The 144179-nt window shown below is 38.1% G+C and overlaps 4 protein-coding genes and 1 long non-coding RNA gene across 6 annotated transcripts; 4 read left to right on the top strand and 1 right to left on the bottom strand.

The window, feature by feature from the left end:
- Positions 1 to 11217: 11217 nt before the first annotated feature.
- LOC122009569 (GTPase LSG1-1-like) lies at positions 11218 to 17013 on the top strand. The gene is made up of 7 exons (XM_042565776.1): positions 11218 to 11570; positions 11781 to 11882; positions 11973 to 12059; positions 12486 to 12579; positions 13224 to 13280; positions 15547 to 15626; positions 15712 to 17013. The coding sequence occupies exons 1-7, from the start codon at positions 11341 to 11343 to the stop codon at positions 16868 to 16870; spliced, it is 1809 nt and encodes a 602-aa protein (XP_042421710.1). The 5' UTR covers positions 11218 to 11340; the 3' UTR covers positions 16871 to 17013.
- Positions 17014 to 41979: 24966 nt separating this feature from the next.
- On the top strand, positions 41980 to 47836 carry LOC122009568 (F-box protein At5g46170-like). Its single transcript, XM_042565775.1, has 2 exons — positions 41980 to 43404; positions 47370 to 47836. Exon 1 carries the CDS (start codon positions 42160 to 42162, stop codon positions 43366 to 43368), a length of 1209 nt encoding a protein of 402 aa, XP_042421709.1. The 5' UTR covers positions 41980 to 42159; the 3' UTR covers positions 43369 to 43404; positions 47370 to 47836.
- Positions 47837 to 49878: 2042 nt separating this feature from the next.
- LOC122009567 (guanine nucleotide-binding protein subunit beta-like) lies at positions 49879 to 67324 on the top strand. The gene is made up of 7 exons (XM_042565774.1): positions 49879 to 50110; positions 50204 to 50309; positions 50399 to 50493; positions 59865 to 60289; positions 65748 to 66111; positions 66578 to 66691; positions 67043 to 67324. Exons 2-7 carry the CDS (start codon positions 50204 to 50206, stop codon positions 67076 to 67078), a joined length of 1140 nt encoding a protein of 379 aa, XP_042421708.1. The 5' UTR covers positions 49879 to 50110; the 3' UTR covers positions 67079 to 67324.
- A 302-nt stretch (positions 67325 to 67626) lies between these two features.
- On the bottom strand, positions 67627 to 124421 carry LOC122009566 (homeotic protein knotted-1-like). Of its 2 annotated transcripts, none has more exons than XM_042565772.1 (5): positions 123906 to 124421; positions 123679 to 123795; positions 123474 to 123600; positions 68144 to 68385; positions 67627 to 68065 (listed from the first exon to the last, which is right to left on the bottom strand). In XM_042565772.1, exons 1-5 carry the CDS (start codon positions 124092 to 124094, stop codon positions 67868 to 67870), a joined length of 873 nt encoding a protein of 290 aa, XP_042421706.1. In that variant the 5' UTR covers positions 124095 to 124421; the 3' UTR covers positions 67627 to 67867. The 2 variants fall into 2 exon arrangements, with proteins under 2 accessions (XP_042421706.1, XP_042421707.1); XM_042565773.1 differs by having other exon boundaries at positions 67863 to 68065; positions 68178 to 68385.
- Positions 124422 to 130188: 5767 nt separating this feature from the next.
- LOC122012142 lies at positions 130189 to 130584 on the top strand. Its single transcript, XR_006120145.1, has 3 exons — positions 130189 to 130243; positions 130377 to 130465; positions 130569 to 130584. It is a non-coding gene; the product is annotated as an uncharacterized LOC122012142 (long non-coding RNA).
- The last annotated feature ends 13595 nt before the right edge of the window (positions 130585 to 144179 follow it).

Genomic DNA, 144179 nt, shown 5'->3' with positions numbered 1-144179 from the left:
AAGTCGGGTACAAGCCTCTTACTTTAGTTTACTTGTTATCTCTTTTTAACTAGACCTTGGTCTTCTTTTTCTTTTTACTCAGTTTTCTCATAATCCTTTATTAGAGTTTATTGGAATCCTTTAGATATACCTAACTAGTGTAGGATTACAATTAACTAAGCATGCTATATAAAAACAATACAAGGGAAACAAATCTAGACTCTCTCTAAGCATGTTATAAAACAAAGCAACAGAAAAGCAAATCTGAACTTTCTAAACATGCTGTAAAGCAAAGGAAAAGAAAGCACATCTGAACTTACTAATCATGTTCTAGAATAGAGCAAGAGAAAACTAATTCAAACTTGCTAATCATGCTGTAAAATAGAGCAAAAGAAAACTAACTTGGACTTACTAACATGCTATAAAATAGAGCAAAAGAAAGCTAACTTGGACTTACTAAACATGCTATAAAATAGAGCAAAAGAATGCAACTTCAGGCTTCTTTAACGTGCTATAAAATAGGCAACAGAATGCTACTTCAAACTTTCTAAACATGCCATAAATAAAGTAAAAGAATGCAACTTTAGGCTTCTTTAATGTGCTATAAAATAGGCAACAGAATGCTACTTCAAACTTTCTAAACATGCCATAAATAAAGCAAAAGAATACAACTTCAGGCTTCTTTAATATGTTGTCCAAAACTAATCCCTAAACAACCTTAACTCTGTACAATATGATCTTAAAGCAAGGAGATTCAAGCATAAAACACAACTCAAAGAATTCAACAGCAAGCCAAAAGAATGTATCCTTAGATGCACTCACGGCAGATTCAAACACAAGGAGAAACAAGACCTCAAACAAGGGCTGTTCGGTCTGCTACAATTGGAGCATCTCCATTACAAAACTCAAAACTCTCATGCAATTAGGTATAACCGTTCGGCTTAACAAACAGAGCAAGGAAGGAAAAACCCTAGCACAAAATTCTACTCGGCACTGTGAAATCCGGAAGCAAGGAAATCAAATCGAAGCTCGGAGCAACTCCTACCGCAGGTGAGTAGTACTTACTTGCTTTCTTGGAGTTACAACCGAGAAGAAGAAAGGGGAAGACTTTTAGGGCTCAGCGGCTTGCAAAATTTTGGCTTCCTCTTGTACCCGCGAGCTCCTCTCCGTCGGGATCACCACCCACGGTGAAGGATGACTGGAATAAGGCTTCGCCGGCGCCGAAGACCCAAAACCTAGCTTCCTCTTGGTTTCCGCCGAGAGAGAAGGCGCCGTCGCGAGGGAGAAGGAGAAGAAAGATTTCGGGAGAAAATGTTGGGTTTTTGGAAAATCCAAAACCTAATTCCCTTTTATATATAAGGGTTTTATTCCAAACTATACTATATCCTTAATTCTTTCTATATAGGGTTAACAGAAATCTCCTAACTTAGTTGGTCAGGCTGGTTTTGGCTTGGGTCAGTCTGACCCGAGGTCCCGGGTTCAAACCTCGCTTCCAACGCTTTTTGCCTAAACTTCTTTGGTTTTGTAAAAATGCTAAACGACCTCAAAAAATTACGCAAAAATACTCTAAAAATTCCTAAAAATTTCTAGAATGTTTTAAAAGCATTTTCAAATATCTTTATGGACATTTGAAACTCAGAATAGGGAAAATTGGGTTGTTACATACTTGACACGGGGTCAACTGTCAGGGTGGAGGTCAAAGTCAAGGTGGTCAACGCCCAAGTGTCAAAGGGTTGAATGGAGGGCAATGACAATGGTCGGTCGGGCGGTCAAGCCCCGACCGGCAGGAGACGATCCAAGCAAACCCCCATTCCGGATCGGGATGATACGCAAGACAGCCGATGCTCAATACGGAGCAGTAGGACACCGAGGGAGACCGCATAACTAGTCTTAACGCGGGAAGATATGTTACTACACGATCACCGCATAGAAAAACCACAAAGGCCGATAGAGCGGAGGAGTTCCTGCCGAGCGGCTACCTCACTCGGCCAAGCAACGAGACCTGGCCATGGACAGAACGGAGTCTCAGTCGAGCAGCTACCCTACTCGGCCAACCAATGAGACCACTGTAGTATCTCTCGACATCCTTTTGGGAGATAATGTCAATGACACGAGGCAAGGTCGACAGGCAGATCGTACGACAGAAGCTTCTACTATCACGTTAGAGATATGCATGCCTTGTTAAGGTATGATGTCAGAGATACTTTCCTAGCAAGGCCCTTTCATGGGATACATGGGAGAGTGTGCCTATGCCTCGAGAAGTGCACATGCTACCCACCATGGCTCTATATAAAGGAGGGTCCATCACCAGCAGATGTACGCGTTATCCACTATTTACGCATAGTGCTACTGTTGCTCTGCTTCTCCATATTTTTCGGTGATTGACTTGAGCGTCGGAGGGCCAACGCAGAGGACGCCTTCCCTGGCTCGGCACTGACATTAATTATTTTGCAGAGTAGATTGAGGTCCACAACCAGTCGGCAGAGCCATCACCTTCCCAGCTTTCTAGCTTCATGCTTTCGGACAGGATCAACTTGTATGATTAGCCATATTGATATTACTTTCATGATTAACCATGCTCAAAAATATAATTATGCTTAGTTTGACATGATTAACCATGTTGAAAATTTTGTTCTCATTAAGATACAATGTATATGAATAAAATTTGGATGTATAATAGGTTAGACAATGAATTTATCAGCCAAGAATTTTTTTACTGGAGTTGAAGAGTTTGTGAACTTTGTTAAGTCTCATCTAGAATGTTTGATGGTGTCAAGTTAAAGTGTCCATGTAATCAGCGTATATGTAGAAATATAGCTTTCTATGATGAGAATATAGTGAAAACTCATATATGTAGTATGTGTTTGTTCCAAATTATTACAACTAGTATTGTCATAGAGAGTCAGATGTATTTAAACAAATTGGACCTTCTGTTGCTTCATCATCTTACCCGATTTCTCTAGAGGATTTGTAAGTACCCCATGGTAGTTTTGATGTGCATCAACTAAATTAAGTTAGGTCCTATTTTTGTTTGATCCTTGTGTCTAAGTGTGCAGGAGCTTAGGAACACAAGAAGTCAAGTGGAAGATGCAGCTAGCGAGAAGGATAACACTAGAAGGGAGCCGATGGACTCGGTGCATTCAATGAACGAAGTGTTGCGGAAGAGTAAACTGATGGACGAGAAGGGCGTGCACGACATTCGAGGGAGGATAAGTCGGGAAGGAAGCCTGCTCGAGGAGAAAGTCAGAGTTGGATTTGGGTGAGCATAACTCCTGTTAACCGGAACATCACCCACGCAAAGAAGATCAGCTAAGGAGCTAATTTGCCTCAGGGAAGGCACCTTCCATGAGCAGTGTCAAAGGCGTCTTCCAACCTATTGGAGGTGTCTTCTACAGCCATTAGTCGAAGATAAAATTTTATCTTCGGCAGATAAACCTTAGCCTATTGAAGGCACCTTAGACCCACTTAAAAGCGCCTTTAAGTTTCGGATAGAATTTTTCAAGGGTTATAAAAAGAACCCCGGACCTAGGAAATTAACAACAACTCTTGTATTTATTTCCAAGTTTATTTCTGAGCTTCCAATGAGTGTAAGAGGCTTCTTCGCCTTCAACGAAGGAGAATTTTAGTATACTTTCATCTGTCTTGGATAAACAACCACCTAAGTTGTAACCAAGTAAATCTTGGTCTTCTAACTTAATTTTTTAAAGTTGTTATTATTTTAGTTAATGTTAATTGTCTTGGGTTGCTTAATTTAATTATGCATCCTTGATAAGCAAAGCAAGAGATATTTTTTTAACTCTGATTTTGGTAATTTACCCTCTCTTACCCGCCTAACAAGGACAAACAGAATCATCAAGGCATGTGAATGCAATACAATCAATGGTTTATGATGTAATGAATGCATGTGATCAACCGAATATAAAGGAAACCAAGTAAATCCAGGTCTTCTAACTTAATTTTTTTAAGTTGTTATTATTTTAGTTAATGTTAATTGTCTTGGGTTGCTTAATTTAATTGTACATCCTTGATAAGCAAAGCAAGAGATATTTTTTTAACTATAATTTTAGGCAATTCACCCTCTCTTACCGGCCTAACAAGGACAAACAGAATCATCAAAGTATGTGAATGCAATGCAATCAATGGTTTATGATGCAATGAATGCATGTGATCAACCGAATATAAAGGAAACACATACGCCCAAAGTTTAGAAAATGTATGACATGTTGACATGCATATGACATCTTGATACAATATTTTCCTCCTTTACATTTGAATCGCATAATGTGAGACTTGGACTTTCCGTAGATGAATTTCAGTCATTTGAAAGTTATGGACAATAATATTTATCTTGATCAGTTATATTGACACTATATAACTTACCTTCATATATGTGCATAAAAGATGAATTCATGTTTCTTGCTGTGCTTATTCTAGGTTCTCAGAATCCAAAAGGGCAAATAGATGGTTTTTTACAACCTTTAATTGCTGAGCTAAACCATTTATGGAATGTAGGATCTAAGACTTATGACATTGAAAGTAAATCAAAATTTACAATTCATGTTGCTTTGTTATGAATGATTTGTGACTTTCCAGCATACTCAATGTTATCAGGATGGAGCACGGCTGGCAAGTTAGCATGTCCACATTGCATGAGTGAGTTTAATGCATTTCCATTACTGTGCAATGGAAAGATGTCCTAGTTTGATAATCATCAAAAAATTTTACTAGTTGATCACCTATTCAGAAGAAATAAAAAAAAACCAAAAGGAATGAAATGGTTAGGAAACCTCCTCTAGTATTAAAATCAGGTGAAGAAGTTATTAATGAAATTGATAGTTATGGATTTCTATCAGTATATTAGGATGATTCTAATGATATAAATAAGTACATTGTTAGAGTGAACAAGTGTGGCTAGAGGAAAAGAAGTATATTTTGGGAGTTGTCGTATTGGAAGTATTTACTTATTCGGCATAATTTAGATGTGATGCATATTGACAAAAATAATTTTGATAACATCTTCAATACTGTGATGAATGTTCATGGGAAAACTAAAGATACAACAAAATCACATGAAGAATTAAGACAATTAGTAAATAGACTTGAGTTGCATCAAAATAAAATAACTGGGAAATATCCAAAAGTATGTTATACGATAGACAAAGAAGGTAAACAAGTATTATGTACTTGATGAAAGCAATCAAATTTCCTAATGGATATGCCTCAAATATGTCTCAATGTGTTGATACGAACAAGTTAAAAATGTTTGGAATGAAGAATCACAATTGTCACGTATTTATGCAAAAACTAATTCCAATATCATTCCATGATCTACTTTCTGACAATGTTTAGCAAACACTTACAGAATTGAGACTCTTTTTTAAAAGATTTGGCTTCAAGGGTTCTTATGATACCAGATATGCTTCGACTTCAGACATACATTCCAATGATACTTTGTAAGCTTGAATGAATATTTCCACCTAGTTTTTTTATTCTATAGAACATCTACCTGTTCATTTAACTTATGAAACACAACTAGGTGGTCCTATGCAAAACAGATGGATGTACCCATTTGAAAGATTTCTAAGAAGATTAAAGAATAATGTTCGTAACAAATCAAATATGTAATGCATATTTGGTTGAAGAAGTAACTTCCTTTAGCTCTTATTATTGTACTGATAATGTGAAGACTAGACATCGTAAGTGTCCTCATAATTCTAATGATGCTCAACCAACAGACCTAGAGATGCTTTCTATTTTCAAGTTTCATGGTAAGACAATGGGTGCAACTATTTCGAAATTGTTAAATGAACAAGAATATTATGCTGCTAGGATATATATACAATTGAACTATGAAAAGGGTCAAACTATACATAAGATAACAAACCATAAATATAATATAGTATTGAAGAATATTTGACATGTTATCTAATATGTCCTCAAATTATCTTCTTTGACAGCTTGTATGAATAACTACATCTACAAAATTCATCAATAAGTACAAGGGAGGTAGAGACCAAGTTAGAGGATGAATTTTCATATTGATTTTAAATTTATGTAAGTTATCGATTAAATTATTTATTACAATACAACTATATTATATATGCATCTAATTTATATAATTATTACTGTTATAAGTGAACGATTGCAGAAATATCAAATGTGCAAGATGAAATACTAAAAAATCTTACATCAGGACTTCTCTGTAACATAACAGTCTACTCAGGTTATTATGTTAATGGATTCAGATTTCACATGGACCAACGTGATTCCCAAAGACTTATGTATAATTCTGGTGTTTACGTAAAAGGATTCATAAACAAGAATGATATTCAATTTAATTATTATGGTAGACTTAAGGAAATCATCGAGATTGAGTATCCAGCTTTACCTTTAAAAAGATACATATTGTTTAGATGCTCATGGTATGATCTAACTCCAAGAACATGTATTATAGTACATTGTTTCTACAATTTAGTTGAGGTTAACGCAAACAAAAGATTCAACAAGTTTGAACCTTTCATCTTTGTCGTACAAGCTGGTCAGATATTCTATCTTGAGTACCTAACAAAGAGAAGAAGACCTAGTGAATGGTTAGCAGAGTGTTGGATAAAGCCTCGATCAACCATAGAAATGTCGAATACCATAACTGCCCAAAACAATGATGCATATCAAAATGAAGAAATCAAAATATACTCATTTAATTCAGAAATATAATCTACATCACAATAACTTATAGATGTTAATACCACTTACGAGGAAATAGATGATGGAAAGATATCGAGCAGTGAGGAAGTTGCTGTACTAATGGAGTCTATCGATGAGAACTTACAAAATATTAATTAAGTTGATTCAAAATGATATTAGGTGAGTAAAAATTATTAAGAATGTCATGGTATATTGTGATTTTATACTATAATTTTACATATATAGTCATGCAAAATGTATATACAAATGTGTATATCTTATACTGTGATTTTGTATATATAAACATACAGTCAGCACAGACACCACGTGGTGACCAGACTGTTTTATGAGTTGTTGGTGATTGGTAAGCAATTTAGTAATTATTTTAGTACTTTAGCTTTTTTTTTTAAAATTATCAAACATATCTAATATATGATATTTTTCATGTAGTTTTGTCCCAGATGGTCATTAGGTAGCATCGTATATATCTAAAAAGTTTAAAAAATAATTGTCCCCTGTTCGTACTACACGGTAGCTCGTAGACCAAGATATGAAGAATTTTTATTACGGTGAATTTTTTATAAGTATTTTGAATAGAAATATATTTGTAGTTAACACGATATTAATTGTTAAAATATATTATTGCAGAAGAGATATGTTTGGGAGGAGGGCTAGGAGGAAATGTTCAAAAAAATTTGGAATGCCTACTACTCTAAACTGTACAGGGACATGTTGTACAAGTGGAGGCAGAGGAGCACTAGTCCCTAATGTAGTTTGACAGTCTTGGAGAGTCATTTGGGTTGCCCAGTATTGACATGATAATTTAGTGATTGCATGCATCAATAACAATTTAGAGCCTGCTGGGCCGAACACTGGATCCACAAAGCATATTACTGAATCCCGTTTGATTGTGGAGTATGCCTCTGACTTGGTATGTTTACAATTAAGTTATATAAATATTTTTTACATATGTTTTGCTATTAGTTTTAATGTATTTGTATTTTCTGTACATAGACTGCTAAATTACAGAGATTTTCCACTTGCTGGAGATATTTAACAAAATTCATAAGAAAAAAGATGAGTTATTTGTCAATTGGTGTTCCTTAGCAATTAACGTAAGAATATTAAATTTCATGAATATATTTGTAAACTTTAATAAAATCATTATTTTAACACAGGAAGCAATATCTACTGCAGTTGCTGAGGCATCTCTGCCTAGGATAGAGGGAGAGGGGTGACAACCTCTTTCCACTGATGCAGTTAATATCATTTATTATAATGTCTTGGTGAAAGGAAGAAGACATCCCTTTACGGGTTTCACTCTTAGGCCAAATTTATGTATGAGCAAATGAGGGCTCCAAGGATCAGGGGTCGTCCTACCTCCTCCTCCTCATCTAGTGAGGTACGAGAATTGCAGGAGGAAAATGAGAACTTGCAGACTTGACTATCATTATTGAAGAAGACGATGGCCGGGAGGGATGTAGAGATATAAGAGACGCGAGAGAGACAGACTCAGACTGAGACGATAGTTCGTCATATGCAAGCATTTGTAGCGACGTTTTCTTCTGATTCACAGATGTTTGGCTTGCATCGTTTCAAGTCCCAGGACACCAGGATCCCAACCATTCCCCTGTAGAGTAGATTATTTTAAGGTATACACCACTTATCTTAACTTTTAATTTCAGTCAAAAATAATTTTTTTAAAAATAATTATATGCATTTCTCATTGCATTATACATTTTCATGATTATTTTTGAGAGGATGTATTGTATTGAATTACTTTATATTAGATAAACTTTATTTTGTATTAGATTCAAACTTTTGTTTGGATTTACTTATGTATCTATTGTTCATGTTAGTTCAGCTAGATTATTGTGTTGTTTGTGAAGTGTTGTGAGTTTGTTATGTTGTAATTGGTGATGTGTAATGAGTTTGTTGTGAGTTTATTGTGAAAACCATCACTTATGATGGTTGAATTGATATAAATTTATGTGTAAACAAGAAAAATAAGAAAAATGAAAAGGATATTAGTAAATTGTAGCATAAAAGCAACAGAAAATTAAATTTCTGTTGCTATTAGTAATGATTTTTTGAAATATCCATCGCTAATAGCAACAGAAAATTAAATTTCTGTCACAATTAGTTGAACATAGATATCTCCTATGATACTACTAATCAACCATTAGTGAATGATATATTAATTATCTGCCGCTAATAGCGACAGATATATTAATTATCCACGAATATTTAATATCTTAATAGAGATTTCACTCTGTTTGGCTAGTAACGACGGAATTTAAAATATTTGTCGCTATAAATTACGACGGATATTAAAATATCTATCGCTATAGTGCCAACGATTGATATATACGCGATGATACGCTTTCTGTCATTATTCCATTGTAATATATTCTTAGCGACGGAATAACGATAAATATAGTCCGTCGCTATTTGATACATTTGTTATTGTTGCTATGTCGACTACAATAACATGATGAAGGGTCACTGATCTATTTGAGATTCGCTATAAGAAAATGGCTTATTTGTTATTGTTGTTTTGTAGACTACATTAATATGATGAAGGGTCACTGATCTATTTGAGATTCACTATAAGAAAATGGCTTATTTGTTATTGTTGTTTTGTAGACTACATTAATATGGTGAAGGGTCACTGATCTATTTGAGATTCACTATAAGAAAATTAAATGGCCGATTAGCGACCAATTAAAATTATATATATATATGTCATCTCGTGGGACATGAACTGAAAATTATATGTTCAGCTATATATGAAAATATATATGTTCGATCTTTTAAATGTGATGGTGATAGTATTTTAATTTGTTGTTATGTCTCATTCTCATGACTGATCCAAGGTTGTACTACTTGGCTTTGTGTGCCATGCATGCTTTTATCTGCGAGCTTCAGATTTGAGAAGCACGGTCAGTACTAGCCACTAAAGAAAAATTACTATTCATTAAAACTTAACAATTTACCATCAAAAAAGTATTTGTTAAATAAATTTTGTTGCTGTTGGAGCAAACAATACAAAATCGTTGACACCATAGGGCGGTTTCAGATTCTCTAAACGGCCCGTTAAAAATTGATCTTAAAATTAATTACTCATATAAATATAACTGTGCCGGGGCATAAGTTTTATTACTAATAGACGGCAAACTAGTTGGGTAAAATTTAAATGAACGACCCTAATTAATTATCAAAATCATTAAAAACGTGTTTCTTTTTATTTTTTAAAAAATATATTACTAATTTTTTTTTATGTATCTGATGAACACTGGAAATCCAGATCGCTTGGCTGTGGAAGAGAGACTATTTAATGATTAATTCTTTGAATCTCACTAATTTGTGTTTCTGTGCTTTATTCATTGTTATTCTCACTAATTCTTCATATACATAAAATATAAGTCTTATTAATATTTTAAATTGTAAGAAATAGGAAGTGTTCCATGCTTGGCATCAACAAGATCTTTTTGATTTTCTTTTTCATCGTTATGGTCTCTTTCATGTGTCCTAGCTAGAAAGTCATACTTTGTTTTCTTTATTTTAAACATACATATTTATTTTTATCATAAAAATATTAATTTCAAATAATTATATGTTTATATATATATCAAGTAATTAAATAATATTATTAAATACTAGTATAATTTATTTTATAAAAATCTTAATATGAAAATAAAGTAGAAATTATGTACCCTAAATTACGTAGCTAGAATGTTTTATATCACCCGAAGAACAAATGAGATAACTGATGGGATACAGAGATGCATAGATATATCTATAATTTTTCTCAAAGAATCAATGAGATATAGATGGATTGATATAGCTGTATCAATATATAGAAAAGTTGAAATAAATGAATTTATACGTTATGATATAAAAAAAATAAGAAGAAGAAAACATGGGAAGAGAGGAAGCATCAATTAATATTGAGACGGTGAGAAAACATGATACATATAGTTAAAATTAAGTCATGTGTTTATTATGATTTGAAAATCCTAATAAGTTAAAATTACTAATAAATTTTAATATTATTTTCTGTATAATAAGAAAAAAAAGGGTGTAACTTAATTTTGAGCTTTCATTAAATTAATTGAGAGTTGATTATTAAAAAATCAAGATTTTTAATTAAATAGTAAAAAAAATTAAGATAATTTAATTTTAAATTTCATCAAATGTTAATTATTAAGGTCCGATTAGCTAGTAGGTATACCTAACAATTCTTAAATTGTGATGAATGATCAAGAATTAATTTTTATTAATTCTTTTATAAATTATTTATATGAATTATTAATATAACATTAAAGTATTAAACTCTGTTGTAGTAGACTTTTCTCACCATAGCGTCGTTATCAAATTAATTACTAAAATATATGAAAAAAAAATTAGAAAATTGAACTGGTACAAACTCATGGAATCATATCTTTGGGTGGCAGTTCGAGAATTGCAAACTTTTAGGCGTGTTTTAAATAATCTAGTAAAGTTTTGGGTTATTTTGAAATGTTCCATAATTATAATATAGACACTGCCACGAGGCTCGACGGCGCAACCAACGGTTCCCATCGTCGGAAGAAACCCCGAAAAAAAAAACTAGGGTTGATCGCACCTTCCCAAGAATAGCGCCGGCGGCGAGCCGATCGAAGCAGTATTCGGAGAATGGGAGGGAAGAAGGGTGCAGCTGACGGGTTGGGCCGAGCTCTGATCAAGAACCACAACCAGATGGTACGGGATTCGAAGGAGAAGGGCCGCGCCCTACACCTCCAGCAGCGGCGGGTTCTCGAATCCGTCACGGACGTCGGCGACATCGATGCTGTCCTAGAGAAAGCCGCGGAGGCCGATCGCGTATATTTATTCGATAATCCCTCCGCAAATGTCCTAATTAATATGTGCGTCTTCCTTCTCTTGATGGTCTAATATTTATTATTTAATGAATTAGTTTTGCTTGTTTCTTCTGCAGGTACAAGAGCTTAATAAATGTCATTTTTTTTTATTTATCTAGGAGTTTCAGGATCGTTCTGTCTACATTTCGCCTATCCTTCTGATAGTCTAATTTCCCTGTGACTCTTTGCTGATGATTTTTATATGGTCTGGAACAGAGACTCTAGCATGAACATGGATGAAATGATGGAAGAGGAGAGAGGAAATCTGAGGAAACAGGAGGAAGCTTTGTATGCTAGCAGTCTCCGGATTCCTCGCAGGTGCAATTACATGCTTTTTTGTTTTAACTTTGCATTTTCTCTACTGTGAAGTGTGTCTAATCCACATGTTAAATGCTTCACTGGATTCAGGCCACCTTGGAATGCTCGGATGTCTGTGGAGGAGCTTGATGCTAATGAAACAAAGGCTTTTCTAGAATGGCGGAGAAATCTCGCAAGGTAATTTTTTTCATAGGCACAGCACAATATTCTCTTGGTTTTTTCTTTCCTTTTTAGCTACGATGCATCTCTTGACTATTGTTGGAATTTGATAGCACATTTTGCTCATATATGCTTTCCACCACATTGAATTTTGTGCTGTGTATCAGCAGAGCTTGGGTTGTTTTGTAAATTGCCACCAGTATCACAAACCACAGTTTCCTTTTTAGAAAGGACTGTAGTCATAAATATTTTTTCGCACTTGAAATCATACATCATAGCCTGGCTTACCAACCTAGACCACCATTCATTGTATGCCAAGATTGATAGTGGTTGGATTTGGCCAACCTTTTGCATGAAATTCTACCATCGTAGTTATTTTCTTTTGGAACCTTGTACTTTGTTTTTCTTGGTTTCAGAATCTCACATTTGCATGTTATTTTGTAGACTTGAGGAGAATGAGAAACTTTTACTCACTCCTTTTGAGAAAAATCTGGACATTTGGAGACAACTTTGGAGAGTTCTTGAAAGAAGTGACCTGGTAAGTGATTTTTCCTCTCTGAATTTAGATTTAACAACTATTTTTTTTCCCCTTAGTGGCAGTACTCGATGCAACTTCTTGTTGCAATCTCTATCTATTTGAAATCTTTTGAATTTATTGAAAAGATAAATAGCTTTCTTATGCATTGCAAATTTGCAATATAATTTACATAATATCCACTCTGTTGGAATATGTCTACATTTTATTCAGGAAGTAGATGACCTTAACTACAAGAAAGTTATTGACCTTAGATGCTGAAATTGGTTTCTTTGTAGGTGAACATTTTTACAGTATAGTTCTGGCTGACTAACCATCTTATTTGTATCTAACCTTTTTCTTTGTGATACTTGCATGTGAAAGTTTGTAGCTTGTGTGTCGGTTTGAAAAGTTTGATTCATATGTTGAGTTAATCACATGAATAATGTATTGTTGTTTGAAAATAATCAACTATGTAAGATTGGTTAGGTTTTAATGTATTTCAACTCTTCAATCATGGTAAGCGTATTAGTTGATCTGTATATTTCCTGTAAAAATTCTGTTTATTCAGTTACATTATCAGCTTTGCAGAATTATTTTCAATCAGGTGTGATTATCTTTCATGAAATATCTGATGGAAACTAATACTACTGAATCAAACTTTTTAGATTGTGATGGTGGTTGATGCTCGGGATCCACTATTTTATCGATGCCCAGACCTTGAGGTTTGTTTTATTCTTTTTAGAGCAATGTTTCTTTTTTTGTTGGTAAACTTTATACGTCTGTGGCTATGTCTTGCAAAGTTCTGCACTGCAAGTATTGTTTAGTTTCTCAGTTCAGTGATCATGACTACAGATTTTAATCTCAATATTATTGGGAAATTCATGATGTCACTTCTGAATCTCCTGTAATATTATTTAAACACAAATGAATTGTGGAATAAACATCACATAATTGGCAGTCTCTAATCTTGGGAACCAGGACATATCTGGTTATTTGCTTAAGATTTTAGCAATTCACTGGAGGCGCAGGATGTATTTTACTAAAAGAAACTAAAGCCAGGTTGCCCATCCATTGAAAAGGATACGGTTACAATCATGCTTCCATTGATTAGTAAACATGCTTTTGAGCTCCGATGGAGCTCAAAATCATGTACATGTGCGGGACACTAGTTCTGTCAGTACAACTTCACTCTCAACTCCCAAAGAATCCCAATGTTATGGTAACTGCCAGTCTAATGTGTGTATGTGTTTTTCTCCTCTCCAAGGCAATGCTATGCATTGATGCAAGAGTATACAATACGTCTAGTCATGAGTTAATTCCTCATCTATACGAAGAGCTGATTTCTGTTTTTTTTTTTTCCAATTTGTTTACGCAGATTTGACTTGTATACTTTTCAATTCCAGAAAAAATTTAATTCAATGGCTAGGAATATATCAATTTAAACAAATTCCTAAACCTGATTTCAAGTGGCAGTTGGTATTGGTTGGTATGACGGAAGGCTTCTTTTTGACCATTGACATATACAATATGCATGAGCTTGGATAAATGACATTTTAATGGGCATAATAACACAATTTAAGTGGTATTGGCTGAGATATGCTGGTCTTTCCGTTTGTTTTGACTGAAGTTGGTCAAGACGGTTGGATTTCTTCATCTTTCAATCCTGCATATAGACCATAGGGGATAAAGAAATATCAAAAGAGAGAGGAGGAAAAGATGGGAAACACCACTCAAGCACCAATAACAACAAAAAGGAGGGGAGAGTGCAAAGTTGAAGACATCGACATGTACCAATATCTTTTAGCTGTGCCTATTTCAGTTCTAGTTGTGTTAGTTCAAGTTCAAATCCTAGTGGTTAATCGAGAATTTATAGACATGGAGAACCTAGTTCTGTCACTAGATGTCTTGTGAGCATTATTAATTCTAGGCATAGAAAAATTATAAGGCTTGATCTCATTATAATGCTACAGGGATCAATGCTCTATCCTATGCATGCTACTTATTTTGCAATTAATAAGGAAAATTTGTTGAGATGCTTGTAATATATTTTTTTTTGTAATTTGTTATTTAAAATTATAATTTAATTGACTCTAATTATTAGAGGCAAAGCAACATAGAAGGGCATGATAGATGGAATCCAACAAATTATGGATTCTACTAGCATCCTTGTTATGGTGGGATATATGAAATTACATGACAGTCTACAAGTGGCTTTTATGATGACATTAAAAGGAGTAGTTGACAACCAAATGAGAGACCGCACATTGCAAACAATATGTACATATAGGAATAGAGAGATTTTATCGAGTAAATAACTTGACCTTGGATTATATTACCAAAGAGACTCATGGACCACCTTGCTGTGAATCTCATGCAACTTCTAATATGAAATAACGGTTATGGAGTGAATTGCCATCCCCACAGCCATCATTCTTTGTCGCCATATGCATGAATTTGAATGAAATTGTGCAACGAGCTTGTGTCCCTTTTGGATAATGTATGAGTTTGCTTGATCTTCTTGTTGTCCGACCATCCTTCTGCCTTAGCAGTTTGCAAAGCTTTTCTTGCGATCATTTCAATTGGATATGACCATTAGATTTTTACAAGAAATTGTTTAATCGATCCGATTCTAGCCATTATTTTTCTTATTATTTCAGTTAATTTAAGGTGATTCAGGCTTCTTGACCAATTTCTGACTGTCTCATGGAGGTAGTCTAATTCCTTGGAAAAAATTTATTTTGGACCAGACAGATATTGGAAATGGTAGTTAGACATAACCAAGATCATATAACAATGGTAGTGGTATTTGTCTGATATCCTCAAAATTAATTATATTGCATCATAGAATAGCAAGATTATTGCTTTTTCACTTGATGGGACTGATCCAATGTTGTTACAGCCTTCAAATATATGCTTTAAACTGATTGATCTATGCACTTGTCCAACCACTTTGTGGTTATAGTAATAGAATTTATTGCAAATGACCAGCAATATGCAAGAGAATTGGATGAGCTCAAAAAAACACTTCTACTTGTCAATAAAGCAGATCTTCTACCAATCAGTGTGAGGTGGGTTTTTCTTGGCCTTGTTATCCTTTGTACATTAGAGTATCAATCTGAAGTATATGCTCTTTGTTTTACTTGAATCCTGCAGACGTCAGTGGGCAGAGTACTTTCATCAGCATGATATTCTTTTCGTATTTTGGTCTGCTAAAGCTGCTTCTGCTGCTATGGAAGGCAAACCATTTCTTGATCAATTTAAAGAAGAGATAACGCCAGAACAACCTATCCAAGAAGACTTGGATACAAAAATATATGGCAGGGAAGAGATTTTGGTTCGTTTGCAGTCTGAAGCAGAAGTTATCACAGCACGGAAGTCTAGGAACAATGATAATAGAGGTGGAAAACATTTAGAAACTAGCAATGTGAATTCAATTGCCAAGCAAGTAGTTGTGGGTTTTGTTGGTTATCCTAATGTTGGCAAAAGCTCTACAATAAATGCTTTAGTTGGACAAAAGAGGACTGGTGTAACCTCTACCCCTGGTAAGACGAAGCATTTCCAAACAATTGTCATCTCTGATGAGCTTATACTTTGTGACTGCCCTGGTCTGGTGTTTCCTTCGTTTTCCAGCTCGAGGTATGAAATGATTGCATCTGGAGTTCTGCCCATTGATCGGATGACTGAGCATAGGGAGGCAGTACAAGTTGTGGCTGATAGAGTTCCCCGGAAAGTCATTGAGAAAACATACAACATCACCTTGCCAAGGCCGAAGTCTTATGAACGACAATCAAGACCACCGTTGTCTTCTGAGTTGCTTAGGGCATATTGCTCATCTCGTGGTTATGTTAGCTCAAGTGGGCTGCCAGATGAGACTAAAGCCGCACGAATAATCTTGAAAGATTATGTGGATGGGAAGCTTTCTCATTATGAAATGCCACCTCGAGATAAAGATGCAGAAGTGAATGAAGCAGATGACATTGTCAATTCAAAATTTTCATCAGATGATGAACCAAATGCTTGTGATCCAGATGGCAACTGTACAAATGTTGAAGCTGGTGCCCAAGAACATTCTCTAAGCAATCTTCTGGATGATCTCAAATCATTTGAGTTGGCTGGTGCATTAGCATCAAAAAATGCCCCGGTAGCAAAGAAGAAAGCAGCAACCTCTTCCCATAAGCGTCAAAAGAAGCCTCAGAGGAAAAAAGATCGCTCCTGGAGGGTGGGAAATGATGATGGAGATGGGATGCCGGTTGTTAGAGCGTTCCAAAAGTCTGCCGTTAACTGGGCAAGCATTGCGGCACCCAATAGATAATAAGCATGTTTGATTTTTCTCGATGTAGGAAAACTGCAGGACGATCGGCAGGTATAACCTATGCATCCGGATGCCTTACTAGTTGTAATCTGTATTTACTCTGGTTGAAATTTATGTTTATTTTATGTTTTGTGTTCTTCAAATGATTGCTCCTGGGGGTGAATGTTGCTTTGCAAAAGGTATACATGATTTATTTGACTTTAGCCTAGTTGTCTTGGATGTTTATAGTTAATAATGCGCTTCTCTTTAGCATTCCATAGGTTGAAAGTTTTTCTCATCTTAAAAATGCACTTATTTTTAACATTAGCTGTTCAATCATGGTTCTCATTAAAGCACATCTAGAAACCTAATTATGTTCTACAAACTAGACATTGATTGTGCTTGAATTGTGTTTTCATTTTGAGGGGCAAAAAAAAGACTGAGTGAGATCTTTCTTTTTTCTAGACACTCGGATGATTATGATTGGTCATTAGTAAAGAGGGAAGGAAGACCTTTCTGTGTGGGGAGTATCTAAAATGTTAATGAGTGATTATGATGGTCATTAAGTGAGTGCCAAGTTTGATGAGGCGGTGGGGAGATGGTAGTTGAGGTATATCCACCACTCTTGTGCAGAACAAATAAGTAATTGCACTATTAAAAAAAATTGATAATCTTAGTTTGTATCATTAATTATTTTTAGGATGATCAATTCAGTTCTATGAATTTTTTTTATTGATCATCAAGATAAATCAGGAAACGCATGCAACGGTCAACTCAGAAGCCCAACATCTTCTATATCCTCCTTCATTTGGAGGAAAAAATCTTACAAATACGTCGTAATTGGGATTTGAATCATGGGTATCTGAGTGACAACTTGAATATTCTACCGTGACACCGTGACCCTAGGGACATAAGTGATTGCACTAATGATAAGACAATTAGAGATTTTAATGAAATTGATTAATAAAATATTCAAGACTCTTGTGCAGAACAAATAAGTGAGCTGAATTTTGGAGTGTTTAAATTTGTTTGATAAGGTGATTGGGCTAAATTGAGCTGAGCTTAAAATTAACCAAGCCTTTGAAATGATTGCTTAAGTTTGATTTGATTTTTTTTTTATGAGTACGAGTTTGTTTGGAAAAAAATGATTAACTAGATCAGGTAATGTTGAATCTGTTAGTACCCTAAGATAGTTTTGATGTGATCAACCAAGTCAGGTTAAGTCATGTTGATTTTTAACCCTGTATTTAAGTGTGCAGGAACTTAGGAGCACAAGAAATCGAGCAAAAGAGGCAGCTAACGAGAAGGACGACACGAGAAAGAGACGACAGGCTCAGTACGTCCGAGTGACGCGGTGCTGCGGAAAAGTACACTAGCAGACGAGGAGCCACGCGGCGCTTTCGAGGGACCAGAAGCCGAAGTGGAAGTTTGCTCGAGAAGACCGGAAGTTAGGTTCGGGTGAACCCTATTTTGGATGGTCGAGATCACCTAAGCGAGTAGAAGACCCAGACCAAGAGGAGCGAAAACTGAGCGGAAGATCGGGACTGAAAAATCAACAAAAACTGATTTTTCGGTCTAGGGTGCCTCGAGCTGGTCCAAGGCACCTGGACTTGTCCGAGGAGTCCGGAACCCTTCCGGGCGCTCGAAGCAGACATTTATACTGAACGCGACGTGGTGTGTTCCGTTACGACGGGAATAAAAGTTTACCCCCTTTCAAGTGCCTGGAACCCTTCTAGGCGTTCCAACCAGAGTTATAAATACAGCCTTGGTCCCAGAAGCTTAGATAGAACACTAGAGAATATTTGTAAATGATTTATTTTGTCTAGCTTCGGATTTTGAGTACTTCAATTGCTGTAAAAGGCTTCTCTGCCCAAAGGAGACATTAGTGTGCTTTCCACTTCCTTGGATTAACAACCTCCACGGTTGTAACCAAGTAATTCATTGTACCTCTTCCTTTTTAATCAGTCTTTTATATTTTATGCAAGTGTTAATTTTGTTAAAGCTATAAAGTTCGGGAAAGGTTTTTTGTTTTTCTTTGCAAGGCTATTCACCCCCCTCTAGTCGGCTGCCAAGGGTCATAACAATTGGTATCAGAGCTAGGATACATCAGAAGGACTAACCGCCGACTAAAACAACGAGATGATGGCCGGTACAAGCATACACCAACCAAATTTCGAGGGAGACTTCGCGCAATGGAAACACCGGATGGAGGTATTTTTTAAGACGGATTTTGAAATTCTGTTAATTAAGAAATATGATTTTGTAACCATCAAGGACCAACATGGAGCTGGAAAAGAAGAGTGTTTATAGACGAAGAAAGAACAAGCTGACTTCGTGGCGAATGGTAAAGTAGAGTTTCATCTGCTAAGCGTCCTTCCGCCCCAGGAGGTAAATCGAATTGGCAGCTACAACTCCGCCAAAGAGCTCTCGGAAAAATTTCTAGAACTCCACGAAGGCACTTCAGAAGCAAAGTTAGCTAGGCAAGACATCCTTCGAACTCAGCTAACAAACCTACGGATGAACAATGGAGAAAAGGTAGCGCAACTCCAAGCACGGATCAAAGAACTCATCACTCAGCTCAATAATCTCGAAGAATCGGTAACGAACAGAGATTCAATCCGGTACGCGCTCAACGTCTTCCCGAGAACTCCAAAATGGTCATCCTTAGTAGATGCATATTGCATCTCTAAGGACTTTGAGGTAAGTACACTAAAAAAATTATTTTCTACTTTTAAACTTCACAAAACTCGATGTACAGATTCTAAAGAAATCAAAAAGTCGAACAACAATCTTGCCTTGAAAGCCAAGAAGGAAGATCCTGACTCCGAAGCGTCGATCGACGAAGATGAAGCGGCGCTACTAGTAAGAAAGTTTAATAAATTTATTAAAACTAATAAATTTAAATCGCAGAGGAGAAAGCATTATTGGAACAAAAGGAACGCCCGATACTATAACTGTAATGAAGAAGGGCACATCAAGGATGACTACCCAAAATTGAAGAACAAGGACAAGGAAAAGAACAAGAAGTCAGCTCGGCTCAAGCATAATCTAAAAGCCACCTGAGATGAATTATTGTCCTCTAAATCCGAAATCAAAGCCTACGTCGGACTAGCCCTAATGACAAACCATCAAAATAAAGACGAAATCAACTCAAAGATGAGCATCAATGAAGGGGGAGGATCATTAGAGAAAAACTACGATGAAAGAGGAACATCATAATATGAGGTAAATCAGGTACGTGCCTTATCTTCTAAAAAGTTGTTTAAATTTATTAAGATTCTTTCCAACGATTTAGTAAAATTAGAAAAAGAAAATATAGACTGGGAAAGATAATTAGCTAATGCATGTCCTTTAGATTTGTTTGATAATTTAAAATTAGAAAATGATAAATTTAAAATACAAATCGAAAGTTTGAAAAATCAACATGCATATTTGAAACTGAATAACTTTCAAAAACTAAAATTTAGAAAGCATGAAAGGCTAAACTGGTATATTAGAAAGCACCAGGGACAAATTAGAAAAGCCCCTAGAAGTTATGTACCTCCCAAATTTTTAATGAATCCAGTAGATAGGAACTTGTACTGGGTTCCAAAATCATATTTATGTTAACTATTTTTCTGGACTTAGGGTTTTTCAGAAAGAAGATTAAATGTTTAAATTATTTAAGAGACTTTGTTTAGAAGTGGTTGATGCTCCAATAACCAAGAATATCTAGTGCTTCGCCATAGTCTGGAAGTCAATTATTGAATTAAATGTTTAATTAACTTACTGTGAAGCATTTAACTAATATTTTAAATTTTTGCTAGAAAAATTTATTCTAATCATTAAAATTTATTTAAGTTTTTTTAAAAGGGTTAATCTAAACAATCTTTTGAAATTTTTATGAACTAGTAATTAAAGTGAAAATTTTCTTAACCATTGCTAAAGTTTTTATTAAAGTTTTTTTTAATCAAAATTTTTTTGAAACTTAACTTTTCATATTTTTTTATTTTTCCCTTAGACTTTTTAGACTTTCCTAGTAATATGTTTAACGTACCCCACTTTTAAATATGATAAAAAAAGGTAGTAGTAAGATTAAGTCTAGGGGAGAGTAGTACAATTTTAATTTGTATTTAATTTTTGTACTTGCGATTTTTTTACAAACATTATAATTGTTATTTGTTTATGGTTTACCCTAACTTTGTTGGTGCAATATTCCCTAGGTCAAAGTTGACCTGGTTGACTGAGCTTGAATTGGGTCAAACTCGAGTCTTGATATTTGGGTTTCAATGTTTGACAATACATGTGACAACACATGGAGATTGCAGATGAAATTTTTCATGTGGGAGATTGTGAAGGAGAGTCAAGTAGGTCAAGGTTGACCGGATACGTGACTGGAAAGTCCTGGTGAGTGAAACCAGGTAGTTGTGGAAAGTCCTAGTAAGTGAAGCTAGGCAGAAGGAAAGTCCTGGTGAGTGAAGCCAGGCAGTTGAGAAGTCCTAGTGAGTGAAGCTAGGCAGAAGGGAAATCCTGGTGAGTGAAGCCAGGTGAAAGTCCTAGTGAGTGAAGCTAGGCAGAAGGGAAATCCTGGTGAGTGAAGCCAGGTGAAAGCTCTAGTGAGTGAAGCTAGGCATGAGGGAAATCCTGGTGAGTGAAGTCAGGTGAAAGTCCTAGTGAGTGAAGTTAGGCAGGAGGGAAATCCTGGTGAGTGAAGCCAGGCAGATGAGAAGTCCTAGTGAGTGAAGCTAGGCAGGAGGAAAGTCCTGGTGAGTGAAGTCAGGCAGATAAGAAGTCCTAGTGAGTGAAGCTAGGCAAAAGGAAAGTCCTGGTGAGTGAAACTAGGCACGGGAAAATCCAGATGGGTTAAGGTTGACCAGACATTTGGTGAAAGTCCAAGTAGGTCAAAGGGATTGACCGGATACTTGGCACGAGAAGAGAAAGTCCAAGTGGGTTAAAGGGATTGACCGGACACTTGGTGAGAGAGTCTTAGCAGATCAAGGGTGACCGGATGATAGGCATGATGGACCAATAAGTCATGGATGACCGAATGTTGGTCTAGGGGGCTTTGGACTTGATTTTGGGCGAAATCATGAGCTGGATCGATCAGCTGATCGATTGGCTCATGCTCAATCGATCAGTTGATCGATTGGGCGAGTCCCTGCGACAAGCCTCCTCCCAATCGATCAGTGGATCGATTGGGAGAATCATCGATCGCACAGAAAGCCTCCCAATCGATCGGTCGATCGATTGGGAGACTCCAATCGATCGGTTGATCGATTGGGAGCTGTGATTTCGCGCGATAAGCCCTGGATCGATCGGTCGATCGATCCAGGCAACTCTCGAGAGCACAGAGGTGCTCTGGATCGATCGGTCGATCGATCCAAAGCCTCCCCGATCGATTGGGAGCAATCCAATTGATTGGGATTTGACCGTTGGCGCGGGATATAGCTGTTGGCGAGCATTTCTCACAACACTTCTTCCTCGATTCTTCTCCAACGACACAGCAGATCTACACAGCGACTTTTCCACAGTTCTCACACCAGATCTTGAAGGTTCTTGGAGTCTTGTGTTGGTGCATGTCCAAGTCAAGAGGCGAGAAAGAAGCTAGGGTTAGGGTTTCTTGTGCATATCTTGTAAGCTTTTGCTTGTATTGTATTTTCCTTCCCTTTCTTCTTGTACTGTGAGCTTGTAGGGCTTCTCCGCCTTCGGTAGTTACCGTAAAGGAGTGTTTTATTAGTGGAGGGTGCATGAGTGTGTGGATCCTTGGACTAGTCACCTCTTCTTGAGGTGGATACTAAGTAAATCCTTAGTGTTAGCGTTGAGTGTTGTTTCTTTGTATTTTTCGCTGCATATCTTTGAAGAAACAAGCAACGACGAGCACGAGATCGCGCCGATCTATTCCCCCCCCCCTCTAGCTACATTTCGGTCTCAACAAGTGGTATCAGAGCGAGGTCGCTCTTCACCGGAATCATCGCCGGAAGGGGCAACAAAGCTAGAGGGTGAAGAAGTTGGAGAAAATTTGTCAAAGTCAAAGAATTTAAGAAGCCCAACTTCAAGTTGGAATTCTGAGATGGACTCGAATTTGACACGAGGGTGCCTCCACCATATGTATCTACAAGCTTCGATTCTTGGAAATCAAGGATCGAGAATTTTCTTATGATGGAGATAGAGCAATGGTTTGCTCTTATGGAAGGCTTCAAAGCTCCAACAAGTTCAAAGGGCAAGATCCTCAAGAAAAGCAAATGAAGTCAAGAGCAAATTCAAAGGAGCGAGGCAAATGATAAAGTGACCAAGTTTTTGGTCAATTTGTTGCCAAGCAATATATTGGCTAAAATTGGAGAATTTGAGGATTCCAAAGAGCTATGGAGCAAGTTGGCCAAACTTCATGAAGAGCCCTTCACTATACCAAATCAAGATAAATCCAAAGATGGCAACTCATTGGAGCAAGACCAAGAGCAAGAGAACTCCGAAGTTGAGAAATGCTCAACTTCCGAAGAAGAAGAAGTCCAAGAAGCTTCATCTTCAAAGGAGTATAATGAACAGGGCAAAGAGGGAGCATACTCTTTGTTCCATATACAAGATGAAGAAGAAGAAGCCTCCACCTCCAGGATTGAGGGGGAGCGACTTTCAGTGACACCAGATCAAGAAGAAGGAGAAGTCTCCACATCCGGGTCAAGAGAAGAAGAGGATGAAGAAGCTTCCACCTCCACAAGTCAAGTCAAATATATTGGAGGAGTATCAATGTCGAATCAAGAGGAAGCTTCTACCTCCGGATCCAAAGGAGAAGATGCCACCCTTACATGTGAAGGTAAAAGTATTTCAATTAGAAATAAAAATCATATCATATGTTTTGAATGTAGGGAACATGGACATTACAAGAACAAGTGCCCTAAATTGACCAAGAAAAAGGGCCAAGTGACACAAAAGGACAAGGAGAAGCTCAAAGAGACCGCTCCCGGAACAAAGAAGAACAAGGAGCATATTGTATGCTTCTCTTGCAATCAAAAGGGACATTATAGAAGTCAATGTCCTAAGGGAAAGAAAGCGGTCAAGTCTAAGGGATGAAGCATGAGTAAAGGGGGAGCCTCCAAGGTAAAACGAAAGGTATCATTTATTGAGCCTATCCCTTTAAATAATGGTAAAAAACATGCTAATTCCAATTTTTATCATTTTAATGTTATTTACCATAAAAATAGGGAGTATGATAGCATTAAAGAAAAACATATGGCTCTCTATGCTAAGACTACCACACCTAGGGTTAGGAAGGTAGGTAAAAGTTTAGGCAATAACACTAAGGACCATAGTTATAAGCCTATAAATAGAAATGCTCAAGGATTTAAGGAAAAATCAAAATCTAGGGAATTATGGGAAGAAAATCAAGTCTTGAGGTCAAGGCTTGATAAAATGGAAAAGACCCTAAAAAGGATGGAAAGTATCCTAAAAGGGCAAAAAGAGCAAAATCTAGGTTTAGTACTACAAGGGTTATCCACGGGCCATAGGGGTTTGGGATACAAACCTAAAACTAAAAAGGATGTGCCCTCTTACCATATGGTTCCATATAATTATGGAACCAACCCTAGGTTAAATGGTCAAGTCAAAAATACTAGGGAGATTATTCCTAAGAGTATTTTTGCAACAAAAGTGACTAAGACTTCTAAGAAGTCCAAGAAAGTCACTAAGAAAGTCACAAAGGAAGCAATCCCTAGGGTTGACCTAGAAAATGTGACCAAGGCCTCTAAGAAGCCTAACAAGGTCACTAGGAAGATATCTAGGGAGGCTATCCCTAGTGAGTACCTAGAGCATCCAAGGAGCACCAATAGGTTTTGGGTTCCTAGAAGCATTTTCTCTACCCCATAGATGGGTTAGAGAGTGTCAACTCTAATTGAAAAGGTAGTTAACCTAATCATGATGAAGTTGACACTCTAAGAGCATTTTCAAGGTTATTGTTAACCTTTGAAAATGATATGGATAAATGGATTACTCTTGGAAAGAGTAAGATGTGTCATAATTTGAGTATGTGGTTATAATTTTAATTGGCACAAGAAATCAAGTCTAAAGAAATGCCAAGTTGGGATGTTGGTATCTTATTGGGAAGTTAAAGGCAAATCTAAGCCTTAATTTAATTTGTTACTCTTTAAAAGAGTAATATGTGTCAAAATTTGAGGAATATGCTTAATTTAAATTGGCACAAAATTAGGAAAATCAAAAGAAATGTCAATATTGAATTTTGACATTTTCTTGGGAAATAATGGGCAATCTAGGGTTTAAATTTTTAATTTATCTAAGGATTAAGGATACTTAGATAAATAATCTAGGTATTTCTTTTATGCTAATTTACCATGCGTTGTTTGCCCATCATATGTCATGACATCATATTTTGTATTCATATTTTATTATGAAAAACACAAAAATATCATGTCATGTCATACATACACCATATAGTTCTAGGAAATTTTCTTTTGAAAATTATTTATCTTTGATGTATGTCATATCGCATCATGCATAACCTTTAATTTCCTTGTAATTAAGGACAAATGACATTTATTAACAAGTAACATCTTTGGTGGATGTTCATAACCTCAAAATGCCTAGATAGATATGCATGATCCTTAGATTAGGGCAAAACCAAAGTGTACATCTCACTAAGAACTATAAGGTGACTTGTATGTGGTTTTGTACACATTAAATACAAGTGAGATGCTAGGATGATGAACAAAACTTAAGATGTTGATTTAGTGCATTCTTTTGAGTTTTAGGTTCATCAAAACACATAGTTATGTGTTTTCCAATCATTGGGAAAGCTAATGTACAAGTCATGTGCATTGAGCCCAAAGAACATGGTTGGATATTGGTTTTGAAAATCATTTTAAAATACTTTTGGAAAACCTTGATGAAGACTATCTTTTGATAGTAATCATCATTGAAAAGTTAGACACAAACTAGAAGAAAACACTAAAAATTTTACAAGTTTCAAAGTTTGTGTCAATCTTTGAAAATAGGAAGTATTTTTCATAGAAAGCTATTTTTCCTTGATAGTATATGCCCTAAGGAATGTCTACATGAATTTTCATAATTTTTCAAATTTTGTAGAATTTTAGAGGAGTTTCTGAAATTCACTGAAATAAATTTTTAGTTTTTTAGAGCTCCAATCGATCAGACGATCGATTGAGAGGAGTTCTCCTACGAGCAGAAGCTCGCTGGATCGATTAGCTGATCGATCCACGCAGTCTGAATCGATCAGTGGATCGATTCAGCCGGGTTCAATCAATTGGGACCTAACTCCAATCGATTGGGGATGCTGATTTTAGTTGGGAAAGCTTATTTTCAGCATTTTGAACCACTTTTAGTCTATAAAATCATTCCTAACCCCCTCAAAACACATTTGTATACATTTAGGGGGAGTTTTCATGGTGAAAATAAGGATGGATTGGTCAAGGAAGACTAAGTAGAGGTTTATGTTGAGGTTTGGTTTCAATATTGAATTTTTGAACCTCAAAACTTCTAAATTTAGATTTCCTATATGTTTAGGGATTCCAAGTCATTGTTGGTGCAATGATAGAGGTTACGTGCATGTCTTTAGGGGGAGTTACTCTTTAAGGACATGAAAATCTATTTTTCATACACCTTGGAAGGTGGTTAACCTTCTTTAGTAAAAATGCTCAAGGTTGGATATTTGAATGTAATGGAGAGTGGATATCGTCATTATTCAAGTGGTGTATGCTCACGGATGAGCATTTGATGACAATGAAGGGTATGAGACCTTCATTTGAATCGTGTGTGAATATACCAAATGGTATATGCTCAAGGATGAGCATTAAGAATAATGAAGGGTATGAGACCTTCGTTATTGTGTTGTGAACAACGAGTGAAGTTGTAAACAACGTTGGGTAACTCTTCAGGGGGAGAGTTTTTTATGTGTGTCAATAGGGGGAGAATGTAGGGTTAAGTTAATTAGGCCTTCATTACCTAAGAGGGAGGTTGCCCTCTAGAAAAGGAGGAGAATGGAGGGAATCCTCATTCATATATTGACATGAAGGAAGTTGAGGCTATGAGATTAGCTTAACTTAAAGGAGGTATTATCAAACATCAAAAAGGGGGAGATTGTTGGTGCAATATTCTCTAGGTTAAAGTTGACCTGGTTGACTAAGCTTGAATTGGGTAAAGCTCGAGTCTTGATGTTTGGGTTTCAATGTTTGACAATACATGTAGACAACACATGGAGATTGCAGATGTAATTGTTCATGTGGGAGATTGTGAAGGAGAGTCAAGTAGGTCAAGGTTGACCGGATACGTGACTGGAAAGTCCTGGTGAGTGAAGTCAGGTAGTTGTGAAAGTCCTAGTGAGTGAAGCTAGGCAGAAGGAAAGTCCTGGTGAGTGAAGCCAGGCAGTTGAGAAGTCCTAGTGAGTGAAGCTAGGCAGAAGGGAAATCCTGGTGAGTGAAGTCAGGTGATAGTCCTAGTGAGTGAAGCTAGGCAGGAGGAAAATCCTGGTGAGTGAAGTCAGGTGAAAGCCCTAGTGAGTGAAGCTAGGCAGGAGGAAAGTCCTGGTGAGTGAAGCCAGGCAGATGAGAAGTCCTAGTGAGTGAAGCTAGGCAGGAGGAAAGTCCTGGTGAGTGAAGCCAGACAGATAAGAAGTCCTAGTGAGTGAAGCTAGGCAGAAGGAAAGTCCTGGTGAGTGAAGCCAGGCATAGGAAAATCCAGATGGGTTAAGGTTGGCCAGACATCTGGTGAAAGTCCAAGTAGGTCAAAGGCATTGATCGGATACTTGGCACGAGAAGAGAAAGTCCAAGTGGGTTAAAGGGATTGACCGGACACTTGGTGAGGGAGTCTTAGCAGATCAAGGGTGACCGGATGCTAGGCATGATGGACCAACAAGTCATGGATGACCGAATGTTGGTCTAGGGGGCTTTGGACTTGATTTTGGGCGAAATCATGAGCTGGATTGATCAGCTGATCGATTGGCTCATGTCCAATCAATCAGCTGATCGATTGGGCAAGTCCCTGCGACAAGCCTCCTCCCAATCGATCAGTGGATCGATTGGGAGAATCGTCGATCGCATAGAAAGCCTCCCAATCGATCGACCGATCGATTGGGAGCTGCGATTTCACGCGATAAGCCCTGGATCGATCGATCGATCGATCCAGGCAATTCCTGAGAGCACAGAGGTGCTCTGGATCGATCGGTCGATCGATCCAAAGCCTCCCCGATCGATTGGGAGTAATCCAATCGATTGGGATTTGACCGTTGGCGCAGGATATAGTTGTTGGCGAGCGTTTCCCACAACACTTCTTCCTCGATTCTTCTCCAGCGACACAGCAGATCTACACAGCGACTTCTCCACAGTTCTCACGCTAGATCTTGAAGGTTCTTGGAGTCTTGTGCTGGTGCACGTCCAAGTCAAGAGGCGAGAAAGAAGCTAGGGTTAGGGTTTCTTGTGCATATCTTGTAAGCTTTTGCTTGTATTGTATTTTCCTTCCCTTTCTTCTTGTATTGTGAGCTTGTAGGACTTCTCCGCCTTCGGTAGTTACCGTAAAGGAGTGTTTTATTAGTGGAGGGTGCATGAGTGTGTGGATCCTTGGACTAGTCATCTCTTCTTGAGGTGGATACCAAGTAAATCCTTAGTGTTAGCGTTGAGTGTTGTTTCTTTGTATTTTTCGCTGCATATCTTTGAAGAAACAAGCAATGACGAGCATGAGATTGTGCCGAGCTATTCACCCCCCCTCTAGCTACTTTTCGGTCCCAACAAACTTAACTTGGGATTGATCACATCAAAAAGGGGGAGATTGTTAGTACCCCAAGGCAGTTTTGATGTGATCAACCAAGTCAGATTAGGTTATATTGGTTTTTAACCCTATGTCTAAGTATGTAAGAACTTAGGAGCACAGGAAGTCAAACAAAAGATGCAGCTAGCGAGAAAGACGACACGGGAGAGAGCCGACGGGCTTGGTGCGTCCGAGGGATGAGGTGCTGCGGAAGAGTATCCTGACAGACGAGAAGGAGGCGCGAGGCACTTCCGAGGGACGAGAAGCCAGAGCGGAAGTTTGCTCAAGAAGGCCGGAAGTTAGGTTCGGGTGAACCCTATTCCGGATGGCTGAGATCACCCAAGTGAGCGGAGCCAGAGCAAAAGACCCGAACCAAATCGAGCAAAAATGGAACGAAAGATCGGGACTGAAAAATCAACAAAAGCTAATTTTGTTAGAGTGTATACTAAAAGCCTAGTTTTTTGTAAACATTTATTTTGAAATAAAGAATCACATTGGTCAAATGTCTACATTTATATGCTAAGTGTAGTTGTTCAATTAATTTATATTGTAGATAACATGATGTGTGATGTCATACACAGAAAATCATGTTATCAGTTCCTTATAAGTTATAAAAAGTAGCTCACGATTAAGATGGAAAGGAACAAATCATTGGAATAGTCGTAGTGTAATTTGGTATTAGTTTATCTTGACTATAAACTTACACTAGTACACTATGAGTGTATTGAGTAGGAGCATTTGAGGTAAGTTCTTTTTATATACTGACTAAATAAAAGAACAAGACTTTTGTTATTATGGAAGTGTGTATATAATAACAAGCACATATACTTAATATTCATTTCTTTAATTTATCAAAGGGTGCGATTTAGTTCGATAAATCAATAGACCCGATTAGTTGGGAAATGATATTATTTATATGGTGTGTTATTGATTATAGAATGAAACTGTGTCCTAGTAATCTAGGTTGATAATGTCTCCAAGAGGAGCTCATAAGGATTGCCATGTAAACCCTGCAGGTGGACTTAGTCCGACATGATGATAAGGTTGAGTAGTACTACTCTTGGAGCTAGATATTAATTAAGTGAGTTGTCAGTAACTCATTTAATTAGTGGGCACTCAATATCTTAAACACAGGGAGACTAACACACTCATGATAAGAAGGAGCTCATATAGTAATATGAGATTAATGTGGTAGTTCAATAATAACCCTTTAGTGGTATGAGTTATTATTGATGAACTCGAGTTGGGTGTTTGGGGTGAACACGGGAAGCTCAAGTTCATCGGGAGACCAAAACCAATTCCTCCTCTCGGTCTCTGTCGTAGCCTCTTATTTATAAAGTCTTATACCCACCTAAATCCACCTTCTTACCCATCCATAGGTGGTTGGCCAAGCCAAGCTTGGAGCTCAAGCAAGGGTCGGCCAAGATAAGCCTTGGATGGATCAAGTGGTGGCCGGCCCTAGCTTGGAGCCCAAGCTTAGGTGGCCGACCACAATAAAAATAAAAAAGATTTTATTTTAAAATCTTTCCTAATATGAAAGATATGATTTTAAAAGAAAGTTTTAAAATTAAATTTTACCTTTTATAGTTTTTACAAAGGATTAAAAGAAAGGTTTGATATCTTTCCTTATTTGTATATTGAAAGGAAGATTTTAATTTTGAAAAAAACTTTCATTATTGTAATCATCCACATGTTTTAATAGAGATATTTTAATTTATAAAATTTTCCTTTTATAACTAACCATGAAGGAATTTTTAAAAGAGAAATTTTTAAATTTTTATTTTAAAAATTTCCAGAAACAAATTAGGAAGTTTTAATTTTGTGTTTCAAACTTTCCTTTTTTGGAGGACTTGTAGGGGCCGACCACAAGATAGGTTAAAAGGAAATTTTAATTAAATTTTCCTTATTAGCCATTGGCAAGGAAAATAAGGAAGTTTTAATTATGTTTAAAACTTTCCTTATTTTCCAAGACCAAGGAATATAAAAGAGAGGGTAGAGGTGTCTCACCTTACAACCTAATCTATTATTTCCTCTCCTCTCTTCCTTGGTGTGGCCAGCCCTCTTCCATTGCCCTTCCTCTTCTCTTCTTCTTTGGTGGCCGGTGGCATCTATTCTTAAGGAGATTTTTGGTGGCCGAATTTTGCTTGGAGAAGAAGGAGAGATAGGAGGCATTGTTTCTTAGCATCTCTTAGAGCTTGGTTGGTGGCCGAAGTTCTTCATCTCTAGGAGATTGTTGGTGGCCGAAACTTGCAAGGAGAAGAAAGAGGCTTGGGTGGATTCTCATCTCGGTAGATCGTCGCCCACACGACGTCCGAGATAAAAAGAGGATTACTACAGAAGATCGTGAGGTCTATAAGATATAAAGAAAGGTATAACTAGTTGTCTTGTTCTGCATCATACTAGTTTTCTTTGTATGGATTTTGAAATACCAAACACAAGAGACTAACGATTCTAGGTTTCGAATTTATGATTCGATTTTATGTTTTTTTTTGTTTTTTCGATCTTGTGATTCGATTGTTCTTAATGGTTAAACCTATGGTTACTATAAGGAGATTAAATGTTGAATTTCGTTGAAAGACTTTGTCTAAGAAGTGGTGGATGATCCCATACCCAAGAAGGCCTAGTGCCTCGCCATGTTTAACTTGGAAGCCGATCTCTAAAATAAATATTTAATCGAATTTGTAACATGGGTGGATTTAGATTAATAATGTTAAGCATCGTTTGTGATCCAAGTCTAAACCTCTAAGAATATATAAGTTGAATTTGGAATCAATAATGTTAAGTTGTGTTTGCGATTCCAAATTTAATTTCTAAAGAACACAATATGTTGTTAGGAATGGTTCGGGACTTGTACAAAATTTTTGTACAAGGGAACCAGTACGATATTCTAAGTAGCAACCAACAGATTTTTCTGTCCGGGGCTCTCGGAACCCTTCCTGGTGCTTGGAATAGAAATTTATCTAGAACGTAATGTGGCGTGTTTCGTTGCGACGGGGATAAAAGTTTATCCCCTCCCAGGAGCTTGGAACCCTTCCAGGCGCCCCCGACCAGGGCTATAAATATAGCCTTGGTCCCAGAAGCTTAGATAGAACACAAGAGAACACTTGTAAACGATTTCTTTTGTCTATCTTCATATTTTGAGTACTTCAATTGTTGTAAGAGGGTTCTCCACCCAAAGGAGACATTAATGCGCTTTCCACTTTCTTGGATTAACAACCTCTTCAATTGTAACTAAGTAATTCGTTGTACCTCTTCCTTTTTAATCAGACTTTTATATTTTATGCAAGTGTTAATTTTTTTAAAACTATAAAGTTCAAGAAAGGTTTTATGTTTTTTTACAGGGCTATTCACCCCCCTTTCACCGGGCGCCAAGGGTCCTAACAGAACTTGGGGTGATTGGTTTGGCCACACGGAAGTTTTCCACCGGCCGCTAAGATAAATTGGAAAACACTCATAGCGAGTAGTCCAGAAGTCAAGCACCCATTAGTTGCGAGTCCTATTTGGAGGATAAATTTTTACAAATACGCCATAGCTGGGAATCAAGTCGTGGGTGCTTGGGTGATAACTAGGTGCCCTTCCACTGCACTATAGTCCCAGGGGCAACATGAGCTTATTTGAAAAAGGTAGATCCGTTACCTTAGCGACCCCCCTAGTGTCGGCCTCACGGATATGAAGGGAGGTACATGTAGGTACACAGGCCATAGGCGCATGGTGGGCTAAACCCCAGGTCATAAGTTCCTGAAAATCAACCCCTTGCCCATTTCGCCAGAGATGTCATGCGCCCACCATCTGCACTATGCCCTGGGGGCAACATGAGCTTATTTGAAGCTTGGCTTGAACTTTGTTCGTTTAGATATTAGCGAGTTCTCAATTTAATTTTGGTTCGAGTTTGACTTATTTAGATGCTATCGAATTCTCAATTCAAGCTTGTTTGATTATTTGAAACTTTTACTTGTTTAATTGGTTATTGAGTTTGATAATTTAAACTTATTTGTTTATTTTATTTTATTTATTTAGCATGTTGATAAATGTTTTATTAATGAATATGGTTCATGAATATTGTTCACGAACGTTATTTACGAATATTATTTACAAACGTTATTTATGAATATTAACGAGCTGAACATATATACATACATTTAAATTTGTTTGCTTAGTTTAATAAGTTATTCAAATTTATTTATTTAATTGATCTTATATATATTAAATGAACATAAATAAGCTTTTACCAAATTGTTGTTTATAACCGTTTGGTTCATTTACCATCTTAATCTTTTCTAACATATATGTATATAATTATATGGCTCAAATGGATTAGAGAAGCATACGGTGATTATTTTCCTATGGTCAATGATTTGATCATGATTAATGTATTTATTTAGTTCTGGTGCATCCATTATAGCATTTGCAATATGAGGTTTATAGTATACTATTTATGTTATAAATCTCTCAGAATAAATTCTTCCCTCACTATATAGGTGGGGTTTCTATTTTTTTTTTTTATAAATCTGTCCTAAAATCTTGAAACTAGATTTATAAAGAAATAACATAGAGAGAATTATAAAAAAAAAGAGATTTTTAAAATGGGTCAGATTTATAATAGTAGGGAGAGGTTATTTTTTGACCTTTTGATATAATAATGACGTAGCGCAACATAAACTTCGTTAAGAGGTTTATGACTATAAATGTCCTTATATATAAAACTATAATTTTAAAGCTCGACTTAACTATATCATTAGCGTTAAGTTAAGCTTTTGTGGATTTACAAGCGTCGAAAGGAGAGTAGTGACAACGTTCTGTCTCCTAGTGGCAACGTTCACTCTCCAGGCATACAAACGACTACTAAATCCATGCCATCCACTGCAAAAAAATCATGTAAATAACCATGGAACCCCCGACCAAATACAATTCAGTCAGTAATTACTGATTGATTTTAATTCAGTCGGTATTTTTTCGACTGAATTTATTTCAGTCAGCAATTCCCGACTGAAATGGTAATTTAGTAGGCAAATCGACCCTTTGGCTTAACGGGTTTAGGAGTTTAGGGGTTGACAGATTTGGGTTAATAGATTACCAACGAAATTTCAAATTCCGTCGGTAACTACCGACAGAATTTGAATGTCGTCGGTAACTACCAACGAAATCTTAATTCCGTCGGAAAAATGCCTTTGGGTTTATAGGTTTAGGGGTTCACGAGTTTGGGCGGGGTTATAGTTTACCAACGGAACATGAATTTCGTCGGTAAGTACCGACGAAATATGAATTTCGTCGGTAAATGTGATTAGAAATTAGGGCACGCGATCTCCCTCTCCTCTCCCCATGAACTTTCTCGGCGATCTCCTCTCTGCGTCCATCAGCAACCTCGTGTCCTCTTTCGTTCCCGGCGATCGGCAACCGGCGACTCAAGTATACTCCTCTCCTCCTCCCTCGTCTCTTCTGTGTCACACGCACGCCGACCGCCGTAGGGCTTGCTCGCGGCCGGCAGACCATCGCAAGGGACTGCTCGCGGTCGGTCGGCTGCCCCAAGTGCTTGCTTGTTGCAGGCCGGTCGCCGCGGGCGCCTGCTCGTGGCCTACTCGCGGCTGGCCGCAGGAGTGTGCTCGCAGCTGGCTGGTCGCCTCAAGGGTCTGCTCGCGGCCGGTCGGCGGCCCCAGGCGCTTGCTCGCAGTCGGCTGACGGCCCTATGCGCCTGCTCGCGGCTGGCCATAGGGGGTTGCTTGCAGTTGGCCGCAGGAGGTTGCTCCCGACATGCTCGCGGCTCGCCGCAAGGGGTTGCTCGCGACTGGCTGCATGGGGTTGCTCCCGACTGGCCATAGGGGCCTGCTCACGTCCTATGCCAACTATCATAGGAGTTAGCTCGTGGCCACGACCGACCACCGCAGGGGTTGCTCGCAGCCAGTTGTAGGCGCTTGCTCAGTTGTAGAGTTCCTTAATTGTTTTATTACATATTTATGGCTAATATCTATTTGTTTGAACCTATTTAAACTCATGAAGAGGATCTCAAATATCTTAGACAAACAAAACTTAGATGTGATGTTCAGGTGGATTTGATAATTTGCATGCCCATTGTTCTATACATTATATTTGTTTTACTTGCATTATCTTTTGTTTATTAGAGTTAGTTTCATTATATGTATTATTATTTTATTTAATGATACTCTAAGTAACAACATGTGTTTATTAGAAAGTCTAAGTTTATAATGATTCCCTAAGTAATACCATTATATTCTAAGTTTATAATGATACCATGATATTCTAAGTTTATCATTCATTTGCTTTAGTATAGAGGAGATTTTCGGTAATATGATACGAAGATCGTGAGATGAAATTGAGCTCACAATGCTTTATTTAATATTATTTCAAGTGATACAAGTTTAATAATGTTTCAAATTATATTCTTATTAGGTAACAATATATATGAACAAAGCTTGGATGTATAATCTATTAGAAAATAGATTTATCAGAGATAATTTTATTGTTGAAGTTGAACAGTTTGTGAACTTTGTTAAAAGTCATCCAGAATGTATGAATGGTGCAGAGTTACGATGTCCGTGCATTCATAAAAAAATATCAAAATAGAGCTTTCTGTGATGAGGATACTATAAAAATGCATATATATGTAGAAATGATTTTGTGTCAAATTACTATAATTGGTACTGTCACGGAGAGTCTTATTTGTATGAACCAATTGAGCCTTCTGGTGGTTCATCTTCTGGGACTACTGTTACCGCTCCTGAAGCATCAAATAATATTGATATTTTAATGCAATTAATGGTTCATGATGCGATGAATGTAGTTGATTATTCCAATATAGATGAAATACCAACACCTAAATATCAACAACTATATGAAATGTTAAAGACTAGTGAAAGAGAAGTGTGGGAAGACATTCCTTCTGGTCATTCTCAACTATCAGTTACTGCAAGGTCATTGAATATAAAAGCAGAACATTATTTTTCTGAAAGATGTTACGATGACATCTGCCAATTGATGTCGAAGTTGCTCCCTGCTGATAACATAATGACTAATAGCTTCTATGAAACAAAGAAATTGATCAGAGGTTTAGGCTTGCCTGTAGAGAAGATTGATTATTATATAAACAACTACATGATATTTTGGAATGAAGACAGTGATCTGAATGAATGTAAAATCTATACCCACCTTTGTTTTAAGCATCATACTCACATACTGAGGAAGAAGAGGAAAAATATTACTTGGAAAGTGATGTATTATTTTCCGTTAACTGCTAGACTTCAACGCTTGTATGCATCTGCAGCTACATCTTGCCACATAATGTGGCATCATGAGCATGAGCATGAGCATGAGCATAAGCATGAGCACAAAGGAGGTATAATGTGTCATTCTTATGATTCTCTTTCATGGAATCTTGATACTGTGTTTCCCTCCTTTGCAATGGAACCACGTAATGTGAGATTGAGACTTTCTACAAATAGATTTCAACCATTTGGTCAGTCGAGACAATAATATTCATCTTGGCCAGTTATATTAATACCATATAACTTACCACCATGGATGTGTATGAAAGATGAATTTATGTTCCTTACCGTGCTTATTCCTGGTCCAACCAATCTCAAAGATAAGATAGATGTTTTCTTGCAACCTCTAATTGTCGAGCTGAATGAATTATGGAATGTAGGGTCGGTGACTTATGATGTTGCAAGTAAAACTAATTTTACATTGCATGCTACCTTATTAGGGATGATCAGTGATTTTTCAGTATACTCAATATTGTTGGGATAGAGCACGGCTGATAAATTAGCATGCCCACATTGTATGACAGAGTCTGATGCATTTTCATTACCTTGCAGTGGGAAGGTATCTTGGTTAGATAATTATCGTAAATTTTTATCAGTTGATCACCCTTTTAGGCGAAATAAGAAAAATTTTCTAAAGAATATTGTAGTGAGAAAACCTCCCCCAACAGTCTATGCTTCAGGTGAAGAAATTATTGAACAAATAGATAGTTATGGATTTCTCCTAGTATCTCAGCCTAATTCTGATGAGATAAATAAATATCTTGTTAAGATGTGCAAGTGTGGTTGGAAGAAAAGGAACATTTTCTGGGAGCTGTCTTATTGGAAGTATCTACTCATTCGACATAATATAGATGTGATGCATGTTGAGAAAATTTCTTGGATAATATCTTCAACACTGTGATGAATGTACTTGGAAGAACTAAGAACTATGCAAAATCATGTGAGAAATTAAAAGAAGTAGTCAATAGACTAGAGTTGCATCAGAATGAAACAACCAATAACTTTCCAAAAGCTTATTATACATTGGACAAAGATGGTAAACAAGCTTTATGTAGTTGGTTAAAAGAAATCAAATTCCCAAATGGATATGCTTTGAATATGGCTTGATATGTTGATATGAACAAGTTAAAAATGTTTGGAATGAAGAGTCATGACTGCCATGTGTTCATGCAAAGAATTATTCCAATAACTTTTCATGATTTACTTCCCAATAATGTTTGGCAAACACTTACGGAGTTGAGTCTTTTTTTCAAAGATTTGACAACGAGGTGTACTATGACGGTTGATATGCTTCGGCTAGAAACTGACATTCCTTTCATATTTTGTAAGCTGGAGTGTATATGTCCACCTAGTTTTTTTTATTTAATGGAACATTTACCAGTACATTTACCATATGAGGTATAAATAGCTGGTTCTGTGCAGTACAGATGAATGTATCCATTTGAATGATTTTTGAGAAAATTAACGAATAATGTTCGTAATAAAGAAAGAGTTGAAAGATCAATATGTAATGTTTATCTAGTTGAGGAAGCATTTTCCTTCTGCTCTTATTATTTTGCTGATAATGTTAAAATCAGACATCGCAAAATGTCCTAGAAATTTCGATGATACTCAGAATATAGACCCATCGATGCTTTCTATTTTTAAATATTTTGGTAAACCAATGGGTGTATTTGTTTCTAGATGATTAACTCAATAAGAATACCATGCTGCAAAAACATACATACTCTTAAACTATGATGAGGTCAAACCATACATAAAGTAAGTTAACTTCTCTAATCAAATTTTTATTTCGTTATATTTGTTTGCTTGATATCCTAATTGTCTTAAAATTACCTTCTTTCACAGCTGGTATGAACAACAATTATATCTACAAAATCCATCAATGAGTGCAAGTGAGGTTGCTGAAAAGTTAGAGACCAAATTTGCATTATGGTTTCAAATATATGTAAGTTAGAGAAATTTTCATAATTCTTCATTAAATTAAGTTCGATCCTAATTTATATCATAACTATTTTGATAGGTAAAAGACCGCAGAATATCAAATGTGCAAGATGATAGAATGTTGAATCTTGCATCAGGACCCCTTCGCTAAATAATGGTCTATTCTGGTTACTATGTTAATGGTCTCAAATTCCATATGACACAACGAGATTCATATAGATTAACTTATAATTCTGGTGTTTGCGTTAAAGGATTTATCGACACCAATAACACTGAATTTGATTACTATGGTAGACTTGAGAAAATTATAGAAGTTGAATATCCTGCATTACCTATAAAAAGGTGTGTGTTGTTCAAATGTTCATGGTATGATCCGACTCCAAGAACAAGTATCAGAATATATCCAAATTATAATTTAGTTGAGGTTAATGCAAACAGAAGGTTCAATAAGTTTGAACCTTTCATTTTTACAATATAAGTGGGTCAAGTTTTTTTATCTTGAATATCCTACGAAGAGAAGAAGAGCTAGTGAATGGTTGTCTGTTTGTCGAATGAAGTCTCGTTCGACCATAGAAATGTCGAACACCATTACTGCTCAAAACCATGATGCATTTCAGAATGATGAAGTAGAGAGACATTCAGTTGATTCACAACTCCAATCTACATCACAATTACTTGTAGATGTTAATGCCACTGACGATGAGATAGATGATGGAGAGATATCCAGCAGTGAGGATTTTGCTGAACTAACAGAGTCTAGCGACGACGACTTACAAACTGTTAATGTTGAGTAGAAATGCTTCCAAAGTCTAGCATTGATTAAATTTTAACATTATTGTTCATCAAGTAAGTTATAATTCAATCAGGTTTTGTTGTTTATTTATCATGTTAGTAAATTTTATTATGATGTGCTGTAATATTATTTTGTAGATATCATATATCATGGTAGAGCACCACTCCATGGATCTATAGTCCTTAGGGTTGTTGGAGAGTCGTAAATATTTTTTTATTAGTAGTAAATCAAGTTCTTTATTTATAACATATATCTTGTGTCTTAATTTTATTTATATGTAGGTTTACTCCTGATGGTCATCGAGTATCGACATATATTACTAGGAAATTTAAAGAAAGAGTCTGCATTTCTGGTACTACATGGAGACATGTAGACAATGAGGCTAAGGATTTCTTATAAAGAATTTGTGGTAAGTAAATTGAATATGTATAATATATTTATCCTTTAATATATTAAAATTTTAAATTTTAATTGCAGAAAAAATATACGTGGGAGGATGGGCACGAGGTAGAATTTGCAACGACTTGAAATATTTATTGTGCCAAGTTATACAAAGACCTATTATATTATATGAGAAAGGATGACACAAGACCAACTTATGTATCCGATGAGATCTGGGATGCATGGACGACCACTTGGTCTGCAGAAAGATGACATACAAAGACTCAAAAAACTCGAGAAAATAGGAATACAAAGTCAGGTGTCCTAAGTACCGGATCTGCTCGACATACATTAGGATCCCGATTCATTGTTGAGCACGCTATGGATCTGGTGAATTTAATTGAAAATTATATAAATCAAATTTTTATTTATGAACAAACTTGTATAATTTTGGCCAAACTTATTTATGCATGCAGGAGCGTTCTTTAGAAAGACAACCCACTTGCCTAGAGATCTTTCTCAAAACTCACCAAAGAAAGGATGACATATATGTTGATCTTCGATCCAAGAACATTGAGGTTTGAATTATTAACTTTATTATATTTAATCTTTAATAATTATTAATTAGCTTTAGTAATTGTGTATAAGATATAAATTATATATTTTTTCTACACAGGAGAAAATAACAAGTAAGGTTGCTCAGACATCTTAGCCACTAGTAGAGGGAGGGGAGTCACAGGATCTATCCACCCAACAAATAAATGAAATTTATTATAATGTTGTGGGTGGAAGGACAAAGAACTCCTCCCTTTACGACCTTGGCTTCCAGGCCAATGTGGTATTTGATTGCTTGAGGACTCCTAGGGGCCATGCCAGCTCTTCTTCTTCTTCTTCTAAGGTGGAGTCATTAAGAAAAGAAAATCAAGAATTGAAGACTCAAATGACTATGATGGATTAGAGGTGGGCTGCTTAGGAGCAGACATTGGCCCTGATGCGAGCAGTCATTGCTAGATGGGACCGATCACAGCAGCCCTAGTCACAACAACCCCAATCACAGCAGCCCCAGTCAGAGGAGACTCGAGACCTATCAAATCCTGCTGATGATTAGATTTTTCTGAGGTATGTTCAACTACAACTTGATTTTTTTATAATTTATCGTACATTAATTAAGTCAAATATATTTATTCTATTTGGATATTATTAGAGGTTTATCTTAAATTGTATTATATTTTTCAAGAGTCCATATTGATACATTCATCATCACCATTATCATTGGATATCCAAAATATAATCCAGGTATTTTTTTACATGTAAAATTATTTATATATTACAACTTTTGAGTTATATATTATATTCGCATCAATTCATTCTGATCATAATCTCTTGTATTTGACTTTTACAAGATTATATTAAAATATATGTATAGGTGATGTATCATGGTAAGTATTTTAGATATTTTGTATTTGCCTTTCACTTATCATTCACTTTTAGATACTTATGATTGTGAATACTTGATACTTAGATAGTTCTGCTTGTATTTTGTATTGAATTTTGGAGATTTAGGTAATTATGAATATGTTTTGTATTGTATTTTGGATAGTTTTATGTTGTAAGCTTATTGTATGTTGTGAGTATATTATATGGATTGTGATTTATGCATGAATTGTATTTGTGCTGCCATCGTTTATAATGGTTTTTATTTATATAAAAATTGTATATAGGATACGTGGAAAATAAAAGGGTTTTTTTTTAAAAAAAAGTTTTATTAAATTTTACCAACGGAATCACCATTCCGTCGGTAAAATATCGAACAATACAGAAGCGGCTTTGATATATTATTGACAGACTCATTTATTTCGTCAGTAAATTGCCGACGGAATGGGTTATTCCGTCGGTAATTTATCGATTGAATAAAATTCAGTTGGCAACTTTTGTTACCTTCCGTTTACTCTCTACCGACGGGACAAGTGTTCGGTCGTTAAATTTTACCGACGGAATACAATGTTCTGTCAGTAATTACTGACTGAATTTCATTTCCGTCGGTAAATTGCAGTGCCGACCAAATTACTCCCGATATCACAAATTCCGTCGGTAAATTTCAGTGTCGACCAAATTACTCCCGATATCACATATTTCATCGATATTTCGTTGGTAAACTCAAATACCAACGGAATATCGATAAAAAATTCAATCGTTATTCACAATTATTTTTTTAGTGATCGTCGGTTGATGATCAACTCGAGTTAGAGAATGACGCAGTTGGGAGCCGATTGGGGTGTTGGCGCTATGGCAACCGCCTCAATGGTGGTGCCACCGATGGAAGAAGAAGTAGAAGAAGTGAGGTTGACGCCGAGCCAATCGTGACACATGCAGTGTTGCCCCTCGACTATGTGCGAGTATACAGAAGGGACATGGCGGCCGCAGCAACCCCAAGTGGCCTTCCCACACTTGCCGTATAGTTCACCTCGTAGCACATTTTCTATCCTCTGCTTGTGATCCACCCTTCCTCCTCCCCTTAGTTATCCGAATAAGATCTGAACATATTTTACGGATTAACGAAAGAACCATTTGTATATATTAGTGGGGAGCCATGACTCCCCATCAATATATATAAATGGTCCTTCCTTGATATGTAAAAAGTGGATCAGTAAATTATCATTGAGGACATCATATTTAAGGATAGAAAATAAATAAATAATAAAGAGATCCTTATTAATATTGGATTTTCGTTAATATTTTAATATATTTTTTATTTCAAAAACATAATTATAAAACAATATTTTTTAATTTAAATAAAATCATTATACATAAAATACTATTATATTAATTTATTAATTTAATTTAAATTATTTTTATTTTTTATTTACTATAATAATTTTTAAACGAGAAATGAGGAGCAGGAAGCGTAATCAAAGAAAGGAAACAACAATGAGCGAAAATGGAATGAATTTATTAATTTCTCCTTAAAATATCCAAATCATTTTGGCCGTCCCTTTCTATCTCTCTCTCATCAGCGGACAGACCCCGCCATTTCCCCCAATGGGAATGCCCTCTCCACCGCCGGCTTTCCACCGTCGCAACCAGGGTTAGGGTTCCTCTCAGGCGGCGGCTCTCTTCTTCCTCCTCGTCTCGATCTCTAGAACTGTATCCTTTAGATCCCCTCATCCTTTTCGATGACCTCCGTCTCGGAGGATCATATTCGCTCGCGTGGGCATACCGCCGTAGCGGAGGTGGAGGAATGGGAGGGAATCGACCACTTCGATCTGCTGCCGGACTGCTTGCTCCTTGTCGTCTTCAACCTGATCGGCGACGTCAAAGACCTGGGAAGGTGCCTCGTCGTATGCCGTCGCTTTCACGCCCTTGCCCAACTCGTAGAGTCCGTAGTCGTGCGCATCGACTGCGTTATCTCCGACGACCTCTCCACTTCCAGCGCTACGAGTCCCGGCGGGGATAGGGGCCGTGGTTTGATTTCCCACCTAGCACGCATCGTCCTTGGAGGCATCGTGAAACCCTTACAAGCTCTCGGCCATATACTCGCCCCCTCTGCTTCCGTTGCCTCCGATCGAAGGGCCACGCTCTCCCCTCTTCCTTCCTCCTCCTCCCCGATATTATCGGATGTTTCCCACCATTCTCCCGCCGAGGTACTGAAGAACTTTAAGGATATTCGCTATCTCCGGATTGAGCTTCCAGCTGGGGAGCTTGGCCTCGAGGACGGTGTTCTCTTGAAGTGGAGGGCCGAGTTTGGGTCGACCCTTGACAGCTGTGTCATCCTTGGTGCTGCCTCTGTTCTCTCCTCTGCGTCTTTCTCGCCAATACCGTCGAACCCCAGCCTTGACTCTAGCTTCCAGGATGCTTGTCTGAATGATGACAGTGGCAGCATGCCGGAATCATTCTACAGCAACGGGAACTTGAAGCGTAGATTGTTTTGGACAATCAGTTCCATGATTGCTGCGTCAGCACGTCATTACCTCCTCCACTCAATCATCTGCGACCATGAGACTCTCGAGACATTGGAGCTCACAGACGCCGATGGACAAGGGTTGCTGACGATGAGCCGGCAGCAGTTGCAGGAATGCAGGGTGAAACCACTGTCTACAGCTGGAAGCTCACAACGAACACTGGTGCCAGCCCTCAGTATGCGGCTATGGTATGCGCCTCACCTGGAGCTACATGGTGGTGTAGTGCTCAAAGGGGCAACTTTGGTGGCTGTTCGGCCAAGCCAAGAGTGGGGAAGCGAGTTTGCTTGTTACAGAGATTGTGATGGTGCCATAGGCTCGTCACACATGTGCTGGATTTCCAGTGCATTCAAAGAGCCGTACAGATCAGCAGTAGCAATGCTCGTGAAGAGGAGGAGTTACAGTCTCGAGATGAATTCCTTCTGAGTTTGGAAGGATGGTGCAAGCCACAATCATAGAAAGGTAGAATTCCTTATACTGTTCGCAGATTATGCTTAATTTGAAGATATTATATTTCTCAGTAGTGAATTTATATTATGTGATCGTAAAGATAGACTGGTGAAGTTTATGGTATTTGAATGGAGCCTCTCCTAATTATTTTTTAATGTCTGTTTCTAGTTCCCATATTTTTTTTTATGCTAAAAGTTGCACATAAGTATTTTCAAAATTGTTGTTTTTGCTGGTGTTCCCATGTTTAGTTGCCATTGTTACAGTAGTGAGCATGATGTTTTTTTTTTTTTTGCGGGAATTGCCCAGAAGGTGCACGCAAAGTTGGGAATTGACCAAAAGGCACACACAAAGTTGGGAATTGATCAAAAGACGCACCATACTTTGATAATTACCAAAAGGTCCACTAATTTATTTGGTCTTCTCGTCCTACCCCTCCCACCAAACCTGACTTTCTCTCTCTTTCCTTATTTGCATGCAACTTTCCTCTCTTTTAGTTCCTCTCTCTTCTTTTTTCTCCCATAAAACTTTTCTTTTTTTCCTCCTTTACATGTCCCACGGAAGTTTAATCCTGGAGCACCTTTGGGGAGCTCGAAATAAGTAATGGAGGGTGCCTTAGAACTTTTTGCAACCTTAGAAACTCATAGGACTTGAAATGGATGATGGACCTAGGCTCTTTTGATTTCCGCAAACTTGCACCCATTTAGTAGGGTTGATTGAGAGAAAGGTAGATATGATATCAAACCGTGGTTTTGATCAAATAAAATTATAAGTTTGGTCTCAAAGACCAGGACCATGTTGGGCTTGATATGAGAGGATCAGGTCCAATGTGGGCTTGATTTGAGCAAATCAGATCGAATGTGGGCCTGATTTGCTCAAATAAGACCAAGACTAGTCTTGGTCTCTAGGAGATCATGCCTAAGCATTCTAGTTGAAAGTTAACATAATACTGGAACACCTCTGGAAAGCCTAAAATAATTAATGGAGGAGACCTTTGGACTCTTTGCGACTTTAGAAATTTACAGGACCTGAAATGAGTGCAATCTGAGCTCTCTAGGTTGATTAATGGATTTTGACCGAAATTCACTGATGGTGCTAAGCTATTTGGATTTTTACAAACTTGTACCCATTCAATAGGGTTGAGTGAGAGAAAAGTAGATATGGTGTCAAACATTGGTTATGATCAAGGAAAACTGTGGGACCATGACTAACATTGGCATGATTTGCTTAAATTAGATCTATTGGTGCAATTTCCCTATGTCAAGGTTGACCAGGTTGACTAAGCTTGAATTGACTTAAGCTTGAGTTGTAATATGTGAGTTTCGATATTTGACAATGTATGAAGATTGTTTTGACATGTATGGAGATTGCAGGAGCAATCGCCCGTTTGGGGAGATTGGTCAAGATTGACTAGTTTAATGTGAAGAAGAGTCAAGTAGGTCAAGGTTGACTGGATACTTGACTGGAAAGTCTTAATTGGAGGTTAGGCAAGAGAAGTCAAACGGGAAGGTTGGTAGAAGATGAAAAATCCAAGTGGGTCAGTATTTGACCAGATACTTAGTGGGAAAGTCCTGGTGAGTGAAGCTAGGCAGAAAGAAAGTCCTAGTGAGTGAAACTAGACAGATGGAAATCCTGGTGAGTGAAACCAGGTGAAAGCCTTAGTGAGTGAAGCTAGACAGTAAAAAAGTCTTGGTGAGTGAAGTCAGGCAATGGAAATCCAGGTAGGTCAAGGATGACTGGACATTTGGTGATTGGAAGTCCAAGTAGGTCAAAGGATTGACCGGATACTTGGCAGAAGGAGAAAAGTCCAAGTGGGTCAAGGGATTGACCGGACGCTTGGTGAAGAAGTCCCAGCAAGTCAAGGTTGATCGAATGCTAAGCAATGAGGAGTCCTAACAGGTCAAGGTTGACTGGATGTTGGGTTTGGGAACCCTAGACTTAAGTTAGGCAAGTTACTGTTGGTTAATTGATCAGGTGATCGATTGAACCAGAGTCCAATCGATCAGCCGATCGATTGAGGAGATTTTCTCGCGAGAATAGAAGGTTCCCAATCGATCAGCTGATGGGCAACGCCAATAGATCTATCAATCGATTGGGGTTGGATTTCTCGCAAAGATGCGAGGAAGCCTGAATCGATCGATCAATCAATTCAGGGTTTTTTTCCAGCGAGAGCACAAAGGCGTTCCGAATCGATCGACCGATCGATTCAGCCTCCCCAATCGATTGATCAATCGATTGGGATATGACTGTTGCGCAGATTGTGAGCTTTGGACGGCTGGGATCACTAGGATCTGACGTGACATCGATTGGGAGCATGCCCAATCGATTGGGAGTCTTAGATCGTGAAGTATAAAGGCGACAGTGAGATTCAAACTCGACAGCACTTACATGAAGATCTTCTCCACCGAGCTCACCGTTCTTCTGCCAGTTCTTGGAGCATCTTAAGGATAAGTGTTGTTGTACTTCTAAGATTCAAGAGACATCGACAAAGCTACACGAGATTGAACAAGAGAGGTTATTCATTGTATTGTTTACATTTACTTTTTGTTTCGAGTTGTATGCTTGTGTGAGTTTGTACGAGATTTCTTCACCTCCGGATTGTTTCGAGGAGTGTTTTTCTTAGTGGAGAGTCCTCGTGTGTGTGGATCCTTGGATTAGTCACCTCTTCTTGAGGTGGATACCAAGTAAATCCTGGTGTTAGCTTTGTGAGTTTGCTGTGAGGTTTTCCGCTGCACCATCATCATCTTCAAAGCAAGCAAACAAGTGCGACGAGCTATCCCTCTCCTCTAGCTCCTAAGTGACCCAACAAGATCCACATTGGGCCTGATTTGCTTAGACTAAGCCCGCGTTGGGCTTGATCCTCTTAGATCAGGTCCAATGTGGTCCTGCTCCACCGGGCTGATAGTTTTCCTTGATCAAAATTAAGGTTTGACACTATATCTATCTTCCTCTCACTCAATAGCCTAGATCCATTAGTGGATTTCAGTCAAAACCACTGATCGACTTAGAAAATTCGGATTGCACCCGTTTCAGGTCCTATGGATTTCTGAGGTTGCAAGAAGTCCAAAGGTGTCATCCATAACTTATTTCGGGCTCTCCATAGGTGCTCCAGGATTAGACTACCATGGGGCATGTAAAGGAGGAAAAAAAACAAATAGTTTAATTGGAGAAGAGAGAGAGGAAAGTTGCATTCTAATGAGAGAGTAAAAAGTCAGGTTTGATAGGAGGGATAAAAAGGGTAGACCAGATAAATTAGTGCACCCTTTGGTAATTATCAAAGTATCATGTGTCTTTGGTCAATTCCTAACTCTACGTGCACCCTTTGGGCAATTTCCGTTTCTTTTTTTTTTGTCTCTTGATATTGTTGCAACTTCATTAAAATACTACTGCTAGTTATTCCTTGTCAAATTAAATATAATAATTTTCTCATATCATAGGCTACTAGTGAAGTGAAGGTGCGGGGATTTTCTCATAGCAAACTAATTATAATAATATTTCAAAAGGGAATGCTGGCCTTTTCCCTATACATTTGAGGTACTTGGTCCCTAGGTTGAAAGTGATGATGATGCTTTATGTACACATTCTGTTGAGGACCAATTAATTTAAGCTCAAAGTGGTTCTCAAACTTGCTTACCGCATCAGAATACTACTTCCAGTGATATTTTTCATATTATGGTGTACAACTCGTTGCTTTATTAGGTAATACTAATTTTACTAACCCATCATTTACTTAGAGTGTGGTACTATGGCAAATAATATCTGCCTTTCTACGCCATGGAATGCTGCTTGTAGTTATCGATATCAAGTGATGTTGTATGAAGAAAAATTGCTAATGGCTAATTATCCATCTTATGCTTTTTTTGACATTTTAAATAAAGTATTTAAATGTTAATGATTCACCGATTTGCACTTTAATTTGAATTTCTTTATAATAAATTTTGTTTAGCATAAATTATTTACCATTCTTATTAACCATTCAGATTTTGAAGATCTAGAGGAGGCTAAAGCATGTTTAAAGGAAGACACTCATTAGCTAAAAATTAATCAATATGATGTGAAGTTTTACTTACGCGGTCCATCAATGGTGACCAGCCCATGCAGTTATATGATAATCTGCGAATTCTGAGCTGTGCTGCTATCTGTTGGAAACTGAAGAAAGCATTCTCGTGCTTGCAAATTCGGTAAGGGTGATGTTTCTCCCACCCTTTTTAGCCATTCTAAAGTGGAATATGGACTGTTGATAGATTATGGTTCTCATCCTGTACTGTATATTGTCGCCATGATCCACTTTAGTTTCATTGCTACCAAAATTGTATCAAATCTTGTGAATTTGCCTTTTGTTGTTCATGCCAAAATCGCTTAGGCCATGATTTTCTTTAATCTTGCTGTATTTCTTATGTTATTTCTTTGTTGACGAACGTGTTTTTACTTGATTTTTCTTCTCAAAGATTGGTTAGCGATAGCAATTTGTCGGACAAGAATTGACTTTCTTTTCATGGAATCTTATCTAAGTTTCGTTTTTGATACTATCTTGAAATGTCATCAAATGGCCACTGTACGTGTTTGTGGAATCTATTTGTTGTTTTAGATGCATTGCATTGAAATTTCCTCACGTTAGTCGCATTCTTGGCTTGACTTTTACCTTGTTGCAGTTTCTAGTTTACTAGTGTTTGTTCTCAATATGCCCAGATAACTAAATCTATTAGTAGTTGATATGCCCATAGATTCTGATGCATCTCATCAATATTTCCATGTACATTATTAAATTGCTACTTGGGGTTGATATACCATTCATGCATCAATATGAATTGCTTATGATGCATAGAACAACACCAATATTAATGGTCAGCAAGTGCCCACCATGCCATCCTTTTTCATCCTCTTATTCTTTCTCCCTCCCTTTCTTTTTGCAATCCTTCTACTTCCTAATCTTCCTCTTCATCTGATTTTATGTTTATTTGTTCATAAAATCCGTCACATGAGAGGGTAATTCCTTGGTCTTTGTCGGGATTCGATTATGCAAATCTATTATGTGATAACCAACTTGATATGCCTTGGACCCAATTTATTTATTCATATATGAGAGGGTAATTCCTTAGTCTTTGTCGGGATTCGATTATGCAAACTTGTTATGTGATAACCAACTTGATATGCCTTGGATCTAATTTATTTATTCATATGATAAAAGATGATTCGTTCATCCAGCATTCCTGCCAACCTGATGTATCTGTTCATGTGCTATACAACACATGCAATTTAGAAAAACTTCCTCATCTGTCATTGAGGAGTTCCTCCATGTTCCACACAAGAAACTATTACGAGGATAGGTTAAAACCTAGTCACTTGATACTCCCTTAGATATATTAAGCCTTCTAAGCTTGCTCCACATGAAATCTACCTCTTATCAAGCTGTCTTAGAGTTCATCTCGTTAGGAATTTTTGCTTGGATGCTCCAAGCCAACCTTCTCTGATCACCTCTGAGTCCACCTTGGCTTGGTAAGACCATTAATCCATCGAATCAGCAATCACTCCATGTTCCTACTCCCATAACCAACTTTGTTAGGAATTTCTAATGCCTTTATGTTCCAAGTCATTATTCATCAATCACTTCCTAGTCCATGTGATATGAACCTCTCAACCATCGAGCATAACCTATCTAGTCCTCTTGGGACAGTTTAGTGACTAGCACATGAGATATTATCATCAAGAGATCTGGGGTTCGAATCTGGATAAAGTCGAGGTAATGTTTCCTTTATGTGCTAGTCATTATTTTAAAGGTTAGTAGTCGTCCGTAATTTATCTCTTCCGTGTTGGTTCTGAGACGGATTGACGGAGGCGCTGGAGGTGAGCATATTCACTTTTTTTTTGGTTGCCACCATAACCTATCTAACTTGATTGTCTTAAGTCATCCATTACAACAATTTGATCATGTTAATGCACTCAATGAAACATTAGTACGAAAGGTAAACTTAAATCTTTTATTAAACACATCAAAACAACTTACTCAAACTCAATCAATTGAGAGCATCATTGCATCAACAACATAAAGAGGTAGGGGACGAGTTGTTAAGCTTGTCAAGGTCATGGTAGTGCCACCGATAAGGAATAATGTTGGGGCATGATTAAGGTTTAATGTAATCAGCATTCTTATGTGAACATTAATTAGGATCTTAACTCACAATATTGATTTCCAGATAACTAAGTCGTCAAATCTAAACTAATCACTAGAGTAGAGGTTAATTAAGATCTAATCCTAATTATTCTTAACTAACTAATTAACTAATTTTAGAAAAATAAGAATTTCTCAACCTTTTAGAAATTGATATTTAATTAATAACAAATATCTGTTATTATTATTTTTTAACACCTCTAAATTATTTATGCCTACTGTACAAAAATTAACGATACATATTTATTTATAGAAAAATGGAAATAAAGAACGACACGGATTTAGAAAGTTTGTCGGGCTCCAGCTCAGAACCCACGTTAAGTTATGACCGCGCCAGAGATGAGTCTGTACCCGTCCCGAGTGGACCCGAGCGGCTGGCTTCCCATGCTTCCTCTCCAGCCTCCCTAGCTCTCAGTCTCACTGCCGATCCCTAGCTTTCGTATTGGCATTTGCCGCCTTCTCAGAGTCGATCTCACTTCTCGAGGGGGAGCTTCCAGAGCTGGAGCCGTGGAGCTGAAGGTTTGGAGCTCGGATCCTGCTCCATCGAGCACGGTATCGTTGGAAGACCGACCACTTGTTTTTTTTTTTTTTTCCTCTTATTCGGTTTTATGAGGATTTTGTTTGAATGCGGAGTTCGTCTGGTAGATGTCGTTTCCGGAGCTGAAGGAGCGGCACGCGGCCGCGACGGCGACGGTTAACTCTTTGCGGGAGCGGCTCAAGCAGAGGCGGCAGCAGCTGCTTGACACGGACGGTGCTGAGCTTACTTTTTCTTTCTGGATTTGACCTTTTTCGTGCGCGTCTTTTGACTTGGATCTTTTCGTGCGGTTTTGGTTCGAGTAGTGGCAAATTATACCAGGACCCAGGGGAGGACGGCGGTCAACTTTAGCTCAACGGATCTGGTTTGCTGCAGGACACTTCAGGGACATACTGGCAAGGTAGTCCAACTTTCCCTCGGATTTTATCACCCATATAGATTTCCTGTTGACTATTGTTAACTTTCGTGAGTTGAGAAGGACTTCATAAAGGACACTTGTATGCTGTCAAATTTGTTTTGCGTCGTTCCCAATTTTAAAGAAATTGGATACACATTCCTTGGGCATAAAAAATGGCAAATCGGTTTTTATCTCCCTATTATTATTATTATTATTATTTAATTATAACCATCTTACTGATCTGAGAACAATTTGGACTTACCTTCAGGCGAGAAAGCGTTAGCATACACACTTTTTCTTGAAGTTGAAAGGGCATTGCTTCATTGTACAAAGATAAGAGGTGTATTTGCACGAAAAAAATCAGAAGACTCTTTAAAACTGGTAGAATTTTATTATTTAGTATCAAACAGGTGCATGATCAATGGTCTAAGCTTCCTAAGTCTGGAGCATAGGCCTTCACATGTATGGTAGTTGCTCAAAAAATACATGCAGCTATGACTCCTCAAGGCTTTGCTAGCCAACTTGTTAGCATGCTTATCATTATTACTAGAATAGTACCCAACTGAGACACCCCAGTTCCTTCTCATAAGCTTCCTCATGGCAGCTAGGCTCTCACTGCAGATCGATTCATTAGTTTCAACCTTTAACTTCTTGCAACCAAGGTTCCTTTTCTTCTCTGATTCCCATCTTCCTGCCAATTCATCATCCAAGGTAATGCGGTTAAAATTACTCACTGATCAATGTTATCAAGACGGGTGACATGTGTACTTAAATTAGAATTTGATACATGTCCTTATAAGGGCTCAATTGATACTTTGAGACATTACTGAGTCAAATCCACGTCACTAGTAGCTTATCCGCCTTACAATTTCCTATTGAACATGCACTCACTCCAGGGCCTATAAAATAGGAGCCAAAGCCATTAAAGGGGTGGGCCTCAAACTAATGCAGGAAGAATGACTATAGTAACTAATTAAATACGGTGTCAAAATATTAACCACTTCAAACATCTTTGACCCCATTTCGATCTGCTCATTGGCATTGGCTTCACTAGTGCTTCACTACCTCCTTTGAACTCACTGGAATTAAACACAACAACAATCATTTAATCCACCTCAAAGGAGTCACTAGTGCTCACTTGAACCTATATGACCCAGCAACACCAACCTTGGTTGATCTTGAATCTGTTTAGGTGAATCAAACACAACTCTGATCCCAGTTCAATTGAACCCTCTAACACCTTAGCTGCTTTAATTGAATTTGTATGGTTTCACTTATCCAAAAAAGGTATATGTCCAAGGGATTGCTCCCACTGCTTCAGATTAGTGGTTGGCACTACAGCTGGGTTTGAGATGCTGAACTTCTTGGAGGAGTCCTATACATCATTTGAATATCTAATGGTGCTTATAAAGTTATACCTTTTAGTTTGAAAAATGCAGATTCTACCTTTTGTTAGCATGCTATTCAATAGGTTGATTGTGAAGATTATATGATAAGCAACATGATGGTTAAGGGTAAGTTGAGAGGGGGTCATGTGGAAAAATTGAGGGAGATCTTTGAAGTGTTTAGGGATTCTAGGATGATGTTAATAATCCTTGAAGCACACCTTTTGGTTTGGGTCAAATAAATTTCTAGGTTCTATGGCTCATAAAATGGGATTGATGTATGATGCGGTGATGATAAAGGGCCCCACCCCGCTGCCATGGTGGAGGTCAAAGTCAAGACGGTCAACGCTTAGAAGTCATTTGCTGATCGGACGAGTATGTCTCGATTGGGGAGAGAAAAGGCCTGATTCGAGATCACCTTTGACTCGGCCACGAGCCGAGCACCCGACGCTCAAATGAGAGGATGACAAAGGGAGCATTATGCAGAAACCAGGCCGAGCGGCTCTTCCGCTCGACCTAGCAATAAACTTGACATCAGCCAAGCATGCAGACAGTGGACTTCCGACCGAGCGGTTATCCCGCTCGGCTCAGCAACGGCGCATGCAGACAGTGGACTTCCGGACAAGTGGCTATCCCGCTCGGCTCAGCAACGTAGCATGCAGACAGTGGACTTCCGGCCGATCGGCTATCCCGTATGGCTCAGCAACAAAGCATGCAGACAGTGGACTTTCGGCTGAGCGGTTATCCCGCTCGGCCCGACAACAGACAACACATGGACAGCAGAATTCCGGCTGAATGACTATTCCGCTCGGCCAAGCAACATACACAACAGACTATCTTTTGATATCCTTTTCAGAGCTAGTGCCATTGACAGGCGGCATGGTCAGACAAAGGATTGTACGGCGGAAGCTTTCACTGTCACTTCAGAGAAATGCTCGGCCCGTTAAGGTACTGTGTCAGGGACACTTTACTGACATGACTTTTTAGGGAAAGCTTCGAGAGGCGTGCTCACCTGGGAAAGCGTGCATGCGCGCTACCGAAGTTCTATATAAAAGGGGGGGGGGGGGTCCAAGCTTCAACGGAGGTATGCGATATTTTACTGTTGTGCTACAGTTTTTGCTCTTTGTTTCTTCTTCTTCGCCGGAGACTAACTTGAGTGTCGGAGGGCCATAGCTGGAGACCCCTTCCCTGGCTCGGCACTAACGCTTCTTGTGTTGTAAGTCGGAGCGAGGTCCACAGGAGGTCAGCAGGAGCGCCACATCCCCAGCATCTGTAGGTGCAGCGAAGGCCGACAAGAAGGGGGTGAATTGCTGAAATCAAAAACAAACTATACCCTCCTCGGATTTCAACTCAGAAAAGCAATAGAAAAATAATAACAAATAAAGAAATAGAAATTAAGCAGAAGACAGGAATTTAACCTGGTTACAACCAAGAGGGTTGTTAATCCAGGGCAGTGACAAAAGCACAGTAGAAGATAAGCCTTTTACACTTTGAAGCTTAGAACTATTGCTAGGAAAGACTATATGATTGATTGCTTGAGTTGTTTTGAATTCCTAGCTCCAGAGGCCTTTAAAGGCCTCTGGAAATCTGATCTCGAGGATCCAAGGCGCCTCCAATAGAGGTCCAAGGTACCTCCAATGGGTGAGCAGATAAAACTTTATCCGCAGTGCAAACGGTCAGTTTTGGCCTGTTGAAGGCGCCTTCAACAAGGTTGAAGGAGCCTTCAAGCAGGAGGCGCCTCCAATCCTGATGGAGGCACCTCCAAGCTGGCAGCTCGAATTCCAGCTTGCTTCTTTGCTTCGCTTTGACTTCCGACGTTCCGATCTTTTGGGTGATTGCGGCCGACCAGAATAGGGCTCACCCGAACCTAATTCCCGGCCTTCTCCTCGAGCAGCCTTCCTCTCCGGCTTAATGTCCCTCGAACGCCGCGCACGTTCTTCTCGCCCATCGGTGTACTCTTCATTTGCTCTCTCGTCCTTCGGACGCACCGAGTCCGTCGGCTCCCTTCCTGTGCCGTCCTACTCGCTAGCTGCGTCTTCCGCTCGACTTCCTGCGCTCCTAAGCTCCTGCACACTCAGACACAGGGATCAAACAAAGCAGGACCTAACCAACTTGGTTGATCACATCAAAACACCCACGGGGATCAACAATCTCTCCCTTTTTGATGTGCATCAACCCAAGTTCAAGTTAGGGTAATAATAGACAGAAAAGTAATTTTAAAAGAAAAATTACTAAACTCACATATTAAGCATTAGTTTGCAATAGACAACTACAAAAAGAATATTTTTAATTTTAAAAAAAATCAAAATTTTTCTCCCCCTAAATATGTACTTCTCTAAGCGTGTACCTTTCTCTCCCCTTTTGATCATAGCAAAAATGGGATAACAAAAAAAAATTTTTTAGCATAAATTTTTAAGTTAGAAAAATTTCTAATTTAAGATGAAATTAGAAAAATAGAAATTTCAAAGATATTTCTAAGTAAAATGAAGTTTTTTGGAAAAAATTCTAAGTAAAATTGCTAAGTAAAATTTCTAAGTGAAAAAAAATTCTAACCGCAATAATTTGTTTGGATTTTTCAAAATAATTTCTAAGTAAAAAATTGATTTTTAGAAAAGAAATTCTAAGCAAAGCTTTCAAGAGATATTTTTCAAAAAAAAATGAATTTCTAAGAAAATGTTTAAAAACTTTTCAAAGCATTATTTAATTCCAATTTTAATGCTTTTATCAGAAAGTAATTAAACATTTTCATTTCGATATTTCGGCTTCCAGGTCGTGGCGAGACACTAGGTCTTCTTAGTTATTGGAACAACAACCACTTCCTTAGACAAAGCTTCCATACAGAAATTCAAAGTTTAATTTTCTTACTGTAAGCTTTTAAATGAATTAATTTAGCACAGATTTCGGAACCCAATAGAGGTTCCTTCTTACAGGGTTATTCAAAAATTTCGGGGTACATAGTTCTTGGGTACTCTTTTAAGTTGACCCTGATGGTTTCTAATGTACCAATTCAATTTTCCATAAATTTTTAATTTTGAGTTTGGAAATTTATTTGTATTTAAACATGCATCAGATTTCAATTTTTCAACTTCTAATTTTAATTTATCATTTTTTGATTTTATGCTATCGTACATCTCAAGTGGGCATGCTTTTGCTAATTTCATTTTCAATTCTTTATTTTCTTTTTCTAATTTGAATAAGTCTTTAGAAAGAGATTTATTAAAGCGAAAAGATTGAGTCGGGATTAGATTTCGTACTTGACTTACCTGACTCGGTGAGGCTCCCCCTTCACTGCAGCTTTCCTCTTCTGATGTTCCTCTCCCTTCATTGATACTCATCTTTGAGCTTGACTCTTCTTCCAGCTGATGGTTAGCTATTAGAGCTAACCTCGAGAATTTTTCGACGTCTGATTCGGAGGATGAGTTTGACCAAGTGGCCTTTAGGTTCTTGTATTTGGAGGAATCTGGTTTCTTGTACTTGGTCTTTGCCTTCTCCTTTTGCTTGCTTTTCAATTTCAAGCAGTCATCCTTGATGTGCCCTTCTTCGTTGCAGTTGTAGCAACGAGTCGTTCTTCTTTTTCTCTCATGCCTCTGCGATCTAAATTTGTTAGATTTAAAAAATTTATTGAAGCATCTTACCAGTAGTGCCGCTTCTGATTCGTCAACCGAGGCTTCGGAGTCAGAACTGTTCATTTTTGCCTTTAAGGTAATGTTCTGACTAGTCTTCTCTACTCCATTAGGCTCTGAAACTCGAGATTCGTGAAGTTCAAAAGTGGAAAACAGTTGTTCTAGAGTACTTACCTCGAAGCCCTTAGAGATGTAGTACGCATCTACTAAGGAGGCCCACTCTGGAGTTCTGGGGAAGGCGTTGAGCGTGTATCGGATCGAGTCCCGGTTCGTTACTTCTTCTCCAAGATTAGTTAGTTGCGTGATCAGCTCTTTGATCCTTGCTTGGAGTTGCGCTACCTTCTCGCCTTGGTTCATCTGGAGGTTCGTCAACTGGGTCCGGAGGATGTCGCGCCTGGTTAGCTTCGCTTTGGAGGTACCTTCGTGAAGCTCCAGGAATTTCTCCCAGAGATCTTTCGCGGAATCGTAGCTTCCGATCCGATTTATCTCCTGAGGTGGCAGTACACTGAGTAGATAGAACTCAGCCTTTCCGTTGGCGACGAAATCGCTTGCTCTTTTTTGCTCCATGTGTTTTCTTCTTTATCTTTCGGCGCTGCAAAACCATATTTCATTGTAATAAGAATATCAAAATCTGTAAAAAACTCTAATTTCCCAAGTGGCAAGTTAGCCACATCAACTGCATGATTCATGTCAACTTGACATTCCATCGTGTAGGTGTAGCGGAGGCCGGCAAGAGGGGGGTGAATTACTGAAATCAAAAATAAACTATACCCTCCTCGGATTTCAACTCAGAAAAGCAATAGAAAAATAATAACAAATAAAGAAATAGAAATTAAGCAGAAGACAGGAATTTAACTTGTTACAACCAAGAGGGTTGTTAATCCAGGGCAATTACAAAAGCGTAGTAAAAGATCTCCTTTTGCTGAAGGCGGAGAAGCCTTTTACACTTTAAAGCTTAGAACTATTACTAGGAAAGACTATACGATTGATTGCTTGAGTTGTTTTGAATTTCTAGCTCCAGGGGCCTTTAAAGGCCTCTGGAAATTGTTGGGTTTTTCGGGCCGCGAAAATCGCTTTTTCGCGTCGCGGAAACCCCGAAAGCCCCGCCACCGGATCCGTGCGAAGAATAAAACTTTCGAAAAACTTACGAGTACGAGTTTATAAACTCTAGATCTACATTAGAGTACGAGTTTTACCCTTGATGCGTGCCTTTCGCCAATCCCGCTTGTTCAAGGTGCCGGATCTCAAGTTGTCTAGGTAGACAACTCTCTATGCGTATCCACACGAACAACTCGATGGAGGGAGAACCTTAGAGTGTGCTAGCACTCCAAGAAGGTCTCGGCAAGATGAGGAGAGGGAGAACAAGAAGAGAGAGCAAGGAAGAAGATGGAATCAAAATTCACTTGAATGAAAATGAATACAATTCATTCCCTTAGTGGCCGGCCACACCAAGTGTAACTCCTCTCATTAATGTGGCCGGCCACATTAAAGCAAAGAGTATTTGTAACTTCCATTAGGTGACACACACATGTGTCAACTATGATGATGTGGCACATCATCATTGGCCACTTAATGCCAAGTCACAAACGATGTGGCATAAAGTCAAGTCAAACTTGACTCTTCCTCTTCCTCTCAAGTCAAGTCAAACTTGACTTAATCTCTCTCATGGTTGATCTAATCCAACCATTTAATTCAAACCAATTTAATATAATGAATCTAATTCATTTAATTAAATTGATTCAATGAGTCATAATCTAAATTAGACTCATTGAACACATGAATCAACTTGAGTCCAACTCAATTAGCCCAATTAGGATTACCCTTAATCCAATTTGATTCATCACATGAATCTAATCCATCTAATTGTCCTTAGTGTGTGACCCTATAGGTTCTTGTAACGTTGGCAATGCCCCTAAACCCATTTAGGAGCATAAGTAATGAGCAGTATCTAGCAACACATCATTACTACCCAAGTTACAAGAATGTTGAGATCCAACATCACCTTGTGACTACTAATTGTGACTCCTCACAATATATGACAAGTGTCCTTCTATCCTAGACATCTAGATTGATTAATGTGAGGCATAGAGCGTGTCATCCTCTGACCAATCTAAATCTTGAACTCCAAGTAGACTCACTAAATCAAATGAGCTCAATATCTCATATTGACTCATTTGGGCATGACCATGCACTTTGTGGTCTCACTCTATCAAGAATATCGATGTCTCTCCCGTCATATAGGAGGGATAGATCCCATCTACATCACTCACATCCCTCTGTATAATTCGTTACATACTCAGTAATCGCCTTTATAGTCCACCCAGTTACGGGTGACGTTTGACGAAACCAAAGTACATAACTCTTTATGTAGGGAACCATGGTGACTTCAGGTCTAAGGACTAGTAGTCATACTAATAGCCACATGAAAAAGTATATGACACTCATATAACGATCCATGATACTTTCTCATGGCGGGTCATTCAGTATACATTCTCCAATGCATACCCATGTGTCAACTTGATATCTCTATATCCATGACTTGTGAGATCAAGTCATCGAGTTGATCTACATGCTAGTCTTATTGCATTAACATTGTCCCTGAATGTTAATACTCGACTAGGAATGATTAAGAGTAGTGTTCCCTATATCATCTCACTATCGGTTCAACTAACCGATTGATATAGGTGAGAATCTTCTACTTAAGGACGCTATTATACTTAGTTTATTTGGCACCAATACAAGTAAGTATAATAATCAAAACAAAATGCCTTTTATTTATATAAGAATATGATACAACAAGTCCATAATACAATCATCAAATGATTGGCTCTAGGGCTCTAACTAACAGAAATCTGATGTCGAGGGTTCAAGGCGCCTCCAATAGAGGTCCAAGGTGCCTCCAATGGGTGAGCGGATAAAACTTTATCCGCAGCGCAAACGGTCAGTTTTGACCTGTTGAGGGCGCCTTCAACAAGGCTGAAGGCGCCTTCAACAAGGCTGAAGGCGCCTTCAAGCTGGAGGCGCCTCCAATCCTAATGGAGGCACCTCCAAGCTGGCAGCTCGAATTCCAGCTTGCTTCTTTGCTTCGCTTTGACTTCCGACGCTCCGATCTTTTGGGTGATTGCGGCCAATCGGAATAGGGCTCACCCGAACCCAATTCCCGGTCTTCTCCTCGAGCAACCTTCCTCCCCGGCTTAATGCCCCTCGAATGCCGTGCACATTCTTCTCGCCCACCGATGTACTCTTCCGCAGCTCTCTCGTCCTTCGGACGCACCGAGCCCGTCGGCTCCCTTCCCGTGCCGTCCTTCTCACTAGCTGTCTTTTCCGCTCGACTTCCTGCGCTCCTAAGCTCCTGCACACTCAGACACAGGGATCAAACAAAGCAGGACCTAACCAACTTGGTTGATCACATCAAAATACCCACGGGGACCAACAACATCTATCTCCCCAACTTTCAGACAGGATCATATTTGGCGTCGTATGTGGGAACGTCACCCGCATCAATGTAAATTCCATAAAGCTGAGACATGAAGTCACTTGTTAAAGGATGGAGGTGTAAATGGTAAATGAGCATGTGGCATCATTTAGTTGGTCTCTACTGAAATAGGTGCAAGATGTGCTACTTTATTTAATGTTCTAGAGGCCAAAGAGTTTTGAGTTGGAAAGGAAGGGAAAAAACAAGGGGATGGGGGATGGGTGGAGTAGCAGGTAACCTTTGGCAGATTGAAGAAGTATTTGGGAGTTTGTCTTAGCTAGCCTGACTACAATCCGGATTTGTGGAATCAATTAATTTTGTGATTGTTAGAATATAATTATGTTTCGCATAGAATTTTGCTCAAGGACAAAGAATGGAAGGTATATCTAATACAATACAATAGTCATGCTATGAGAGATGTTGAATTGAGGTGAAATTATTGATTTAAGCTTTGGTTTTAATGGCAAGAAAGCATAAGCCTTCCTTTCAAAATGTATTAAGGTAACTAAACAACAACAACCAAGTCTTATCCCATTAGGTGGGGTCGGCTATTAATGTAACTAAATTTTAAATAAAAATTATATTTTATATGATTTTTAGTTAACTTCATCTTAATTGTTGCTACATCATTACTACCACCCCCTTAAATCTTTATTCTTATAATTGAAAATGATATGGGAGGTGCTCTATATGCTAGAATATATTGAGCTTTAAGGAGATGAAGTCTCCAGTATGTTAATAGACCAGTTGTGGTTTGCGACTTCTGAGTACATATTGTCAGATGAATCCCACTTGTTATATAAACCCCTAGCTTTTCCCTCTCGCACTGCTTCCAATTTCTCAATATTTTGCAACTTCTGTTATGGTTTTTGTTTTCTGAGAAATTTTTAGGTCTATTCACTGGATTGGACCTCTGAAAGGAATCGGATAGTCAGTGCCTCTCAAGATGGGAGGCTAATTGTATGGAATGCTTTGACAAGCCAGAAAACTCATGCCATTAAGCTTCCTTGTGCATGGGTCATGACATGTGCCTTTGCTCCAAATGGACATTCTATCTCATGTGGCGGTCTTGACAGTGCATGTTCCATTTTCAATCTTAATTCTCAAGTCGACCGTGATGGGAATATACCAGTTTCACGGGTTCTCATGGGACATAAAGGCTATGTGTCTTCATGTCAATATGTTCCTGATCGAGAAAGTCATTTGGTTACCAGCTCAGGAGATCAGACATGCGTATTATGGGATGTTACCACTGGACAAAGGATTTCTATATTTGGTGGAGAATTTCCTTCAGGTCATACATCTGATGTATTGAGGTATTGCAGTGATGCCTTTTTAAGCCAAACTTGATGTCTAGTGGAAAAAATTCTGGATGTTTTGCTCTTTATGATTATAGGGATGTAGATTGAATAGGTTCCTTGTTGAGATGTATTTTGAGTAGCTAGTTTATCATTTCAGAGTACTGTAACCATAATTTTGTCTCTCTTTCATTTCTCATTCTGATTCTTATTATATCACAGAAAATTTTTACAGACCCTGATGATTTTAGTATAAGAAAATTGTCAGATACTTGTCAAAATAATGTTCTTAACACTGAGCTTCTAGATTTAAAATTTGGCAAATAGAATTTGGAATTTGTGTTACTACTCATTGCATTGCTATTGTGTGTTTCATTTTTTGTCATTAGTTCTGACAGAAATCACAATATCAAATTGCTTGGAGTAGTTACACTATTCCCATGGAAATAACTGTTTAGACTTTATGAGATTTGGCATAAGGAGTACTCTAGCTCTCTATTTTTTTCTTTTTACATTTTTTGTGCTGTTATTGTTAGAGATAGAGAAGATGGATTCAGATTTCAGATCATGTAAAGATTTAACACGAAAGATAACTTATAGAAGCTTTTGTAAATATAAATTTCCAGCAATTTGATGCACCATAATTTCTCAAAAAACATTCCGTAGAGGAAATAATGCCTATTTTGCAGAGTCACCAAGCGTGCACTGCTTGATGACTTTGAGCTTAAAAGCTTAACATGCAATAGAGAGAAGAGAAGAAGATTTTCATTTTTTTTTTTCTCCGGTTGAGACTCTTGTAGTTGTTTCATAGTAGGCCAGGCATATGCCTGCAATGTCCATGCCTATTTGGGAGTACCTATTCCAAAGGGATTTAGTCGGTTGCAGATGCCTTATTTATTTTATTTTTTTTGAGAGAGATATATATCCAATTTGAATTCATGGGATATGGGATAAGAAAGGAAGTGATAGACTTTATTTATATGAGTGAGAAAAGAATAATTTTCAAAAAGATGTAGGAATTCAAGAATAAATGAAAGCATCTTAAATTATTATGATATGAATTCCTATTGTTTCTTCTCATGGAGATAATTCATGGAGGAGTAGATGGATTCTATCAATGAATGGGAAAAGATTAGTTTAAAGAAATATGACATGTGAGATTAAAAGAATATGAAGTTTAATTAATCATTTTACAGGGAAAAATTATTGATAATCAAATATTTCCCTTTATTACAAAACATCGACAATAACAATTAAGCCTTATCCCATTAGGTGGGGTTGACTATATGAATCCGTTTACGCCATTAAACTCTATCTCTAACTATACCATCATCTATATTTAAATAAATTTTATCTTATTTTATTGTTGCTAATCAAGTCTTTTTTGGTCGTCCTCTTACTCGTTTGATATGCGTGTTTGCCATAGTTTCACATCGCCTAGCTGGAGCATTTATTGGTCGTCTAAGTACATGCCCGTACCAGTTTAAACATGTCTCTCGGAGTTTTCCCTCAATAGATGCAACTCCTACTTTCTTTCTAATGCTCTCATTTTTTATTCTGTCCATTCTCATATGCCCACATATTCACCTTAACATCCTCATCTCTGTAACTCTCATCATCTGCTCATGTGCTCTAGTCATAGCCCAACATTCAGCTCCATATAATATAACAGGTCTAACTGTGATTTTGTAGAATTTTCCTTTAAGTTTTATAAGTATTTTATGGTTATATAAAACACCCGACGCTCTCCTCTATTTCAACCATCCTGCTTGTATTCTATGTAAGACATCTCTCTCAATCCCTCCATCATTTTACAAAAATGATTCTAAATATCTAAAACTCTCGATTCTGGGCAACTCATCATCTCCTCTCTTAACAATTGTCTCATTATATCTAATATTGCTAACTTAAATTCAATATATTTTGTCTTTATTCTACTAAGCCTAAAATCTTTATCTTCTAGTGTTTCCCGCTAAGATTCTAGTTTAACATTTACTCCTTCACGTGTTTCATCTACTAAAACAATATCATCTGCAAACAACATGTACTACGGTACTGGATCTTGAATATGTGCAGCGAGTTCGTTCATAATTAGTGTAAAAAGATAGGGACTTAGAGCTAATCCTTGATATAACCCTATATTTATTGGAAATGCTTTAGTTATTCCGCTTTACTCTAGTTGTTACATCCTCGTACATATCCTTAATTAGTTCAATATATATTATGTTAACATCTTTTTTTCTATAATTATCCATATAATTTCTCTTGGGACTCTATCATAAGTTTTTTATAAGTCAATGAATACCATGTGTAGATCTTATTTTTGCTCCCAATATTTTTCAATTAATTGTCTAAGAGGATGTATAGCTTCTATTGTCGACCTTCTAAGCATGAACCCAAATTGATTTTCGGTTACCGTGGTCTCCTTCCTTAATCTTTTTTCTATTACTTTTTCCCAAAGTTTCATGGTATGACTTATTGGTTTAATGTCCCTCTAGTTTGCACAATTTTGCATGTCTCCCCTATTCTTATATAAGAGAACTAGAGTACTTATCCTCCATTGATCAAATATTTTTTTTGTTTTTAATATCATATTAAATAATTTTGTAAGCCATTAATACCTTATTTCCTTAGACACTTTCATACCTCTATCAGAATATTATCTGGTCCAATGACTTTTCCATTGTGCATCCCATTTAAAACTTGTTCTACTTTTGAAGTTTGAATTTTACGATAAAAATTTAAATTTCTATTCACATTTAACCTACTTAAATTACCTAAGTTAAGTTAATCGCCTAAACTTTCATTAAAAAGTTTAATGAAAATACCTCTTCCACTGCTCTTTTATGTTTCCATCGTTTACTAGTACCCTATTATATTTATTTTTAATATATTTTATTTGGATAAGATCTCGTCTTTCTTTCTCTCACTTTAGCTATTCTATAAATGTCTCTTTTCCCTTTGTACCTAATTTTTGATATAATCGTTCAAAAGTTTCATTCTTTGCTTCATTCACCACTCTTTTAGTTTCTTTCTTGGCTATTATTGTATATGTTTTTAGGTTTTCTTCGTTCTTACAAATATATAATTCCTTATAAGTTATTCATTTTTTCTTCACTTTCTCTTGTACTTTTTCATTCCATCACAAAGATTCCTTACTTAGTGGTGCATGTCCCTTTGACTTACCGAGTATACTCTTAGTTACTATTTTTAACTTTGATACCATCTTATCCCATATTGTATTAGAATCACTGTATATTTCACTTAATGCATGTACTCCTACTTTCTCCTTAAATATATTTTGCTTCCCATCCTTTAACTTCCACCACTTAATTCTAGGAGTCGTATATATTTTCTTTCTATTGATATTATGCTTGAGGCGTATATCCAACACTACTAACCTATGTTGAGTAGTTAAGCTTTCTCCAGGGATGACCTTACAATCTTTACAAATCTTTCTATTTTTCTTCCTAATTATAAGAAAGTCAATTTACGATTTATTATTCCCACCTTTGAACGTAACTAGGTATTCTTCTCTTTTATTAAAAAAACGTATTAGCTAATGCTATCACAAAATCTAACATAGTTTTCCTTTTTCATTTCTCGTTCTAAACTCATAATCCCTATGTACCCTCTCATATTCCTCATTTTTCACTCCGACATTCCCATTTAGATCACCTCCTATTAAAATCATTTCATTTGGCGAAATATTTTGTAATATTTCATTTGGTTCCTTCATCTAATCCTACTTGTGGTGCATATACGCTAATTATGTTCATAGTTTCTTTCGCTGGTATTATCTTAAGGGTTAAAATTCTATCATCTTTTCTAACTACTCCAACAACTTCATTTTTAACGAACTATCTACAACAATTCCGACTCCATTTCTTGCTTTACTCTTTCTCGTGTACCATAAATTAAACCTGAGTTTTTAATCAGTTTTGCCTTCTTGTCTACCCATTTTGTCTCTTGTACACACAATATATTAATTTTTCTCCTAATAATCATATTTACTACTTCCATTGAGTGAGGATTCCTATGTTCTATGTTCCAAATCTTAGATTATTAGTTTTCCTATTATATTTGTTCTTATCCCACCTATGGTGTGAGAACTCTTTCCTATTTACACTACACTCAAGTTCAAATGGAGATGTAGTGGTCTTTGCCGATACGTTATAGTCGGACCTGCAACGCGAACTCTTGCATATTTAGCACTACACCCGAGTTCTGGAGATGTAGCGGTCCTTGCCGAGACGTTATAGTTGGACCCTGCAACACGTTCCTTCCGGAGAATAACCTAGCATTAGCACAATAGTTTAATTGATTCATTCATTGAATATTTGCCATAGTTTTAACGCTGGCTGACAACCTAATGCAACCCTCTTCCTTTATCCGAGCTGGGAACCGACCATGACTATTCGTCACGGGCGGAGTTATTCCCCTTTATTACCCATTGAAATAATTATTACCTATCTAAATGTTTAGGAAATATTATTAACAACTATAAGTCAACTTACTTATCTTCCTCTGGTAACTATTAATATTATAGTCCAATTACTTGGTTTGAGGAAGAGGATTGAAAGATTCACAAAATTACTCATGGAACTCTATCATTTATGCACATCCTTTTGTCACTTTCCCTTGTGCCCTTAATATATACTATCCAAGTAATCAAACCTTTAGTTTAACTTCCATGATTTAGATTAATCACCAAAAGAATCTGTTGATGCATTTTATCCTTCTAAGTATTTAGATATGAAAAGTTGAATGCCCAATACTATTTGCCTCATTTATATCTCAGTTTAGAAACATTTAAATTAAATTTCTTTTGAGGCTACAAGCTGGCTATGACTCTCATTGTGCAAGTGATTTGCCATATGGATAATAGGCTTTGTAACTTCTGTTGTATCAGATAATTTTGTTTAATAGTCATGAAAAACTATTCCAAATTTTCATGTTTCTATAAATTGCCTACAACAGAGTAGACAATCTTTTTTATAAAAGCAAGAGAAAAAAAAGATGCCATTTGACAAGTGACATTTCAGCTTGTTTCCGTGTATTTCTTGTGCAAATGCCTAGGTGGTCAGGCTTCCATGTCCTAATGCAGCAAGTTTAGGCTTCTAAAATATTCTATTCAGCTTTTATCAAATGTGAAGCATGGTAATTGGTTCCTCAAGGTACTAAAGTATGAATGATCTAATCACACGGATTGGCATTTTCTCAGTGGTCTTGTTGGTAAAGGCAATGCTAATTATGTTATCTTTAGGTTCTATAAAAAAGAGTAGGCTAATGCCTGACTTCCTTGTTTTCAAAATGTAAAGTAGATTCAGCTATCTGCATCTTTAACTGAAGGCTCAAGGCCATTCTCTCAAAGTTGAAGACATTTCTTGCATGCAATCTTACTATTAAGAAAAAAAGATTATAACTTTCTTAGTTGTTATAATGTCTCATCCAAAAACAATTTTCCCTCCCCCAGTGTATCTGTCAGCAGCTCAAATTCAAATATGTTCGTCTCTGGTTCTTGTGATGCAACTGCTCGATTATGGGATGCTAGAATTGCTAGTCGAGCAATTCGAACTTATAATGGTCACCAAGGTGATGTTAACACTGTCAAATTCTTCCCTGATGGTCAGAGATTTGGTTCTGGATCAGATGATGGCAAGTGCAGGCTATTTGACATGAGAACTGGGCACCTGCTTCAAGTATATGCCCAACAACATAACAATAATGAACCAGATTGTCCCTTTGTCACATCCATAGCATTCTCTATATCTGGAAGACTGCTTTTCGCTGGGTACTCAAATGGTGACTGCTTTGTGTGGGATACCCTCTTAGCTGAGGTACGTGTTTCTAGTGCAATTGTACATGGATCATAAGTTTTACATTTCTTAGCTCACTCTAGAAGTAAATTTTATTTAAATTATGGAGGATCTAAAATAGTTGATGTCATGTTTGTGTGATTTGAATCATAGTATATTGATTAAGAATTTTATTATCTTGGAGACTTTAGTTAGGGGTGCATGAATTCGATTACATGTACATGAATTTAAGAACTATTGATTGATGTCCTATAACATTGTTTTGTAAAATAATTGAGGGCAACACCTGCCAACGAGACCTTCTATTGAATGTCACTGTTAACTGGGAATGATCATAAAACAGTATGCAGCAGCCTTAGGCATAGATTGGGCAGATTGCATGCCTGTTTTCTACATGCATTGGACTTATCCATGAAAATCAATAATAATGTTAATGTTGCAAAAGCATATTGTAATACCATCAAGAACCATATCAATGTCTTTTCAGGTAGTTGTTAATCTTGGTAAGCTACAGAGTTCCCATGAAGGTCGCATAAGCTGCTTGGGTTTGTCAGATGATGGGAGTGCTCTATGTACAGGAAGTTGGGACAAGAACCTAAAGGTAAATATTCCCACTTTATTTCTAGTGAATTGTCTGCAAATGCATTTCCACTTGCAACCATTTGAATGCACCTGGAAGAATTTTGATAACCTATCCATCTTCCTGACTTCTTCAACCAAATCCTCTGTGATTACATTTTTAACCGTTACTATCTAAATCTTATTGAGAATTCAGCCAAGCACTAGCAATAACCATACATACGAACCGTGTAAATTTTTGACAATTGCCTTTTGAGGATTTTCACTATCGGCAGAGTGCAAATATGACATTCTCAACTAAAGGCCGAGTAGCTAGTCGTTGATCAATTTTTTTTTGGAGGAAAAGGATTGATTGGCTTAACTTTTCTGGCAGATTTGGGCTTTTGGAGGATTGAGGAAAGTGATCTGACGCTGCTTAATTCGGACTCAAATATTGGAGATTACATTAAGGGTCAAGCCACACTCAATTTTCATGCATTTTTCTAGCTGACAAATGCTAGCTCTAGAAATTTGTACTGCTAGTTCTTTCGATAGCTTCCTATGGGGCACTAGTTTTCTATTAGTATATATTTTTTTAAATTTCCTTGTAAGGAACTTATTAATTAATCCGTTTAATTTTCTGAATTGGAATTTGGAGGTTGTTTTCCATGGCAAACGAAAGTTCCCTACTGAATCAGCTTTAAATAAATAAAATAGAGAACCCACAACTGTATCAGAATTTGTGTAAACTTCAGTGTAGTAGTTGGTTCTTTATCGGTTCTGATATGAGACGGTCGTGATAACCTCAAGTCTTTTAACATTTTTCACAAACTAATACCATAATCCTCTACGGGTGTTCATACAATCTGATTGCTCTAGGACACCCTCTCGAGTAATTCAGACATCACAGTAGCTATTACAAATCAGTTGTTGCTGTAGTTCAAATGCATGTTTCACAGTGTCAGTAGGCTCTTGTTCTTACAGTGCCATGCTCTCATTTCTTCTGCTCTTTATATACTTACCAAATACAAGAACTAATACAATAGTTTATTCAGCTTATCATTCATCATCGAGAGCAGTCTGGTACAAACATACACTTTCCTTTACACTGATACTAGTAAATCAAGCCCACATGGAGCCTTTGATTAAGGACTACAATACAAAGATACATAAAGCAGCAAATTAAATGATGCTTTAATTAGCGAAAGAGCTTAAACCATCATGGTCCAAAGCTCATGAATTGCCCATCCATACTGAAGAGACCACCACCACCAGTCTGAGGACGGTAGCCATCCATCACGTATAGTTTCGCGTCCTCAGATGGTTTCCAATGCCTTTTTCTTTGGTTTATGAACCAGTTATTGATTTGCTTCTGGTCGAGGCGGGCGGATTCCGCCAGTGCCACCTTCTCCATTTCCTGCATTTCATGCCATGAATCTGTTAGGGTGAGAGCTAGTTATCGAATTCATGGATCGAGTAGAACTGGAGGAGATACTGATGGATATGGCCATTTGTAGTGCAGCTCCCACCAGTTGAGGAGCTTCTGCCGGGCATCCTTCGGTAGCCTGCCTTTCTTCTTTTTCTTGGAAAGCTCTTGCCTGAGGCCACTCAAGTAGCTACCATACTTTTTCAACAGGTGCTGCTTCAGCTCTTTGTCTTCGGCAGGACGATCTGCATCTCGACGTTCGGCCTCTCCCCTGCTGTCACCGTCCTGGTCCTTGTCGGAGGAACCAGCCCCTGCACATTTTTCAGCTTCTTTCATTTACTGATACATACAATGCTCCAACTAACATAGCCCGAACATCGTAGCCAAACAATGTAAAAATATGATCGACTTCTCTTGTTTATTTAGAAGAGTAAACGAGATGATCAATCTAAACATTAATACAATTGCAGCAACTTTGAGCATATAGCTTGAACATCAGCCAAATTAAACAACTTAACTCTCCTACCATCCATTTGCATTCGAGAACATGGATACAAAATGATCCTACAATGTGTCATATTTACAGACACAAATATAGAATTTTGCCTCTAAATACAACTCTTAGGGAACTTAATGAAAGATATATAATTCTTACTGATACGGCGGATGATATGGAGCCTTCGAATTAGGTCAAAGTCAAGAAGATCGGTTGATGTGGCAGTTAAAGTCAAGGAGGCATTAACACTCAGAATCAATGCATACAATCATCTCTACCGAGAGTTTGTCCGATCGAACTCTTTGTTGGTCGGGCTTCGAGCCCCGAGCCCTCAGCATCGATGAAACTCTGAGTCGAACTAGTACCCTACAGAGTAGAGTCCTTTTCATCACTTGGGCTACTATGATTGACTATTTCGGCTGAGTCATCCAGCCAAATAGACCTATGAGTACTTGGTCTAATCGAATTCAGTGGCTAAATTAAAAGGCCAAATGGAGGAGGAATCCTCGACAACCTCCCCAATTCTGACCCCATGGCTTTGGCAAGCAATAGTTGGTCTGGCTTTGCGAAGGACTCGATCGACTCGTCTGGTGAGCATATTGTGGGTTCCTCAATCCAATGGTCTCATATTTCTTTTTGGTATTTTGTGCTATGGAGGACAAAAAATATTCTGTATATAAAATGTACACCAAAAGCTTCCAGCCTACCAAACACATGGATTGTACGTCCATTTTTGAAAAGGTGTTAGAGCATTTTTATGGTCTGTCCTTTTTTAGAAGCGTTTTGAGATTCATACATAAACAAACAGTAATACTATAAAATGAGTCTCCATCTACAGACGCAGGTATACGATGCTACGTAATTCTGCACACTTATGACCGTTGTTCATCTTACTGTTCACCTACTCGACTTGATTACTGATTTGAGCGTCAGAGTGCGTATACCAGGGACCCCTTCACTGGCCCAATCACTAACGCTCATTTTGATACACAGAATCATTCGGAGTCACTTTTTGTGGAGTCAAAGTCTTCGCACGATCAACATCAAAATCATTTTCCTAGCCGACCATCCTCTTTACTTTCGGATAAGATCACTTACAATATAATATGAAAGTTAAGCTTTAGTTATTTAACAAATTCATATATATATAGAGTGGATCTAGCACCATATATATCCATATCATAGGTCAATGTTGTATTCTAATACAATAAGAATATAACACAAATTGTTGAATGAATAATTTTCATCAAGTATATTCCCTTATATATATATATATAATCTTATTTCTTCTACTACTTAAATTGTTTTGTTTTGTTTTTAATTTGTTTGTTTTTTTTTTGCATAGCAAGAAAAACCAAAACATGATATGATTGAAAACATGGTTGATGCCTAAAGATCGATCCATTATATATTACTTTTCATCAAGTATATTTCTTCATATATAATAAAATAATATCAAAAAAAACTATTAGTAATAATAAAATAAGATTATATATATATATATATATATATATATATATATATATATATATATATATATATATATATATATATATATATATAAATTTTCATCAAGTATATTCCCACATATATAATCTTCTTTCTTCTACTACTTAAATTGTTTTGTTTTGTTTCTATTTGTTTGTTTGTTTTTTTTTTTTTTTGCATAGCAAGAAAAACCAAAACATGATATGATTGAAAACATGGTTGATGGCTATATACACATATATATTTATTTTTATTTCAGAGGTGAGGCAAGCATATACCAAATAAAATGTTTCTGTGGTATATTATCTTAGCCCATGATTCTGATTTAAATTATGATATCACAGTTTTCTTATGTGCAAAGCAATTTAATAAAAGATTCTAAAATAACAATTGCAAATACTTTATTTTAATTAATTAAGTTTTGAATTACTATTATGGACCATGAGAGTTTATTTGTTCTCTCTTGATTGAGAGTGAGATTTAGAGTGAGCAAGTGAAGATAAGGTGAAGTGTCGGGTCGGTGAGGTTGAACAAATTATTCTAAAGCTCCTGTTAAAAAAATTTTTTTTTATCAAAAGGAGTGGTCATTTTTATTTACCAAAATAAATACCCTAGTTTCAAAATTACCAAAAAGAGCACAAAAATAGTGTTATTCCCTTCCTATCAGTCCCGCCAACCTCCTAAATCTCCTCTCTTTAGACGTCATTTTTTTAATACATCCGAGCCACATTTGTTTTGCTTTAAATTTAAAATTAATAAAATAGTTCGGATGCATGCTAGACTCATTCCCCTCTTTCTTACCTCATGGAAATCCATGGTCATTGTCCCCCACTGAAACCTAGGCTTCGTGTGTCCCGACGTCCAGGGTTCTCGACAGAATTCACACAGTATGTCCCTTTAAGGTGATGTCAAGGTTTTCCGATGAAATCCACACATCTAAGGCAACGGACGTTAAGGGTCTCCGACGAAATCCACACAGAGGTCTCTCCATTCAAGTATTTAGAGATTTGTTTGTCGTAAATACTCTCCTTTCAGAATGAAGCAAGAAGCTGCGGCAACAAAGGTAAGTATCATGAACTTGTTCATCTTAGAAACCCATAGGATATATTCAGAAACCATAGGATATGTGATCATCACGTTGGGCCTGATATGGTAAAATATCACGCCCAATGTGGACCTGATATAATCTCATATCAGGCCTAACCGATCATATCAGGCTCACGTTGGGCCTGATATTTTACCATATCAGACTCACGTTAGGCCTGATATGAGATCATATCATGTCCTCCAGAATAATGTGCATCTCGATTTGGAAAACATTTCATCAGTTTAAATGTTGTTGTTAATAAATTGAATTTGTAATAATTGTAGGCTATAGTTGATTTTGGCCAGAAACTATATTAGAACAGTGTGTTAGGTCACTTTAATCGTTGTTTTGACCATCCACAATTAAAGGAAGGCATCATGAATCTGCTATTTTATATGATCGATACATAGCAATTATCAAACAATCCCCCTTTTGTGTTTTCTTGGACATACAAAAAAATTCAGTATATCCGTAGTATATTGGTCAATATATTTCAAAATTAAGATTTAACATCTCAAACCTTTAGATTCTCATGTACAACTCCCAGTTTTTAATCTTAAGCACCAAATAGTTTTAGAAATTTAATGTTTTATTTTTTTTCATTTTGGCGTGCAAAAAAAATATCATACAATATAACTATTAATTTGAAATTTTTAGGTGTACCTGTTGTATTTACACGAAGAGACGTATCTTTATTGCTTGGTATTACATGCCGAGGTACTTCGGTTCCTATGAATTTAAATTAAGCATCGGGTGACCTCTTTCTTACTCACTTCTCAAATAACAACCCATAATCAGATCAAGAATTGAGGAGTTGATGAAATTTTATTCCAATAGAATTGAAGCACATGCTGATGGTTTATTATTTTGCAAATTTTACATTATATATATATATATATATATTTATTTGTGTCTTATTTTCTTCTAGTATGCATAAACTTCCTTTAGTTCTTATAGTTTATGCCTTTAGTTCTTATAGATAAGTGGATAATTTTGAGAATCTTGGTAGATTCAACTAGATTGAAGCCATCCATCAATTTATGGCTCCACAATTAGCTATGATTGGGGATTTACTTTTATCAACTCAGACATATGACTCCAAGACCATCACACTCCCTTACCTAAAGGGATTTACTGGTCTTTTGCTTGTGAGTATAATTTTTATGTTAAATTTGATAATATTTTGTGTATATTTATGATTATGTAACACTTATTATGATGAATAAGGCATGGTTTTTGGAGCATGTTCCAATCCAAAAATCATACAATATTGAAAGAGCACGAATAAATAAGTGGAGGAATATTTCTTTACATGTTAGTAAGATGAGGACCTTGTTAGACCGAGTATCACCTGAAGAGGTAAATATTGAAGACTGTCACCTATTCAAAGTAAATATATAATTTATTACATTTGTTTTTATAATTATAAAGATTATGATTGAATTAATCCCTACCCAATTTGAAAAAATATTGGTTGAGAACCGTGATTTGATTGATGATATTCCACGTCTAATGGAGACAGCACAATTAGATGACACTGAAGTTGGATGGCAAGGTAATAAGGAATGTCTTAAATGTATCATCAAGCAAACCAAATCAAGGAGCTAACATTGGAGAACATGCATCTGAATGAAAGGGTAAAAAAAATAATTGAAATAATAGAAAATAAAGGCATACAAGGTCAATTAAGTGAGCGTGTAGTCGATCCACAAGACCTAGTTACTTTTGGAACAAGGAGTAGGAGAGTATGTGACCATAGTTAGTATGATTATAGGGATACTCCAATTGATAGTTCATTGTAGCAAAAACTTTTACCTAAGAGGAAGTAGAGTAAAATACAAATATACAAGCCTATCGAGAACATCATAGCAGTAGAAGAGACTGAAAAAATTATAAAAGAAGGTGAAGCTAAAGATGTTATGGACAGGGGGAAAGGAAAACTTGATGGGAATGATATGGAAGAAGAAGCAAAGATTATCTCAATGTCGGAAGACAATTCCGAAGAAGAGGCGAAAAAGGATGCACTTAGGATTGCGCAACTCAATAAAATGAGAAAACAAGCCATTGCCGTAAGTGTGTATATACATATTAATTAGTTTTAGATGTTAGATTTAAATTATTAATTAAATGTGTTTAATGTTTCTAGTCATAGTATGTGAAGAAGCAATTTAAGACTTTGAAGAAGAAAAAACAAGACAAAGATGCGGCCTACATATTAAAACAATTGGAAAACCTAAAGTATAGCAGTGTGAATTCTGAAATACATAGTCTACTTAATCCAGTGAAAATTTATGAAAATTATCTGGGTCCTTCCTTAGTAATTGATTTACTTTGCAGGTGTACAACTTATTTTATTTGGGAGGAATCACCCTTTGGTTTAACTGTGACTTTCTTTTTATCTTGTGTGAATGGAGAGATATTTACAAAAGGGGAGTTAATTGACACCTATTGTAAAATTTTGTTTAGGGGGACATCCTCGTCTGGTAGACCATATATCACAAGTCTATATATCGTTTCACCTTCTTCATTGTAAGGAATTTAAATGATTTGATAATATATAATATTATAATATATTTTATTATTTTGTTAAGTAAATATGTCTTTGCATATTTGTAATTGCAAAAAATTCCGCAATAAAGTTTGGCATGCAACAAGTGATAAAGACAGATATTGAAGATGAAGGGGTTAGATATAATTTTATACTTTTGTTCACTAATAGTGCACACTTTCACTTGTTGTTGGTGGACACTAAAGTAATGACTTTCAATCATTATAATTCTCTTGCAAGTATCTCTAAATCAAAATATGAGTTTGAATCAGCGGTGAACATCCAATATTCATGTGTATGTTAGTATTGCAGTATAAATTAAAAATTATAGTTGATGTTCATTTGATAAATTGTTTGTTCATTCTTATAGGTGTCGGAGATAAAACAATACACTCATGAGCAACTTGTTGCTATTCATCCATATTTAGAAAGTTATCATCCATTGAACAAATGAGTTTCTCTCACAATAGAATGTCTACAACAAGAAGGCAGGTAAGTAAATGAGAAACAATTGAATATAACAATTGTATATTAAATATAAAAGATTAAACTACTGATGTTATTTACAACGTTGATTGTGGCTTCTTTGTGATGCAATACATTCGATGTCTGCTATATGATTTAGAGATGAATTCAATCAAGGAGACATGAAAAAAAATTTAGAATTGATGTACTAGCATCAATCTTGAGGGATATGTTCTGCATAAAATTAAATTAATTATCCAGTGTTGCAAGAAAAATTGTTAGGTAGGGAATGTAAAGCTACAATTTTATAAAGTGGTGTTACTTTGATAATCTTTATATGTATTATATGTAGTATATCCAGTGTTGTAATGTAATGTAAATCTACATTTTTGTATAGCGTTGTTACTTGGATCATCTTTGTATGTATTACATCCATTGTTATATGAAAAAAAGTTTGGTAGGGAATGTAAAACTACAATTGTCTAGATATTTCAAAGTGGGTGCTTGTAAATTGGGTTTCATTTATAAGTTATGACTAAATTATTATAAGTTTTTGCTAGAACGTGTCAGGTCCACGTTGGACCTGATATGGGATCATATCAGGCTCAACGGTGGGCTTGATATAGAAAAATATTAGGCTCTTTTTAATCTTGATGTGAGAATTGTATAGTTAAATTATTTCCTGAATAACAAATAGGATTGTAAATTAAGTTTCAACTCTAAGTTACGAGATAAAGAAATAGGGTTTTGTTGTGCTTGTAAATTAAAACTCGAAAGTGTGAGATGTTCATTAAATTCCAGCAGCTGCACTGTTCTGTGCCAAATGGCACGACACAAGAACTTCATTGACAGTGGTTAGAACCTAGGTTTGACATCATATCTATCTTCTCCTCACTCTGCCCTTCTTATTAATTGATATTTTGGTGAAATCTAACTACACTAGGTCCATCAGTGAATTTTAATCAAAACCCACTAATGAACATAGAGAGGTCAGATTTCATCCAAATCAATTCATGTGGCTTTCTGATGCATCAAGGGCTCCAACGGTGCCGTTTATTGTTGATTTAGATCTCTCTGGAGCTAATATGATCTTACAATAAATTTCAACCAAAATGTGGGTCTGATATGAGAAAATATCAGGCCCACAGTGGACCTAATGTGAGATAATATCAGGCCCAAGATGGGCCTGATATGGAAAAATATTAGGCCCACATTAAGCCTAATATGGGATCATATCAGGCCCAATGGTGGGTCTGATATGAGAAAATATCATGCCTTTTTTAATCCTGATGTGAGAATAATATAGTTAAATTATTTCTTGAATAACAAGTAGGGTTGTAATCATGCCCTTTTTGTTGTGCTTGTAAATTAAAACTCAAAAGTATCTACTAATAATTGAATTGTAGCAATTGCACTATTCTGTGCCAAATGATACTATACAAGAACTTCATTGACAGTGGTTAGAACCTAGGTTTAACACCATATCTACCTTCTCCTCACTCAACCCTTCCCATTGATTGATATTTTGGTGAAATCTAACTATCCTATGTCCATTAGTGGATTTTGGTTAAAATCTATTGATGGACATAGAGAGGTCAGATTGTACCCAAATAATTCCTGTGGGTTTCTGATGCATCAAGGACTCCAACAGTGCGATCTATTATTGATTTAGATCTATCTGGAGTCGATCTAATCTTACGATAAATTTCAGCCAAAACATGAGCTTGATATAAAAAAATATCGGACCCATAGTGGGCCTGATGTGAGATAATATCAGGCCTACGGAGGGCATGATATGAGATCATATCAGGCTCAACGATGAGCCTGATATGGAAAAATATCAGGCCCTTCTTAATTTGATGTGAGAATTGTATAGTTGAATTATTTCCTGATAAATTTTCAGCTAGAACGTGGGCTTGATATGACATATCAGGCCCAACATGAGCCTGATATGACACCATATCAAGACCAACGTGGGCCTAATATAAAAAAATATTAGGCTCTTTTTAATCCTGATGTGAGAATTATATAGTTAAATTATTTCCTGAATACAAATAGGGTTATAAATTGAGTTTCAACTCTAAGTTACGATTTAAAAAAATAGGGTTTTGTTGTGCTTGTAAATTAAAACTCGAAAGTGTGTGCTATTCATTAAATTCCAATAGCTGCACTATTCTGTGCCAAATGGCATGATACAAGAACTTCATTGACAGTGGTTAGAACCTAGGTTTGACACCATATCTATCTTCTCCTCACTCTGCCCTTCCTATTGATTAATATTTTGGTGAAATCTGACTACACTAGGTCTATCAGTGAATTTTGATCAAAACCCACTAATGGACTTAGAGAGGTCAGATTGCATCCAAATCAATTCTTGTGACTTTATGATGCATCAAGGACTCCAACGGTGCCGTCTATTGTTGATTTAGATCTCTCTGGAGCTGATATAATCTTACAATAAATTTCAACCAAAATGTGGGCCTGATATGAGAAAATATCAGGCCCACAATGGACCTGTTGTGAGATAATATCAGACCCAAGTTGGGCCTGATATGGGAAAATATTAGGCCCACGTTGAGCCTAATATGAGATCATATCAGGCCCAATGGTGGGTATGATATGAGAAAATATCATGCCTTTTTAATCTTGATGTGAGAATTATATAGTTAAATTATTTCTTGAATAACAAATAGAGTTATAATCATGCCCTTTTTGTTATGCTTGTAAATTAAAACTCAAAAGTATGTACTGTTTATTGAATTGTAACAACTGCACTGTTCTGTGCCAAATGACACTACACAAGAACTTCATTGATAGTGGTTAGAACCTAGGTTTAACACCATATCTACCTTCTCCTCACTCAACCCTTCCCATTGATTGATATTTTGGTGAAATCTAACTACCCTATGTCCATTAGTGGATTTTGGTTAAAATCCACTGATGGACATAGAGAGGTTAGATTGTACCCAAATTAATTCCTGTGGCTTTCTAATGCATCGAAGACTCCAACGGTGCCGTCTATTATTGATTTAGATCTCTCTAGAGCTAATCTAATCTTATAATAAATTTCAACCGGAACGTGAGCTCGATATGGGAAAATAGTAGGCCCACTGGTGGACCTAATGTGAGATAATATCAAGCCCAAGATGGGCCTGATATGGAAAAATATTAGGTCCTTTTAATCCTGATGTGAGAATTGTATAGTTGAATTATTTCCTAAATAACAAATAGGGTTGTAAATTAAGTTTCAACTCTAAGTTACGACCTAAAAAAAATAGGATTTTGTTGTGCTTGTAAATTAAAACTTGAAAGTGTGTGTTGTTCATTGAATTCCAGCAACTACACTGTTCCGTGCTAAATGGCACAACACAAGAACTTCATTGACAGTGGTTAGAACCTAGGTCTGACACCATATCTACCTTCTCCTCGCTCAATCCTTCTCATTGATTGATGTTTTGGTGAAATCTAACTATTCTAGGTCCATTAGTTGATTTTAGTCAAAATTCACTGATGAACCTAGAGATGTCAGATTATACCCAAATTAATTTATGTGGATTTTTGATGCATCAAGGACTCCAACAGTACCATTTATTGTTGATTTAGATCTTTTAGAAGCCGATCTAATCTTATGATACATTTCAGCCAGAACGTGAGTCTGATATGGGAAAATATCAAGCTCACGGGTGGGCCTGATGTGAGATAATATCAATTCCACGCTGGATCTGATATAAAAAATATTAAGCCCACAGTGGGCCTGATATGAAAAATATAATATCATAATTTGATATAAACAATTTTTTTTATCATAATAAAATCATATCACAAGTTTTTGTATCATAACAGCATCATATCACAATTTTTTTTACATATGTATATTTAAGTATGCATATAGACAACAATCACACTTGCTTGAGCCAGTTTTTGTCTATCATAATTTTATGTCCAACTCTAAATTTATAAGATTTAATTTGAGTTTGCTTAAATATAGTTGATCTCTTAAACATCAAACTCTCCGCATAGTGCATTACAAAAAATACACAATCTAACCTGCAAGATAAATTTTTTAAGTAGGTAAGAATCATTTGCATTCAAAAAATTTATAGGTGGTAAACAATTACTTACGATTTGGTTTGTGTTAGGCCATTTACTTGAATCGTTTTAAACTCTCTTGACGAAATAGGTCGTAGACCTTGATGCCACATATCGAAGTATAAGTTGTTTATACCCTTAAAAAACTCCACCTACACGTAACTAACATTAGTATTCAATACATATCAAAAGCTTAATGTGTTAAATATATATAACTTAATACTTATAGTTGCTTCAAATATAGTAGTGTAATGGTCTGTATGCCTGAGATAGTTATAATGAATGAATATACCTTCTTCCATGTCGGTGACCATTAGATGTCAATGATCATCTTGTTATTGAGCAGATAGAAGATATATTTAATGGCTTCATATTCATCAGTTTGACAAGTTTGTTGCAAGACTTCTTCTTTTATCATCTCAAATATTTTCTATGTAAACAAGACCCATTTCATTTAAATACTAACTTCAAGAAATAATAAATAAGATGATTTACGATAGTCAAATACTTACAACAAAGCCAACTCCACAAAAGATAGATGACAAATATGATTTTCCATAGGTTTTGCCTTCATGTGCAATACTTGAAAAATATGCATTGATGCAATCACCATGTGTCCACTGAATCCAATCAAAGATTGTAAATAAATCTTCCATATCTAGTGAAAAAATTGAGTTGGACCAAACTGGAAGCATCGTAACCCTTCATAAACAACAAAAATATAGTAATAATTTTCCACTATTAATATTATTAAAATCCATAAATCATTAATGTTTTACATAATGATGCAACTACGCTACCAACTAACATACTTTAATTGACTAATCTTCAATAATGCATCTTCTATAAATAGGCTTTTATTCTTCTTAAAAGTTGTCTTCCCTTGTTGTCAAAATTCATAGACAAAAATGTCATTGAGGATTAAAAGATGAGTGCTTTTCTCACTCTCTTTATTCATCCTTATTCTTTCTAAATATATCTTGAAACCCTACCTTCAATATTTGATTTTTGACTTCCTAAAGATGAATCTATTTGATTTGTTGAGTTGATGAAATGGTGGAACTTACAGTTGATGTGACAGTAGCTACTCAATCTACATGTTGAATAATCACTTTGCCTTTCCCTTTACCTTCAGATATAACTTTTCTACCAGTTCTTTTTTTCTTTGGGCCCTTGTTCAAATGTTGTTGGTAGGGGCCTCACACCCTTACTGGCTAGCCTCTTTACTCTTGTATGTGTTGGTGGCCTCTTTATTCATGGCAGGGGATGCTTGTGCATCTTCAGATTCCTTCATCTGTAGCTTAGTTTGGATCTCTTTAATTTTACTTTCGGCATCAACAATTAACATATCTTTTGTTGATAAGAGATTATCCTTTTTATTTATGATCATGGCCATCTCCCTTTTAACATCCTTCAAAATTTGAACAACAGTATTTAATTGCTGCCTTAAATTTTCAATATGTTCTGCCTTTTCCTTGAACTCATTGTAATTGAAACTCTCTAGGCAATGTGGTATACCTTCTTGACCATGATGTGAAGAACCTTGGCCTAATAGATTAGATCCTTGAGTTGGATGAGACCAGTCTGATACCAAAAGTAGTTCTAACTCTACTAGAATTAAATCTACAATAATTTTCTGACCACTCACATGGTCTATCATCTTTTTGACTTTGTCAACGTGATAGTTATGTTGGGGTTGCAAGGCTGCAAATATAGTCCCACATTGAAAACACATGGGAAAGATCGTGAGTTTATAAGAGAAAAGATATCTCCATTGACATGAGGTCTTTTGGGTAGAGCCCAAGAGCAAAATCATGAGGATTTAGGCACAAAGTGGATAATATCATACCATTGTGGAGATATTTAAATTTCTTTTTGATCCTACAATTGGTATCAGAGCCCGGACTACCAGAAGGTTTAACCGTCGACTATGCATAAGAGCTATGGTCTGGTTGAGCCATGTGGATACAATATTGACCTCGAATAAAGAAAGTAGGATCTCCTATGTTCGTATCAAGAGCACCAGACACCAGGCAGGAAGTCTTAGTTACGGCTAGGCAAGGAAGTCCTAGTAGGTCGGGTGGACCGAGGGGCAGGAAGACCTGGTGGGTCGAGGATCAGACGTGGGAAGCCTGTGGTCCTTTGTTTGAGGGGGGGGGGGGGGGGGGGATTGTTGGGGTTGCAAGACTTTAAACATAGTCTCACATTGAAAACACATGGGAAAGATCGTGGGTTTATAAGAGAAAAGATATCTCCATTGGCACGAGGCCTTTTGGGTAGAGCAACACCATGAGGGCTTAGGCCCAAAGTGGACAATATCATACCATTGTGAAGATATCTAAATTCCTTTTCGATCCTGCAAGTTAGGCCAACTCCATTGAATGATTCTAGGAAATAGTTCAGGATGCTTTGGATTAATGAAATAGATGTGCTCACTCATCCATACCTATAATGTGATTATAATGATTAAAAATAATTCAGACCAAATATTGTGAGTCAAATATAATCTAACTTACTGCCAATATAGTTGGAAATCCCTTGAGTAAGGGGGCTTTGGGGGTTGAATCAGCAACTTGTGATTTTGGCCTCAATGTAACCTCTAAATCAATGCCCCCCAATTAAGGAGTCATGAAACTGTAAACCACATTACACCAGTTAAATCTGGCTAAGTTGTCAAAATCATCTAGACAATCAATCAGGGATAACACAGGTAATCTAACAAAGTTGCTAGTACCACAAAACAGAACAATTGTAAAAAAATATAGAATATAAAGCTGATAATACAGCTTGTCATTTGATCTTGACTTCGTTATGAGTTCCTCCAAATGCTTGGCAGAACAATCAGACTCTTGGAAAACCTCCATGTATAGTTAGCTGGTTGCCTCATTTAAATCAAGTGAAAATGTGTCTCCATTGTCGGGTAGGCTTAGAATCAGTGCAACATCAACCTTTGTGAATTGTAGTTTTTTTTTGCCATGGGAGATGAAGTTGTGTTCCTTTGAACCCCAATTATCAAATATATTCTGGACCAAAACACTTACATAAGGATAATTAGTGAGGTCGAGGACCCACAAGAAGGGTGTGCTTCGAATCAATTGTTCTTGTTGTGTTGTCGATTGAACAAAAGAAATAAATTATGTGAAATGAAAATGGCTACTTTTCTAGTTTATTTTTTTTTATCGTGTCCTCTATTTACATAACTAGGTCGAGCAGCACCTCCACTTGAGGACTCTGTTTTTGAAGTCATCTTGAACTGAGCTAGCACAACAAGCATAAACCAGCAATCACAATCAAAACGAATTCGGACGCCCTAAACACTAATGATAACCCTAGGCGAAATAAAAACTAAATAAGCAATGGAGCTACATACATTCAAGAAAGAAGATGATGGCAGCCCTAAGCCATAGGAGGTTCGTGAAATGTCAAGTTTTCACCTCGATTGTAATTTAGTTGACCTAATTTCGAGAAAGAAGATGCGCCGAAGAAGATGTGTTCTATAAATCCTATCGAGCCTGATATTAGCCTATATTGAGCCCAACGTGGGCTTGATATGAGAAAATATCAAGCACGACTTCACCTTGTATGATCTCATACCTTATTGTGTCTGATATAGGATAATATCAGGTCCACTCTGGGCCTGATATGGTTCAATATCAGGCCTAACATGGGCTTGATATTAGACCATATCAGGCCTAACATGGGCATGCTATTTTTCTATATTAGGCCCATGTTCTGGCTGAAATTTATCATAAGATTAGATCAGTTCCGAAGAGATCTAAATCAATAATAGATGACACCGTTGGAGTCCTTGATGCATCAAAAAGCTACAAGAATTGATTTAATCTGAACTCTCTAGATCCATTAATAGATTTTGATCAAAACCCACTTATGAACCTAGGGTAGTCAGATTTCACTAAAATATCAATCAATGGGAAGGATTGAGTAAGGAAAATGTAGATATGGTATCAAACCTAGGTTCTAACCATTGTCAATGAAGTTCTTGTGTTGTGCCATTTGACACAGAATAGTGCAGTTGCTGAATTTCAATGAACAACACACACTTTCGAGTTTTAATTTATAAGCACAACAAAATCCTATTTTTTAAGTCGTAACTTAAAGTTGAAACTCAATTTACAACCCTATTTGTTATTCAGGAAATAATTCAACTATATAATTCTCATATTAGGATTATAAAGGGCCTGATATTTTCTCATATTAGGCCCAACTTGGGCCTAATATTATCTCACATCAGGCCCATCGGTGGGTCTGCTATTTTTCAATATCAGGCCCACGTTCTGGTTGAAATTTATCGTACGATTAAATCAGCTCTGGAAAGATCTAAATTAACAATAGACAACACCGTTGGAGTCCTTGATGCATCAGAAAGCCACACGAATTGATTTGGACGCAATCTGATCTCACTAGGTCTATTAGTGGATTTTGACCAAAACTAACTAATGGACCTAGGGTAGTCATATTCCACTGAAATATCAATCAATGGGAAGGGTTGAGTGAGGAGAAGGTAGATATGGTGTCAAACTTAGGTTCTAACCACTGTCAATGAAATTCTTATGTCGTGCCATTTGACACGGAATAATGCAGTTGTTGGAATTCAATGAACAACACACACTTTCAATTTTTAATTAAAAGCATAACAAAATCCTATTTTTAAGTCATAACTTAGAGTTGAAATTCAATTTACAACCCTATTTGTTATTCAAGAAATAATTTAACTATACAATTCTCACATCAGGATTAAAAAGGGCCTCATATTTTTCCATATCAGGCGCACCATTGGGTCTAATATGATACCATATTAGACCCAACATGGTTCTGATATGTTATAGCTGAAACTTATCATAATTTAGTCATAACTTCAGATGAAATCTAATTTACAAGAACCAACTTTGAAATATCTAAACAAATGACACTTCTCATATCAGAGATATAAAATTTACAAAATTGAACACAACTGTTTATCTTTAAATTCATACAAACATATACTAGTAAAAAAAAATATAGATGTACTACATACAAAATTTTTCAGGATGTACTACATACAAAAGATATGGATTTATTTTGCCTTCATACAAAATATATAAATCAAGCATAATATTCCTGCATGCATATACCAGTAAGTCAATTAGCAGGGGTTGGTGACATTCTACAAGTCATTCAGTTATGGCAAAGTTGTTTGCAGCATTGCATTTGATTTTTACCTTCCCGTTATATTTTGACTCGATCCATGCCTTTTTTCGCCTACCAGGCTGTACAAGGCTATGGGGACATAGAACTATAAAGTTGTTTACACCATAAGGCTAAAATTCCTTGCTTCGACAAGGATAAATACGATCCATGTAAGTGGCTTTCTAATTTTGCAAATGAAAATAATGCTGACAATATGGGAGTGTATCTATGTTCCAATGAATGATTACAACAATAACATGTGAGCAAAGCAATCCAAAATTTTGAAACTCTCCGCAGTTACAATATTTTATTTCCAAATTAACAATGTATGAAGCATCTCGGGTCTCTACTTTCATTTTAGATTGAGAGTAGGGGTGGACTTTATATAGTCTAGCTTTATCTCTCCTTAAATCCATTTCTATAGTAGCATTAGGTGCCAAAGCACCCTCCCATTTCAAGTCTTCCTCCCTCCGGTTATAGAACCATTGAGCTACTTTTCTTCTGGTATTATCAATTAATATGTTTATGGAAAGTTTACATGTATACTTGAACAAATAATTTAAACTCTCTACATAATTAGTGGTTTGCATTGTGTACCTTCTCACACTAAATGTACATTAGCCCATCTTTTAGGGTCAATATTCTGAAGCCACTTATAGATATCTGGATATTTTTTAAGTATAGACTGTATTACGAGATCATACTGGAGTGTTGTGTTGCTCGTGTTGTTGCCCAAAACAAGCCTAAAGATGACCCACTACCAGTGTCTATTACCATGTTGCAAGACATGTGGTAGCAACAAAAAGCATGATGGACGGTCGGGTAGACTTTTCTTACTGCTGATATAATGTCATGATGTCTATATGATACTATGCTCATTAACTGTGCATCAACAACTAAGAATATTTGTATGATTCAAAAACAACTCTCATGCCAACCCACATTCAACTTCAGCGATTCCAAAGGTAACTGGGAGGATATTCCCATTACCATCGATCGTTGTAGTCATCAACAACACACTCGGATACTTTCCTCTTAGATGTGTGGTATCAATTCCTATCAATTTACGTAGAGACGACCTGAATACTCTTCGACATACGCCAAAAGCCCAAAAACATTGCTGGAACTGATTGTTACCATTCTTGTGTAGTGCCACATAAGTTTCAAGATTCTTGACTCTTAACTCACACAGATATAGCGAAAGATCTCTATATGCTTGATCATAATCACCAACCACATTTTTATATCATTTTCTCCCGAGCTATGTATGCTTTTATGTATGATATGGTCACGCCAAACTTAGATTTTATATCAGATAAAATCATATTTGGTTTGCACTGTTCGTTAGAAATAACTTGCTCTTCAATAAAAGATGCTACAAATGAGGAAGAGCAGGCTTAATGATCAGCACTTTCCCTTACAGTGCTACAATGATGTTCCTTTACATATTTTGTAATAGTAAACTCCAAATCACCTCGTCTAACCACTCTCCATGTACATAGTTGCTTAAAGCAAATTGCTTTCACTTTATTTATCCAGGTTTTAACTAGGTTATATCTTATATTTTTATTCATGACAAGCTTCACAAGTGCATTCTTGAACTCATGTCGAGAAGGAAAAATCTGTCCAACAAACAATTCAGCCTCAGCTCTTGCCTCTCTTATAGGCCTTTGTAGCAATTGAGAATTCAGAATATATGGATTATCAGTAATTGTGAACTCCTCCTCTAAGTCACTGTACTACTCTGGGGGAAATTCATATTGTTCAATCTGCATATCATCAGCTAAGAACTCTTGTACATCTATATTGCATTGTAATTTCTCTAAAATTTGGATATGATGCTCTTCCTCCTCACTCCAAGTAGAATCAAAGTATTCAACAAGTGTTGTACCAGGATTTTGAATCTCATCTTCTAGGTGACTTCCTTCTTCATTTAAATCAAAGGTCAAATTGCTTGTATTTCTAATTGTGTTACCCACACCAATATACTCAGAAGTAGATGGAACATTAGTTCTAAGTAGTTCTACTATATTAGCTCCCTATTCCACAATAGAATTTGCATCAAACGTATTCCATATTTCAAAGAGAATTTCTTCAGCAATATGATCATCCCTGAAAAATTAATTTCAAACTAAGTTAGCAAAGTTACAATGTAAGAATTAGTGGTGTTAAAATTCAAAAAGAAACCAACAATAGAGCATGTGTACATACTATATTTTCATAATTGATTAGTAGATTTTGACCAAAATATACTGATGGACCAAGGGTATTTAGATTTCAGCAAAATAGAAATAAATAGTAAGGGTTGAGTGAGGAGAAGATAGATATGATGTCAAACCTTAGTTCTAACCACTGTCATTTGGCACAAAGGAGTGTAGTTGTTGGATTTCAATCAACTGCTCCATGTGGACTTTAAATTTATAAGCTCAACAAAACCCAATTTTTTATGTCAAAACTTACATTTTAAACTCAATTTACAAGCCTATATGTTATTCATGTAATAATTCATTATATAGTTTTCATATCAGGATTAAAAAAGCCTTGATATGACACTATATCAGGACCAATATGCCAGATATTTCCCATATCAGGACCAACATGTACATGATATGTTCCCATATTATGACTAACGTGGGCCTGATATGCTCCCATACCAAGTCCTATGTGGGCATGATTGCTCCCATATCAGGCCCACATTGGGCCTGATATGGTGTCATATTAGGCCCATGTTGGGCATGATATGGGAGCATATTAGGCCCATGTTGGTCTTGATATGGTATCATATCAGGCTCATGTTGGGTTTGATATGTCATATCAAGCCAACGTTCTAGCTGAAAATTTATCAAGAAATAATTCAACTATACAATTCTCACATTAAAATTAAGAAGGGCTTGATATTTTTCCATATCAGGCCCATCGTTGAGCCTGATATGATCTCATATCAAGCCCACAATGGGCCTGATATTATCTCACATCAAGCCTACTCTGGGGCCGATATTTTTTCATATCAGGCTTACGTTCTGGCTGAAATTTATCATAAGATTAGATCGACTCCAGAGAGATATAAATCAATAATAGATAGCACCGTTGGAGTCCTTGATGCATCAGAAACCCACAGGAATTGATTTAGGGTGCAATCTGACCTCTCTAGGTCCATCAGTAGACTTTGACTAAAACCCACCGATGGACCTAGGGTAGTCAGATTTCATCAAAAAATCAATCAATGGAAGGGTTGAGTGAGGAGAAGGTAGATATGGTGTCAAACATAGGTTCTAACCACTTTCAATGAAGTTCTTGTGTCGTGCCATTTGGTATGGAATAATGCAGTTGTTGGAATTCAATGAACAACACACACTTTCGAGTTTTAACTTAGAGTTTAAATTCAATTTACAACCCTATTTGTTATTCAAAAAATAATTCAACTATACAATTCTCACATCAGGATTAAAAACAACCTGATATTTTTCCATATCAGGCCCACCGTTGGACCTGATATGGCAAATATCCAGCCTAGTGTGTGTATGATATGAGAAAATATTAGGCTCGAGGTGGGCCTGATGTGAGATAATATCAAGCCCAATGTGGGCCTAATATTTGCTATATTAGGCCCAGCTTGGGCCTGATATTATCTCACATCAGGCCAACTGTGAGCTTAATATTTTTCTATATCAGACCCACGTTTTGGTTGAAATTTATCGTAAGATTAGATCGGCTCTGGAGAGATCTAAATTAATAATAGATGACACCGTTGGAGTCCTTGATGCATAAGAAAGCCACAAGAATTGATTTGGGTGTAATCTGACTTCTCTAGGTTCATCAGTGAGTTTTGATCGTTTTGGATATCAACAAAATTGTAATTAATAGGAACACTTGAACGAGGTAAAGGTAGATATGATGTCAGACCTTCCTTTTGATTAAAGAATAACATCATAGTATTTCTTGATATTACAGACCAATTTATAGCAAATACTATACATGCATAATGAAATCGCATCTCTCTTCTACCAAATGTAGGCTTGCTTGACATTTATCCTTCACACCGATTTTCTTCAAAGCAACAATCCTTTGGCGTAACACTCTTTAATTCCTCTTTAATGCCTTACGACAAAACCCAAGCTCTCTACTTATTCTATTGCAATGCCGTATAAATGTAGGAAGAGATATGGCAAAGCAGGAAGAGGTTCATGTTGCAGTTGTTAATATAAGAACATGAAGAGGAAAGAGAGAGATAAGGTGAGATCTATGATCAGGTGATGTGCATCCGAACTATACAAATAACAAATACTATACATACATAATGGAATCATATCTCTTTTCTACCAAATGCAGTCTTGCTTGAAATTTATCCTTCCACACCGATTTTCTTCAAAGCAACAATCCTTTGGCGTAACACTCTTTAATGCCTTACGACAAAACCGAAGCTCTTTACTTATTCTATTGCAATGCTGTATAGATGCAAGAAGAGATATGGCAAAGCAAGAAGAGGTTCGTGTTGCAGTTGTTAATATAAGAACATGAAGAGGAAAGAGAGAGATAAGGTGAGACCTATGATCAGGTGATGTGCATCCGAACTATACAAATAACTTTTGATTTATAAATTTTAAATTGTGGCTCGTATGCATTGGAAAACGACGTCTAGAGAGAGGGGATTTAGGAGGTTGGTGGGAGGGGTAGGAAGGGAATAATACTATTTTTTGTGTTTTTTTTATAGTTTTAAAACTAGGGTGCTTGTATTGATAAATAAGAAAATGTGGCCACTTCTTTTGTAAAAAGCTGAAAAAAAAATTGGGTTATGCTGAGGCTTAGAGATTCGAGTGGTATTTAAGCAAGGAATGGAGATGACTCTTCATTCAACCTATGACTCTTCATTCAACCTTCAACCGATGAAAAAACTTACTATAATGATAGAATTTATGCAAATTAACCCTACTCAACCAAATATCAACCATTTCGACAATTTTCAAGTTGAATCTTTACTTTATACATGTTCTTTGCTTCTTTCTTGATCTTTGATAGACAATATTCTATTTCTTGAAAACAATATATATTAGTTATTGCCGATATCAATCCAATTATTTCAATGTCAAATATTTTCCACAATTTATAAATATTCCATTGTTTGGTATATATATTCTACCTAAATGTTTTACAAAAGCAACATTTACTTAATTATTTGACATTAAATTTATCAAAAAAAATTCAAAAAGCATCCTTTAATGTTCATTATTTATTTAGAAAACTATATGTGCTTGCCGTTGAATTTATTTTGTGCCAAAAGACATAGGTCAATTTGAAGCATGATGATCACATGATTTAGTTTATACTAAAAGAGAATTCTGGTACACGAAACTGGTACCAATATAGATCATGGTGAAGAGATTGGACCATCTATTGTATATAGTTTACCTTATATTACAAAAGGTTATTTATATGACCTGAACTTAAGATCAATTCATACTACAGTAACTTTATCATTATGCAAATACTATATGATAAGATGATAAAAAAAGGTCCCATAAAAGATGGATCAAAGCAGGAAAGGACGATTGATGTGAAAGTCAAAGTTAAGACAATCGAAGCACAAGTCCCTCGGTCGGGTGTAATGGGCTGAATAGGTTACATGGCGGGTCAGATATGACTGTTCGGACGACTGTCCGCGGAGAGCCTATGACTGTGGTAAGAGACAAGACATAAAAAGAGTTTTCTATCTACAGGCAGAGGTATATGTTACTTTATTGTTGAAAACGCTCACTGCTACAACTTTCTACTATTCCCCATTGAGTACTGACTTGAGCGTCGGAGGACCAATGCCGGTGATACGACGCATGTTCGTGGGGTCGGTAAGATGATGTGGTCAGAAGTCAAGCCTCCATGGCTGATCAGAAGTCAAGCTTACGTGGAGGTCAGAAGTCAGGCTTACGTGGAGGACAGAAGTCTAGCCTCCGTGGGTGGTCAGAAGTCAAACTTACGTGGCCAGGGTTAAAGTCTCTGCTGACGGGGCGGTCAAAGGATAGGATTATAAGTAGGACAAGTGTCAGCCCTGATAGCGGTCAAGGACAGGGCCCACGGGCCAGGTACAGGTCAGGGACAGAGCCCACGGGCCAGGTACAATTGAGGACTGAGCCCATAAGCCACGTAAAGGTAAAGGGAAGAAGGTCCTTGGCGCAGAACAAACTGGGTGTACAAGTCAGGACGTACTGTAAAATACCGGAAAAATGGCAGATTATGATAAGGGAATTTTTAGAAATTTTTTGGGAATTTTTTGGAGCTCGTATGGATGAATTTACGGGGATAAAAACAGGGTCCGGGAAAGCCTGTTTAGGCTACCCCATCTAAGCGAGGAAAAGTTTAATTATTTATATTCTTTTCCTTTTCTTTTCTTTCTCCCCAATCGCCGTTTTCTCTCCCTCACTGTCGAACCGGACGTCGAAGCCTCTCGTGCCCTAACTGTCGGCCGTTCCTCCTCTCCCTCGCAATTTAAGCGTGGTCGAGTGATGGCATCTCCTTCTCCTTCCCTTCTATTTCTCTTCTTCCTGCCCGAGCCCCTCTCTTCTTTTCTGGTGCTGATCAGTGTGTGTGTGCCCTAGCGTCGCGCCGGTACCGGCCGCCTCCTCCTCTTCACCGAGACCCCCTTCTCTTCCTCCTCGCCGGGCGACGACACCGATCACAGCCAACGTCGCTGCCGCCACTTGAGGTCGCACCACTGTGAGTCAATCGTTGTCGTTCCATAGATCTGCAACGCGCCGCCGTCTCTTTGCCCTAGCCGAATCCCTTCCACCGCCGGCAGCCCGAGTTCCTCCCACCAGCCGCCGAACTTGCATGCCCTAGGTTCCTCTCCTTTGTTTCGGCCGGAATCCCCTCTGCCCTAGTTCCTTACTGCCGAGCCAACAAGGTGAGTTGGTTGTGACACTTGATTTCACTCTTGATTTCCCTTCTGACCTGGTCCGCAGGTGTAGGGTTTAGTGGATCACTGATTTTGAAGGTAATCTTGTGTTGTTGTTTGTTCTTGGGTAGTGACGGAAACAAAACTGAGACAGCAGTAACTCCGGCCACAGTTTTCAGCAGTTGCCCTTATTCCGGCAGCCCTCATTCCAGCAGTAAACGATCAGCAGTAATCAGCGGCTGTGATTTGAGGTAAAGTGTAGGATCATGATACATTTTGTAGTGAATTTGGATTATATGGTTAGTAGGTTGGTTTAGGGTTTTGCTCTAAATAGTTTTTAAGAATTTATTTAGCTATTTATGTAAATTGTAGCTAAATAAAATATATTTATTTGTTTGTGACTTAGGGTTTTGACGCGAGACGAGTATCTCGATTACCGAATTGGACCATTTTATGGGAGGCGGGTACTTTGACTTTATATCATTTGATATGCATAGTAATGTTTATAACATATAGCAATGATTGTGTTTTGTTATCTGTTTCGGTTGATCACTACCTAACCTGTTACATGCTTGCTTGTTTATTGATTTTGCATATCAAGCTAGTGTTTACCTGATTATGCTTATTTATAGAGGTAGTGACACAACCATGTTATTTATCATGTTCAGGACCTAGGGGTTTTGATACTTTATCTGGTCCGTGTACTTTGATTTGATACACTTCCCGATGGTACACATTTTACATGTATATGGATTATTGCTATGCTACTCAGTATTTTGCCATGCTTAGTGTCATGCACCATTCGCATGATTGCATGTTGTGCGATTGTCGGCTCCATTATTGTTGAGCACATCGCCAGTTACATGTATCTGTACACACGACCACTCATGGGTTAGTGGTATATTCAGGCAGGGTGTGTTGCAGCAGGTGCTCTGTCAAGGGCTCCGTTGGTCCACTCATGGGTTAGTGTGACGTAGTGTTGTAGCAGGACAGGGATCCCTCCCCGTCATCGTGTACCGAGAGATGAGAGCATTGAGCTCCCTCATTTATGATTTGGGGTAAGGAGGATAGGTGTACTCCGACAACATCCCGTCCACTCGGTCACTCATCAGGAGTAGTGATGGCAGAGTACACGGTTGTCACAGCCCTACCCACTCGGTCTTACCATCGTATGTGAGACGGCTGACTGGAGAGTAAGGGTGACCAGGACATGTCATTGGCATCATGTGCATGATGCATTTATTGGTTGTGTTTGTGTTTGCTGTATTTATTTGCTGCATTTGGATGGATGCATATGTTTGACATGCATACAGGATTTATGACACTTCCGGTCTGATGACCTTGATATCCATATACCTTGGTCCTAGTTAGTATTTTCTCCTGCTTATTTCTGTTGCATTTATCCTTCTAGTATCAGGAGACTGTACGTATGATTAGTGCTAGATGTTATTTTCTTTATTATGCATATCAGTTGTTACCCGCTGAGGAGTTGACTCACCCCATGGATATTTACTATTTTCAGGTTGATGCTGTCAAGAGAGTTCCAGTCGCTAGTCCCCTGCAGTCCACGAGGACGTCGTGTTGAACTTTTAGTCTTTCTTGTTTTAGACTATGTTTGGACTTGTTTGTGTTGATACAATTGGATCTTGTATGGATTCTTATTGCCTATGAGTTTTATTGGATTTGTTTTACTACACGCTTGCCTAGATGACAGAAGAGGTAAGTTGATTTTATTGTCAGATATGAGCTTTATGAGTGTAGTGGAGTAGGACATCGGTTTTGTGCTTTATGGGTGTAGTTGATTAGGGTTGTTTTTGAGTCATATTATCACTGTTACAGTTTGTTAAATTATTAACTGCGTGGGTGATTATTTATATTATTGTTATTGTTCCGGCCGTGTTGGCCGAGGTATATGTGGCCCAGATGGCGATGTAGAAAGTTTCAGATTGTCCGCCGTACAGGGGAGATGCTGCCAAAATTTCTTCAGACAGTGACTCCTCCGGGGCGTGACAATTTATTTGGTATCAGAGCAAAGTTATACGATCCTTTGTTTTCATATTTTGGATATTTGGGATAACCTGATACCAATTTATTTGGTATCAGAGCGCCAAGTTGGCGATACTTGTTTGATTTCCGTGTGTTGGATTTTCGAGATTTATCTGATACCAATTTATTGGTATCAGAGCGGGTTATGAGACCTGCTTTTGGTGTTCTGGATATTTGGATATCTATTTCGGTTTGTACGGATTTTCATTTTGTTTATGTTTCGGACTTCCGTTTCGGATTTGTATGGATTTCCGATGATTTTCTCGTACGGAATTCCGAGGTCAGTTTGGGGACTGGACAACGACGGAACATCTCCAGATGACAAATATTTATGATGTTATTTTATGATTGTTATACTGGTAGTGATATATGTGATATAACTTAACAGATATGAGGAGGTCTACACGTATTGTTGCGAGACGTGGTGCTGGACGGCCACGTACGAGGACCTTGGGATCTTTGGATTTGCCAGAGATGCCTACTGGGGCTGAGCCTGTCAGTCAGGGACAGACTCAGCATACTGCGGACGCGTCGGGCTCTCAGACCCCGATGGCTCCTATAGAGGTACCTACCTCGGCTGTGCAGAGTGTACCTATCCCTACTGTATTTCCGATACCATCAGGGGTACTACCGCACCTGCTCCAGCCCAGCCTACGACGTACTCGACACCACCGCCACTTGGACCCACAGTGTACCCGACACCAGTGGCACCTGTGCCCCCAATACCTACAGTATACCCAGCAGCGCCTGCACCAGCGGTACCAGTTGCTCTACTTCCGCAGCACCGGCAGTACCTCCTCCGGTCTATTCAGCGGTACTACCTGTAGCACTAGCTCCAGTGGTTCCGTCAGTTCCGGCAACCGTCTCGACACACCTCACTGACATTGTCGCGGCACGAGCTAGGATTCCAGTATTAGCAGAGTCGATGAAGAGTCGATTCACACTCTTCCGAGGAGACCTTGATCCGAGTATGACCCTATCATGGATAGAGACTATGGAGCAAACGTTCTTCTATATGGCTTGCTCCGAGTGGGAGAAAGCAGAGTTGGCTGCTTTTCATTTACAGGATGAGGCTAACACTTGGTGGGTTACTTAGCGTTCCATCATCGGCGAGCGGAACATCACTTGGGCTAGGTTCAGAGAGGCTTTTGAGAGCCGCTTCTTTCCACGAGCATATCAGATGACCCGCCGGCAGGATTTCATGAGCCTGCGTCAGAACAACCAGTCGGTGACAGAGTATAATGCAGAGTTTAACCGATTGACCAGATTTTGTCCAGAGCTAGTTGCTGAGGACAGTACACGTATGCAGCAGTTTGTTCAAGGGCTGGATGGACATTTGCAAGTAAAGCTTGCCAGTTTGGGTAGTGCATCTTATTTAGAGATGTTGGACAGAGCCCTCATGGTTGAGTTAGCTCTGCAGAGAGCGTATTCGGACAGAAAAAGGAAGTAGACTGGTCAGACATCAGGACAGATCCAGCAGGCACAGACGACCGGACAGCAGCAGAGTAGTCGCAGTCGGCCTGGTCAGGGTACTTCTGGGGCATCTGGTCAGCCTCAGAGGTTTAGGCGGTTTCCATCAAGACGTTTCCAGCCTCCTCAGCAGACCCGGAAACAAACCGTCGGTGACATTCACTGCGCCCGGTGTGGATCCAGAGAGCTCACCACATCAGCCTGCACCCTAGGACAGTCGGTTTGCTATTATTGTAAACTGCCGGGGCACATGAGCCGAGATTGTTCGCTGAAGGCTCAGCATATTGCTTCCGGAGTTTCTGGTCATAGAGTTCAGCTCAGTCAGACAGGGACTCAACGAGGAGGGCACAGAGCCCAACCTTCGCATCGTCAGCAGAGGACAGCTCCACCTGCAGCAGCTGTATTTGGCATGCTCAGACAGGAGTACCCCAGTACTCCCATAGTACCTCAGAGCTCCGTTCCGGGACCTCATTATCTGTCTCAGGGGCAGTATCAGCTGCAGCCCCAGCCACAGGCTTAGTATCAGACGCAATCCCAGCCCTCGGTACAGTATCAATCGTCGCCCTCTCAGACTTCTATGGCACAGTATCCGGTACTGCCTTAGTGGCAGGCTCTTGCCCAGACACAGCAGTCGTAGGCAGCGTTACCACCTCTTCTTCCGCCAGAGACTGGGCGTATTCATGCGGTCACCCGAGAGGATGCGCAGCGAGCCGACGGATCCATTTTTCACGGTACGATTTCTATTTATGCCTTATCTGCAGATATACTGATAGACACTGGTAGCTCGCATTCTTTTATATCTCGTACTTTTATGCGGGAGATTGGTAGATTACCCACTTTCAGATCGCAGCGATTGACCGTCTCTCTACCCTCCGGTGACACCATGGACGTCACCCAAGAGGTCAGAGATTGCCAGTTAGATTTTGGCAACCTAATACTTACGGTGGATCTTTTAGTATTGGAAATGGTCGATTTTGATATTATACTTGGCATGAACTGTTTGTCAGCATATCATGCCACAGTTGATTGTCAGACGAGGGTGGTCACATTTCGGCCATTATGAGTTTTTGGTAATGTCATTTGGGCTTACCAATGCTCTAGCGGTATTTATGGATGGTTGTGGTGGAGCGTTGCTCCCACATATTGAGGATTTCTTGTGGTAGAGCGTTGCTCCCACATATGTGGTATTTCCTGTGATGGAGCGTTGCTCTCACACTGGAGGATTTATTTTTTTTTGTGATTTATATTGTTGGTGATTAGATTTCAGACTTGTTGTCGGGGATGATCTTATAGTTGAGTATGCCTGTTGTACGGGCATTATGAGTTCTAGGTTTTACCATTTAGGCTTACAAAGCCCTAGATGCTTTCATGGACTGGATGATTTCGGTATTCCTAGGTTGTTTGGATCGGTAGCTCGATATCCCCACTTTTTCACTTGAGGTATGTGATTTAATTTATCGGTCAGTATTTATACTCTATATCTATTGTTAGTACTTGCTGATGGTAGATAATGAAATTTGGGGATCAAATTTTATTAGTGGGGGAGAATGTAAAATACCGGAAAAATGGCAGATTATGATAAGGGAATTTTCCGGAATTTTTAGAAATTTTTCAGGAATTTTTCGGAGCTCGTATGGACGAGTTTACGGGGATAAAAACAGGGTCCGGGAAGGCCTGTTTAAGCTACCCCATCTAAGCAAGGAAAAGTTTAATTATTTATATTCTTTTCCTTTTCTTTTCTTTCTCCCCAATCGTCGTTTTCTCTCCCTCACTGCCGAACCCGACGCCGAAGCCTCTCGTGCTCTAACTGTCGGCCGTTCCTCCTCTCCCTCGCGATTTAAGCGTGGCCGAGTGATGGCATCTCCTTCGCCTTCCCTTCTATTTCTCTTCTTCCTGCCCGAGCCCCTCTCTTCTCTTTTGGTGCCGATCAGTGTGCGTGTGTGCCCTAGTGTTGCGCCGGTACCGGCCGCCTCCTCCTCTTCGCCGAGACCCCCTTCTCTTCCTCCTCGCTGGGCGACGACGCCGACGCCGATCACAGCCAACGTCGCTGCCGCCACTTGAGGTCGCACCACTATGAGTCAATCGTTGCCGTGCCCTAGATCTGCAACGCACCGCCGTCTCTTTGCCCTAGCCGAATCCCTTCCACCGTCGGCAACCCGAGTTCCTCCCACCAGCCACCGAACTTGCGTGCCCTAGGTTCCTCTCCTTTGTTTCGACCAGAATCCCCTCTGCCCTAGTTCCTTACTGCCGAGCCAACAAGGTGAGTTGGTTGTGACACTTGATTTCACTCTTGATTTCCCTTCTGACCTGGTCCGCAGGTGTAGGGTTTTGTGGATCACTGATTTTGAAGGTAATCTTGTGTTGTTGTTTGTTCTTGGGTAGTGACGGAAACAAAACTGAGACAGCAGTAACTCCGGCCACAGTTTTCAGCAGTTGCCCTTATTTCGGCAGCCCTCATTCCAGCAGTAAACGATCAGCAGCAATCAACGGCTGTGATTTGAGGTAAAGTGTAGGATCGTGATACATTTTGTAGTGAATTTGGATTATATGGTTAGTAGGTTGGTTTAGGGTTTTGCTCTAAATAGTTTTTAAGAATTTATTTAGCTATTTATGTAAATTGTAGCTAAATAAAATATATTTATTTGTTTGTGACTTAGGGTTTTGACGCGAGACGAGTATCTCGATTACCGAATTGGACCATTTTATTGGAGGCGGGTACTTTGACTTTATATCATTTGATATGCATAATAATGTTTATAACATATAGCAATGATTATGTTTTGTTATCTGTTTCGGTTGATCACTACCTGACCTGTTACATGCTTGCTTGTTTATTGATTTTGCATATCATGCTAGTGCTTACCTGATTATGCTTATTTATAGAGGTAGTGACACAACCATGTTATTTATCATGTTCAGGACCTAGGGTTTTTGATACTTTATCTGGTCCGTGTACTTTGATTTGATACACTTCCTGATGGTACACATTTTACATGTATATGGATTATTGCTATGCTACTTAGTATTTTTCCATGCTTAGTGTCATGCACCATTCGCATGATTGCATGTTGTGCGATTGTCGGCTCCATTATTGTTGAGCACATCTCCAGTTACATGTATCTGCACACACGACCACTCATAGGTTAGTGGTATATTCAGGCAGGGTGTGTTGTAGCAGGTGCTCTGTCAAGGGCTCCGCTGGTCCACTCATGGGTTAGTGTGACGCAGTGTTGTAGCAGGACAGGGATCCCTCCCCGTCATCGTGTACCGAGAGATGAGAGCATTGAGCTCCCTCATTTATGATTTGGGGTAAGGAGGATAGGTGTACTCTGACAACATCCCGTCCACTCGGTCACTCATCAGGAGTAGTGATGGCAGAGTACACGGTTGTCACAGCCCTACCCACTCGGTCTTACCATCGTATGTGAGACGGCTGACTGGAGAGTAAGGGTGACCAGGACATGTCATTGGCATCATGTGCATGATGCATTTATTGGTTGTGTTTGTGTTTGCTGTATTTATTTGCTGCATTTGGATGGATGCATATGTTTGACATGCATACAGGATTTATGACACTTCCGGTCTGATGACCTTGATATCCATATACCTTGGTCCTAGTTAGTATTTTCTCCTGCTTATTTCAGTTGCATTTATCCTTCTAGTATCAGGAGACTGTACGCATGATTAGTGCTTGATGTTATTTTCTTTATTATGCATATCAGTTGTTACCTGCTGAGGAGTTGACTCACCCCGTCGATATTTACTATTTTCATGTTGATGTTGTCAGGAGAGTTCCAGTCGCTAGTCCCCTGCAGTCCACGAGGACGTCGTGTTGAACTTTTAGTCTTTCTTGTTTTAGACTATGTTTGGACTTGTTTGTGTTGATACAATTGGATCTTGTATGGATTCTTATTGCCTATGAGTTTTATTGGATTTGTTTTACTACACGCCTGCCTAGACGGCAGAAGAGATAAGTTGATTTTGTCGTCGGAGTTGAGCTTTATGAGTGTAGTGGAGTAGGACATCGGTTTTGTGCTTTATGGGTGTAGTTGAGTAGGGTTATTTTTGAGTCATATTATCACTGTTACAATTTGTTAAATTATTAACTGCGTGGGTGATTGTTTATATTATTGTTATTGTTCCGGCCGTGTTGGCTGAGGTATATGTGGCCCAGAGGGCGATGTAGAAAGTTTCAGATTGTCCGTCGTACAGGGGAGATGCTTCCGAAATTTCTTCGGATAGGGACTCCTCCGGGGCGTGACACGTACAAGCCATGGATAACGGTAAACAAAAGCAGGTCGGGATACAGACCTGGCGTACAGGTCGGGATGTACAAGCCATGGATAACAGTTGGCAGAAGCAGGTCGGGACACAGACCTAGCGTACTGGTCGGGACGTACAAGCCATGGATAACAGTGAACAGAAGCAGGTTGGGACACAGCTCTAGCGTACAGGTCGGGACATACAAGCCATGGATAACAGTAAACAGAAGCAAATCAGGACACAACTCTAGCATACAGGTCGGGACGTACAGGCCATGGATAACAGTTGACAAAGGCCGGTCGGGATACAAGCCTAACGCATAGATCGAGACATACGAATCACGGATAATAGCATGTAGAAGCAAGTCGGGGTACAGATCTCGGAATACAGACTCAGCGTCCAGGCACTACAGGACAAATAAGCCACGGAATCGTAACCACTTGTCAGAGAACAATCAATGTGTCAGGGAATATGCTAATAGTCGGGGCTCGCTACGCCTTTGGTTTTACCGCCAGCCTATTAAGAAGAGCCACGTGTCAATCACCGCCAGACAAAACCTGATAGCCGACATTCCCTGACACTAGCCAGGTCCCAGAAACATTCGTTGTAGTATAAAAAGGGATGTTTTGTCCCTTATGCAGGTGCGCTCATTTGTCATTTCTCACTAGTCTTTACTTTTCATCCTTTCTCTGTGTTTTCTGGGGAAAAAGTTCCTGACTTGAGCGTCGGAGGGCCTGACCCGGGGACTTTTTCCCTGGTTTCTGGTCTCTAACGACTCGTGGGCTCGTTTGAGTGCGCGCAGAGCCACAGTGTCATCTTCCTGATCATCCTCCTTCGTCAGCCGCCCGTGCAAACCATTCTGGAGGGTGCCAGGTAGATCCGACGCCGCTGCGACTTTTCGTCAACTTCCAGTACATCAAGGCCCGCCTCTATCCGACTCAGCTTTCAGACGGGATCAAATTTGGCGTTGTCTGTGGGAAGACAACAACCTGTTCCGGAACTTAAAGATGGAGGAGTCTAGCCGCATCAATGTCACCATGACCGCCGGAGAATACGAACTCTTCAAGGAGGCCAAGAGGCGAGCAACCTCCGAGAAGCAAGCGATTGTCTCTCAACCACGCCAAGCTCTTGCTGAAGTTTCTAAGGAGCCCCTCTCTGTTTCGGATCGAGGCTCTAAGAGAAAATAGCTTGAGGCATTTCCTCAGGTTCCTTATCTTGAGCCCGGCGTGGGGTATTATTAGCCAGAGCCCTAGGGCCACAGCCTTAAGAAAGAACAGCCGCAAGGCTCCATGGCTGAAAGTTCCTTGCCACGAGACTCGAAGAAAGGGAAGGCTCTCATGATACCAGAAGTATTCCCGGAAGATCCGGACGAGAGAGTACCTTTCTCGGCCAGGATCTTAAATGAAAGATTGCCTAAGGGCTACAGGGCTCCGTCGATCGGGGAGTATGACGGGGGCAAAGACCCGGAAGAGCATTTAAGCAAGTATGCTGAACGCCCTAAAAGTTTAACTCACTTGGCAAGCGACCATCCTTCTGTTGGTGCGGTTAGCACTAACGATTTAACCCAGGTTTTGATGAATGACAAATAGGTTAAGTTAGGTTTGTCGTTATCTAATGCTTTGATCGAGTATGCAGGCTAAGTCCAAACAGATCGACGGGCTGACCGGATGTCTGGCACGAAGTCCAAGCGGGTCGACGGGCTGACCGGACGCTTGGCGAGAAGTCCAGCTAGGTCGACGAGCTGACCAGATAGCTGGCACGAAGTCCAAGCAGGTCGACGGGCTGACCGGACGCTTGGCACGAAGTCCAGATAGGTCGACAAGCTGACCGGATAGCTGGCACAAAGTCCAGACGGGTCGAAGGGCTGACCGAACGTCTGGCAGGTAAGTAAAGGTAAGTCACTGGAGGAGAGTGACTGTGAGGACGCATCCCAGTTAAGGGACAGTAGGCGTCGGTCCAGTTTAGGTCTATTTTGGATCCCTAAATTGAGACCCTGACTAGGTTCTGGTCTCGGGAAGATAGGACCTAACTCATAAATCTATATAAAATATCTATACATATATTTTTCTAACTCTATTTTGTAGATACAAATGTAAAGCTTCAAATTCTGCACGCGTAGCAACTGACAGAGCTTGATTCCGAGTTTGGAGTCAAAAGTTATAACCTTCGGAAAATGACTGTGTCAAACAAGTAGTTGGAGACGACTCGGATCAGCCAGATTCGAATTCTCCTCATCTGATCTGAATTTTTGGGATCTGATAAGCTCTAGAGACCCCTCTAAAGGGCTATAAAAGGAGGGGGTGAGCAAGCTTTAAGGACACAACTCTCAGAACGAAGAATCTGCTTCCTTGTGCTCCTGCTGCGCTGCGATCTCCGACAAGCTTTTCCTTTCTGTTCTAAGTCTTTTTATTGTCGGTAATTTTTCCTTATTAGCAATATTGTACTTAACTTGTAATCTATATTTCGAATTGCTAGTGAATTGCCCAACGAAAGTACTCACGGAGTACGGGCCTTTGAGTAGGAGTCGTCACAGGCTCCGAACGAAGTAAATCCACTGTGTTCAATTTTCTTATTCCGCTGCGTTTATACTCGTTGTTTTTCGAATCGATATTCATCCCCCCCCCCCTCTATCGATGTTTCACGATCCAACAAGTGGTATCAGAGTCGATACCGCTCTGATTTGGTGCAACCACCAATCAGACAAGGGGTGATTTTTCTTATTTTTTTTAGGCTTTCAATTTTTTTTTTTTATAATTCCAAATTGGTACTCTTACCTTTTTGGAAATATTTTTCGTTGTAATTAATCTAAATTGGTGCAACACCAATTTAGCCCGTTTACTATTATTTCTATTTCCTCCCACACTACTAATCCAAGACCAAGTCTTGACACCACTTTTTAGTTTTCTATCTTCAGCATTCAATGAGTCTTCTTGAAGGACGGAACCCCCACGAACCACCACCATATGATCAAGATTTCAACTACTGGAAGCGATTAATGGAATGCTTCTTAGGAAGCCTAGATTTCGATAATGTGCTAATATTGAGAAAACCTTCTCAAGACTCGGAACTGAACAAAAATGTAAGTAAAATTATTTGTGATGTTTTACCTAACAATGTTTTATGCAGACTAGAAAAGTACAAGAATGCATATGAGCTTTGGACCCAGTTGATCAAACTTCACGTGGAGCCGTTGGAGTTAGAGGATCAAGAAAAAATTGAATTCGGACTCGAGTCAGATCCAATCGAAAAGCCTACTGAATTAGGGGATACAGTTAAGGTGAGTAATATTTACCAAAATACCCCTGCTAATAGTAGTTTAAAGAATATACATGTTAATTTGGATATTTCTGAAAATATCTGTGAAAATAGTGTAGCTGGCAATACTTACAAAAATACCCCTAGGATATTTTTTGATAAAATAAATATAATTAATTTAGAAAATTCAGAAAATATGAAAATAATTAATAACCCTAGAAATTTAAATCTAAACAAATCTGAAAGTTCAAATAATAATGATGATAAGGTAAATATTAATCTAAACGCAATTAATAAATTGTTTAATAATCTAGACAGTATCAATCTGGAAAATCTTATCCAAACCCAAGATAATTTAATTAACAAAAAATTTAATTTTAAAGATAAGACTTATTTAATAAATTCCACTAATTATATCAACTTAAAAGATAAAGAAAATATAAGGTTAAATCAAACACTCTGATAAAATCAAAAATAAATTTAACAAACTTAAAATTAAATGTTAAAGATAACATATTAAACAATATTAAACCTTTAAAGAAATATAATTTAAACAATTTGATTAATTCAAACTCAAAAATTAATAAAAACTCAATTATTAACGATAATCTATTAAATAAAGACAATTCAATTAACTTAATAAAATTAAAATTGAAAGAAAATTCAAATATTAAATACACTCTCTCAAAGAAGGATAATTTAACTAATTTAATTAATTCAAAATTAAAAACTTAAATCTAAATTATAAATTAAATATTAAGACTAAATTGTATTAAAAAAAATCATAAAATCAATAATTAAGAGGGAGGCTCCAGAATAGTTGGCACCTCCAAAACTAACCTACCCGACAGGGTAACCCTAACCAACCTACCCGACAGGGTAATTATGACTAGTTAAAAAGGGTTCAAGTTTAACTTGAAAAATGGTACTGGTGAAATTTTGGATGATAGTACGTTAGGGAAGCTTAGTCTATGCATGTCTAGGAAGATATGGCTTCGACCTGGTGCATTTGGCTAAGTGGAACTGACCGAAACTACCCTTTATGGATCCTAACCAGTTAGACCAAAGTTTTGTACTAAGTCCAATGGATATGACTATTTGGAAAACCTCGAAGGCATGGTTACTTTAATGATATCCAAGTGACTCACCATAGCCCAAAAGTTTATCCAAATAACGCCTATTTGTTGAACCCAAAGCTAAACCTGAATCTAACACAAGTTAAAAACATGCCCTAAAATTGAAACTAATTCATCTCACAAAATTATAGGATTCTCTGATTGAAAACATAGATCGGGTGAGATGATTAAGGACCTAAATGAAATTAATTAAATTTATTAAATTAAATTAAATTAAATTAAATTAAATTAAATCAATTAAATTAAATTAACATTTTAAAATTAAAATTAAAATTCTTTTTAACTTAAAAATTTTACATTAAAATTAATTTAACTTAAAAATTTTACTTTAATTTTTTTTAACTTAAAAATTTATTTTAAAAATTAAACTTAAATCTTTTTTAACTCTTTTAAAAATTCTTTAAAAATAATTTTAAAAAAAATTATTTAAAAAAAATTCTTTTAAAAAAATTATTTTCAAAATTCTTTAAAAATTATTTTTAAAAATTCTTTTAAAAACTATTTTAAAAATTCTTTTAAAACTATTTTAAAAATTCTTTAAAAAAACTATTTTAAAAATTCTTTTAAAAAAACAATTTTAAAATACTTTAAAAAATATTTTAAAAATTCTTTAAAAAACTATTTTAAAAATTCTTTAAAAACTATTTTGAAAATTCTTTAAAAATCTATTTTGAAAATTCTTTAAAAATCTATTATGAAAATTCTTTAAAAACTATTTTAAAAATTCTTTAAAAATTATTTTAAAAATTCTTAAAAAAAAACTATTTTAAAAATTCTTTAAAAAACTATTTTAAAATTATTTAAAAAACTATTTTAAATATTCTTTAAAAACTATTTTAAAAATTTCTTTAAAAGCAATTTTGAAAATTCTTTAAAAAACTATTTTGAAAATTCTTTAAAAAACTATTTTGAAAATTCTTTAAAAACTATTTTAAAAATTCTTTCAAAATGATTTTAAAAATTCTTTAAAAATTTATTTTAAAAAGTACATTAAAAATTCTTTAATAAATTATTTTAAGAATTCTTTAAAAAACTATTTTAAAAATTCTTTAAAAATTCTATAAAAACTTTTAAAAATTCTTTTAAAAATTATTTTAAAAACTTTAAAAAAAATCATTTTACATTTTAAAAATTATTTTAAAAACATTTAAAAAATCATTTTAAAAAATCTTTTAAAAATTATTTTAAAAACTTTAAAAAATCATTTTAGAAATTATTTTATAAACTTAAAATAAAATCATTTTAAAAAATTCTTTTAAAAATTATTTTAAAAAATTTAAAAAATAATTTTAAAAATTCTTTTAAAAACTTTTAAAAAATCATTTTAAAAATTCTTTTAAAAACTTTTAAAAATCATTTTAAAAAATTATTTTAAATATTATTTTTCACTTTAATAAAATTTTGTTAACTTTTAAATAATAATAATAATAATAATAAATTTATTTTTATAGATTATTTTCACTTTAAAAATTATTATTTAGACTTTAAACTTATTTTTATTCTTAAACATTATTTTAATCTTAAAATTATTTTTAAACTTAATTGAACTTAACTGAAAATTAAAACTTAATATTGAAATTACAATTAAAAATTTTAACTTAAACTTAAAATTAATCTTAAACCTAAATTGACCACTAATATTAATTTAAATCTAAAATCAAAACTGAATCAAACGTATATTAATTGTCATGAAACATATTATAAAAATCATTTTAAATTCCTTTTAAACACTATTTTAGAAATCCCTTTAAAAAAAATTAATAATAATAATAAATAAATAAATAATAACAATAATAATAATAATAATAATATTCTAAATTCATTTAAAACTTATACACCTATCTTAAAAACTTAAATTCCATTAACTTAAACTTTAAATCTAATTATGTATAACTTAATTGTTTAAGTCTAACCTTAGTTGAGAACTAAAATTGACTTGAATTAAACCTTACTTAACTGTGTTTAATAACTTTAACTTTATGCTAACCTCAAACTAAATTAATCCTACTTAAAAGGAAGTAAATAAAAATAATAATAATTATAACTAACACTTTCAGTGACCAACTCAATCAATTAATACGGAATTTAAATTATTTCACTAAGTATTAAATTATTAAATCAAGTAAAAAACTAATCAATAAATTATTGATAATGGTTAACTGTTATTAAATTAATAAAATCTTATCTTATTTAACCTTAAACTAAAGCTTAAACGCCTAAATCTAAAATTAATTATTAATCAAACTCAAATAAACAATTATACCAAGGATACAGAGATAATTATGTGTTACTAAATCCCCTAGAACACTTAGGTAGAAAAATGTGTTAGGGTTTTAAAATTTAACACACCCAAACCTTAACATTATGTTAAGGGGATAATAAAATAAGGAAGATTAATAAATTAAAGGAGAGTAATAAATTAAAGGAGTATCAAATTCAGGGGAAAGTTTATTTTTTTAATCTCCTTAAGTATTATTTTTTTTCTTTAAAGTCTCTTTAAAAAATTCTACCTCAATTTAATTTTAAAAAAATACTTTGAAAATCTTATATTAAAAATTCTTAGCAAATATTTTCAAAAGCTTTATTTTAAATATTAGATTTAGGGGAGGATTAAATCATTTTTTTTACACTTAGCACCAAAATTATTCTCTCAGTTTTAAAAATAATGTCTTCTCTTAAAATTCCTTTTAAAAAAATCTGATATTTGGAAATTTAATTTGATAAAATCTTTTTTAAAACTAGCTTTTATAAAACTAAGCTTGTAAATTGGATTTTATAAACTAAGGTTTTGAAAATAGAATCTTTTGCAAACTTAGATTTGAAAAACAAATTTTTATTAGTTTTGAAAAGTAAATTTTACAAACTTAGTTTTGAAATTTTGAGTTTGAAAACTCATGTTTGAAAAGTATTTCAAAATTGAAACTCATTCTGAAAATTTAAACCTTGATTTTGAAATTTTGGTTTTAAAAACTTACGTTTGAAAAGCGTTCCAAGTTGAAACTTATTTTGAGAATTTAATTTCTTGAAACTTGGAACTTAAACACTTATGTTTGAAAACTAGACTATCTAAACTTAACTTCCTGAAACTTATACTTAAAAATTAACTTTTAAAAACTCTCTCTTTGAATTTGCAAATTCATTTAATTTTGTAAAAATTATCTTTAAAAAATTACTCAAAATATACTAAGTTATGTTGCTAATTTTCAAAACTTAGTTCGGTTACAAAAGTTAAATTACTATGTGTTAAAATTTAAAACTCCCCCAAGTTAACTTATGCCCTTATTTGATGAATGCCAAAGGGGAGGGTTAGGTGGTTAAGTTAGCTAAACCAAACTGAAAATACAAACTAACTTAAAAACCACATAAATGCATGTTGTTACTTGTTTTTTCTTGCATATGTTTTCACTAACTTAACCAGGTTGTCATTCCATCAAAAAGGGGGAGATTGTTGGTGCGGTTAGCACTAACAATTTAACCCAGGTTTTGATGAATGACAAATAGGTTAAGTTAGGTTTGTCGTTATCTAATGCTTTGATCGAGTATGCAGGCTAAGTCCAGATAGGTCGACGGGCTGACCGAATCTCTGGCACGAAGTCCAAGCGGGTCGACGGGCTGACCGGACGCTTGGCGAGAAGTCCAGCTAGGTCGACGGGCTGACCAGATAGCTGGCACGAAGTCCAAGCGGGTCGACGGGCTGACCGGACGCTTGGCACGAAGTCCAGCTAGGTCGACGGGCTGACCGGATAGCTGGCACAAAGTCCAGACGGGTCGAAGGGCTGACCGAACATCTGGCAGGTAAGTCACTGGAGGAGAGTGACTGTGAGGACGCATCCCAGTTAAGGGACAGTAGGCGTCGGTCCAGTTTAGGTCCATTTTGGATCCCTAAATCGAGACCCTGACTAGGTTCTGGTCTCGGGAAGACAGGACCTAACTCATAAATCTATATAAAATGTCTATACATATATTTTTCTAACTCTATTTTGTAGATACAAATATAGAGCTTCAAATTCTGCACGCGTAGTAACTGACAGAGCTTGATTCCGAGTTCGGAGTCAAAAGTTATGACCTTCGGAAGATGACTGTGTCAAACAAGTAGTTGGAGACGACTCGGATCAGCCAGATTCGAACTCTCCTCATCTGATCCGAATTTTTGGGATCTGATAAGCTCTGGAGACCCCTCCAAAGGGCTATAAAAGGAGGGGGTGAGCAAGCTTCAAGGACACAACTCTCAGAACGAAGAATCTGTTTCCTTATGCTCCTACTGCGCTACGATCTCCGACAAGCTTTTCCTTTCTGTTCTAAGTCTTTTTATTGTCGATAATTTTTCCTTATTAGCAATATTGTACTTAACTTGTAATCTATATTTCGAATTGCTAGTGAATTGTCCAACGAAAGTACTCACGGAGTACGGGCCTTCGAGTAGGAGTCGTCAAAGGCTCCGAACGAAGTAAATCCACTATGTTCAATTTTCTTATTCCGCTGCGTTTATACTCGTTGTTTTTCGAATCGATATTCACCCGCCCCCCCCCCCCTCTATCGACGTTTCATGATCCAACACCTTCTCCCCTCAAGGAAGAGTTAGTTCAATGCTTGATTCGTAACCGGGACGTCTTCGCCTGGTCTACATAAGAGTTACCCGGGGTTAAGCCGGAAGTAGCCGAACATAAGTTACATTTACTACCAGACTCCCGACCTGTCAAGCAAAAGAAAAGGAATTTCTCCGTTGAGCAAAACAAAATAATCAGAGCTGAGGTGGATCAGCTCAGGAAGGTAGGCCACGTTCGAGAAATGCAGTTCCCATCCTAGCTCTCTAATGTGGTTTTAGTAAAGAAGCCGAACAATAAGTGGAGGGTGTGTATAGACTTCAGAGACCTCAACCGAGCTAGTCCCATGGACTGCTATCCTCTGCCCCAGATCGATCAGATGGTGGATTCCACTGCCGGCTGCGAGAGGATCTGCATGCTGGATGCATACCAGGGGTATCATCAGATACCTTTAGCGATGGAGGACCTAGAAAAGGTTAACTTCATTACAGCTGATGGTACATTTTGTTATACTGTCATGCTCTTTGGTCTCAGGAACGCTGGAGCCACATATCAAAGAATGATGGACAAAATCTTCCGGGAGCAGATCGGGCGCAATGTGGAGGTTTATGTGGATGATATACTCATCAAGTCCCCGCTACCCGTGAACCTGATCAAGGATGTAGAAGAAACCTGCAAGACTCTCCGGCAATATGGGTTGAAGCTGAACCCCTTGAAATGTCTGTTTGGGGCTAAAGGAGGAAAATTCTTGGGCTACTTGGTGACCGAGCGGGGAATAGAAGCTAATCCAAAAAAAGTTCGGGCACTACGTGATATGCAGCCTCCCCAGAATTTGAAGGAAACTCAGAAGCTGGTCGGCAGAATAACAACCCTGTCAAGATTCATTTCCAGATTTGCAGACCGGGCCGCTCCTTTCTTTAAAGTGCTAAGGAAGGCCTCCAAATTCCAACGGGATGAAGACTGTACCCAAGCTTTTGAGGAGCTGAAGAAGTATTTGGAGGCTTTGTCATCTTTATTCAAGTCAGTTGTAGGTGAACCCTTATGGGTCTACTTATCTGCCACCCCTGAGGTCGTAGGGGCTATGCTTGTTAAGGAGCATGACAATGTACAACGGCCAGTGTATTTCTTCAGTCATCTATTAAAAGGGGCTGAGGCTCGATACACGACCCTCGAGAAGTTGGTTTATGGATTGGTCCTTATGGCTTGGCGGTTAAGACCTTACTTCTTAGCACATCCTATCATAGTTTTGACCAATAGCACCATGGGGAGAGCTCTGACTAATGTAGAAGTAGCGGGTCGGCTTATCAAGTGGGCGACGGAGTTAGAGGAATACGATATACAATATCAGCCGCGCACAGCCATTAAGGCGCAGGCCTTAGCAGATTTCTTAACAGAAATTCATTAGACCAACTCTGAAGAAACTTGGAAGATCTATGTGGATGGATCGACAAATCACCAAGGAAGCGGGGTCGGGGTCTTATTGATATCTCCCCAAGGGGATATACTCCAATTGGCAGTTCGATTGAATTTCCGAGCCACCAACAATGAGGCAGAATACGAGGCTTTGTTGGCTGGACTGCAAGCAGCCCGGCACGTAAGGGCAGCCTGGGTAATCATTTATTCAGATTCTCAGCTGGTAACTCAGCAAGTGACTGGTAACTTTATAATAAATTGTGATAAATTACAAGTATACCGGGAAGCTTATGAGAAGATGAAAGAGGAATTTGCATATCACAGTAACCAAGATTCCCAGATCGGAGAATGAGAAGGTAGATGAGCTAGCAAAGATGGCCAGTTCCTTAACCACTTGGGTGTTGGACCAGTCAACGACACAAACTTTCCTTATAGATCAGATATATCTGCAAAACAATAGGGAAACAACTATTGATTGGCAGGCGCCCATGATCAACTATCTTAGGCAGGGTATCTTACCGACCGACCCAGAAGAATCACGGCTGGTCAGGAAGCAAGCCCATGCTTATGTCATGATCGGGGATCAGCTCTACAAGAGGTCCTTCTCTAGACCCTTACTCAAATGCTTGGGTATGGAGGAGGCCGACCAGGCCTTGCGAGAAATACATCTGGGATGCTGTGGCAGTCATGTAGGCGGTCGGACATTGTCTTGCAAGGTACTCCTGACCGGGTATTTCTGGCCTACTTTACAGAGGGATGCACATAAGCTGGTAAATACCTGTCTGTCCTTCCAAAGACATCAAAATTTAACACATCGACCAACAGCTCTGCTGAGAACATCTATAGTCTTATGTCCTTTTGATCAATGGGGTATGGATATTGTGGGACCATTTCCGATGGCTCCGGGTCAAAGACGTTTCTTGTTGGTGGCGGTAGATTATTTCTCTAAGTGGGTGGAAGTAGAGGCCCTGTCCAGGATCACAGAAGATGTCGTCATCTAATTTCTATGGAAGAACATTCTTTGCAGATTCAGTATTTCTCACAAATTGGTGTCAGACAATGGAAGACAATTTCAAGGGCAAAAAATCCAGGCCTAGTGCAAGGGGTTTGACATAACGCAGGCCTTCACTTCAATAGCATACCCACAAAGCAATGGTCAGACAGAGGTAGTCAACCGAGACATAGTACGAGATCTGAAAGTTAAACTGGATCATGTGGGAGGTAACTGGGTGGAGGAGCTGCCAAGCATTCTATGGGCTTATCGTACAACACCTCGAGAAAGTACAGGCCTGACACCATCCCATCTGGTTTATGGCAATGAAGTGGTCATACCCATAGAAATCGGAGTGCCATCAGTCAGAAGGACATTATACGATGAAGGAAACGCAGAGTAGCGGTTGGCTGAATTGGACCTCATTAGTGAAACCCGTAACAGGACGGTAGCTCGGCTGGAGGCCTATCGACAAAGAATGAGACAAAGTTATAATAGAAGAGTGATTCCTCGATTCTTTGGGGAAGGAGATCTGGTCTGGAAGCAAATTAAGCTCGTGGGGGACGTGGCCAAATTAGCATCCCAGTGGGATGGACCTTACAAAGTCATCAAAAAATTATCGTCCGGAGCTTATTACTTACAAGATGACCATGGCAAGAAGTTAGATCGACCATGGAGCGCTAATTACTTACGACCTTACAGAATCTAAAGAAGCATATAAAGAAGAATAGGTTGGGTTGTAGGCCGAGCTTTCACCTACTTGACAGACCGGGATAGCATACCGGGGAAAAAGCAGACTGAATAGAGTGGGGAGGGGATATGAAAGCGGAAATTGTATATCCTAATATTTCTTTCGACAAACTAAGCAATTTTAGCAAAATTAAACCTTAGAATGCAAGCGGAAAAATAGTGAAGTAATTCACAAGGAATTGTTAAGTCATTATACACAAGTAGTCAAGAAGAATCATTTGAAAGGAGCAAAAATCTCATCAGGAATCTCCTTAAGGATCCGGTCATGATCTAAAAATTCAGGAGGAGGAGCTGACTTCAAGTAACCCTATTCATAAAGTTGTCGTAGAGCCCCAACTGCACCATATATAACAGAGGTGGAGAAATGCTGCCCTGCTTGTGTACAGAATTCTGGAGAACACAGGTACAAAGTGTGGCTCTGTTGACAGCAGTCATTCTCTCCTTCCTTATAGATGGCCAGGGTTGTAGATACTCCTTCAGCAGTGGCCCGGGCCTGAGCCATTTCAGTTCGGGCTGTCAGGAGTTCTGCTGCTTGAGATGTTAATTGGGCTGCCTGAGATTTTAATTTCTTGTCCTGCTCTTGTGCTAAAGTTTCGGCAGCTCTCAGCTTCTGGGTCAAGTGATTAATAGCTCGCTAATGCTCTAAAGCTTGTTGGTCCATGCGTTGCTGGTGCACAACATCAACCTGACTTTTTTCTTCTTGAAGGTCCTTAAGCTTGTGGTTAGTGTGAGCCAGGGATACTTCCAGATGGTTCTTCCTTTTGGTCAGATCCTTTATCTCGGCCCTCAGGGAATGGCTAGCTTATGCAGGGTTATTCAGTTGACAGTGAACAGAATGGAAGAACTGGTTTACTATCAGGGACTCTGCACAAGCCTGGGGCATAAAGGAAACATCTGATAAGAATGGGGAGGATAATAGATGTGGTAATTAATCATGGAAACTTACCTTGACATACAGCTAAGAGAATCTCTCCATCTGGGCAGGGGCGGTAAGAGTTCCATCTTATGCATTCTTTCTCCCCACAAGGTGGCCAAACGACCTTTCATTATCAAGAAGCTGGTGGGAACATCGTGCCGTGACTGTAGCCCAACCTCAGAAGGAGCAGTAGTACGATAAAAGTGAGGAACAGGTGGTGGAGGCTGTGAGGGCCCTGCAGCTGATCCAGAAGGCCAGACAGCTGACCCAGAAGGAGCTAAAGGGGGCACATGAGAAGGCTCTGGCGGCGGGGTAACTGGTGAAGGGCGATGTGATGGGCCAGCTTCGCTGCTCTGATGCTGCTACGAGGTGGAAGGTTGAGCTGGCGGAGGCTCAACTAGCATTGCGGATGGAGCAGGGGGAGCATCTGCTTGGCTCGGGACAAGAGTCTGGGTTGCAATAGGAGGCGAAGGAGAAGTGGTGGTTGCAGTAGGAGGCGGTGGAGGAATAGGGGAAGGGCCCGAATCCTGGCTAGGATCGGGGGCTCGACATCGAAGTCTTTGAGCCAAAGGTTGATCATCCGAGTCAGAATCTTCAGATGGTAGTCGAACCCTGCGCCGAGAAGAAGAGGGGGCATCTCGATCCGCACGATCATTCATAGAACGGGCCCATCGAGCTGCTTGAGAAGCTTCTCTAAAGGCAGGGCTGACATATGTGACATTGGCTAATCTTTGGCCGAGGCCACGACTAGGGATATAAGTTGATTGAGAGGGATCAATTGACTGAAGGGGCGTCGGGGTGAAGGGCTGAGCAGTAGGCGAGGCCCGGGGACGAACAGGGGTGGCCGGCCGGGATGGCCGTGCAGTCCGGGGACGAGTGGGGCGAGCAAAGGAGGCAAGTCGGGCAGTAGAAGATCCTCTGCGAGGAGAACGAGGTCGAAGATTTGTAGGGGAAGCCACACCGACAGCGGTCGAAGACGAGTAGGGAAGCGATCTTGTTTGTAAAATAACTCGACCGCGCCTCATTATTTCCATGTCACTTAGAGGAAGAGATTGAACTTCTGAAGCACGAGTTAAGACCTCAGCTGTGCGGGATAGAGTAGGAGGTCAGCTGTAGCAAGAGAAATAAAATGCATGAAGTTAGAAGAGAACTGAAAGAGAAGCTTACCCAAGGAGTGAGGCGTATCAGGAGTAAGATAGCTCAGGCGGAAGTAGGATAGCAACTCCTCAAGCAATAAGCGTGTTAAGTTTAGTTGCCATCTCGCTAAGCAAGAGGAAGCCTCTATATAGGAGGTATCAAGATGAAAATCCTCCGGTGGCGGGTTCAGGGGAAGTGAAGATTGCCATCGCAATGGCCACTCTACCTCATGGAGAAATCGAATGAAGAAGAATTTGCTCCTCCAGCTCGGTTCAGAAGGTTGCAAGGGCGAGAAAAAAGCAGTCCGAAGACGAGGCTGGAAGCGGAAGGTGCCTTCTTCCTGTTGTCGGAGGGTGAAAAAGCAGTAGAACAAATGGGCGGACCAAGACAACTCACATACGTCCCAGAGTACCACGAAGCCACAGAGGATCCTTATAGAATTCGGGGTTAGTTGTCCTAGAGGAATCTTGAAATGGCGGCCCACGTCAGAAAAGAAGGGGTGGAGAGGAAGACGAAGGCCGACCACAAATTGTTCTTTAAAGAAGGTGCAATATCTATTGGGAGGAGCAAAAAATTAGTGTATCCCGGTGGGGATGATCACATGCGCGTTATCCCCGACTCCATAGGTATATCGCAGGTCATCCCGATCCAGTTCGTCGAAAGTGGATGAGCCAGGATAGTACAACACCGCCAGAGAGGATAGAAAAGAGGGGAATGCCATGACAAAAGAAACAGAAGAAGAAGAGATCAAGAGGGAAGCTATCGACGCAAAAGCAAAGATTCAGGAGTAATAATGGATTCACTCGGAAGGAAGTGGAAGACGTGCAAAGTTTGAAAGCAAAAGCTAGAGGAGATTATTTATAGTCGCGGGGCAAAGGGGAAATTTCGTCAGACATCATCCACCGGTGCACAATAATTGGCGGGAACAAAGCGAACCGACGGATCTTCTTTGAAAATAACGCCCAAGGGTATATTTGGAAAAATGTCGGCGCAAAGTACAAGGAGATGGATTTCGGGAAAACACGCAACAGTTGTCTTATGGAAAAGTGTCCTCGCTTTCCCGATCTGGGCTTAACCCTCAATTTCTCGATCGGGAATTATCTCCTGACCTGGATTACGGTAGAAGGAGTAGACCGGGGTGATTTGCTAAGCTAAGTTAAGCGGCCAGCAGAAAAAGGCAAGGAAAATAGGTCGGGGTGAAAAAGGGAATCCCGACCGAGGTCAAATGAAACTTGAGCTAGAAGGTCGAAGTACATCTCTATATTGCTAAGGTTTGTAGCGATCAGGAAGCATACAAAGCAACTGATAAGGAGTTAACGAGCTAAGGAAAGATCGAAAATAAGCGTTCATGTCATATCATAAGAAGGTTAACATGTCATAAGAAAGTTAAATAGTCCAAGGCAAAGGAAAATTTGAAATTACACAGCAAATAGTTTGAGTGAAAGTTTGACAGCTTCATTTTTACATTAAGAGTTCAGCATATAGAGCCACATCAAGGCTCCACATCAGCAGGAGGCTCAGGAAGAAGGAATAAGTCGTCATCATCTTTGAAGGAAGGAAGCGACCCGGGCAGAAGCTCGTTCATCAAGCGAGCAGTGTCTAAGAAATCTTCTGAAGGGGCAGAGCGCAGCAGATCCTGCTCAAACATTTGACGAGCCCCGTCGGTCGCGCCGCAACGTAGCATGAGATTCATCAAACCCCCTATCTTCCTCAAAAAGAAAGGGGATGCGACGTAGGCTCGCCTATATGCTCTTAGACGACCAACTTCTCCCGCCTGATAATCTGTCAGCTCTGCCCGGGCCTTCTCCGCACCAGCTTGGGCCAAAGTCAAATCTTGTTGACTTTGGGAAGCATGCTCCTAATCTTTCAAAAGATCGGCCTGCACTGATGTGAGGGTTGCTTGGCCGGCTTCCCAGTGACTTTGAAGGGCCTTCTCCCGGTCGGCACTGGAGGCCAGCTGACCCTGAACATCTGTTAAATTCTTCTGAAGAGTCTCCTGGGTTTCTTGCAGACTCTTCAGATCGGAGGATAGTGTGGTCAGTCGGGCGTCCTTTTCATCCAGCTCAACTACCAGCAAGCGACACCTCTCGGCCTCAGAGGCCAGTTTGGACTCGCTTGTCTTCAGGGTCACTTCCAAAGTCTTTATTTTGTCAAAAGCTGCATGGGAAATGTTGCGGGCAGACTCTGCAGACTCCCCAATCAATCGGAGATAACTCGTTAAGTCCCCAGGGGTCGGGTTGAGAGGATCGCGGGGAGTTAGCGGTAGCTCCAACTCCTGAAGACGAGTCTTTAACACTTCATTCTCCCTCTGCAAGTGAGAGGCGTATTGAATGACACTCAGGTTGGCGGAACAGGCCTACGTTAGATATAGGAATAAGGATTATAAGAGATTCCAGCAGAGGAGCCTTGATAAAAGAAAACTTACGGAAACTATCTGGCGAGAAGCTTGATCCAGCCCTTCCATCCAAAACTTCCGATTGCCTGATCGCCAGGACGCCGCTAAATCTCCCTGCAGTTGAACCAGGGCAATAGGGGGAGGAGCCTCTTCAGCAGTTTCTTCAGCGGCGTCGGACTCGGTGGAGGAAGGCAGGCGCCAGGAGGTGGAGAAAGCATATTTCTTGGAGATTTTCCCCCTGGCTCGAGATGTGGATGCCGGAGCAGCTAACGGAAGGGAGGCGGATAGAGTTGCAGAACTCCCAGGCTGGTCCATTAAGGGAAGAGGTAGCTGCCTGGGAGAAGAGGCCTGAGCAAGAAAAGAGACCTGCTCGGGAGTTATAGCCCGACCCGGTGTCGGTGCTGATATTCGAGGTGACAGAATGGGAACCTCTGGTCCCAAAGCCATCTCCCGGTCTGGAGTAACAGTCTTAGCCTTCGAAGATTAAGAGGCGGTTGATGAGCGACGACCAGAAGGAAGCGATGGAGGTGACGCCTGAGTCGCTAGAGTAACCCTCTTCCTCTTGCGCTGGAGCTGTAGACGTTTGGCAGGCGGGGGAGACGCGGCTCGCTCTTCCTCGACCTACTCTACAGTGGCCAGGTCTTCTACAGGAGCCACCTCCAGGGGAAGAGCCGAGGAAGCTTCCTCCTGGGCTGGCGCAGGTGGGGCCGACTGTGAGGCAGAAGGGGCAGACTGTGAGGCAGAAGGAGCAGACCGGGAAGAAGCCGCCAAGCCTTGCTTAAGCTCAGCACTTAAAGCTTTCAAAACGGTGAAAGATTGGCGTTTTATATCTGAGGAATACGCCCGGAGCATGACAGCCTCTGCAAATGGAAAGAAAGATATCTCAGTTAGCGAAAAATAGCAAAGAGGAAAACGGGGTCTTACCTAACAGAGCCCCTATCTCCGCTTGAACTGGGCTGAGCCCGAAAGAATACAAAAAGCCTTCCAACAGTAATATAGACAAGCGAACGCTGACGCCTTGAAGTTTTCTGAAGCGATATCGCAGGAAGGCTAATGCTGATGTACAGGGAGGTTGGAAGGGATGTCAGAATACCATGGGGTCAGCTCGACCAAGGGTTCTGGTGATCTAATAAAAAAGAAACGAGATTTTCATCCCTTGTTGGAAGAGGGCATGTTAGAAAAGAATTTATAACCAGGCCTAGATTGTACCATGAATTCACCCGGTTCCGAGCGTTTGAAAGAATAAAAATGATGGGAGAGCTGAACGGTCAAGGGAATTTGGTATATGCGATATAGAATGATAGTGACACATACAGCTCTGAAGAAGTTGGGGGCAAATTGAGAGGGGCAGATACCAAAGTAGCGGCTCAGGGAAGAGATAAAGGGAGGTATAGGAAATCAAAGGCCTCCTAAAAGATGGTCTCTAAAAACGGTCATGAAGCCTTCAGGAGGGTTCGCGGGGTGTTCACGAGGTGTGGGAACTCGAAGTTCATAAGCATCACTAAGTCGCAAGTCGAAAAAAAATCACAGACAGATCATGGTCATCTATGTCAGAAATGAAACACAAATACCAAAGGGAGGCCTTACCGTCAACCATTATCAAGGTGGGGAAGGTGGAAGAAGAGGTCAGTCGAGAAGAGGAAGAGCACCAGGCGTGAAAAGTCGAGAAGGGGAAGGGTCGAGACACCAGAGACAGCGAAGCAACAGGGAGACGGGGATAGTCGAAACGCTCAAGGCAACGACGGCGGATTGCCTTTAGGGCTTATAGAGGGAGTTTTCCTAGGGAATATCGAAAAGATGAGTCGAGTATATTTTTGGGTAAGCGCCCAAAGCCATCCGATCACAGGGTGACACGCTCTTATGGAAAGTCGTGTACAAAAAGGAGTGGAGTTGGCGGCATTATACGACGTAAGCAATAAAGGCGTGGGACAGGTGTCACTCACCTAGGAAGCGTATTAATGATGGATGTGATAAGGAAATCATGAGATGAAGCGGGCGTACGGAAACGCTTACCACGCAACTTTCTCGGGAAGCGACGAAGAAAAGTGGCGGGAAATAAATTCAAATGTGGCGAGGCCATAAGACATCCTTGTCCCAGGGGCTGAGTAAGATTTTAATATTTTTATCTTCACAATAAATTTGATACTGTATATCTCTTACTTGCAGACAAAGTCGAAACGGTTTCTCCAAGTAATTCCTGGTCGAAAATCACCCCCAGGTCGGCAATATCTATCCTGGTCGGGAAATCACCCCTAGGTCGGCAACATCTATCCTGGTCGGGAAATGACCCCCAGGTTGGCAACATCTATCTTGGTAGGAAAATCACCCCCAGATTGGCAACATGTGTTTTCGAACGGGTTTTCATAAGAATTCCTGGTCGGCTGTTCCAGACTCTCACCCCAGTCCGAGTTATAAGTGAGCAAGACTCTCATGCCCAACGACCTTCCTGGTCGGCTGTCCCAGACTCTCGCCCCAGTGCGAATTATAAGTGAGCAAGACTCTCACGTCCAACGACCTTCCAGGTCGGGTTCCAGACTCTCGCCCCAGTGCGAGTTATAAGTGAGCAAGACTCTCACGCCCAACGACCTTCCCGGTCGGCTGTCCCAGACTCTCGCCCCAGTGTGAGTTATATGTGAGCAAGGCTCTCACGCCCAACGACCTTCCCGGTCGGATGTCCCAGACTCTCGCCCCAGTGCGAGTTATAAGTGAGCAAGACTCTCACGTCCAACGACCTTCCAGATCGGGTCCCAGACTCTTGCCCCAGTGCGAGTTATAAGTGAGCAAGACTCTCATGCCCAACGACCTTCCCGGTCGGTTGTCTCAGACTCTCACCCCAGTGCGAGTTATAAGTGATCATACTATCATGCCCAACGACCTTCGCAGTCGGTGCAATGATTTTCTCGGTCAGTACCCCTTATATTCGCCGACGCAAAATGCAGCGAGCCAAGTTATCGTGCCGGACTGGTCAGTAAGCCATATTTCAAGGGTTCTTGCTAAATATGAAATTTCGCAGGCACATTCTCAAGTCACAGGCACATCTCAAGCGTCTCATTCGCTGCGACCAAAGGCTCATATGTTATAAGGTAAGAGGAAAAGGGGGTAAGCAAGTCGTCTTTATTATTTTTGTTATTTTTGCTAGAAATATTAGAGAAACGCAGGTGTCCTATAAAAATACAATGACACCCGAGCAATAGAGTGTGGGGCTACACCGTGAGTGGAATGCAGAAAACAGGCTTTATTTCGTTAAAATCAGAGGTACATTTTTTAAGGGTTTGCATGGCTACCAGAGCCAGAGGCTTGATCCTTTCTAGCCAGATGAGCTTGGGCTTTAGTGAGATCTTCTTTAATAAGACTGATAGCGCGCTTCAGTTGCCCGATAGTCTCATCTTTGATCCATCCTTCCTCTTTCAGAAGAGCCACCTCATCCTCATGCTTCATCTTCAAATAAATAATATAGTGCACCTGGCTCTGAAAGTCCGATTGAGCTTTATGCTTGAGAGCGATTTCGGCTCGGGTTCTGGATTTGGCAGCTAGCCAAAGGCTTTCCATTTCATGAGTAAGGGATGCTTGGAGATCTCTGCTCGCAGTCATCTCCAGTAGGATTTCTTCTTTTTGAGCCAGTAACTCCATCAGAGCAGCAATTTACTGAAGTGAGGCTTCCTCTTTCTGAGCCGATAATTCCAACAGATGGGAAGTTTGCCGAAGTAAAGAAGCAAGTTCGCTAGGCTCTGTTGTAGGTTCCATGGAGACAAGATACTGTATTAGCAAGAGAATAGCTGAGGCATTAGATGCTCGGACCTTTTATAAGGAAGGAGAAGGTGAAGGGATTTCCTCGGAATTTGAGTTGACGCTTGGAAAACAGTGTAACATTTATAGGAGGAGACTACGCTCGGAAGTTGAGGAGTCAGCATACACATAGAAGGAACTCGTTCATCTCCCAGGATGGAGGGAAACTTTGCAGAATACAGATGAAAGACAGGTCGGCGGAGGACGCGGGAGCCAGGTCAGGTAACACAAGGACTTGGGTCTAGTCAGTCGGATTAGAGCCTCCTTCGACTAGACTTGAGGGGGAGGCTTGTGATACGGCGCATGTTCGTGGGGTCGGTAAGATGATGTGGTCAGAAGTCAAGCCTCCATGGCTGGTCAGAAGTCAAGCTTACGTAGAGGTCAGAAGTCAGGTTTACATGGAGGTCAGAAGTCCATCCTCCGTAGCTGGTCAGAAGTCAAACTTACGTTGCTATGGTCAAAGTCTCAGCTGACGGGGCGGTCAAAGGATAGGATTATAAGTCGGACAAGTGTCAGCCTTGATAACGGTCAAGGACAGGGCACATAGGCCAGGTACAGGTCAGGGACAGAGCCCACGGGCCAAGTACAATTGAGTACTGAGCCCATAAGCCACGTAAAGGTAAAGGGAAGAAGGCCCTTGGCGCAGAACAAACTGGGTGTACAGGTCGGGACGTACAAGCCATGGATAACAGTAAACATAAGCAGGTCGGGATACAGACCTGGCGTACAGGTCGAGACGTACAAGCCATGGATAACGGTAAACAGAAGCAAGTCGGGATATAGACCTGGCGTACAGGTCAGGACGTATAAGCCATGGATAACGGTAAACAGAAGTAGGTCGGGACACAACTCTAGCATACAGGTCGGGACGTACAAGCCATGGATAACGATAAACAGAAGCAGGTCGGGATACAGACCTAGCGTACAAGTCGGGACGTACAAGCCATGGATAACAGTAGGCAGAAGCAGGTCAGGACACAGACCTAGCATACAAGTCGGGACGTACAAGCCATGGATAACAGTAGGCAGAAGCAGGTTGGGACACAGCTCTAGCGTGCAGGTCGAGACGTACAAGCCATGGATAACATTAAACAGAAGCAGATCAGAATACAGCTCTAGCGTACAGGTCGGGACGTACAGGCCATGGATAACAACTGATAAAGGCCGGTCAGGATACAAGCCTAACGCACAGATCGGGACATGCGAATCACGGATAATAGCATGTAGAAGCAAGTCGGGGTACATATCTCGGAATACAGACTCAACGTCCAGGCACTACAGGATAAACAAGCCAAGGAATCGTAACCACTTGTCAGAGAGTGTCAGAAAACAATCAAAGTGTCAGGAAATATGCTAACAGTCGGGGCTCACTACAACTTTGGTTTTGCCGCCAGCCTATTAAGGAGAGCCACGTGTCAATCATCGTCAGACAAAACCTGATAGCCGACATTCCCTGACACTAGCCAGGTCCCAAAAACATCCGTTGTAGTATAAAAAGGGATGCTTTGTCCCTTACGCAGGTACGCTCACTCATCATTTCTCACTAGTCTTTACTTTTCGTCCTTTCTCTGTGTTTTCTGGGGAAAAAATACCTGACTGGAGCGTCGGAGGGCCTGACCCGGGGACTTTTCCCCTGGTTTCTGGTCTCTAACGACTCGTGGGCTCGTCTGAGTGCGCGCAGAGCCGTAGTGTCATCGTCCTGATCATCCTCCTTCGTCAGCCGCCCGTACGAACCATTCTGGAGGGTGCTAGGTAGACCCGACGCCGCTGCGACTTTTCGTCAACTTCCAGTATATCAAGGCCCGCCTCCATCCGACTCAGCTTCCGGATGGGATCAACCGGGAATCCCTTTCCGACCAAGCACTAACACCTCTTGTATTATAGGACCACGTAAAATCTTCACCCCATAAACCTCGAGCCATATTTTTAAATTGTTATCTTCTCCACTTTTAGATAGAATTACGATCATTTAGTTTCTATTGTCCTTCATATAATTTGAGACTTATTCTTTTTTAAATAATATTAATTCATTTGTCATTGAATCGAGAAGAATGGATGCTTAATATTTTTTCTAAAATTCTAAAATAGAAAATTACAACAACTTCGAGTCCAACTCTACCTTTTGGGGTAGTGATAACTATGGATTTAGTTATAAGGAGAAATTATACATGAGATCGGAGTTCTACGATATCGTAAAACAAACAAATTTTTTTACCCTAAAGCCGGTAAAACAAACTAATTCTTTTACCCTAAATTCTAAACCTATGTGGACTTAACGGACTTAATGGTTGGACGAGCAAGTAGCAGATTGGCCGATCGGGAAGACAGGTCTAGCGGGCAATTAGACCGAGCAAGAGACTGGTCGGACGATCAGGTGAACAGACAGACAGGTCGAGCAAGTGGTCAGTCAGGCGAAGCAAACAAACAGGCCGAGTGAGCTGGTGCCGACCGGGCAAAGATACCGAGCGGGTGAACGCCAGTGTCTCGCTCGGCCATTTTGCTTCTGCATTAATCTTACTTTAATTTGGTTGTTTTGCTTCTACATTAATCTTATTTTGACATTCAGCACACGCAAGTCATGCCCGCATACAAGTCAACATGCTTCAATATAATCCGGACCCTGGATTTGTACCCCCTATGCATCCATGCATGAGAGAGAGTCTTTCCCTATGTATTTGTTCACATCACTAATACATGTGAATCAATATAAACCAACCAACATGCTATGAAACTTCCAATGTAAGACTAAAGTCTCATTCACAATAAAACTTTTTTTATTTTCCACATTTTCTCCATTTACATCACTTATATCCAACCAGAGTTTCCACAGTTAACTAATATCTTCATGCACTCATTCATCTTCAACTAATAACCACAGAATTCAGAAAACTATTGATCCCGTCCGGAAGCTGAGTCGGATGGAGGCGGACCTTGATGTACTAGAAGTTGACGAAAAGTCGCAGCGGCGTCGGGTATACCTGGCACCCTCCACGATGACACTGCGGCTCTGCGCGTACTCAGACGAGCCCACAAGTCGTTAGAGACCAGAAACTAGGGAAAAAGTCCCTGGGTCAGGCCCTTCGATGCTCAAGTCAGGTACTTTTCCCCCAGAAAACACAGAGAAAGGATGAAAAGTAAAAACTAGTGAGAAATGATGAGTGAGTGTACCTGTGTAAGGGACAAAGCATCCCTTTTTATACTGTAACGGATGTTTCTGGGACCTGGATAGTGTCAGGGAATGTCGGCTATCAGGTTTTGTCTAACGATGATTGACACGTGGCTCTTCTTAATATGCTGGAGGCAAAACCAAAGGCGTAGCGAGCCCCGACTGTTAGCATATTCCCTGACACATTGATTGTTCTCTGACACTCTCTGACAAGTGGTTACGATTCCTTGGCTTGTTTCTCCTGTAGTGCCTGGACGCTGAGTCTGTATTCCGAGATTTGTACCCCGACTTGCTTCTACATGCTATTATCTGTGATTCGTATGTCCCGATCTGTGCGTTAGGCTTGTATCCCGACTGGCCTTTGTCAGCTGTTATCCATGGCCTGTACATCCCGACCTGTACGCTAGAGCTGTGTCCTGACTTGCTTCTGTTTACTGTTATCTATGACTTGTACGTCCCGACCTGTACGCTAGAGCTGTGTCCCAACCTGCTTCTGTTTACTGTTATCCATGGCTTGTACGTCCCGATCTGTACGCTAGGTTTGTGTCCAGACCTGCTTCTGTCTACTGTTATTCATGGCTTGTACGTCTCGACCTGTACGCCAGGTCTGTATCCTGACCTACTTCTGTTTACCGTTATTCATGGCTTGTATGTCCCGACCTGTACGCCATGTCTGTATCCCGACCTGCTTCTGTTTACTGTTATCCATGGTTTGTACGTCCCGACCTGTACACCCAGTTTGTTCTGCGCCAAGGGCCTTCTTCCCTTTACCTTTACGTGGCTTATGGGTTCAATCCTCAATTGTACTTGGCCCGTGGGCTCTGTCCCTGACCTGTACCTGGCCCGTGGGCCCTGTCCTTGACCACTATCAGGGCTGACACTTGTCCGAATTATAATCCTATCCTTTGACCGCCCCGTCAGCCGAGACTTTGACCTTAGACATGTAAGTTTGACTTCTGACCAGCCACGGAGGCTGGACTTCTGACCTCCACGTAAGCCTGACTTCTGACCTCACGTAAGCTTGAATTCTAATCAACCATAGAGACTTGACTTCTGATCATATTATTTTACCGACCCTACGAACATACGCCGTATCAATTATATATCCTACCAATTATGTGAGTGCACATTTTGCAGCATATGTATAAACTCATCAGTTACCTGCAATTAACTTTCCGACATGGTTCTTTGTTCATGGCCCTATATATATATATATATATATATATATATATATATATATATATATATATATATATATATATATATATATATATTATCTTGTGAATATGTGTATGTATAAAGATAGATAAATAGATCAAAAACATAACAGTAAGATCATATCTGTTGCAAAAAGGTTGGAACTGTCAACCCAGCGGCCCCCTCACCCCGGCCCCACAAGTATGAGAGGGAGTAAATCACGATGAATACGGGCCCGGCTATGACATGATGGTCTCAGGTGTTTAGCACGGACAGATATTGATGTTATCGCATTTGCTGCCGCAGACCCTCGACCTCTCGACCCATGTTGCAAGAATCCATGTCATAACCGGCTGATCCTGCCCGTGGGGGCAGTAACATCATATCTGTGATTATTACGGAGGTGGAGAAGTTGCCCTTTGGGAACCCTAAGCCAGCTTATTGCACCCCATGCACAGCTTAGTAAATAGTAAGCTGTATTATTCCTCCTCTTCCAGTACTCATGATTAAACAAAATTAAGCCTAATGAATTGATTAATGAGGATGGATTAATATATTAATCAATTAATTAGATGGTCGAAGAAGATCTTGCAGGCCTTTTCTATAGCCTCATGAATAATTGTGCCTGTCCTTGATCCTATAGTTGAACCCTAAAGACAGAAATAAATTATGGGTAGTAATTGAAGCGTACCGGAGAGAAGAAGCTCATTGGTGAGCATATTAAGCTGTGACTCGATCTTGTTGAGGAAGTCCTTGGCCTCTTGCAATGGTCTCGTTAGTTCTTCCTGGTATTTGATGAGCACATCGCAGTACAGATCCTGGTGTATATATGTAATTAATTGGATTGGTCGATCAGCTTTAATTTAAGGATTTTAATTTGCATATATATAATATACCATGAACTGATCGAGCTCTGGGTCGGGGGGAGCTTGGCTGCGGCCGGCGGTGGGATCCGAAGCAAGCCGATGAGCCATGGCCGAGAGCCTCGCCGCCACCTCCGGCGGCGCTCCCACCTTGCATGGAACAGCGATGATGATGATGATGATAATTAGCTAGTTGGAGATCGAGTGATGATTTGGAGAGAATTGAATGGGTGCATGGTAATTAATTGAAGTCTATACACCTTTTGGCAGTCCATGAAGGCCGCGAGGAGATCGGAGTACTTGGGGTGTGACATGATCTTGGCCTTGATCTCCTCCGGAGAGGCAGAGGTGTAGGGGTGGTAGTAGTTGTAGCTAGGCACCGGCGCCGGCGTGCTACTGCCTTCACCTTCACCTTCACCTTCACCTATGCCACATAAATATTCTTCCATTGATAATTATAGAAAGAAAGAAAGATTGAAAAAAAGAGAGTAGCTAATGGATTATAAATAGGAAGAAATGGGGAAGGATTTGAAGAGGAAGTAACAGAGGAAGGAAGGAAAGAAAGGCATTTAAGAGGGCAATTCCTTCTTTTTTTCCCTTGTCAAATCAAGGTAGCAGACGCGATGTGATGTGTGTGTGGTTTTCACCACCTGCCGATTCAGCAAACTGGAAGCTAGAGATTGAGATTATCAAGGGGAATTAGGAAAGTTGAATTTCATCGTGAACTCGATCGATCGCCAGTTCCATCCGAACTTAATTGTGTCGAAGAACAAAAGAAAAGAAGACCTAGATGCAAACAGTGTTGTTTTGTTTTGTTTTGTTTTTTCTAATTAATTTATGTATCAAATAAATTTAAAATATACAAACTTGCGAAATTTTTAACCAATTAAATTACAAGTTTTGGAAGGTTTACATGGACTTGGATCTTATAAATGAAGATCGAAGAGAAGTGGTAGGTGGAAACTAGGGCCCCTAAATATGATAAATGATTATTCAAAGCGTTATTGTGACGCTATAGTATTGGAATGCAAAAGTCAGATTTATGTTAAAGTGATTGATACGGAGAGTATTCAAAGCATTCGTGTGTATCAAATAGGTCAATGGTCATGTTGAAATGGAGGTCAAAGTCAGGATTTGATAATAAGATCGTCTCTGTTCGGATGTACTTAAAACAAGAGGAACTACCATTCGGTTGGGTTAACCCAAGACGAGTCGTTCCACCATTTCGTTCAACTGCTCCAAGACAAGAGGCTCCTCTTGGCCCCACCGATTTGAAGCTCCTCTTAGCTCTGCCGATTCGATGCTTCTCTCGGCCGCGTTGATTTGACGGTCTCCTTGGCCCTGTCGATCCGAAGCTCTTCTCGACCTTGCCGATCTGACGCTCCTCTCGGCCCTGCCGATCCGACGCTTGTCTCGGCCCTGCTCATCCTCGCCGACTAGACACTCCATTCCCGCTCGGCCTTGTTGACTGGACACTCTGCTCATTCCCGCTCATTTCCATCGATCTAACACTCCTCGACTTAACAGGCCACTCTCTTCGACCCAACTATCTTAATATCATACGGGTTGGCATTGCATGTGAGACAACACGTGGTTGTCAGAGCACGTGTAGTGACATGGTTGACATGACATAACCCTACACGATCTTCTACGTACAATACATAATATAAGTGATATGACCCCATATACAAAGACGGAACACTTTCTTTACTTGGATATGGCATTCTATTAATAAAGAGTGAAGTACTATATATTCACCGTGTTATAAAAGTAGTCCGCTCCTACGAGTAAAGGTACGGATACACGCACACATACACTTAAAAACCCCACATTTCCCTATTTATTGTTCTTCTTCTTCATCTCCCTCATTTAAGATTTACTTGAGTATCGGAGTGGCCGAGCAACCATGACTTCCACTCTAACTCTCTTTCTCTTAAGCTTCACAGACACTCCTAGTGATTTGGTTCTTGACGTTTGACGACTCCCTAAGCATAGAAGATAATTGTCCGATGGGTTATTCACAATGATCTCAGACAGAATAGTAATTTATCTTCCATAGTCTCTTTAGACACGACGGGTAGGGATGTAAATGAACTAAACGGTTCGCGAGCTATTCGGAGCTCAATTCGGTAAAAAGTTTGTTCGAGTTCGTTCGTTTAGTTTATCGAGCTGAGCTCGAGCTTGATTTCGAGCTTGACAGTTTTATCGAGCCGAGCTCGAGCTTAAGGATATTCAGCTCGTGAGCTCACGAACATGTTCGTTTATAAGCTCGTGAGCTCGGCTCGTTTAAAGGGCTCGAGCTCGGCTCGTTTAAAGGGCTCAAGAACATGTTCGTTTATAGACTCGTGAACTCGGGCTCGAGCTCGGCTCGTTTAAAGAGCTTGAGAACATGTTCATTTATAATCTCATGAACTCGGGCGGGCTTGAGCTCGGCTCGATTAAAGGGCTCGTGAACATGTTCAATGGTGTGTTGAGTTTGGAAGTTTAATATATATAGTAGTTGTTGGATATTTTTCCTCTATTGATTTTCGATATTGAGATCCAACAATTGGGCCCGGTTAGTCATCTCGGTGATGAGTCAATGACTCTAACTGGTGGAGCTCGGTATGGCGATATGGACCTTGTCCCATTTATACTCTTGACATCTCCTTTCGATTATCGAAGTACCCCTTCGGGTAAGAGACATACCTTTCTTGGTATCGTCGCTACTTACCTAATCTCGTCAGTCGTCGAGTTATCCCTTCGGATATCGACACAACACCTTTGGGTAAATTTATCCCTAAGGATAAGAGTATTAAAGTCGAGGTGAAGGCTAGACCTTCTTTCCTTAAGATGATATTGTCCAGCCCAGGTGCTTACAATTTATTGGCAATAGTCTCCCAAGATACAACGACTTGCGTCTCGAAATAAGAGCACTTCAAATTTTGAGCCCTGTCGAACTTTCAAAGCCTTGAACCTCTTTAGAGAGGAGAGAGAGAATAGAACTCAAGAGGAGAATTTACAACTTGAGAATTGAGTTTGAATTGAGTGGAAGGAATGAGGTTTGTTTTATAGAGATGAAGGGTTACTCTCAAGAGGTGAAAGACTTCTTCTAAGAGGTGAAAGGATATGGGATGTGTTTTTTCCCTTAAAGCTTTTCACTTAAACCTTTTTATTATGATTAATTTAATTGATTAATATGATTAATTATTTACTTAATATATTATAAATATTAATTAATCAATTAATTAATATCACAATGATTAATCTTTTAATCAATCAATAAATTAATCACTGAAATTAATTATAATTTCATACCCTTCAATAGTTCCACATACTCAAGTTAGCATTCATCCATGAATCCAACTCGTATGTGAATTAAATTTCCGTCCGATCATACCGGAGCAACCCTTCATTAAACATTAATTTCTCATTCACTCGAGAAATTGGTTTACGACGGTCTACTCGTGAAATAGCTGGCTTATCCCTAATGGTCACCAAACCAATTTTCCATCAATCCCCCACATGAATAGAAATTATGGATAAGTTTCAAATCTCAAACAAGAGTTTCATCGGAAGACTATTGCATCAGGAAAGGTAGCTTGTGGCTTTGAACTTTTCGTAGTGGAATACAATCGGATTTACTTGACTGCCCAATGAAATATGTCTTGAATTATTTAGTCGTTGGTATAAACCAAGACAATCATATCCACTTAATAGCCCCTAGGCATTTACTAGTTCTATATCGTGTCCGTTTTGACCATGGAAAAAGCTTGGGATTCATAAGTGTTTCATTGAAGTGGTCCATCTTCACACTTATATAAGTAATATCCTATTAAGTGTATCTTGCAATACCCTATTATACCCTTTATGGTATAATATATGAATCATTAAGAACTTTTGTTCATCCTTTACTCATTTCACAGGTTGCACCTTTTGTCTCCAGGAATGAGTTAGAGTAATTACTCCTATGTGCCTCAAATCTTGTAGCTTAGTTGTCCCTTTTGAACTATGATCTTGGGATCTCCAGTCAACATGGTTGGGTTACCACTGTTCGATTTAAATGTTGAGTTTTAGACTCATTCCCCTAGACATGAAGTATAATTGATTTCTTGGTAGGCCTAGCGGATCCGCATAATTCTCCATATTTAATGGAGATTTTACCACTAGAGATCTATTGCTTTAATGGTATTACACTACAAGAAAAACATCATTCAACAACACTTAAACGACAACGGTTTTATACCAAACCGTTGTCTTTTTACCTTTTAACAACAGTTTTAATCAAAACTGTTGTCTTTTAGTAATTTTTTTGGCCTACGACAACGGTTTTTAAAAACCGTTGTCTATTTATGTTTTTTTAACACTACGACAACGGTTTTTAAATGTTTCAACAACAGTTTTTGAAAACTGTTGTTTATGTGCGCTTTTTTTTGGGATTACGACAACAGTTTTTAAAAGTCGTTGTCTATTAAGTGATGTTGAATACTGGTGTTTTTTTTTCCTTCGCCGTTTTTTCCCCTTCGCCAATTTTTGCCCCGCTTTTTTTCTTTCCCTCTCCCCGAAAGTTTTTTGCCGCCGCATTCCACCCTTTTATCTTCTCAATCCGTCCCTCTTTTCTCTTTTCTCACAATCTCTCGCTCACCGGAGCCGCGCAGGAGCAGCAGCAGTCCACGAGTCCATTAAGGACACCCTCACCGGCAAGACCTCCGACATGAAATCCACTAACAGTAAGTGTCCTCTAGTTCTTCCTCCTGCATCTTCTCGTCGAAAACCCTAGATGCTCCACTGCCTTCCATCCTAGATGGGCCTCAGGTTCGCTTCTGCCATATGCGTCGCTGCCGCCTCAACTAAAAGGCCTCTCTATCATGCACTCTTCAACATATATGCGACTCAGTGATCAAACACAAACCCTAATGAAAACGAACCTGCGATGGAGGAAGAGATCTCTGCTGCTCTTGGACAAACTTCTTCTCCGCGTACTCGCCACTGTCACTGACACCCTTCGCCTCCTCGCCTCCCTCATTTTCAAATCATTTGAGGGGTTTTGTTCCTTACATATTTTTTATGCTTGTTTCTGCCCAAATAGAGTCCTTTTTGTGACCTATTTCTGCGTAAATTTTTAGTCACAAAATCTTCAATTTTTTTGACTGATTTCAGGTCGATTCTTAGGGCTTCCAGTCGTGAGATGTTGGTGTTCAAGCTTAGTAGAATTTTGAATCTACTCATCCCTTTTCAATGATTTCCAACATCAATTTGGATTTTTCTGGTGAGTATAGCCTCCTACTCTATTCCAGCTTTCGGTATATCAAGTTTAAAGATTTTTAAGAGCTCGATTTCAACCTCTAGTGTGAAATTGCAGATGGGTTTCGTGAGGTATACAGGCTGCCAAAATGGGAATTTTACCTACTTCGATTTAAATCTATTCACTGCAATGTTTTAGCTCATGATCAAAGTAAACTTAAAGGATTAATCCAGAGCCTATGGGAACTTTCTGAATTCATTTTATTTAAGGTATTCTTTCCTTTAATGGTCATCCCTTTAGTTTTCTTTGTATCAGTATATTGTTATGTTACATATCTTTTTTTTGTGGGAATACTGAAGCTAGTTACATGATTATCTGTCATAATTGCAAATAAAACTAAATTTTTATGTTTGGGGTGTATCTGCTGATTATCTTTACATGATTATTTAAGGTTGTTGTAAATTAAAAGTTTTTTTATGCCACCATACTTGCATTTTGGTTCCATATCTTCAAATTCTGGGAGGTTGACCAGCGCCTGCTGCTGTGGAAGTAACACTTTGTGCTAGCAAACGGAGACAAGCAGCATGCTTCTTTCCAGCACGATGCTGAGCTAATAATGTTTCATTCATACATGGTACGTGGCACTCTTCACACTACACCACCGTGCTTCCATTTGGAACATTGATATTTGTAAACTTGTGCCTCGCATTGTGCTCTTTAGTCTGATAGTGCAGGTGAAGTTTGGAAGAAGTATCAAAATTCATCTGGCAAAGATTGCACCTATAGAACTTCCCTTGGTTGTTTACAGCTGGTTGATTGCTTTGTCGAGGCCAATTGATCTGTCGAGCCAGATTTCTGTGTAGAGGTGGTTGACACCCATGCTGATGTTGGAGATGTGGCCTAAGCTTGAACATCTGGTCTGGAGGTTGGCTGCAATTCAACTGCTGAGGAGAATGTTGTGTTAAGGTTCTATAACAATTTAGTCGCTTGGTAAGAGGTTGTTGTGAATGCAATTTCCACGATTCAACTTGTCAATCTTGGAGTGGTGGTCGGGGAGAATGACTACCAGTTGGCACTGATTCTGTGTGGACTCCAGACATTACTTTTCGCTTAAGAATATGCTCTAGAGGCAACTTCTATAATGAGGAAAAAGAGAGGATTAGAAAGAGGAACGAATCAATCACTCATTTTGGGCAGATGGTAAATTATAAGGTGAATCTGAAAGATGAGATACACGAAATAAAATTAAAATTTCAAGATACAATGAGGCTTATGATAAATTAGCTTATGAAACTAAATTTTTCTGCCATTGTCATTGATGGTGGATTTGCAGGGATTGCAGCTGCTCATGCACTGAAAAATGCAGCTTTTCAGGTGTTATGTCGATATAAATTAACAGTTTTTTCAGTTTCCTTTACATATTAGATTCTAAGTTCTGATATGAATGCAGTGTGTGAAGTGGCTGGGTAAATTTGTATCACATGGAAGTTTATTTTTTATTCCTTAGGTTGTGCTTTTAGAATCTCGGGATAGAATTGGTGGTCGAGTTCACACTAACTACTCATTTGGTTTTCCTGTTGACATGGGAGCAGCCTGGTATGCTTCTTTTTTTTGTGTTTTTGTTTTCATTCCTTCTGAAGAGGATTGTGGCTAGCCTTCAAAATTTCAGTGACTAGAAGTTTTAATTTGGACACTTCAGGTTGCATGGTGTCTGGAACGAGAATCCATTGGCATCTTGGATTGGAAGACTTGGTCTACCAATTTATCAAACTTCTGGTGACAATTCTGTCTTGTATGATCATGACTTGGAGAGGTAATGGTCAACTGAATAACTAACAGATATCACTGATCATGGAGACTATAATCTTATGGAGATAAATTTACTTCTATTTTTCAGCTATGCACTCTTTGATGGTGATGGACATCAAGTGCCTCAAGATCTAGTGGAAAAAGTTGGTAAGGTGTTTGAAACCATTCTGGAAGAGGCAAGTTCTTTATTAACCTTATATCTGCAGTGTTGATAACTTGGAAATATTTCTCTTGTGAAATGACTGTTCAACGTTTACAGGCTAACAAACTCAGGTATGAAACAAATGAAGACATGTCTATAGCACAGGCTATTAAGCTAGTCATGGAGAGGCATTCAATATGATGCATTATTAATGAATTAAGTCTACTTTATGAGATTTCAGATTTTTTTATTATTCATAGGCATTTAGTTTAGATCAAGTGACATTTCTTTATCTTCTTCTTACAGGTGGAGTTTGAAGGATTAAGAGAATTAAGAAGCAAGGATGAAGAAGATGAAGGATTAGGAGAATTAAGAAGCAAGGATGAAGAAGATGAAGGCATTTAGTTTATCTTCTTTCTTTATCTACTTGGTCCACTTCGATCCAAGTACGATGCAAACATGGCAAGGATGAAGAAGATGAAGGATTAGGAGAATTAAGAAGCAGTGTTTTGTTACTCTTCTAGTGTTGTACATGGTAAAAGTAGTTCAAATGATCCAACTCTTCAAAACTGGATATCAAGATTAGGATGTTGTGTTACTCTTCTAGGATTAGGATGTTGTGTTGTTCTACCTTTGTTTTAATAGTGTCGTTGTCATTTTGTTGGCTGCTTTTGAAATTTCTTCGGAATGTTGTAAATATTATTTTCGAATGTTAGAAAATTATATGTTAAATTTTATTTACAAATTTAGTATTTTGAATGATTTATAATACTAGAAAATTGTATAATAAATTTTAATATTTTTTTATTTTTTATCAAAAAAAGACAACGATTTTTCACTGTTGTCGTAAATAAGTTAAAACTGTTGTTGAAGACCCTGTTATTAAAGGTAGACGCTCAAAGACAACGGTGAAAAACTGTTGTCTTTGAAGGAAAAGACAACAGTTTTTCACCGTTGTAAAAACTGTTGTCTTTGTCTTCAAAGACAACGGTTAAAAACCGTTGTCTTTGAGTACCCCCTTTAACAACACAGCCTTTAACAACAGTCAGAAAGGGGCTACGACAACGGTGAAAAATCATTGTTGTAAGGCTTTTTTCTTGTAGTGTTAAGTCATTTCAAAACTTACCATTTTACACTAGTGTCCTTCTCATAATTTCTTAGATACCATAATGTATCATATATATTGGTACAGTGGTTAACCCTCACATTAAAAGGTTCGTGACCTTTTACTGTCTTATAGAGATTTTTCATTTCTATTTCACTGAGGCTTGTGGTTTACTGAGAGGATAATTTCCCTCAGAATTTTCAGGATAACCCCAAAACTTATCAACATATCTTTTATCATCTCCTCAATATTTAAGCCACCATTGCTGAATTGAGGTGAATGTGATATAGTCAATTATTGGAATGTTGTTCTTCCTCAAGAAACATTCCTTGAGCAATATCTTGCATTCTCTCCCTCAATCACCATGGATGATCTTGCTTAGTTGATTTTTCCAACCACATTTCTAGTGTTTATAAAACACTTCAAGGGCCTCAATCTTACTTAAAAGCAAGTCTCCATAATTCCAATCTTTTGATTTCACTGAGTTAAAACTACAGTTGTCTAATTAGGATGATGATCATGATTACACTTGTTGTCAAAAAAGTGCTTAATCTATTATGCATCACTTAGTCTTCCAATTTCACTGAGTTAGAGCTATGATTGTCTACTTAGAGTGTTGACCAGGATTGACTCAAGAGGTATACATCCCTTGGTCTTCCAATATTATCGAGCCAAACTTGTGGTCATCTGATTGGAGTGCTGACCAAGATTGTATTTACTCTTCGAGAGACACTCGACTCAAGAAGTATACATCACTTGGTCTTCCAATCTTATCGAGCCAAAGCTGCGGTCGTCTAATTGGAGTGCTGACCAGGATTGTATTACTTTTCAAGAGATACTCGACTCAAGAAGCATACTTCCCTTAGTCTTCCAATCTTATCGAGCCAAAGTTGTGGTCGTCTGATTAGAGTGCTGACTAAGATTGTATTACTCTTCAAGAGACACTCGAATCAAGAAGTATACATCTCTTGGTCTTCCAATCTTATCGAGCCAAAGTTACGGTCGTCTGATTGGAGTGATGACTAAGATTGTATTACTTTTCGAGAGATACTCGACTCAAAAAGTATACATACCGTGGTCTTCCAATATTATCGAACCAAAGTTGTGGTCATCTAATTGGAGTGCTGACCAAGATTGTATTACTCTTCGTGAGATACTCAACTCAAGAAGTATACATCTCTTGGTCTTTCAATCTTATTGAGCCATAGTTACAGTCATTTGATTGGAGTGCTGAATATGATTGTATTTATTCTTTGTGGGACACTTGACTTAATTCTTAGTCACTTGCAACATATGTAATGCAATCCTTCTAACTCATCTATTTTGACCTCAACTTTGGTCTTATTGAGTTAGACTCAAGTCTATCTTTTTTCTAAGTGGGCTTGATCTTCTATCTGAAGACTCATTAACCCTCTTTTTGGATAGTTTAAACTCACTATCCTCAACTTTTTGACTCTAGTCAAATGACCCCGACAAAGCCTTGACCATCACTATTGTATTATACCCATGGTATAATTTTATTGTCTATTCTTTTAAGGCATGGTTCTCACATAGAAAAATTATATTCTTCCTTGTGAGTAATTCTCCCATCGCTTGAGGTTCACTTTTAGATGTGCTAGGACATCTTTTGATAGTAACCTTAGAAGATACATTTTCTTCAAGTAATACAGTATCTTTTACTGTCATTGCTTGAAGACAATTACGGAGAATTTCTCCAATTTTTTCTCCGATAGGAGTGGGAACCACGGTCGCCATAATCGCCAATATCGTCTTAAGATTGTTGGATGTTTTTCTCTAAGGAAAATATGGGTATATTGATCTTTGGTACTGAGATTCAACATTTGGGCCCGGTTAGTCATCTCGACGATGAGTCAGTGACTCTAACCGATCTGCCCCCTCTAGCTCCATCAATAGGTTTTGATCGAAACTCATTGGTTGACCTAGAGACCTTAGATTTCTGAAATCCATGTATTGATAGGAAGGGGTGAGTATGTAGAATCTATTTATGCCCTTTAAATCTAGTTTTGAGTCTCCAACCTGAATTTATGGTCGTGTGTCAAGTGGCACGCAACCATGACACTATTTTTCCAAAACCAGCTAAAGAGTGGCGTTGTTCTTGGAAAACCAACTTTGCCATGGCGCTATACTTATAAAATCAGCACCACTATGTTAACAAAGCTTCAACTCTTTTGGACCATCATTGGGAATATAGATAAATAGTTATTGAGGGCATATTATGACTAGTGTGAGTCATATGAATCCATCAAATTTGGAATGGGTCTGATCCGACTCCTCTAGCTCTACCAATGGATTTTGACCAAAACTCATTGATTGACCTAGAGGCCTTGGATTTCTGAAATCCTGGTATTGATAGAAAGAGAAGAGTGTGTAGTATCTATTTATGCCCTCCAAACTTGGTTTTGAGACTCCAACTTGAATTTATGGTCGCGTACTAAGTGGCATGTGACCATGGCGCTGTTTTTCCAAAATTAACTACAATGTGACATTGTTATTAGAAAACGAGCTCTGTTGGGATGCTGTACTTGTAAAATTAGCACCACTATGTTAACAAAGCTTCAACCCATTTGGACTATTATTGGGAAGATAGCTAAATAGTAATTGAGGGCATATTCTGACTTGTGTGGGCCATATGAATTGTTAGGACCGTTGGCCGGCTAGAAGGGGGGTTGAATAGACTTTGCACAAATTAAAACAAATGAACCTTTCTCGAACTTAAAAGAACACTTCCATAAACAAAATAAGAAATGAACTGAAAGACAGAGGCATAGGGTTTTTACTTGGTTACAACTGGGGAGGTTGTTAATCCAAGAAAATGAATCACACTACTTTCTCCTTCAGACGGAGAAGCCTCTTTACAACAATTTATGCACAAAAAGGAAGAAGCTAAACAAAGAGGAAAGTGTGTACAAGTGTTGCTCAGTAAATACTTGTTGTTGTTTAGCTTCTGGACCAAGGTTTTATTTATAGCCTTGGTTGGGGCGTCTAGAAGGGTTCCAGGCGCTTAGAGTGGGATAGAATTCTATCCCCGATGTGTCGGTCAAAGTCCACGTCGAATATGATAATATTCGAGTTCTGGGTGCCCGGAAGGGTTCCGAGCGCCCGGAATGGATCCGGGCGCCTGGACCCACAAAGTCAACTTGGTTGACTTTTTTTATCCAGGCCCTCTACTCTGGTTCTACTCGCCTCGGTCCAGGTCTTCCGCTCCGGCTTCGCTCGCTTGGGTGATTTCGGCCATCCGGAATAAAGCTCACCCGAACCCAACTTTCGGCCTTCTCGAACAACCTTCTGCTCTAGCTTCTCGTTCCTCGGAAACACCGCGCGTCTCCTTCTCGTCCGCCTGTGTACTCTTCCACAGCACCTCGTCCCTCAAACGCACCGAGCCCGTCGGCTCTTTCCCGTGTCGTCCTTCTCACTAGCTGCGTCTTTTGCTCGATTTCCTGTGCTCCTAAGCTCCTGTACACTTAGACACAAGGTTAAACATAACATGACCTAACTTAACTTGTTTGATTATATCAAAACAACCTTGGGATACCAACATGAATTTATCGAACTTGGAATAGCTCTGATTCGACCCCTCTAGCTCTATCAATGGATTTTGAATGAAACCCATTGATTAGCCTAGAGGCTTTGGATTTTTGAAAACCTGGTATTGATAGAAAGCGATGAGTGTGTAGAATCTATTTATGTACTCCAAACCTGGTTCTGAGACACCAACATGAATTTATGGTCATGTGTCAAGTGACACGCAACCATGACGTTGTTTTTCCAAAACCGGCTAAAGAGTGTCGTTGTTCTTGGAAAACCAACTTTGTCGTGCCCTATACTTGTAAAACTAGCACTACTGTGTTAACAAATCTTCAACATATTTGGATGAGCTTTGGGAAGGTAGTTAAATAGTAATTGAGGGTATATTTTGACTTATATGAGCCATATGAACCCATATAATTTAGAATGGATCTGACCCGACCCTTTTAGGGTCATCAATGGATTTTGATCGAAACCCATTGATTGACCTAGAGACATTGGATTTCTAAAATCCTAGTATTTATAGGAAGGCGAGAGTGTGCATAATCTATTTATGCCCTCCAAACCTGATTCTAAAACACCACACTAAATTTATGGTCGCGTGCCAAATGGTACGCAACCATGGCATGTTTTTTTCAAAGCTGGCTAAAGAGTGGCACCGTTCTTGGAAAACCAGCTCCGCTGTGATACTGTACTTATAAAATCAGTACCACTATGTTAACAAACCTTCAATCCATTTGGACCAGCATTGCGAAGATATCTAAGTAGTAATTGAGGACATACTTTGACTTGTGTGAGCCCTATGAACCCATATAATTTGGAATGGTTCTGATCTGACCCCTCTAGGGTCATCAATGGATTTTGATTGAAATCCATTGATTGACCTAGAGACATTAGATTTCTGAAATCCCAGTATTTATAGGAAAGGGAGAGAGTGTATAATCTATTTATGCCCTCCAAACCTAGTTCTGAGATACCACATTGAATGTATAACCACATGCCAAGTGGCACACGACCATGGCGCTATTTTTTCAAAATCAACTAAAGAGTAGTGGTGTTGTTCTTAGAAAACCAACTCTGTCGTGGCGCTGTACTTGTAAAACTAGCACCACTATATTAACAAAGCTTCAATCCATTTCAACCATCATTGGCAAGATAGATAAACAGTAATTGAGGGCAGATTATGACTTCTGTGAGATGTATGAATCCATTAAACTTGGAAAGGGTCCAATCCGACCCCTCTAGCTCCATCAATGGATTTTGACCGAAATCCATTGATTGACCTAGAAGCCTTGGATTTTTGAAATCTTGGTATTGATAGGAATGGGTGAGTGTGTAGAATCTATTTATGCCCTCCAAACCTGGTTCTAAGGTGCCACATTGAATTTATGGTCATGCGCCAAGTGGCACGTGACCATGACACTATTTTTTCCAAAATCAGCTAAAGAGTGGTGGTGTTCTTGGAAAACCAACTCCGCCGTGGTGCTGTACTTGTAAAACCAACACTACTATGTTAACAAAGCTTCAACCCATTTGGATCATCATTGGGAAGATAGCTAACTAGTAATTAAGGGCATATTCTTACTTGTGTGAGCCATATGAATCCATCGAACTTGGAATGGGTCTGATCGGATCCATCTAACTCCATTAATGGTTTTTGACCAAAACTCATTGATTAACCTAGAGACCTTGGATTTATAAAATCCTAATATTGATAGGAAGGGGAATGTGTAGAATCTATTTATGCTCTCCAACCCAGGCTCTGAGTCTCCAACATAAATTACCATGGCGCTTTTTTCCAAAACTAGCTAAAGAGTGGTGTTGTTCTTGGAAAACCTACTCCCTTGAGGTGTTGTACTTGTAAAACCAACACCACTATGTTAACAAAGCTTCAACCCATTTGTACCAATATTGGAAAGATAGTTAAAGAGTAATTGAGAACATATTCTGACTTGTGTGAGCCGTATGAATCAATCGAACTTGGAATGGATCTGATCTAATCCAAGACCTCTAGCTCTATCAATGTGTTTTGACCAAAACCATTGATTGACCTAGAGGTCTTAGATTTATAAAATCCTAGTATTGATAGGAAGGGGTGAGTGTGTAGAATCTATTATGCCCTCCAAAATTGATTCTGAGGCGCCACACTGAATTTATGGTCATGTACCAAGTGACACAGACCTTGGCATTGATTTTCTAAAACTAGCTACAAAGTGGCATTGTTCTTGGAAAACCAGCTCCCACGTGGCGCATGTCTTAGAAAACTAGCACAACTATGTTAAAAAATCAACTATATAATAACTATTTCATTAAAATTGGAATGAGGCCACCTTTACTAATATTGTTACAAATACAATATGGAAATATCACCATACTGATTAAATGATAGATCTTCTATATTTTTTACAAAACATGATATACAAGTAACTAGGGGTGAGCATTTAGTTAATTCGATTAATTTAGTATTAATTTTGTATAAATTCTTTTTATTATTTTTAAATAAATTTGGTTAATTCTATGTTAATTGAAATAATCGATTCTTAATTTGAATCAGTTAATTCGGTTTTAGTAAAACTTTGATTCAATTCAATTAGCCAATATTAAATCAATTTTTGGTTAATTTAGTTAATTTATGCACCGAATTAACCGAATGCTCACCCCTACAAGTAACAAAAGTACACAATATTAGCTTTGCAATCGCTACCCAAGTAGTCAAGTTACAACACAATATATAATTAGACTGGAATATTGAGAACTTGTCCCTCATTATTGATACTAATACATATATTCTATATATTTTCATGTCTTCTTGTTTGAATTCCATCTTCAGATCATACAACAGACATCTGATGTATTGCATCACAAATAAGCCACAGTCATTACTGTAAATAACATGAGTATTTTAGTATTTCAAATTTAAGATAAATTTACATATTTACACGGACTCTTATATTGACTTAGCTTCTTGTTGTGGACAATCGACTGTGACACTGACCCATTTGGCAAAGAGATAGTGATATTCTAAATTAGGATGAATAGAAGCAAGTTGCTCATGAGAAAAATCTTTTATTTGAGATGCCTATAAGAATAAAAAGTAAAAACTAATGTCAACTATAATTTATACTGCAATAGTATCATAAACAAGATTATTGTTTTCTCACCAATGCTTCAAAATCTGATGATGATCATTTACGAGTATGTGAAAGAGAGTTGTAATGATTGAAAGTCATAACTTTTGTGTCCATAGATAGCAAGTGTAATTGTGCATCACATATGATAATAGGTATAAAAAGATACTTAACCTCTCCCTCTACCATATCAGTTTTTTTATTTATGTCGTGATAGTCTTCCATAGATATTTTGATGTTGACTACAATTATGCAAAGAGATATATATAAGCAACCAATTAATACAACATATTCAACCATTATATATTATCCGATAAATCAAATTCCTTACAGGGAAAATGGTCGAAAAATATATAGAGTTGCTATATGACATACTAGATAAGGAGACCCCCCTAAATAGAATCGAACAATATGTATCAATTAACTCTCCTCTTGTAAAAACATTAGCATTTACACTCGTGAATAAGGAAGCCATAGTTAAACAAAAAGGTAATTCATCCCAAACATATTCTGTAGTAGGCCTGAAAAGAAAATCATTTACTTTCAATTAGGTAAATAAATATTATAACCTGTCAATTTTTATACTTGTCATAAAATTAAAATAACTGTATAATAAGGGGTTGAAACTATTGAATTGTATCTCACATGAGAGGGAGGGATGAATCACATGATTTTAAAATCTTTTCTTTTTGAACCTTTTTTAAAAACAAAGTACGCGTAGTGGAACAAAAAATAGAAATGAAAATACATAAGAACTCAAGCCATTTTACTTGGTTCAAAGCTTTCGGCGACCCCTACTCCAAGACCCAAGTCTCTTGGACCTATCGATGGGCAATCCACTAATAGACTCTTCTGGAACCGTCGGAAGAGAGAATCGAGTACAAATAAAAGAATAGGAAGGTGTAGAAGACTTACACATTCCTTTTGTAGATATTTAAAGTAAGTACAAAATTGAAACCAGTTACCAACACGAAGACGTCAGAGTAAGAGCTCTCGTGCATCGGTGATGGCCTGTCTGCAGTAGTCGGGCATTGCAGTGTCTTAGTAGAACCACAGCACAAAGTCAGAGCAGTAGGAACATTGAACGAACGTGTAGAAGCTTGTAGAGGAGATGTGTTCAATATCTTGGTTGAGATCCTCTTTTATTGAGTGTTGAAGGCGCCTTCCATAGCACTGAAGGTGCCTTCAACCCCTTAAGTCTTATCTTGAACAGCTCACCTCTTATCGTCGACGAAGTTCAATTTTAACCGACCGAAGGTGCCTTTCAAGCTCTCAAAGGTGCTTTCCATTGCTCAACTCAAGGCACATTCTATCGCATGGAAGGTGCCTCGGGTACTGTTCACCCGAGACATTTTATGCTCCTTTTGCCCTGTAAAATGTGTTAGTCTAACATAAAATATCTAACCTACAAAATAAAGTTAGTACAATAAAAATAAGCAGTTTAGTAATTAAATCTTGTCTCCCTAGATCAAGATCTAATCAATGTCTCAATTTAGGTTTCTGAAATGAACCTAAATTGGGCATGTGCCTAAAGTCCCAAATTGGGGCTTGTCCTCGCTGGAATACTCTCCTCCAATGACTTACCTTACTTACCTTGTAGAATCGGTTGACTCTATCTTGGTCCACCAGGTCTTCTCGCCAGTTGTTAGATTCACATATCCAATTAGATTTCGGCCAGCTATAAGGTCCAATGGACCCAGCCGGACTTCACACTAGATATTGGGTCACTACTTGACCTATCTTGACTTCTACACTAGCTATCAAGTCCTCAAGAGCTAACTGGATTTCAGCCTAGTGTCAGAATAGTCAAGTCCTTCACACTTGGTAGAAAGGTTAGATCAATAACACATCTAACTTTAATATACTTGTCATTCATCAAAACTCAGATTTGATCATTGGTGTTAACTGCACCAACAATCTCTCTTTTTTTTATGCAATGACAATTTGAGTTAAAGTTAGAAAATTAATGTAAATATATATAGTAGCAAAAATAACTTTAAGAGAAATCTCAAATGAAACAGGTAAGCATGATTTTATTCTCTTGATCATTTTAGGATTAATTCTTTAATTTTTCTTACTTAAACCTCAACCCTCCCCCTTTAGCATTCATAAAAAACATGCATATAGTATACCAAAATATGAAATATGTAAATACACAAGTATATAAAAAAATTTTCAAAGTAAGCATAAAAACTTGCAGTTTTATTATAGGGAGTAGTTGAGAAAAATCTTCAAAGTATTTTGAAAGGAATTTTCATAATTTACAAAAGGTTTTCAAAGTTTTAAAAATTAAAGTTTGAAAAAATAAAATATTTTGCAAAGCTAAATTTTGCAACCCATTTTTCAAGACAAATTTCAAAACACTTTGAAAGCAATTTTCAAAATAAGTTTCAAAGTAGTGTTGTAAAGTAATTTTTAAAGTTTAATTTTCAGGGCAACTTTTGAAAAGTAAGTTTTGAAAGTAAGTTTTGAAAGCATTTTGCAAAACATTTCTCAAAAAGATTAAGCAAAGTAGTTTTGGAAATATTTTAATAAATTTTTTAAACAAAGTTTTAAAAAGGTTTTTCAAAATAAGAGGTGAAAAATATTTTTCCAAACTATTTTTTTAAAACAAAAAATATCTTTAAGTAATTTTTTAATATTCTCCTCCTTTAGTTGACATTCTCCCTTAATTCATGCTAGGGTTTAGGTATATTAAGTAATTTGTGAACATATTTTCAAGGCACTTCCTCCCCCTTAACCTAGCACCTCCTGATTATCTTTGTTATCTACAAGAAATTCTACCTAAGTATATAGAGAAAGTAGTATTGGGAATATTGATTTTTAGAAAAAAATATATTATTTCAGAAACTCATATTTTCTATTCACCCATTAAGTTTGATTAATCATTAATTATTAATCAATTATTTCTTAAAGATTAATCTAGGATTAAGTTAATTAAATTACAATTAAATGTCAAGCTAAATAAAACAATTTGTTATTAACTCAATAATAGTTAATTAACTATTATTGACTTAACTCAATTCAATAATTTAGTACTTATTTGATTAATTAACTTAAATTTTGAATTAATTGATTACGTAAATTAATTAATTAATGAAAGTTAAGTTTGAATTCTTAAGTTCTAATTAAATGTATTTAATAAGTCTATTTTTGGATTGATAGTTTACTTGAAACTAAATTGCATTGTTTATTATCAATATTGATTAACTATTATTTAAATTTTAATTGTATTAAGTTAAGTATAATTACATTATAATTTAGGTTAAATTAAGGATTATGTTGTAATTAATTTAAGTATGAATTGATTAATTAATTTTCATAATAATTATTTAGATTAATAATACTTAGTTATTAATTGAGATTTAAGTATAAATTAATTAATTTAAGTTTAAATTAATTTCATTAAGTTTAAGTTTAAATTAGGGTTTCATTGAAGTTTTTGTAGTTTCTAAAAGTCATATTTTTTTTATTTTAAAGATTTAATAGAGGTTTAAACTTATCTTTTAATTAATTAAAATTAAGCATCGTTCACTAATTTTAGGTTTAAGTTTGGTTTTAAGTTTATCATTATTATTTATTTTATGATGAATAATTCGTAATTAATTAATTTTAGGTTTTATTTTAAGTTATATTTTATTAATGTTTTAATTTAAGTATAAGTTTTAATTAAGTTATTTAAATTTTAGCTAAGTGTTTAAATTTTAACTAAGTGGTTAAGATAAAAAGGATTTTTAAAATAAAAGGGGTATTTTAAAAATATTTTTAAAATAATTTTAAGAGATTTTGAATATGATTTTAAAAATAATTTTAATTTTTAAAAATATTCTTGAAAGATTTTTAAAATATTTTTAAAATGATTTTAAGAATATTTTTTAAATTATTTTTAAAAGATTTTTAAATAATATTTAAAATAATTTTTTAGAAATATTCTTAAATTAAATTTTAAAAGATTTTTAAAATAAATAAAAGATTTATGAATGATTTTAAAAATATTTTTTAATAATTTTTAAAATAAATTTTAAAAAAGATTTTTTAAAATAATTTTAAAAGATTTTTAAAATAATTTTATAATAATTTTTTAAAAAAAATTAAAAGATGTTTAAAATAATTTTTTAAAAATATTTTTAATATAATTTTTTGTAAAAAAATTTATAAGATTTTTAAAATAATTTCTGAAAGATTTTTTAAAATATTTTTCAAATAATATTTGAAAGATTTTTAAAATAAAAAAATATTTTTTAAAAAAAAAAATTAAAACAAATATTTTTTTAAAAAAAATTTAATGTAATATGTTAATTAACTTTACATTTAATTCTATTTTAATTTAAATTTAATTTATTTTAATTAGTTTTAATTTTAATTTTAATTTTAATTTTAATTTGTTTTATTTATTTATTTTATTTTTTTTATTTAATCTAATCATCTCACCTAATCTATATTTTCAGACAAAGGTACCCTATCATTTTATGAGATGAGTTAAGTTTGATTTTTAGGAGTTGGTTTAACTTATGTTAGATTCAAGTTTAGCTTTGGGTTAATCAGGCAGATATTCTTTGAATAAATTTTTAAATTGTGGTGAGTCACACGGACATCATTAGAGTAACCAAATGCTTCGAGATTTTTCAAGTTGTCCTGCCCAAAGAACTTAATATAAAACGTTGCTCTAACCAGTTTAGAGTGGTAAGGGGTAGCTTCAGTTAGTTCCACTAAGCCAAATGCACCAGGTCGAAGATATATGATTCTTCCTAGACATACATGGACAGAGCTTCCCTAACCTACTATCATCCCAAACTTCTCTAGTACTGTTTACCAAGTTAAATTAGCCCCTAATTTATCTAGTCCTAATTATCCAGCTGGGTAAAATATTATTTTGGAGGTGCCAACTAGTTTAGTGTCTCCCCTTGAATTATTGAACTTTGGTTTATTTTAAGTTTTAGGTTTATGTCAATTTGTTTTATAATTGTAATACACTTGATTATAGTTTAAGTTGTAATTATTTGACTTAAATTTAGGTTTTTGATTGGAGTTTGATTTATTTAATTTAGTTTTACGGTTTGGATTTGAATTAGTAGTTTCAATTTTTTTTTTCAAGTTTGAGTTTGAATTACTTGGTTTATTTTGATTTGATGTTGAGTAGTGGATTTCCTTTTCGGGTACATGGTATTGATTGAGTCCTACTTGCTTGATTAAACAAACTTTTGGAATCCAAGCTTTGGTTGATTTGTTGTTTTGGGTTATGAGTGATATAAATGTTTTATTTGAGCTATTTTGTATCCGAGTCCAGATTTGTTATAGACAGTTCTTGTGATCCAAGTATAAGGTCTACGTTTTTGGGTCTTGTTGTAAATTTTTCAAGTAATCTTTTAAGGTTTAATATTTCAAATTTTAGTGTGGAATTTTCTTCTTTAAGTTTGGTATTTTGAATTGAATTTTCAAGCTGACTTGGTTTAGGGTTTGATTTAAGTTGTTCTTTTAGTTCGTTTTTTCTTTACTAAGTGTATCTATTTGTTCTTTAGCAGCAGATAATTTCTTATGAAGACATGAAATAATTTTGAAATACCTAGAGCTTAGAACAAA

This window comes from Zingiber officinale, chromosome 8A (assembly GCF_018446385.1).
Source record: "Zingiber officinale cultivar Zhangliang chromosome 8A, Zo_v1.1, whole genome shotgun sequence".
Classification (NCBI taxonomy): Eukaryota; Viridiplantae; Streptophyta; class Magnoliopsida; order Zingiberales; family Zingiberaceae; genus Zingiber; species Zingiber officinale.
The sequence above is the reverse complement of the archived record's forward strand: the minus strand, read 5'-3'. Positions and strand labels throughout refer to the sequence as shown.

Coding starts and splice junctions, on each gene's coding strand:
- LOC122009569 (XM_042565776.1), top strand. CDS start 11,341: ATGGGAGGGAAGAAGGGTGCAGCTGACGGGTTGGGCCGAGCTCTGATC. Junction 11,883..11,972: donor AGTCTCCGGATTCCTCGCAG/GTGCAATTACAT, acceptor CACTGGATTCAG/GCCACCTTGGAATGCTCGGA. Junction 15,627..15,711: donor CTTCTACCAATCAGTGTGAG/GTGGGTTTTTCT, acceptor TGAATCCTGCAG/ACGTCAGTGGGCAGAGTACT.
- LOC122009568 (XM_042565775.1), top strand. CDS start 42,160: ATGACCTCCGTCTCGGAGGATCATATTCGCTCGCGTGGGCATACCGCC.
- LOC122009566 (XM_042565772.1), bottom strand. CDS start 124,094: ATGGAAGAATATTTATGTGGCATAGGTGAAGGTGAAGGTGAAGGTGAA. Junction 123,601..123,678: donor CAGAGCTCGATCAGTTCATG/GTATATTATATA, acceptor TATATACACCAG/GATCTGTACTGCGATGTGCT. Junction 68,066..68,143: donor ACAAATGGCCATATCCATCA/GTATCTCCTCCA, acceptor CATGAAATGCAG/GAAATGGAGAAGGTGGCACT.
- LOC122009567 (XM_042565774.1), top strand. CDS start 50,204: ATGTCGTTTCCGGAGCTGAAGGAGCGGCACGCGGCCGCGACGGCGACG. Junction 66,112..66,577: donor GGGATACCCTCTTAGCTGAG/GTACGTGTTTCT, acceptor ATGTCTTTTCAG/GTAGTTGTTAATCTTGGTAA. Junction 66,692..67,042: donor GTTGGGACAAGAACCTAAAG/GTAAATATTCCC, acceptor CTTTTCTGGCAG/ATTTGGGCTTTTGGAGGATT.